Source organism: Bufo gargarizans, chromosome 3 (assembly GCF_014858855.1).
Source record: "Bufo gargarizans isolate SCDJY-AF-19 chromosome 3, ASM1485885v1, whole genome shotgun sequence".
NCBI lineage: Eukaryota > Metazoa > Chordata > Amphibia > Anura > Bufonidae > Bufo > Bufo gargarizans.
In genome coordinates, this window is record NC_058082.1 from 597,878,945 (window position 1) to 598,001,212 (window position 122,268).

At 45.3% G+C, this 122,268-nt stretch overlaps 1 protein-coding gene across 2 annotated transcripts; it reads right to left on the bottom strand.

Moving 5' to 3' along the window:
- Positions 1-22,235: 22,235 nt before the first annotated feature.
- Positions 22,236-120,457, bottom strand: RUNX1 (RUNX family transcription factor 1). 2 transcript variants are annotated; one of them, XM_044284464.1, is made up of 6 exons: positions 119,372-120,457; positions 110,412-110,568; positions 81,771-81,875; positions 62,148-62,336; positions 27,223-27,384; positions 22,236-24,857 (listed from the first exon to the last, which is right to left on the bottom strand). In XM_044284464.1, exons 1-6 carry the CDS (start codon positions 119,639-119,641, stop codon positions 24,364-24,366), a joined length of 1,377 nt encoding a protein of 458 aa, XP_044140399.1. In that variant the 5' UTR covers positions 119,642-120,457; the 3' UTR covers positions 22,236-24,363. The 2 variants fall into 2 exon arrangements, with proteins under 2 accessions (XP_044140399.1, XP_044140400.1); XM_044284465.1 differs by lacking the exon at positions 62,148-62,336.
- Positions 120,458-122,268: the final 1,811 nt, after the last annotated feature.

Consider the following 122,268-nt stretch of genomic DNA (forward strand, 5'->3'; position numbering starts at 1 on the left):
CCGTTTTAGCAAAATGGTGCATTTCATCCCTTTTCCTGGCTTGCCCAATGCTAAGACGCTGGCGCAGGCATTTATTGATCACATTGTTAAATTGCATGGTATTCCTTCAGACATAGTCTCTGATAGGGGCACGCAGTTTGTTTCCAGATTCTGGAAGGCTTTCTGTTCTCGCTTGGGGGTTCGGTTGTCATTCTCTTCTGCTTTCCACCCGCAGTCGAATGGCCAGACAGAGCGCGTCAATCAGAATCTGGAGACATATCTGCGCTGTTTTGTGGCGGAGAATCAGGAGGATTGGTGTTCTTTTTTGTCCCTTGCTGAGTTTGCTTTAACCACTTCAGCCCCGCTAACTGAAACCCCCTTCATGACCAGAGCACTTTTTACACTTCTGCACTACACTACTTTCACCGTTTATCGCTCGGTCATGCAACTTACCACCCAAATGAATTTTACCTCCTTTTCTTCTCACTAATAGTGCTTTCATTTGGTGGTATTTTATTGCTGCTGACATTTTTACTTTTTTTGTTATTAATCGAAATGTAACGATTTTTTTGCAAAAAAATGACATTTTTCACTTTCAGCTGTAAAATTTTGCAAAAAAAACCGACATCCATATATAAATTTTTCGCTAAATTTATTGTTCTACATGTCTTTGATAAAAAAAAAATGTTTGGGCAAAAAAAAAATGGTTTGGGTAAAAGTTATAGCGTTTACAAACTATGGTACAAAAATGTGAATTTCCGCTTTTTGAAACAGCTCTGACTTTCTGAGCACCTGTCATGTTTCCTGAGGTTCTACAATGCCCAGACAGTAGAAAAACCCCACAAATGACCCCATTTCGGAAAGTAGACACCCTAAGGTATTCGCTGATGGGCATAGTGAGTTCATAGAACTTTTTATTTTTTGTCACAAGTTAGCGGAAAATGATGATGATTTTTTATTTTTATTTTTTTCTTACAAAGTCTCATATTCCACTAACTTGCGACAAAAAATAAAAAATTCTAGGAACTCGCCATGCCCCTCATGGAATACCTTGGGGTGTCTTCTTTCCAAAATGGGGTCACTTGTGGAGTAGTTATACTGCCCTGGCATTTTAGGGGCCCAAATGTGTGAGAAGTACTTTGCAATCAAAATGTGTGAAAAATGGCCTGCGAAATCCGAAAGGTGCACTTTGGAATATGTGCCCCTTTGCCCACCTAGGCTGCAAAAAAGTGTGACACATCTGGTATCGCCGTACTCAGGAGAAGTTGGGGAATGTGTTTTGGGGTGTCATTTTACATATACCCATGCTGGGTGAGAGAAATAGCTTGGCAAAAGACAACTTTTCCCATTTTTTTATACAAAGTTGTCTTTTGCCAAGATATTTCTCTCACCCAGCATGGGTATATGTAAAATGACACCCCAAAACACATTCCCCAACTTCTCCCGAGTACGGCGATACCAGATGTGTGACACTTTTTTGCAGCCTAGATGCGCAAAGGTGCCCAAATTCCTTTTAGGAGAGCATTTTTAGACATTTGGATCCCAGACTTCTCACGCTTTCGGGCCCCTAAAAAGCCAGGGCAGTATAAATACCCCACATGTGACCCCACTTTGGAAAGAAGACACCCCAAGGTATTCAATGAGGGGCCTGGCGAGTTCATAGAATATTATTTTTTTTTGCATAAGTTAGCGGAAATAGATTTTTTTTGTTTTTTTTCTCACAAAGTCTCACTTTCCGCTAACTTGGGCCAAAAAAATGTCTGAATGGAGCCTTACAGGGGGTGATCAATGACAGGGGGTGATCTATGACAGGGGGGTGATCAATGACAGGGGGGTGATCACCCATATAGACTCCCTGATCACCCCCCTGTCATTGATCACCCCCCTGGTAAGGCTCCATTCAGACGTCCGTGTGATTTTTACAGATCCATGGATACATGGATCGGATCCGCAAAACACATGCGGACGTCTGAATGGAGCCTTACAGGGGGGTGATCAATGACAGGGGGGTGATCAATGACAGGGGGGTGATCAATGACAGGGGGGTGATCAGGGAGTGTATATGGGTGATCACCCCCCTGTCATTGATCACCCCCCTGTAAGGCTCCATTCAGACGTCCGTATGATTTTTACGGATCCATGGATACATGGATCGGATCCGCAAAACACATGCGGACGTCTGAATGGAGCCTTACAGGGGGGTGATCAATGACAGGGGGTAATCAGGGTGATCACCCCCCTGTCATTGATCACCCCCTGTAAGGCTCCATTCAGACGTCCGCATGATTTTTACGGATCCATGGATCGGATCCGCAAAACACATGCGGATGTCTGAATGGAGCCTTACAGGGGGGTGATCAATGACAGGGGGTGATCAGGGAGTGTGTATGGGTGATCACCCCTCTGTCATTGATCACCCCCTGTAACACTCCATTCAGACGTCCGCATGATTTGTACGGATCCATGGATACATGGATCGGATCCGCAAAACACATGCGGATGTCTGAATGGAGCCTTACAGGGGGGTGATCAATGACAGGGGGTGATCAGGGAGTGTATATGGGTGATCACCCCTCTGTCATTGATCACCCCCCTGCAAGGCTCCATTCAGACGTCCGCATGATTTTTACGGATCCATGGATCGGATCCGCAAAACACATGCGGACGTCTGAATGGAGCCTTACAGGGGGGTGATCAATGACAGGGGGTGATCAGGGAGTGTATATGGGTGATCACCCCTCTGTCATTGATCACCCCCCTGTAAGGCTCCATTCAGACGTCCGCATGATTTTTACGGATCCATGGATACCAAAACACATGCGGACATCTGAATGGAGCCCTACAGGGGGGGTGATCAATGACAGGGGGGTGATCAATGACAGGGGGTGATCAGGGAGTGTATATGGGTGATCACCCGCCTGTCATTGATCACCCCCCTGTAAGGCTCCATTCAGACGTCCGCATGTGTTTTGCGGATCCGATCCATGTATCCATGGATCCGTAAAAATCATACGGACGTCTGAATGGAGCCTTACAGGGGGGTGATCAATGACAGGGGGGTGATCAATGACAGGGGGTGATCAGGGAATCTATATGGGTGATCACCCGCCTGTCATTGATCACCCCCCTGTAAGGCTCCATTCAGACGTCCGCATGTGTTTTGCGGATCCGATCCATGTATCCGTGGATCCGTAAAAATCATACGGACGTCTGAACGGAGCCTGACAGGGGGGTGATCAATGACAGGGGGGTGATCAATGACAGGGGGGTGATCAATGACAGGGGGGGGATCAGGGAGTTTATATGGGGTGATCATGGGTGATCAGGGGTTCATGAGGGGGTTAATAAGTGACGGGGGGGGTGTAGTGTAGTGTGGTGTTTGGTGCGACTTTACTGAGCTGCCTGTGTCCTCTGGTGGTCGATCCAAACAAAAGGGACCACCAGAGGACCAGGTAGCAGGTATATTAGACGCTGTTATCAAAACAGCGTCTAATATACCTGTTAGGGGTTTAAAAAATCACATCTCCAGCCTGCCAGCGAACGATCGCCGCTGGCAGGCTGGAGATCCACTCGCTTACCTTCCGTTCCTGTGAGCGCGCGCGCCTGTGTGCGCGCGTTCACAGGAAATCTTGCGTCTCGCGAGATGACGCGCCGATGCGTCCAGGAGGAATAAATCAACCACCTCCCGGACGCATCGGTGCGTTAGGCGGTCGGGAGGTGGTTAAATAACCGTCGTCAGGAGTCCTCTGATAAGTCACCATTTTTTGGTGCATATGGGTTTCATCCGCAGTTTGGGACATTCTCTGGAGAGGGGTCTTCTGGTTTACCTGATGAGGACAGATTCTCCTCGTCATTGTCATCTATTTGGCAAAAGATTCAGGATAATCTAAAGAGCATGAGTGAGAGATATAAGCGTGTGGCGGATAAGAGACGTGTGCCTGGTCCCGACCTGAATGTTGGTGATCTGGTGTGGTTGTCTACTAAGAATATCAAATTGAAAGTTCCCTCCTGGAAGTTGGGTCCTAAGTTTATTGGGCCTTACAAAATCTTGTCCGTCATCAATCCTGTTGCCTACCGTCTTGATCTTCCTCAGACTTGGAAGATCCATAATGTTTTTCATAAGTCCTTATTAAAACCTTATGTCCAACCCATTGTACCCTCGTCTTTTCCTCCTCCTCCGATTGTGGTTGATGGTAATCTTGAATTTCAGGTCTCTAGGATTGTGGATTCTCGTGTTGTCCGCGGTTCTCTCCAGTACCTCGTTCATTGGGAGGGTTATGGTCCTGAGGAGAGGATATGGGTCCCAGTGACGGACATTAAGGCCACTCGTCTCATCAGGGCTTTCCATAGGTCCCATCCTGAGAAGGTGGGCTCTGAGTGTCCGGAGTCCACTCGTAGAAGGAGGGGTACTGTCACCACCAGACATCTGAGAAGCTCTGACAGATGCCTTTCAGAACCTCCTCCTTGAGCTTCCTTTTGTTTTGCTTTCATTTTCGCATCTCGTTAGCCCCTCTCAGCTGTCATGTAGTTGCACTGATTGCATGCCTTTAAATCCCTCCCCAGACTGCTTCACTTGTGGTTTATATTCCTTCCTGGAGTGTGTGCATGCTGATCCTACTTCTGAGTCTTCTACAAGATAAGTTTTGTTCATTCATTTGTGTTTTTCTGTTTGCTGGATCCCAGGTGACCCTGACTCCCTCCGTATCAAGTGTAGGGAGCCGGTGGCCGTGTCCCCTCACTATTATAGGGTGTTCAGGTGTTATACAGTCGAGGTACGAGGATATGCGATCATCTACCATTGGGATTTTCGCATAGGCTGAGCAGTCAGGGAGAGAGCCAGGTCTGATGCAGGGCTCTCCCTTTTGTTCCTTAGTTTTGGGATCCAGTGAGTCGGATATTCATTTTGTGTCTTCTAGTTTCCTGTACACCTTCCGTGACAGGTGTCATCTGATGCGCTATAGCACACGCGCGCGCACCTCTCTCTTTCTTATACCAGTAGGCAGCTGGTTCCTGATTACCATCCCCACCCGGAGGCGGGACTATTTGTATTTAAGACAGCTTTACTCATCATGAAGTGCCCAAGCGTGGTTGTTGTACCTCTTGACTGCCGCTGAAGCGTCCCACTGTGTCTGTTTATTGGATTTCCTGGATTCTGACCTCCGCTTCATTTGACTACGCATCTGCCTGCCGTCTGTTTATTGGATCACCTGGATTATAGACCTCTGCACTGCCTGACTACGCGTCTGCCCATCTCCTCCTGTAAGTCTGCCTGGATCCAGACCCTGCACTGCCTATGAGACTGCTTATATCTGCACGCTATATTGCTCTGAACTTTGTGTTGCCTGTATCTGTCAAGTGACTTTTGAATACTGTCTGCCAGTAAAGACCATCTGTTCCTTTATTCTGCCTTTGTTGGACTCTGTTCACACTACTGCAGGTAGCTGCATTCAAGGTAACAGGTCAGCAATATTGGACTAATTCCCAGTCCTCTATCAGCTGACACAGAGGATCCACATCCTCTGTTCATAACAGGTATTATGCGGAGCTTTACTACTATTGGGGGGCTATGGGGAACATGATCACTAGTATGGGCACTATAGGGGCATTATTACTACTAAGTGTGCTCTGGCAGATAATTATTTCTATTGGTGGGATTTTGGGGAGCACTGTTACTTTGGGGGGCACCCTGGCACAGTATCAACTTATCACAATTATTTTTGGGGGACATTATCTTTATACTATTAGTGTCTGGGCACAGTAATTTTTTAGAACACTGTGTGCCAATAATTGTTAAAGGGGGCACTATCTGTGTGGTAGTAGTATTTCCAGGGGGACTGTTTCTGCAGTACAGTATTGGGGGGCACAGCGGGCACAGTATTGGGGGCACTATCTGTGTGGTAGTAGTATTTCCAGGGGGACTGTTTCTGCAGTACAGTATTGGGGGGCACAGCGGGCACAGTATTGGGGGCACTATCTGTGTGGTAGTAGTATTTCCAGGGGGACTGTTTCTGCAGTATAGTATTGGGGGCACAGTATTGGGGGTGGCAGGAAAGGGTGTTCAGAAGATGTGAAGATGATGGAAATGTGGGAAACTAATGTTTCTCAATCTCTGCAGAGATGGGAGATGGCTGATAAATCCTCATGGCGGTCTGGTGTGTATGGAGAAGATGAGGAAAGAGAACGTCTACAACAAAGGTGACATCACTGGATGTAAGAGGTAAGTAGCGCTATGTAGGAGAGAAGATGCTCCGGCTACTCCTCCTGCGATTTGCAGAAGGAAGATTCAGAGCTGGGCGAGGACGGCCAAAGGGGGCAGCAGGCCACGGGCGGGCAGCAGATGGTGGGGGGAACCACAGGCTTTGAGCAGGATCTGGGGAGGGAGGAGAGCGGAGGAGCTTCCTGGCTGTAGCCGGCTGTCTATTGTATGATGTGAAGCAGGCAGTGCAGCCAGGACAGACCCCCCTCTCCGGATGATGTGTAGAGACAGGCCGCAACTATAGAATTTTAGCAGTACAGTGTGTGTTGGGAGTGGCCTATTATATGTAGGAGGGGCTTTTAACCACCTCAGGACCGCCGTACGCAGGATTGCGTCCTGCCGGCGGTCCTGCTCTTCTGGGTGGACGCATATACGCGTCCTCCCGCGAGAGCCGAGATTTCCTGTGAACGCGCGCGCACAGGCGCGCGCGCTCACAGGAACGGAAGGTAAGCGAGTGGATCTCCAGCATGCCAGCGGCGATCGTTCGCTGGCAGGCTGGAGATCCGAATTTTTTAACCCCTAACAGGTATATTAGACGCTGTTTTCATAACAGCGTCTAATATACCTCCTACCTGGTCCTCTGGTGGTCCCTTTTGTTAGGATCGACCACCAGAGGACTCAGGTAGGTCAGTACAGTCGCACCAAACACCACACTACACTACACCCCCCCCCCCCGTCACTTATTAACCCCTTATAAACCCCCGATCACCCATGATCACCCCATATAAACTCCCTGATCACCCCCCTGTCATTGATCACCGCCCTGTCATTGATCACCCCCCTGTCAGGCTCCGTTCAGACGTCCGTATGATTTTTACGGATCCACGGATACATGGATCGGATCCGCAAAAAGCATACGGACGTCTGAATGGAGCCTTACAGGGGGGTGATCAATGACAGGCGGGTGATCACCCATATACACTCCCTGATCACCCCCTGTCATTGATCACCCCCCTGTCATTGATCACTCCCCTGTAAGGCTCCATTCAGACGTCCGCATGATTTTTACGGATACATGGATCGGATCCGCAAAACACATGCGGACGTCTGAATGGAGCCTTACAGGGGGTGATCAATGACAGGCGGGTGATCACCCATATACACTCCCTGATCACCCCCCTGTCATTGATAACCCCCCTGTAAGGCTCCATTCAGACGTCCGCATGCGTTTTGTGGATCCGATCCATGTATCCATGGATCCGTAAAAAATCATGCGGATGTCTGAATGGAGCCTTACAGGGGGGGTGATCAGTGACAGGGGGGTGATTACCCTGATCACCCCCTGTCATTGATAACCCCCCTGTAAGGCTCCATTCAGACGTCCGCATGCGTTCTGTGGATCCGATCCATGTATCCATGGATCCGTAAAAAATCATGCGGATGTCTGAATGGAGCCTTACAGGGGGGCTGATCAGTGACAGGGGGGTGATCACCCCGATTACCCTGATCACCCCCTGTCATTGATAACCCCCCTGTAAGGCTCCATTCAGACGTCCGCATGCGTTTTGTGGATCCGATCCATGTATCCATGGATCCGTAAAAAGTCATGCGGATGTCTGAATGGAGCCTTACAGGGGGGGTGATCAGTGACAGGGGGGTGATCACCCTGATTACCCTGATCACCCCCTGTCATTGATAACCCCCCTGTAAGGCTCCATTCAGACGTCCGCATGCGTTCTGTGGATCCGATCCATGTATCCGTAAAAAATCATGCGGATGTCTGAATGGAGCCTTACAGGGGGGGTGATCAATGACAGGGGGGTGATCAGGGAGTCTATATGGGTGATCACCCCCCTGTCATTGATCACCCCCCTGTCATTGATCACCCCCCCCCCCCCCCCTGGTAAGGCTCCATTCAGACATTTTTTTTGGCACAAGTTAGCGGAAATTTTTTGTTTGTTTTTGTTTTTTCTTACTAAGTCTCATATTCTACTAACTTGTGTCAAAAAATAAAATCTCACATGGACGCACCATACCCCTCACGGAATCCAAATGCGTAAACATTTTTAGACATTTATATTCCAGACTTCTTCTCACGCTTTAGGGCCCCTAAAAAGCCAGGGCAGTATAAATACCCCACATGTGACCCCATTTCGGAAAGAAGACACCCCAAGGTATTCCGTGAGGGGCATATTGAGTCCATGAAAGATTGAAATTTTTGTCCTAAGTTAGCGGAAAGTGAGACTTTGTGAGAAAAAAACAACAAAAAAAATCAATATCCGCTAACTTATGCAAAAAAAAAAAAATTCTAGGAACTCGCCATGCCCCTCATTGAATACCTTGGGGTGTCTTCTTTCCAAAGTGGGGTCACATGTGGGGTATTTATACTGCCCTGGCTTTTTAGGGGCCCGAAAGTGTGAGAAGAAGTCTGGGATCCAAATGTCTAAAAATGCCCTCCTAAAAGGAATTTGGGCCCCTTTGCCCACCTTGGCTGCAAAAAAGTGTCACACATGTGGTATCGCCGTACTCAGGAGAAGTTGGGGAATGTGTTTTGGGGTGTCATTTTACATATACCCATGCTGGGTGAGAAAAATATCTTGGTCAAATGCCAACTTTGTATAAAAAAATGGGAAAAGTTGTCTTTTGCCAAGATATTTCTCTCACCCAGCATGGGTATATGTAAAATGACCCCCCAAAACACATTACCCAACTTCTCCTGAGTACGGCGATACCACATGTGTGACACTTTTTTGCAGCCAAGGTGGGCAAAGGGGCACCTTTCGGATTTCGCAGGCCATTTTTTACACATTTTGATTGCAAGGTACTTCTTACACATTTGGGCCCCTAAATTGCCAGGGCAGTATAACTACGCCACAAGTGACCCCATTTTGGAAAGAAGACACCCCAAGGTATTCCGTGAGGGGCACGACGAGTTCCTAGAATTTTTTATTTTTTGTCACAAGTTAGCGGAAAATGATGATTTTTATTTTTTTTTATTTTTTCTTACAAAGTCTCATATTCCACTAACTTGCGACAAAAAATAAAAAATTCTAGGAACTCGCCATGCCCCTCACGGAATACCTTGGGGTGTCTTATTTCCAAAATGGGGTCACTTGTGGGGTAGTTATACTGCCCTGGCAATTTAGGGGCCCAAATGTGTGAGAAGAACTTTGCAATCAAAATGTGTAGAAAATGCCCTGCAAAATCCGAAAGGTGCACTTTGGAATATGTGCCCCTTTGCCCACCTTGGCAGCAAAAAAGTGTGACACATCTGGTATCGCCGTACTCAGGAGAAGTTGGGGAATGTGTTTTGGGGTGTCATTTTACATATACCCATGCTGGGTGAGAGAAATATCTTGGTCAAATGCAAACTTTGTATAAAAAAATGGGAAAAGTTGTCTTTTGCCAAGATATTTCTCTCACCCAGCATGGGTATATGTAAAATGACACCCCAAAACACATTCCCCAACTTCTCCTGAGTACGGCGATACCAGATGTGTGACACTTTTGTGCTGCCAAGGTGGGCAAAGGGGCACATATTCCAAAGTGCACCTTTCGGATTTCACCGGTCATTTTTTACAGATTTTGATTGCAAAGTTCTTCTCACACATATGGGCCCCTAAATTGCCAGGGCAGTATAACTACGCCACAAGTGACCCCATTTTGGAAAGAAGACACCCCAAGGTATTCCGTGAGGGGCATGGCGAGTTCCTAGAATTTTTTATTTTTTGTCGCATTATAACGCCCTGGATATGCTGGGAGTTGTATACCTCCTCTTATAATGCACTCTGATATTACATAATAACTGCTTGGTCATGCTGGGAGTTGTAGTCTTCTCTTATACCTCCCCCTGTAATGTGCTTTGATATAAAATAATAATGGCTTAGACATGCTGGGAGTTATAGTCCTCTCCTGTTATACCTCCTGCAGTAATGTGCTCTGAATTAGGGCCAGGACGATGGATAGGGGAGGGTAGTCATCCGCTTAGGGCACCACTTTGTTACCCATAAAGGGGGCGCACTCATGGCTGTCCAACTTCACAAGCCTCAGGCCGCTAGGCCTCAAGCCTGCGAGGCATTAGAACAGAGCAAGAAGCCACAATGACATCACTTTTGCTTTATATCCCCGACCATTCACATCACCGTTTAGCATTTTTGTTTAAGAGCAGGAGAACAGAAAGGACAGATTTGGCGCATAACTGACCGAACGGAGCCTACAGACCCCATAGACTATAATGGGGGTCCGTTAGGTTTCCGCTCAGAGGAAGATTTTTAACGCGGAGACAAAAGCAGTGCATGCAGGACTTTTGTCTCCGCTTGAAAAATCTTCCTCTGAGCGGAAACCAAATGGATCCCATTATAGTCTATGGGGTCTGTAGGTTCCGTTTGGCTCAGTTATGCGCCAAATCTGTCCTTTCCCATTCTCCTGCTCCTATAACGGAAAGGCTAAATGCTAATGTGAACTAAGGAGTAGTGTGAATCTAAACATTTTTCCTGCCAGATTCTTCACCTGCAATGGCGAACTTTCACTGTGACGCGCCCTTTGTTTTCTGCTTTGAGTTGTTCCACAGCCCATCCCCTCTGCTCTGAGTATAAAACTTCATATTCACACCGCTTCTGATGATAAATGATCCACAAAAGGTATGTTTGCCATGCTCTTCCCAGCCTCTACCTAATGCTGTCAGCAGTCAAACCTGCTGACATAATCCCTTTAATTGAGTTAGTTACCTCTTCCTTGTGGAACCATCATATATATTTCTTTATATCTCTTAGGGCTCTTTCAGACTTGCGTTGTTCTTTTCCGGCATAGAGTTCCGTCGTCGGGCTCTATGCCGGAAGAATCCTGATCAGTTTTATCCTAATGCATTCTGAATAGAGTGAAATCCGTTCAGGATGCATCAGGATGTCTTCAGTTCAGGACCGGAAAGTTTTTTGGCCGGAGAAAATACCGCAGCATGCTGCGCTTTTTGCTCCGGCCAAAAATCCTGAACACTTGCCGCAAGGCCGGATCCGGAATTAATGCCCATTGAAAGGCATTGATCCGGATCCGGCCTTAAGCTAAACGTCGTTTCGGCGCATTGCCGGATCCGACGTTTAGCTTTTTCTGAATGGTTACCATGGCTGCCGGGACGCTAAAGTCCTGGCAGCCATGGTAAAGTGTAGTGGGGAGCGGGGGAGCAGTATACTTACCATCCGTGCGGCTCCCGGGGGCGCTCCAGAGTGACGTCAGGGCGCCCCACGCGCATGGACCACGTGATCGCATGGCACGTCATCCATGCGCATGGGGCGCTCTGACGTCATTCTGGAGCGCCCCGGGAGCCGCACGGACGGTAAGTATACTGCTCCCCCACTCCCCTCTCCTTCTATGGCAACCAGGATTTTAATAGCGTCCTGGCTGCCATAGTAACACTGAAAGCATTTTAAAGACGGATCCGTCTTCAAATGCTTTCAGTTCACTTGCGTTTTTCCGGATCCGGCGTCTAATTCCGGCAAGTGGAGTACACGCCGGATCCGGACAACGCAAGTGTGAAAGAGGCCTTAGGAGCAGTGTATGTGTTATCTCCCTGCTGCTGAAATTGATTAAGGTGTATTGCGGCCAATTCCAAGTTTTGCTTTGGGATCCCATAGTTATATTTGATGACACTGGCATCTATGTAGCTATTAGGGCTCATGCACACAACAGTATTTTGCGTTCAGTATACTGGCAGTTTTTTTAGTTCAGTATGCGGTACATATACTGAACCATTCATTTCAATGGTTCAGCAAAAAAAAAACGGAAGTGTCTCCGTGTGCATTCCGTTTCAGTATTTCCGTATTTCCGTACCGTAAAAAAATAGAACACGTCCTATTCTTGTCCGCAAATCACGGTGCTTGGCTCCATTCAAGTCAATGGGTCTGCAAAAAAAAAAACGGAACACATACGGAAATGCATCCGTATGGATTCCGTATCCGTTCCGTTTTTGCGGAACCATCTAAGATAAGATAAGATGCCTTTATTGTCACTGTACAATACAATGTAATACAATGTACGATACAATGAAATGTTGTTTGGAGCAATCCTAGATGCCATGGACAGAGGAACAAGAACTGACATTTAAACTAAAGCATTACACTAGAAAAAAACAAAACATTGCACTAGAAGGCATTACTATTCACAGTTCACAGCATATATATAGCAAGAGAGAGCAAAGTAGGAAGTGCTTGTGAGTATATACACACTGATTCAGACACCACTGCAGACAAGAGGTCATCATGGGGTCATGAATGCAGCAGTCACTTTCAGTCTGTGGTAGTTTCTATCCTAGGAAGGGGCAATAATCTCCGAGCATTTAGGAGACTGATTGCTTTGGGGTAAAAGCTGTTCTTCAGCCTAGTGGTGCGGGCATGTAGGGCTCTAAGACGCCTACCAGAGGGTAGGGGAGTGAAAAGGCTGTGGCCAGGGGTGAGTTGGATCCCCGCAGATAATTTTTGCCCTGTTGCTGCAGCGAGCAGTGAAGATGTCATCCAGTGATGGTAACTGAGTACCAGTGATTCTGCCAGCCATTCTGATGATGCGCTTGAGGGTCTTCTTGTCCTCAGAAGAGCAGCCGGAGGACCACCCTGTAATGCAGTAGGTGATAACAGATTCTATGGTGCACCTGTAGAAATTGACAAGCAGCTGTTTTGGGAGTTGTGCTTTCTTCAGACTCCTCAGAAAATAAAGCCTCTGAAGGCCTTTTTTGGTAATTTCTGTTGTGTTTTTTATCCATGACAGGTCCTGACTAATATGAACTCCCAAGAATCTGAAACTTTGAACTATCTCCGTGTTTCCACCATTAATGCTAATGGGATGGTGTCCATTTTGTTTCTTCTTCCTAAAATCCAGAATCAGCTCCTTTGTTTTCTTGGTATTGAGTATGAGGTTGTTGTTCTCTCTAGGTCCATCTCTCTAGGTTCTCAACCTCTTTCCTATAGGCTGTTTCATCGTTGTTGGAGATTAGGCCTATCACGGTCGTGTAGGTTAGGCCTATCATCGTCTATTGAAAATGTTATGCCCAGCCCAATTTTCTCTATGTAATTACTGTATACTGTATATGCCATACGGAAAAACGGTAAGGAAATGGAAACACAACGGAAACAAAAAAGTATAGACCCTGTGCTCGCCACCTGAATGCAGTATATGATTTATGCAAGTTAGGTAGCAAAATGTTAGAAATATCTGAGGATATTCTGCCTTGGAAGTTGATTTCACATTAGAAGACGCATGTACCAATAATACTCACTGGACTCCATTATCATGCCTCCCAAGTGTCCCACTTTTGGAGGTACAGTTTCCCTTTTTCACCCAAGTCCCTCTGTCCCTCTATTATCCTTAAATGTCCCTCTTTTTGACCTGAGGAATTAATATTTTCTGTATTATTTTCTATTTTCTGTATTAAGAATGATATTATTTTCCCTGTTAACCATGTTATAAGGGAAAATAATGATGAACAGGTCCCCATCCCGATCGTCACCTAGCAACCATGCGTGAAAATTGCACCGCATCTGCACTTGCTTGCGATTTTAACGCAGACCTATTCACTTCTATGGGGCCTGCGTTGCGTGAAAAACGCAAAATATAGAGCATGCTGCGATTTTCACACAACTCACAAGTGATGCGGGAAAATCACTGCTCATGTGCACAGCCCTATAGAAATTAATGAGTCCGGTTTCAGTGCGGGTGCAATGCGTTCACCTCACGCATTGCACCAGCGCGGAAAACTCGCCCGTGTGAAAAAGACTTTACACTTACCTAACCGATCCCCATATCTGATGGAGTTAGTAGTATCAAAAAAATTGCCATGATGCACGCAGGGCCGTCTTTACCAAGGGGCAGCTGCCCCAGGCCTAGTTGCTCCTGGGGGACCCAAGGCAGCTGCCTCTTGAGCCCTGCTAGCCACTGCCCCGGGTATCAGGCTGTCAGCTACACAGGGGGAGCTGCCATGCCATGCCTGCCGGCACTCCAGCCAGCGTACTGTGTCTGTGAGAGCTGTGATCTAGGACCTTAATGACATCATCACCATGTGACCAGTAACCTAGCAATATTACTGGTCACATGGCTATGAGGTCTTCACAAGTCCTAACAGGAGTGTTGCAGGCGAAGTTTGCCTTAACTGTGGAGCTTTTTTTGGGAAGATTACATCAGAAAAAGGTGACAGGGGCTGTTATGCTAATATACTGTAAACTACTGTATAGTGGAGGGCTGTATACTGTGTGGGGCTGTATACTGTGGGCGCCTGTATACTGTGGGGGGGGGGGGGCCTGTATACTGTGGGGGGGGCCTGTATACTGTAGGGGGCCTGTATACTGTGGGGGGGCTGTATACTGTGGGGAGCCTGTATACTTTGGGGGGCTGTATACTGTGTGGGGGGCTGTATACTGTGGGGGGGCTGTATACTGTGTGGGGGGGGGGCTGTATACTGTGTGGGGGGCTGAATACTGTGTGTGGGGGGTCTGTATACTGTGTGGGGCTGTATACTGTGGGGGGGGGGCCTGGAGTGCTGTACTGTATTCTGTGGGAGGCTGTATACTGTATGTGCTGTATAGTGTGGAGTGCTATACTGCTGTACTGTATAGTGTGGGGCAGTGGTGGGCAACCTTTTTTTTCAACTGAGCCAAATATCGCCAAAACCACGATTGAAATTTATTTCGAGAGCCACATTTTTAAAACCTAAAATATTGTGTCAACAGTACCAGTGAGGACTATTAGGGCTCATGCACACGACCGTGTGCCCGCCGTTGCCATATTGCAGGCCGCATACGGCGGGTCCGTAATACACGGGCACTGGCCGTGTGCAGCCCGCATCAAGGACCCATTCACTTCAATGGGTCCAGGATCCGGGATATGAGTGCTACAGTGTGCTTCCGTGGTGCTTCTGGCTGTGCCTACGCCCCGCAAAAAAGTAGCGCATGCACTACTTTTTTGCGGTGCGGAGGCACAGCCAGAAGCACCACGGAAGCACACTGTAGCACTCATATCCCGGATCCTGGACCCATTGAAGTGAATGGGTCCATGATGCGGGCTGCACACGACTGTGTGCAGCCCGCATCATGGACCCATTCACTTCAGCATGCGCTACTTTTTTTGCGGTTCGGGCAGTCGGATGCGGATCGCGAACCCCATTTAAGTGAATGGGTCCGCGATCCTCATGCAGCTGCCCCATGGTCTGTGTCTGTGCATTGCGGACCGCTATTTGCGGTCCACAGCACAGGCACGGCGCCCTTACATTCGTGGGCATGAGCCCAGAGTGTGTTTTTACATACTTTTATATGTACTTTCTTTTATTTGGATCTTGATTATTATTTCATTTTATCTTTATCATTTTTTACTTTTATTAAACTTGTCTGCAGATGTGGATGTAATGTGGATGACGCACTTATGGGGGATATCTGTGGCTGACACACTTATGGGGGATATGTGTGGATGACGCACTTATGGGGGATATCTGTGGATGTCGCACTTATGGGGGATATCTGTGGATGTCGCACTTATGGGGGATATCTGTGGATGACGCACTTATGGGGGATATCTGTGGATGACGCACTTATGGGGGATATCTGTGGATGACGCACTTATGGGAGATATCTGTGGAGGGCACCTATGGGGGATATCTGTGGATGACACATATATAGCATAAGATGCTATATAAGTGCCCTCCACAGATATCCCCCATAAGTGCCCTCCACAGATATCCCCCATAAGTGCCCTCCACATATATCCCCCATAAGTGCCCTCCACAGATATCCCCCATAAGTGCCCTCCACATATATCCCCCATAAGTGCCCTCCACAGATATCCCCCATAAGTGCCCTCCACAGATATCCCCCATAAGTGCCCTCCACAGATATCCCCCATAAGTGCCCTCCACAGATATCCCCCATAAGTGCCCTCCACAGATATCCCCCATATGTGCCCTCCACAGATATCCCCCATAAGTGCCCTCCAGTAAGTAAAGTAATGTATTAGTGGGGGGGAAGGGAGGAGGCAGGGACACTTGCGGTGGGGCCGGTGCACACACCGGGGGCAGCTCCTACCTTTCTGCTGCAGGACATTTCGCTCCTCCTGGACCTGAGCAGCGGCCTCTTCACCACTCCTCACATGGCCGGTGTTCTGCTGAAAGTCCTCCGCCGCCCGCCCTTCTGCTGCTGTGCGCAGCGTGACATCTCACCCTCCGTCATGCGCCTCCTGCCCCGCCTGCCTGCTTCATTCATAAAGTGGAAGGAGCAGACAGACGGGGCAGGAGGCACATGACGGACATTTTGAAAGCTTGACATTTTGCAAGAAAGGCCGCCCACCCGCCAGCCCGAACCAAAGAGCCGCATCTAAGGATCAAAAGAGCCGCATGTGGCTCGCGAGCCGCGGGTTGCCGACCACTGGTGTGGGGGGCTGTATAGTGTGGGGTGCTGTATAGTTTGGGGTGCTGTATACGGTGAGGTGCTATACTGCTCTACTGTATACTGTGAGGTGTTGTATACTGTGGGGTGCTGTATACTGTGGGCTGCTCTACTATATACTGTGGGGTACTGTATAGTGTGGGGTGCTATACTGCATACTGTGTGGTGCTGTATACTATAGGGTGCTATACTGCATACTGTGTGGTGCTGTATACTATAGGGTGCTATACTGCATACTGTGGGTTGCTGTATACTATAGGGTGCTATACTGCATACTGTGGGTTGCTGTATACTATAGGGTGCTATACTGCATACTGTGGGGTGCTGGGGTGCACTGTAACACTAGGGTGAGCCGAGCCCTGGTCTCCTTCCTGCAGAGCGGTGCCCACTTCCAGCCTGAGCCCAGAGCACTGATCCTGAGCCGCTGGAGTCTTCAGAACGGGAAGTATTTACAGTCATTCACTGGACTCTACCAGATGTGTGGATTTTGTGTGTGTGTGTTGTGGTGGAGGGCGTGATTGCATGCTAAGGTGTGGGAAGGCGGGATCCAGGGGGCCCAAGTAAATTTTTGCCCAGGGTCCAATCAAAATTAAAGACGGCCCTGGATGCGCGCACACATATTGTTCATTTTTGCGATTTCAAAAATTGGGAGGTATGCATTATTAGTCTCCCCAGTCCAGGGTTTTACTGGTTTCGTGAGTAACCTGCTCTGTTCTCTGGCTGCTGACGACGTCATTGTTGTGGATTGACTTTTCTGATTTCCTTAATGTCACCTTGTTCCATAGCTGCGTTATCTTGGTAAACACTGCAATCTATGATGTCACCCCCCCGTGACCCGTCTGCTGCCAGAAAACCAGGAAGCCGGTGCTATCAGATACATGGCGGGGGAACTAGCCAAACCCCAAACCCTAACATAAAGGGAAAGAGAAATAAAAAGGCCAGCAGCTTTGTCTTTACTAAAGAGAGGAGGGTTCTGCCTGCTGTGGTAGTAACGTGGCCATGTGGTCCACGTCAGCAAAACCCACCGATATCTGTGGGATCGACTGGCCATGTAATGTGTGTGGGGGTATCCCGACTCCATATTTGTCCAAACTGTAGATTTTGGTGGAGAGCTGGGTGAGGGTGTTGGATTTCAACATGTACAATCATTTAGTTTATAGATAGATATGAGATGGATAGAATATAGATAGATAGGAGATACATACAAGATATAAAAGATAGATAATAGATAGATAGATAATAGATAGATAGATAGATAGATAGGTAATAGATAGATAATAGATAGATGGATGGATAGTAGATAGATAGATAGATAGATAGATAGATAGATAGATAGATAGATAGATATTAGATAATAGATAGATAGATAGATAGATAGATGATAGATAGATGATAGATAGGAGATAGATAATAGATAGATAATAGATAGATAATAGATAATAGATAGATGATAGATAGATAGATAATAGACAGATAGCGCCATAAGTGCGGGCACACCAGCAGACAACATAACGCAGTCTTCTTTTTTTAGAACTTTATTTGAAAAATGAAACATAGTAAACACTGAGCGTCGCCCTCTGCGCCTCCGCCCTTACCCCAGCCCGCGCGGCGGTGACGCAGCAGGAGGGTCACACATGTCCATGCTCCAGAAGCCGTGTACAAAAGTGAACAACAAAACAATAGATATAAAAAACAACTCACTTCAGTGTTTCTTGAAGACAAGGCAAAAAATAAAAAATAAAAGTTCTAAAAGGTTGTAAAGCGTTTTACTGAAGAGCCGGGGGCCTCATGCCGGAAGCACTGGAAATCTATGTACACCTCTATAAATACAATTATTATTAATTATACAGCAAAGAAAAGATAACTTATTGTGTACGATGCAGATAACACAAGCACTGGACCAGACATGGCCTCATCTCCATACAAAGGGTTAAAGGGGTTCTCCGTACACTCTGTTCGGGCAAATATAGAAGGGGGGGGGGGGCTTCTTCCGGGAACCAGATGTGGGCATTAAATATGGCTTTGCAGGACTAACCCTTCACCTACACACAGAGAAGATTTAGTGGAACGGACCCATGAGACGTGACCGGTGGGATGCCGCTATCTCAGTACACGTACAGTGTCCTCTTTAAGAATTCTCCCGTGTTCCTCTTAGTAAATTCTGCATGTGCATTTGAATGTTGCCTAGCAACCACCTAACTTCCTGTCTGGGTGACCACCTGTGATGTACACTCAGTAGAAGAGAGGAAGTTCTCATAGCAAAGATCAAAAACCAAAATCCACCCCTCCAACATGGTGCTAGGTTTTGCCACCCAAGACTAAAGGGGCTGGTGTTTCCCCCTCCACACCCAAAGGCTGGTCCTCCATGTAAACCCTTGGTGACCACCTTACAGAAGTGGACACAGGAAGTCGGATCTCCTCTACAGCAGACTGCCTCTCTCGGGAGCACAGACTTGTTTAGATTATCTTCTTTTTCCAGACTTGCTGAGCTGCAATACCAGCGGCGGCCCGCAGACAAGGGTGGCGCTGTCTCTTGGCAATAACCAGACCTTTTTGCTTACCCTTTAAGTAAAAAAAAAGTCTTCTTAAAGGGATAATGACATCATGGGAACAGAATCATGATCTCATCCCACAAAATAGTTGCCAGCTCTGTGTGTAAGCAACATCTCCACTATCCAATACACCTCTTATTCCAGTCTAAATCAAAAGATTCTGTTTTTTTTTTTAAGTGTCGGAATATTTTCTTTACTTAATAAATAGCAATGCAAAATACCGCAACCCATATGGCTACTCGTGGCAGGAGTAGTTTATAATGAATGGTACATAGCATGGAAGAACCTGCTGCCCTCTAGTGACCACCTTAGAGTATGACAAGTGTAAGGCACAGGCCAGCAAAACATGCACTATGAAAGCTGTACTGTAGCTCTGCTGCCACCTAGTGACCTCCCAAATGTATGACAAGAGTAGCTTACACACATACATTATGGAAAAGGAACCCTGCTGCCACCTGGTGACCATATGCATGTATAGCAATGGTAAGATGTCAAAGCAAACCATACATTGAGAATAATGGGGCTCTGATTACACATAGTGACCTTCCTAAAGTATGGGAAGAGCAGGTTATTTATGTAAAAATGAGCAGTGATAACAAGAGTGTATAGCAATGGTAAGATGCCTTTTAGCAATCCATACATTGAAATTATTGGATCTCTGCTGCCACCTAGTGAGCATTCAAGTGTATAACGAGAAGGTTACATATACAGCACATTATGTTTATAAGGTGTTCTGGTGCCACCTGGTAATTACTTGAATGTATGACAATAGAAAGGTGCAAAAAATTTGTGACCTTGAAAGCCTATGACAAAAGTAGGCGACTATTCAGCAAAACATACATCAGGGATCAGCAACCTTCAGCACTCCAGCTGCAGCGCAACTACAACTCCCAGCATGCACACATACTCGACAGTTTTTGTAACTCCCATAGAAGTGAAAGGAGGATTCTGGGAGTTGTAGTTTTAGAACAGCTGGAGCGCAGGAGGTTGCTGATCCCTGACACACATTATGACTAGCAGAGCTCTGCTGCCACCTAGTGACCTCACAGGTGTATGACTACTGACAGGTATATACGACCCCATATTTTACAGGAAAAGAAAAGGATGAGTGATTAGGGGATTTTGCATTGCTCATATTTACGCCGTGAAACATGAACCACCGTAAATGGATAAAACGTTCCACTGTACCCCTGATAGAGCAAAGTGCAACTGCATCGGAATAGTACAAACAAGCCAACAAAAATATATTTATATCTATTTATATCCGTCCTGTAAAAAAAAAAAAAAAAAAAGGAAATAAAACCTGTTAAATAAGCCTCACGTGTGCTGCCCGCAGCCGCTATTTTTATTCTTTTTTATTACTATTTTCTATCAAACACTCATCTGAAGCCCTGCTTTCAAATACTCTTCGGAGTTGCCCTGCAATATAAGTACCTTTAAATATTTCTTTTTACAATTTTTTTTTTTTTATATAATCCTCCATCTTTTCTAATAGCCAGTGCCACTGAAAACTGTATAAACTGAAGGAAAATCCATGGCTGCAACAAGCTGGGATCAAACAATACCGGACCGGCCTGTCCCCTCTCCTGACCTGTCTGTTCCATAAACTACTTGCATCCCCCCATGTGATAAAAATCCTGCAGGATCTATTCTTAAAATGGTATGGTGTCACTGCTCTATTATTCCTGCTAGAAGTTTATAAATAAAGGTCCAGCTGGGTGTTACCAGTTGGAAGTGTGACCCTGCATAGTGTGACACTATCCAATCAGTGCTGGCAATGTCAGGGTCACATGCCAAACTGGTTACACTCCCAATTAGAACTTTATTCATAATAGGAATAATAGAGGAACGGCACAACAAAAATGCTCCAAGTGAAATACAATAATTTACTGTTGGGAGAGGGGACGGGTCCTCTGTAAGGCTACTTTCACACTAGCGTTAATATTTTCCGGTATTGAGATCCGTCATAGGGTCTCAATACCGGAAAAAAAAAACTGCTTCAGTTTTGTCCCCATTCATTGCCAATGGGGAGAAAACATAACTGAACAGAACGGAGCGCTCCAAAATGCATTCCGTTCCGTTCTCATACCAGAGAGCATACCGGTTAGCTTTCCGTCCTGGGATCATGACCCACAATGCAAGTCAATGGGGACGGATCCGTTTTCTCTGACACAATAGAAAACGGATCCACCCCCCATTGACTTCCAATGGTGTTCATGACGGATCCGTCTTGGCGATGTCATCGCCATAACGGATGCAGACGGTTGTATTATCAGTAACGGAAGCGTTTTTGCTAGTGTGAAAGCCGCCCACGATTAGGTTGTAGGTAGATTTGGATTGCTCTTCCCCAGACACAGGAAATACAGAAGAGCCCAGCCCCTGATAATACCGCCTTTATTTTTGGCATTTTCGACTCGTCAAGATGCTTTCTGCGCAAATATAATAAACGCGATGGGAAATGACTGTAACAGAAAAGGTCAGAATAAACAGAAGTACCGTCTAGCGTATGGTAATCTGATAATCTGGAACTTGTGTCCAAATGAAAACCATAAACTATTCCAAACTGTCAACAGACCAGAAAGCTGAGCAGAGACGGCCAACTAGAGGGCTTCTCTGTAAAATATTTCAAGGAAGGGGTTGTCCAGGATTTTTTTATTTTTTTTTAATGGCTCCATGCTTCCAAAAACAGCGCCACACCTGTCCACAGGTTGTGAATGGTACTGCAACCGCGCTTTACTGAAGTGAATAGGGCTGAGCTGCAACACCACACACAACCTGTGGATAGATGCGGCGCTGTTTTTGGAAGAAAGAAGACATGTTTTTAAAAAAAATCCTGGTCAACCCTTTCTAGGACCCTGGTCATCCCGCGTTAGGACCCTCAGAGGGGCTACACAAAGTGTCTAATGCTCTGGATGGCCAACACCTCCATGCATTACATGGACAGCCTGTTGATTCCACCTTATTTTCCCTGTGGGGGGCGCTATAGGACTACTGACTGCTTGTTGCTGGCTGAGCCGATCACTGAGGTCCTGTGATCCCCTTATCGTCAGGCGTGATGCCGGATGATGGAAATCTTGCCGCGTTGCTCTGTACTTCTACTTGGATTTTCTTTTATTATCGGACAAAATGAAACTCAATTTACCTCAAAACAAAAAATCCATTTGATAATCCATAAAGTCCAATAATCCAGCACACAGCTGCAATAGAAAGTGGAATAATTTCCAGAAAGCTTGATGGTTCTTTACCCTAACGAGTTTCATATATATATGAACATCTGATAATCCGGTACCTAGGGGGGTCCAATGATTCCAGATGAAAGGGATTTAATAAAACTGCAGTCCCAATGGACAATGGGTGTTACTGAGAATCGCTGGTTATGGGCCTGTAATGTCTATGGGTGGCTTTTTTCTTCTCATATTTCTGTGGTTAATACATAGGAAGCTACACATTTGGCTACAGTCAGTGACTAAATGAGTAGTCTGCACTTTAATATACCTCACGTTACCAATTCATTCATTACCATCCACTGAAGGTGAAATACAGACTCGGCCATTTGGAACCTTCCAAAAAAATAATGTAAACACTTCATGTAATGGTCATGCCCAACCCACCATGGTTTGGGGGTTTCTGCTGGTCCCGCCATGGGTACAATTCTGGGTCCTCATCTATATATTTTTGAGCATTATATTGATATGAACAGTCATGGGTCAGTAATGGAAGCAGATACCTTATAGCAGTGATGGCTAACCTTCCGGCACTCCAGGTGTGGTGAAACTACAACTCCCAGCATGCTCCATTCATTTCTATGGAGTTCTGAGAACAGCCAAGCAAGAGGGCATCTTGGGAGTTATAGTTTTACCACAGTTGGAGTGCCGGAGGGTAGCCATCACATGTAAAAGGCTAGTCAATCGCATATGGTGGACTGGTTTACCATCGGCCCAGCAAAGGGCATTATTCTGAGGGCGCACATATCGGCGCCAACACATAAATACAGGTCATGATAGGTTCTAGTAACTAGTGAACATGGTCTAGCCCACTAGTAAGTAGTGACCAGGGACTAGCCCACCAGAGTACCAGAGGGTCCTTAGTTGGGCACAGGCTCTACTACAGGTCCAGGACATAAAAACCCAATTAGGATGCCACTAGGGTCTATTATTTTTTTTTATTCAAAACCATTACACTTTTTTGATGATATAGAGATTGGACCCCAAGAATAATTTCCTTTGGTGGGCCAAGGAACCCCAGTCCAACACTGCTAGTGACCTGAATCAAAGTGAGCTTCTAGCAGGGTTGTCTTCAGTTGGGCCTCATAGGTCAAGTTGTAGCTGGGCCCAAAATGTAGGCCCATGGAAGGATTCATTGGCCTGCTGTTGGGTCAGTCCAACTAATAATCTTAAGAGTCTGTCCATAACGGGACCAAGAAGCCCCCAAGTCACGAAAGGGAACACATACACATCCTTATGTCATGACCGATCTCATCCTACAGAATACAACACAGTTAACGTGTCCAGCATTGCAACGTTGCATCAATACGATCTCAAATTAACCTGAGGGGGGAAAAACATAAAAAATAAAAACATTAAATTTCCCCCAAAAAATAAAAAATGTAAACAACATCCTTATGTAACTGGGATAATAATTAACAAAAAGTCCTGAATACTATACATAAATAAAATTGGGTCTCCTCGGGGGCGGGCACTGCTACTGAAATAATTACACATCATTGCCCAATATTTAAAAAAAAATCAACATGAAGTATAATACAAAAGATGTACGTAAAAAATGTAAAATATACCTGGAAGCTATAAAATTAAAAGCAGGAAAGAGGCTCAAGGTGCCGGAGATAGGGACAACCTTACTTTTGCATATGATTGAACGAAAAACAAGTGAGTTCCACTGAGTAACCTGAAATGTACAATTACGCTATGGAAGGATGCATCTAGGCATCCATCATTTACATTGATACAGAAATGTTCCAGAAATTTCCGGTGAGGTTCCACACTGCCAACATCCACTCTTCGTAGCCCATTTGGATGCCAACGTGAGTTGCTCCTTCTAGACGCCATATTGGAAATCTGTCACATTTACGTGAAAGCCATTTACTTCCATCCCGTTGGCTTCACAGCATTGAGAGATCAGATACGTCTTTGGAACCGTCCAGGATGACCATGTACGTAGGTGAATTCAGATGTAGACTTGATGAACCATCACATCTCGATGCTCTTCAGTAGGGTCTCCATACCGCTTCCTCCAACCTTGGCGTGGTGCCCATGTTGGTTGGAGAGTTGCTGTGACTTCCTTCTGTCTCGACCACGTCGCTTTGGTTAGGTAGGTTGGGGTTGAGAAGAGTTGCTCCCGTGGAAGCGTTAGTGCAAGGAGGAAGGATGCGAGGCGGTGACCTGTCTCCTCCGGACATCATGGAAAACTGGTAAGACCCAGCTGAGGTTCCGTAGTAGAGATGGTATGAAGGGGAGCTGGCCTGGAATGGGCTTCCTTGAGCTTGAGAAGATCCAGGATATGGAGGTGGTAAGTAGGTGTGGTATCTGGTGGCACTGGTCATGGCGGACATACCAATTCCAATGCCTGAAGACACCGGGGTTGGGGTATATGTAAACGCTCCGGGATAGTGCATGCGTGGATCCGAAATCGACGAAAGGGTGGAGAACTGACGATCGATCCCGACTCGAGGGTCGCTGAATGCGGTCAGGTCTGGCGCACCTGTGAAAAAAAAACAATACATATTATAAAATGATCAGTGTAATAATCGCCAGTGGTCAAGAACATCTGTCTCTCCTGCTGGGAGTTGTAGTTTTGTACCAGTTGGAGAAGTATGAAACCACTACTCTATAACATAAAATGAAAGGGTTTGTCCATTTTCAGTCAGAAAATTAAAAGGTGATGGCCCGCCTACAGGTGACCACCACTGGTGGCTGCCAGGACAGTGCTGGAGAACTGGAGTCCTGGAGCTGTCCCACCTTGAGATCAGGTCAATCAACACTCCAGCAGAAACAAACAAAGCCATACCGGTTGGATTATATCTCTGTCTATCTTGACTACATGCAAGGACCTGGTGAGAAGTTAACCATGGAAGCACCAGAGCGAGACGGGAAGTAGACACTAAAGATGCTCAGAAGATAATTTCATTCCTTATGTAGTGGGATGGTGGGTGAATGTGCCGTCAGTTTGGGACTTGGCAGTCACACGCGGTATTGTGAGGTGAAAACAAACAAGCCCCCAGGTAAGACGTGCCGCTCAGACAAGGTGTGGCGTCTTGTCTGGGGAGGGAAGTTTTTTTTTTTTTCAGTCTGTAGTAATGGATTTCTTGGGAGACATGGGACATTCCTACAATATCAAAGCTGCTAGACAATAGTTCAGTTGTGCATCTACTGCTTGTTTACAACATTATATATATGGAGAAACCCCAAAAGCCATGTGGGTGGTCTTTTGTATGAATACGGGAACCCCCCTCCTGGTGCTGGTTTTATGCTACCAAAACCCCTACCCTGTACGTTCCTGGACGAAGATGGTTTGATACATATGGAGTTGAGTTGGGAATGAGACAACTGGACATCTCTGCATCACAATCAGCCTTTATGGCCATTTTCAGGTCATATATTGTTACAGATCAATTGTCCCATATGACCTGGTTGGGGTCTACATACAGAACAGGAGATCAATATCAAAAATTAAAGCAAGACCCCATTTGTGGTGGTGGGGCTTGTTCCCTCTTTCAATGCCAGAGTGGAATACACTACTGATAGATAAGGGGAGTGCCATGCCCCCCTCTCCATATTCCCTCTATCAGTGACCATGGCAGGTGCAACCTTGGTAGGTGGTCTTAAAGGGGGTTTCCAGTTTTCTGTAAATGAAGATTATTTTGTGCATAGAGGGAAAATTCTACAACTTTCTAATATACTTCATGTTTCAATTCTTCACAATTTTCAAGATACGTGCTTGCTTTCAGTGAAGGAGAGCACTTGTTTTCAGTGAGAGGCTGCTAGTCCTGAGCTCAGCTGAGAAATGGAAACATCCTGAACTCCAGACTGATACAATGTAACACACTCAAAGAGCATTGTTTAGACTGGATACAATGTATCCATTTCTCAGGACTAGCTGTGGACAGGGTTACTGTCTGTGAATGTAAACAAGTGTTCTCATTCACTGACAGCAAACTGGGATCTTTCCAGTGTTAAGGAATTGAGACATTAAGTATTTTAGAAAGTTGTAGAAAGTTTCATTTGTAAAGTGATTCAAAGGGACCCTGGGGACCTTTTCTGCAGACAGCCCACAGCGTGGCCGGATAAGCGGTGCCAATCATACTTACCTGATCCCCGTCACTTGGTACCGGCTCCTTTGCGCCTCTGTCACCGCTGCAGCTCCTGGCATCCAGTTTGGCGCAGGTCAATGACTGGCTGCAGTGGAGACCCAGGAGTGATGGAGCCGGAACCCAGCCGCAGGGATCAGGTAAGTATGATTCCCACCATTGCCATGCTGGGGGATCTGCAGAGAAGGTCCCCAGGGATGAACAAGCTCTATAAGATTTAGGGCTCATTCACACAACTGTATGTATTTTGCGGTTTGCCAAATACGGATACTGTCTGTGTTGTATCGGCATTTATTGTGGATCCATTGACTTCAATGGGTCCAAGACAGGTTCTATCCCTTGTGGAACAGACCTACGGATGCGGAAAGCACACGGAAGACACACAGAGTTAAAAATGTGGACTCAACATGGACAATATGCATATTTTGCGGATTTGTGAAAGCAAAATACATACATTCGTGTACATAAGCCCTTACTAGCAGGGGTGCACCTAGCCATTCTGCTGCCTGAGCCAAAAACTGAAATGGTGCCCATCTTCTTAACCTAACCCCTTCGCCACAATGAAAGCGCTCATTGCCCACGGCCCTTCCGCTGCCCCCTCTTTCCCCTACCTGGTGCTGCCTGAGGCCTCACCTGGCCTCGATGGTGGTGCACCCCTGCCTGGTCTCCTCCTACCTCACCTGGCCTCATTGTGGTGCACCCCTGCTTACTAGAAAGAAGACCTATGGTCTGTGGACTAGATATGTTCATGGTCTATACCTGATAACCGACTGGAGAGCTCGGCGCTGAGGGACGTCATTCCGCTGGCACGTCCGGGTGAGATGGGGGTGGCCGGGTGGACAGAAGGTGTGGCGATGGACCCAAGGTACTGATAGGACTGGTCATAGGACCAGGACGGAGATGTCTGAACTTGTCTTGTGTCTACAGAAAAGGAAGAAAAGCAAACAGGTCCTCGGTTATCAGAAGCTGGTTGTGGTCAGTGCGATTGTGCTGCGGCTGACGGCGAGACAATGAGCGCTCTGCGCGCCGTCCATCATGTGAACGGGAGGAACAGACCCGTCACCCGCTGATCCTTTCCAACCGCAACGATTTCTAGAAGGAAGTTGGCACAACCCGGTTCTACCTGTCACTGAGTGATCAGACTAATCTTACACTGTAATGTTATACAGATGCAGCAGAGCTGAGTTTGCCAGCGCGCAATCAAAGTGTTTTGTCTGTGGTTTCGGGCAGATGCATAATGAAAAGTTGCACAGGTTTCTAATCCACTTTGGGTTTCCATTCCCTTCAATTTTCAAGATCTCTGCTTGCTTTTGTGAATGGAAACACTCTAGTTTATGTTCATGGTGCTCTCTGCCTGCTCACAGCTGAAAATTTGTTACAGTATAGCAGAGTAGACAGCTAAACCGAATAGCACACATCTCCCTGCTGTTCTGGAACACAGGATGTGAGCGCTTACCTACACTGATACATTGCAACGGACTGCAGCTGTGTGAGCCGGACACGGTGCCCCTGAAAACCAGAATGTTTCCATTCACTGACAAAGAGACATCATAAAAGCGGTAAGTTAATATTCAGACTATGCAGCTGCAATGCCTTTGTTCGCCGCGTAGTCAAGAACTGCGCTGCAAAAATCCGCACATGGCTTTACTGCCAATCGCTGCGGTTTTAACGCACTTTACCTGTGCTCGCTGCAGAACCGTGGCAATAGCGGTAAACCATCGCGTGTGCGGTAAAAACAGCATCGTCTGAACATAACTGCTGTTGCAAAACTACAGTTCCTAGCATGCCTGCAGCTATTAGGGCATGCTGGGAGTTGTAGTTTCGCAACAGCTGGGGGGCCGCAGGTTGAGCATCCCTGCCCTAGGGGATCGGAACATAATACACATGGGCTGTTAGTATTACTATACAAGTATATTATACAGTGAGTAACATAAAACTCTGCGTTGGTCCACTGCGCAGAAAAGCAGCCACCTGACAACATCAGCTCTGCTACATCCTCATACATTCCCCCCTATGTTTTCACTGTTCTAACAGTGGCCGAATCTGCTATTTACATTCACATGTTGTCCTTGCCAAGCGTATTCCTTAGATCAGTCGTCGGTATTCGCGTAGAAATAATAACATCTAAGTATGATATTCCCAACCTGTCATTTTAGGGTTAATGTGCCTTCTGGAGGCCTGCAATACACCCTTAGACCGCTAGGTGGTAGCAGAGGGCAGTAAGTGGAGGAGGCTGGTGGAGAAGACCCACCTGGAGGGGGTGAGGACTCACAAGTCACCCCCAGGCAGTATGGGGAGGATTTTGGCGCACAATGCTCGCCGTGACACTCTCAGTAGGCGATGAATAGCAGAGCTGACCTTTGGACACCATTCTCAATGCCATTACTCACAAGTACAAATCCCAGAATCCCCATATACAAGGAGCTGGAAATCCCTGCCGCTTTCATGTCCAGTCCACCACCCATCAGCCATTTATTCTTCCTTTACTAACAGCTGGAATAAGACGCCTTCCAGCCTCAGGTTGCGTAAAAAAAAACCAAAAAACAGTCCCAGCAATGCTGTGATTGGATAAACTGGTAATACGGATGTAGCAGAGCTGAATTTGTCAACACGCTTCTGGACTGTACTGCTTCTAGATTCAGCTCATAGGAGCTCATTCGCGGTCCTATAAAAAAATCCTACATTAGTAGTAACGTTACCAGCTGCAGCAGAGTGGAGTTTGTCATTCGGCATCATGTCTTCACACGCAGCAGATTTTGTCGCAGAAAAATTTCACGCAACTGAAAATCAGATCCATTTATGCTATGGCGGTAAGCACATTAAAGTTGCAGACATTTTTCCGCAACATCTGCCGCGTGTGAAGGCGCCCTTATAATCATGATGCCAAATGACAAACTCCACTCTGCTGCATCTGTACAAGAGCTGGTAACGTTACTACTGTAGGAAAGCCACGAGCACCAGCAAATACCAGTTAAAACCACCGTACATCTAGTTGGCTATACCTAGAGGACCAGTCTAGACTGACGCTCACTTCCCTCCGTTCACACACCGCGGTTAAGTCGCAGTTTTTTGCTACCCTATAGGCAGTAGTTACCTGACATTCAGCTTTTTTCTCACTAGCCACTTAGTAGTTTATATGATCATCCCTATCCTTCAATATCAATCAGCTCATGCTTTTACACAGCAGCCGATCTGACAGACCAGAGCTGCAGTGTAAAGCATGGTGGAGAGGTTCAGCAGGGGTTGGAACCGCGGATGAAACAGGAGGTGGGTTTCATGCTACCTTGGATTCTAAATGAATTGATGATCTGTCAAGGTGGAAGGGTGGCATGGCACCCTAAGGTCCAACCTCATTCTGACAGCAGCCAGCGCGAGTACGGTTTTATTTTTGGAGGCAGCAGGGGCCACGCCAGGAAGTCGGTGGTTTCAGGTATACTTAATTCAGGGGGAGGGGCTCTGAAGATTTGAGGATATGAAACATGAAGTAAGAACCTGTGTGGAATTGAGAGTAGTAGTCATATCACTTCACGGAACGAACCATCTAATTATAAGCTGATTACAGCCATTTTAACGCTCACAGCTGCGTTTTAAATAGGCCGATGGGGGTTGTCATCCGGCTTTCCTTGGGCCCTGAATGGAAAACCTGTCTTCTTATACTAACCCCCGCTCCCACTAAGCAAACTGCCTGCAGACCACTGCTACAGCCCTTCGCTGGGTTACTGCAACCCCCCTCCCCCACCTCCAACACATTGTTTGTGTAGCTACTGCAACAAATATGAGAAAATGGCGCAATCGCCCAAATATACTTTTTTTCTGATACAAAGCTCCAAATCCTCTGCATCAAATAAAGGATAAAGTTCTGTCTGCCTGAAGTCACCACTAGAGGGAGCTCACTGCACACTGTTATAAACTCACTATTGAGTGAGCTCCCTCTAGTGGTGGCTTCGGGCAGGCTGAATTTTCATCACTTGACTTTACATCTTCGCAGGGGATTTGGAGCTCTGTATCAGGAAAACCAAGCTCCAACTGCAATAGTGATACATTAGGAAATGAATCAGCACAGAATGGCGGGCCCAGAAATAACATTACGACAAAGAGTGGACATTTCCTTTAAAGGGGTAGTCGTTTATGACACGACCGTAGAATATGCTATAAATGTCCGATAGATGGGGGCGTTCACCCTTCCTCTGAAACCAGCCCCTATATCCAAAATTGGGGTTCCCCCACCTCCGCATGACTCACGTCTCCTTATTATAAAATTGTATTTGGCTTTTCCTCACCCACCCAGCTTTCCCAGTCTCCCGCCTATCCATGCACTCCTCATCATGCATGATGCGGCTTTAAGGATCCGAGAAAAGCTGGGTGGCAGCCCGAGGAGGATCTACATCGCTATCACACAGCTTTCCCGAAATCCTAAAAAAAGCAAGTCCGGTGCAATGAGCTCAGCCAGGAGAGGGGAGACGGGACTGGGAAAGGCACAGAGCAGAAGCTGGCACCTCTCACCCCCTTGTCCTGATTTCCTACCGCGGACGAGTAAATACATAAACCGCTCTGCCCAATTTTTTAATTTTTTTGTCCTCTCTCAGATATTTCTGATCAAATGGTTTTAAGCCTCTTCCCTTAAGTAACCCGAGCCAGTCTGTCTGCCGGAGGACCCGCACCAGAGACGCTGGGTGACAGAGGGCTGACTAAGAATTCAGTTTGAGAGCATCACCCATTAGTCATGAAGAAGATGAGAGGAACACATAAATAGACAGGGCAAGCTGGCACAACATGGCATTTCCTGCCGCCGTCACGCCCGTTCTGGTAAGGAGTGTTCGACAAAACTATTTACCCCTTTCTGCAAGATTCCACAGTCGTGAGCGGCGTACAATATATAGTACAGCGCAGAGCCTGATAGTGTCAATCACAGAGCCACGGGAGGGAGGCGTGCGCCGCGCGTACCTGGTGCCAGGGGGTGCAAAACCACTCCGCCTTCGTCGGGGTGCCTACATACAGGACAGTGCATTGAATCTTTATCCAAAGTAAAGTACAGCCAGAATAGAAACCATTATATCTAGACTGATGTAGCAGAGCTGAATTTGTCATGACACAATGATGCAGGTAAATTGATACACTACGTCATCGGGTTTTTCCTATGGCACATATCATGCAACGATCGAATTTGCGTTTCAATATGGCGGCACGCATACAAGCAATGGGAACGGTGAACATGTCGATATTTAGGGGTGGGGGTGCACACGATCGAATTTGCATTTCAAAATGGCGGCACGTATACAAGCAATGGGAACGGTGAACATGTTGATATTTAGGGGTGGGGGTGCACGCGATCGAATTCGCATTTCAAAATGGCGGCACGCATACAAGTAATGGTAACGGTGAACATGTCGATATTTAGGGGTGGGGGTGCAGACGATCGAATTCGCATTTCAAAATGGCGGCACGCATACAAGTAATGGTAACAGTGAACATGTCGATATTTAGGGTGGGGGTGCACACGATCGAATTTGCATTTCAAAATGGCGGCACGCATACAAGTAATGGCGGAAATGTCCACATTTATGGGTGCAGCGATTCTGCGCATCAGCAGCGGTTTGTACAACATTTATGTTTACATGGCAACCATGCTACATCTGTGTCTAGAGCTAGATGTAGCAGAGCCGAACTTGTTCCTTTTGCATAGAGTTGTTAGTTCATAGGTAAAGGCGAGCAGTCAAGCGGACATTTCAGCATTGTTGGCAGACAGAGGTGGCGGGAACGTCACGGAAGCGAGGAGTGGGTGGTATTCCCCTTTAAGAGGTGTGAGTGCACACAATACGGCGGCATGCATACAAGTAATGGTAATGGCGGAAATGCCCATATTTAAGGGTGCAGCAATTCTGCGCATCGGGGATCACTCAGCAGTGGTTCATGTACAATGCAGCTCTGCTAGATCTGTATCCAGAGCTAGATGTAGCAGTGCCGAACTTGTTGCTTTTGCATAGAACGGTGATTCAAAAGTAAAGGCGAGCAGTCAAGCGGATATTTCTGCTTTGACGGCAGACAGAAGTAGCGGAAACACCGCGGCAGTAGCGGTGGGGGGTGCGTGCGCTCTTGGGTGGGCTCTACTTATACATACATTTGATGCCCAATTTCATGGGAGCCTCATTAAGCTAAGTGTGTTTTTCGGAGTGTGGGAGGAATCTGGAGCCCTCGGAGGAAACCCACCCACGTGGGGGGAGACGCAAACTCCATGCAGATGTTGACTCTAAACCAGTGGTCTCTATGAAACTACAACTCCCAGCATGCCCTGACAGCCACACAACAATACCGCCCACGTTATGTATACCTAACCGCACCCAGGGCATCGACTGCCTGGCACCTTTTTTTTTTCCTGCCCGGAACCTATAATTATTACCCGTTATTAACTAATTATTAAAATGTCTCTTGATATCTTAATTAACTTCCCCTTTGATATTGCGAAATTCCGACTTCCAGGGAAGATCGCCCTATGCTTTTCAGCGCCGCATGAACAACATGGTGTGCGCGCCCTCACGCGACTTTAGCCAGTTTAGTGCAAATGCCCTATGACAGATGTCAGTGTGGACAAGCTGTAATGCCGGGTCAGAACCGGCCTTGAATGTGTGATTTACACGTCAGGGACGGTGGTGGAGGCCTTCATGTGCCTCCTGTAATCTGAGCATGGAGAACTGTATTCTAGGAAGTGTAGTGTGTAGTAATCTAATATAGGATAAACGTACTGCCCCCTCACCCTACATAGTAGGAGCTCAGGTAAGCTGTAGGGGGCGTGTCTGTCAACAAGCTTGTCGACGGTTTCCAATGACGACCAGCAGACTTGTGAATGCAGCTCTGGAGTACATTTACAAAGCTGTAGAACTAAGCAGATTTACTGTCAGGAGGTCACAGGCTGTCACTTTTTTTGGGAACTGGAGATAAAGAAGCTCGAAAGAGGTGGGAATCGGGCACAGGGGATTTTTATTTTTGGTGTAAATACTCTTTAAGGCTCCATTCAGACGTCCGTATGAAAGGTCTGGATCCGTTCCGCATTTATGCAGAACGGGTGCGGAACCACTCATTTTCAATGGGGCCGGAAAGGATGCAGACAGCACACTTCCGTTCCGTGGCCCCGAACTTCCGGTCCGCGGTTCTGCAAAAAATTAGAACATGTCCTATTCTTGTCTGCAATGGCGGACAAGAATAGGCATCTTCTATTATAGTGTCGGCCATGTGCACATGGCCGGTGTCAGTGTTTTGCGGATCCGTGTGAATGGACCCTTAACCTCGCACAGGCCCAGGGAGATAGTGAGGGTTTTCGGGAAGAGTCTGGACGAGAGCTTCCATTCTTTCCATCTCGCCTAGGGGGCATTTTGGACACACGTTGGCTGACTCATTACACGGATCGGTGGGACAGGCCCCGGCCATTGTAGTAAGATGGGTCTTTGAAGCTATTATAACCTCATCCCTCAGAAGATGGACTGAGCAATCGGGCAGCAGAAGACAATATGTCAAAGGGGGGGGGGGGGGGGTTCCAGGCTTTAAAAAATAAAACTTTAAAGGGGTTATCCCATGACTAATGTAAAAAATAATAATCAGACTTTATATAGTTCATGACAACCTCTTTATAACAAAGCTAGAACCAGCCCTGTACCTCACATGGATCCAGAGATCTCCACTTTCATTGCTCTGCTAGATTTATATCAAGGTGGCAGCTCAAGGGCAGTGTCTTCTCTGCTGCAGCTCAGGGGCGTGTCGCAGCTCTGCCTATCACAGCTCAGGAGGCGTGTCTCAGCTCTGCCTATCACAGCTCAGGGGGCGTGTCTCAGCTCTGCCTATCACAGTTCAGGGGGCGTGTCTCAGCTCTCCCTATCACAGCTCAGAATGCAGTTGAAGGATGAAACTGAGCATGTGCGGCCATCTCAGTGAGCAGGACAAAGAAATAAGAAAAAGAACAAAGACCTGGTGGTACTATACAGATACATTGTATTGAATAACAATACAAAGTTTTTAATTACATGTAGTTATAAAAGTATTCAGATGCAGGTGCTCGTTTGAAACCTGTAGAATGTTTTTCGTGTGACAACCCCTTTAAGCCAAGAAGCCCATATTTAGCTGTAAATCCACCACAGCTCTGCCAGAAGCCACGCAAGGCTATGGCATGTCACCGATTCACAAACAGGTTAGTATCCTCTGTGGACCATTGGATCAGTGGAGTGGCGGGGAAGTAAAAATTATTGTTTTTTTTACATTTGCAGCTGCCAGATATTTCTTCTAAAGCCTGGAAAACCCCTTCAGATCACCTTATAATAAAAGAAAATCCCAGTAAACAGCGGCCCTTGAAGGGATTTTTCATGATTAAGACGATCGCTGGGGAACAGTCCAAGATCGCTGGAACTGCCATGGACTAGAACAGAACGGCCTTCACCCTCCAAAAAAACTGCTGAGCAGAGGTAAAGGGACACAGGGTGCTGAGAAACCTCGAGCAACCTGAGTGTGGAGCATGTAAAACTTCACTACTGTGGACCACCATGGACCTTATCATTAACTCCTTCACTGTCCTAGACCACAAGGGTCTTCGTCATCAATACCATTACTGCCCTAGACCAGCAGTGAATTTATGAATTTACTCCTTTACTGCGCCAGATCCCCAGGGACTTTATGGTTAATGCCTATACTACCTAAGACCACCAGGGACTTTATCATTAACCCCTTTAATGCCCTGGACCAACAGAGACTTTTTCATTAGCGCTTTTACTACCAGAGACTATCACTAACCTTTTCGACTTTATCTTTGACTCCTTCACTGCCCTACACCACCAAGGACTTCATAATTTCCATTATTTTACTGCCCTACACTACCAGGGACGTTAACATTAACCCTTTCATTATTTAGTCACCGTGAGGTATTATTTGGACAACAGACGGCAGTAATACATGGGAAATATATGGCAGTGTTATGTAGGACCTGGTGGTATTATTATGTTGCTGTATGAGGGTTTTTATACATTGTATGGTAGTATTATTTGGGTATTGTACAAAGGAGTTATTAGGGTATAGCATGGCAGTATTATGTGGTTACTGAATGGCTTATAATGTAGTGTAGGCACTGTATAGCAGTATTATTTGGGTACTGCATAGGGGTGTTATTTGAGCAGTGTATGGCAGTATTATGTGGTCACTGAACGGCTTATACTGTAGTGTGGGCATTGTATAGTAGTATTATTTGGGCACTGTATAGAGGTGTTATTTGAGTATTGTATGGCAGTATTATGTGGTTACTGAATGGCTTATATTATAGTGTCTGCAGTGTTATTTGGGTACTGTATAGAGGTATTATTTGAGTATTGTACGGCATTATTATGTGGTTACTGAACGGTTTATACTTTAGTGTGGGCATTGTAGAGTAGTATTATTTGGGCACTGTATAGAGGTGTTATTTGAGTATTGTATGGCAGTATTATGTGGTTACTGAACGGCTTATATTATAGTGTCTGCAGTATTGGGTACTGTATAGAGGTATTATTTGAGTATTGTACGGCATTATTATGTGGTTACTAAGCGGTTTATACCATAGTGTGGGCATTGTATGGCAGTATTATTTGGGCACTTTATAGAGGTGTTATTTGAGTATTGTACAGCATTATTATGTGGTTACTGAACGGTTTATACCATAGTGTGGGCATTGTATGGCAGTATTATTTGGGTACTGTATAGAGGTATTATTTGAGTATTGTACGGCATTATTATGTGGTTACTGAGCGGTTTATACTATAGTGTGGGCATTGTATGGCAGTATTATTTGGGCACTGTATAGAGGTGTTATTTGAGTATTGTACGGCATTATTATGTGGTTACTGAGCGGTTTATACTATAGTGTGGGCATTGTATGGCAGTATTATTTGGGTACTGTATAGAGATGTTATTTGAGTATTGTACGGCATTATTATGTGGTTACTGAGCGGTTTATACTATAGTGTGGGCATTGTATGGCAGTATTATTTGGGTACTGTATAGAGATGTTATTTGAGTATTGTACGGCATTATTATGTGGTTACTGAGCGGTTTATACTATAGTGTGGGCATTGTATGGCAGTATTATTTGGGTACTGTATAGAGATGTTATTTGAGTATTGTACGGCATTATTATGTGGTTACTGAGCGGTTTATACCATAGTGTGGGCATTGTATGGCAGTATTATTTGGGTACTGTATAGAGATGTTATTTGAGTATTGTACGGCATTATTATGTGGTTACTGAGCGGTTTATACCATAGTGTGGGCATTGTATGGCAGTATTATTTGGGTACTGTATAGAGGTATTATTTGAGTATTGTACGGCATTATTATGTGGTTACTGAGCGGTTTATACCATAGTGTGGGCATTGTATGGCAGTATTATTTGGGTACTGTATAGAGGTATTATTTGAGTATTGTACGGCATTATTATGTGGTTACTGAGCGGTTTATACCATAGTGTGGGCATTGTATGGCAGTATTATTTGGGTACTGTATAGAGATGTTATTTGAGTATTGTACGGCATTATTATGTGGTTACTGAGCGGTTTATACCATAGTGTGGGCATTGTATGGCAGTATTATTTGGGCACTGTATAGAGGTGTTATTTGAGTATTGTACGGCATTATTATGTGGTTACTGAGCGGTTTATACTATAGTGTGGGCATTGTATGGCAGTATTATTTGGGTACTGTATAGAGGTATTATTTGAGTATTGTACGGCATTATTATGTGGTTACTGAGCGGTTTATACCATAGTGTGGGCATTATACGGCAGTATTATTTGGGTACTGTATAGAGATGTTATTTGAGTATTGTACGGCATTATTATGTGGTTACTGAGCGGTTTATACCATAGTGTGGGCACTGTATCGAGGCGTTTTATGGGTATTATTTTTAGGCACATGCTCCTCAGCTCTCCAGCGTTGCAGGAGGATGGGCCTTGTTTGGTATTACAGCCTGGAAGGACTTTCTGGGAAGCTGGAGATGATGTGCGATGATCTAAGGATGAGCTGGTTCATTTTCCTGACTTAGAGAAAGTGTAAGACTCGTATCAGATGCAAACTTCAGACTTGCACGGATGAGGTCACCTTGGGGGAATATGATAGCGGCAGCGGCGCGGTGTGAATCCTCCCTCTAGGGCAGAGCTTTGATTAACAAGGTGAAGTGAGGTCTCCTTCATGTGAAGAAAGAAAAGCTATATTGTTTTAACTGACTTTGAATGCGCTATTGATATATGTTGTACGGCGCTGTGTAGATACATGAAAGGGAACCAACCTGTCACTTAACACCTTGCGCTGAGGGCGGGCGCCAGGGACGCGCAGCCGGGAACTATTGGGATTTTTCTACAGGATAAATGCACCATTTGTCAAGTCAGACAAGTGTATGATGTCAGCGCGGTGTGTGGCGGGGGATGCTTTCAAGGGCACGCGTCTGGGAAAAACAAAAAAAAGGGCGATTCCAAAATGAGGGGATATTATTATGGGACAGTCAGATGCAGAGAGGAGCAAATTTCTTAAAATTCGATGCTGGACCAAAGCGGTCATCTGATTAGATTCGAGTCCAGACAAGTTGCCCAGATTGCCTGGAAAAGTCTGTCTGTCTCTTCCGATTGTCCCGAAACGAATCACAAAAAATTCTAATTCTTTCGAACCTGAACTTTTTGGGAACTTTTTGAGAATTGATTTGCTCATCCCCAGTCAGATTCCTGTTCATTGTTATGTTAAAGGGGTTTTCCGAGACTTTCATATGGATGGTCTATTCTCAGGGCAGGTCATCAATATCAGATCGGCAGGGGTCCGACCCGCAACGCCTGTGATGTCACGTTCATCGGTCACATGGCCTAGGCGCAGCTCAGTGTCCCGTTCAAGTGAATGGAGCTGAGCTGCAATACCAAGCACAGCCACTATACAATGTGCGGCGCTGTGCTTGGTAAGAGCAGCAGCGCCGCAGCCTCCCGGGTGTCGGACCTCTGCCGATCTGATATTGATCACCTACAAAACACCTGGAAAAACCCTTTAAGGTGATGGCTTTCAACCTGTGGTTCTCCAGGTGTGGTAGAACTACTACTCCCAGCATGCATTGACAGCTTCCCAGAGGCACAACCTGAAGATCCTGAGACAATGCACAGTCTGTAACAGGGACCCCAAATATCAGGGTACAGGAGCCTAAAATTTGGGGGCACATAAAGTCCTGAAGGGGCTGCAATGTTACATGTAATCCAGCCAAGGTACTGGGGTCCTACTGGTTTGACTGGAGAACCCGGTTACCCTGGCTTTCTCCTTGCTCTGGTGCCGCAGACATTTTGGTTCTGCTCTCTCGGACCTCGCGCGCTCGCTTGTTTTTGTCAGGACGCCGTTGCCATAAATATATCTACTTCCTTTTTTCTGCCTTACAAAAGAAGTTCTGTTCCAGCTCTCTGTTCTTCTTTCTGTTTCCGGATTTCTTGTGACGAGACTCTTGGCGTTCTCGTTTCACGGCACCCGGCTCTGCTCACATCCCCTTGCTAAAATCTGCACGCTGCGCGCAGGCGTAATGGAATCCCAGTGCAAAATCTCCCTCCGCCACCACCATGTACCATTTATAAGACCGGCATCTTCCTATGTGAAATCTGCTCAGAAAAGATAGTACTGCTTGTCTGCAAAGCCTCATAAATCAAGGACATATAATTATATATTCATAACGTATATAACATTCTGTTCATCCTGAGCCACCTGATTCATGACAAGAATGCCAGAACTACTGTGGCAAAGAGCTGGCCAACAATAATCTCAATGTGTAACTACCGGGTAGCAGGCACAGCAGCTGCTTTGGGGCTCAATAACTATGGGGGGCGTCTCCTCTCAGACATAAAATGCAGACAGCGACGACTTGGGGTAAATGTGGTATTACTTTTTGCTTTATCCCTGTACTATGACATCAAGTGTTCATTATACCTGCATGATGACATCATTATGTCTTTCTTATTAGTGCTGTGATGTCACAGGGACGTCATGACTTTTTTGTGTGTATTATGCCTGTGCTTTGATATCATGATGTGTATTATCCCTGCATTGTGACATCTGTGTTTGTATAATTATTGTGCCTCTATATCACAGAGAAGATTATCCCTGTACTGTGACATCACTGTGTGCATTATCTCTATACTGTATCCCTGTACTGTGACATCACTGTGTGCATTATCTCTATACTGTATCCCTGTACTGTGACATCACTGTGTGCATTATCTCTATACTGTATCTCTGTACAGTGACATCACTATGTGCATTATCCCTGTACTGTGACATCGCTGTATTTATTATCCCTGTACTGTGACATCACTATGTGCATTATCTCTGTACTGTGACATCACTATGTGCATTATCCCTGTACTGTGACATCACTATGTGCATTATCCCTGTACTGTGACATCACTGTGTGCATTATTCTGTACTGTGACATCACTGTGTGCATTATCCCTGTACTGTGACATCACTGTGTATTATCTCTGTACTGTGACATCACTGTGTTTATTATCCCTGTACTGTGACATCACTGTTTATTATCTCTGTACTGTGACATCACTGTGTGCATTATTCTGTACTGTGACATCACTGTGTTTATTATCCCTGTACTGTGACATCACTGTGTATTATCCCTGTACTGTGACATCACTGTGTTTATTATCCCTGTACTGTGACATCACTGTGTTTATTATCTCTGTACTGTGACATCACTGTGTGTATTATCCCTGTACTGTGACATCACTGTGTATTATCCCTGTACTGTGACATCACTGTGTATTATCCCTGTACTGTGACATCACTGTGTGCAGCATGGAAACCAAAATAATCATAAGGTTTTTCTATTCGGAACTTACTGCTTAAGATGACCATTCTACATTGTGGCCCCATTCCAAGTTTTGCTATTGGGGGCCCATGATTACTTTGGCTTTCATTAGTGGTAGTTACCGAGATACGTCAACAATGGATGAACGGGATATTAACAGATGATTCATTTCTTTATATTTCCTAATGAGAACGTTTTGGGTGGAGATCCCCTTTAAATGAACCACACACTGAAGTTTATATGATTCAAAGTCATTAACACCAATATCTTGAGTCTTTCCTTTCATGACAGTAAGGAGCAAATCCCAGGTAAAGACACTTAAAGCGGTAATAAAAGACAAATCTATCGCCGCGTGTTTACAGCGGTGTGAAGGAAGGGGGCCTCTGCCCGACGAGAAGGAAATCGCCGAGATGTGTAGAGGGAATAGATCTTTTAAAGGTTACTCTTTTCTCCACCATTTCCCTAATCCCCGCATGTGAAGAAATCAGCTCGGCTGCCATAACTTGAGACGCTCCGAACAAGAGCTTCATTGTCTGAGACAGGTGTGAGATTGGAACGGATTCCAAGCCAAGAGAGCTGGTATCGGAGCCAGCTCTGCAAGCTGAAAACATGCAGCAACCATCCAGTAATACCGCTGCAGCCAGCCAGAAAGCGGGCAATTTAAGGCTTAGCACACACACACACAACATAAATCAGCCGAGGATGTACCAGCCAACCACCGGCGAGTTGGGCAGGAGCCTGCAGACTGTCTGCGCTCATCAGACGTCTCCTGTTTGGGCGATTGGAAAGCCTCTTTCAGTCTAGGTGGAGCAGCCTCAGACATACTTGGAGTTTGTCTTATCTTGTCCAGACAAACGTTCTTCTACCTGCGTGCTTCCAGTGTCGGACTTCACGTGTGTACCGAGCGGACGTCGACCCTATGAATATATAGAATCCATGACAAACCAGTAAGGGGCTCGGACTGTTGACTGTTTTGCTGATTACCGGCTGTGACTGGAACAGAATGCTCATTTTGCGGAACGGAACGTCCGGCCCATATCCGTAATGCGGACAAGAATAGGATATGTTCTATATTTTTTTTGCCGGATGCAATGGAATGGACAAACGGTGCCGTCCGCAACTTTTGCGTACGGTTCTGTCAGAACCACAAAAAATGCGGATCGGATGCAGACAAAAAAATTCGTTTGTGTGCATGAGCCCTAAGGCTGAGTTCATATTACTGTTTTCCGTTCTTCTTTAAATAAAAAAATAAACGGATCCTGTATTTTAAGCATCCATTTTGCCCATTTCCGCCTTAGATCCGTTTTGGATTTGGCAAATCTCATTCACTTTACTGGTACTGTATGACGCTGCTGTTTTTCTTCACCAAATCGGCGCACATTCCATAATCAGTTACCTTTCGGCCGTTGGTCGGTCACGGGCAACATCCGTGCGGATTCCACAGACGGATACAGACCCAATTCAACTTGAATGGGTCCGTGACCTGTCCGCATTTATAGGTGTTTATGTTTTTTGTGCAGATTTCATGAGGGTTTTCTGCACACAAATGTGCACTGTATGCAGGCACACAACGTATTTTGAAAAAAATGCGCTGAAAAAACAGTGCGCAATCCGCTCTGATTTTCTGCATGGTTTTTGTGCAGTTTTTTTGCGCAGCTTCCCATTTCCTTCAATGGATGAATCGGAGCAGATTCCGCTCCAAGATAGAACACGCTGTTTCTTTTTTCCACACTTTTTTGGGTAAAAAAAGCAAGGCCTGCCTCCCGTTGAAATGAATGGGAGGCTTTTTAGAATCCGCGCGAAAAACGCATAAAAAACAGCATCAAAAATCGTTGCGTGAACAGGCCCTTATAGTTCGGAGCTGCATTCCCAATTCTGCAGCTTCCGAGCTGAAATCTACTTGCATCCCCTGCTGGCTCAGTATCTGCACAGAGTTTGCCCTGATGATTTGCATTCATTCCAGACAGATCAGATCTAAACGGCCATCTTGGCTGTCACATTTCTATGGGAAGGCTGAATTTTTTACGACATGGATTTCTATTTCCAGAACAGGTAACGATAATTCATCTGTGTGGGGGCCGCCCGGGGATTATAATCCCCCCTCCGAAAATACATTTCCAGTAAACACTGTATGAGCTTTATCTGAAATTTCGGAGTGAAAAATCCACTGGCGGCTTCTGCTTCCTCTCTTGCTCTGGGATCAGCGCTGGCTGTTCGTGCCAATAATAGAGCCGGGGCCGCAGCTGTGGGTCTGTCGCCATCTTCCTGTCACACACACCTGTCGGGCCTTGTGCTTCTGGCAGCCTGGCCGGAGTCGCAGCTGCCTCTGGCTGCTTGACGGTTTCGGCTCATGAGTGGGATCAACTTGATACCCTGGCAGAATCCCCTACTATTTGCTTTAAATCATCCCAAACATGAGACAAAGTGCTAAAACGGAACGGAGGCTGCAAAATTCGGAGAAGTTGAGCGTCTCCAGCGCCTAGCACAGATGGCGGTTACGTGACCCGTCGTAAGTCGGAGTTTTTTTATGTGGACGTGTACTGTTTACTTTACAAAGACGTACATTAGGCCGACCATACGCTTTAGATACACTCAGCCGGCAGATATTCCTCCGGAACCCCCATGCACATGCTCACCTGGTTCGGCCGAGCATGCATGTGTTCCCAACAGTAAGCTGCGGAGCCTTCTGTCAGCTGGAAATCTTCCAGATGTATTTCTCAGACGTGGTCTGGCGCTATTATGGAGGCACCGCAGCTGACACCTTTATCAGATGCATTTAGCCTGACTACCGTACGTACAGCCTGTGACTCTGAATGTGTCATGATTCTGGAGCTGAACGCACTCTGAACGCATCCAGAGCCAATACGTCGCATTTGTGCAAAAGAGGTCTAAGGACTCATGCGCATGTGGTCCCAAAATTGCAGGTCCGCAAAAAAAAACCACATATACTAGCCGTGTGCGTGCTGCCATTATTTCTTAACCTCCCGTAGAAATGTCCTATCCTTATGACAAGAATAGGACATGTTTTATTTTTTGCGGGCTAATGGAATGGACCTGCAAATGCGATCGGCCGTGAAACCAATGGGTCCACATCCGATCTGTAAGAAATGCAAAATCGGATGTCGACAAAATATATGGTCGTGTGCAAAACCCACGGAAAAAAAAAGTGCAATGGCTCAAGTATAGAATAATATCTCATGGATGTCAATGGAACACTGCCCCTAGTGGCCAAAGCTTCATGGACCGTCAGTGGTACCATTATTAAAGGGGTGGCCCACTATATACTGCATATATTCAGCTACTGTAGTGATAGCGCCGATGTCCGAGGGTTTACTAGTCCTAATTCATCTTTATTAGTAGGACCGCGTACCTGCCGGCTGGTGATGTGGCCCATAAAAGGCTGCAGATGGAGGGTGAGTGGCCAGTCCTGTCCATTCACTTACACTGTGGTCAGACAGTCCTCAATGATATGGATGCCCTTGTGGGTCCTTTCCTGGCAGACCATCTCGTTCATGGTGCCTTAGCAGAAGAAGGAGTTGTCCAGGGTTAGAAAAACACGGCTGCGTCTTCCTCAAACAGCGCCACCCCTGTATACCGGTTGTGTGAGGTATTGCAGCCCACTGACACCTCCATAGCAGACGGACAGGGGTGGTGCTGTTTTTGGAAGAAAGCAGCCATATTTTCTAATCCTAGACAAGACCACAAGAACCAAGCAGCTGTCATTTGACAGCCGCTCCTTTCTGAGACATGAAAGGAAGGTGGCATCAGGAGGCCTCTGAGCGCCTGGCAGTGATGATGCCACCAAGCAATGGGATTCTTTTAAGGTAATTTTTTTATAGCACGGTCTGGTTCCTTTAAGTCCTTAGGGAATATCTTTGCCTACAAGAGCCATAAATCACATCGTGTTACAGTAAGTCCCACAGTCACACATAATGTGCAGAAAGCCTCGGCTCCTAATGGTCCATGAACCGGGAGGGGGAGATAAAAGTATGTCACGCATTCGACGCTTAATTTGTTGACAAATAGAGAATCCCTTCCCGGCAGCTGAACGCCGTGGCTGTAAGCCCCTCTGGTATCCTGGACGTGGTCACATTCTTCTGCTACGCACAACCCCGACAACGTGGCTGAGGATTAACAAAGCCTTAGTCATCTCGACTGGAGAATTTCACCGCCGAAATGTCTGCTGGATGGTTTTAAATATAAAAAGAGCGTCCCGCGCTGTGGCTTTTCATATAGACGAAGGGAATCACATAGAGGAAGGGGTGGATGTAAGACTTATGAAGCTGCGCAGGGGGCCTTGTGGGCGACGGGGCCCAACGCCACCCTAAAATGAAAAAAAAAAAAAAAGCTCCCTTTAATGTAGAGGATTGGATGGATGGGATGGAGCCAATGATTTCCATGGTATGGGATATAATTTCTCAATTATACATCATAATATAACATTTTAGAAGCACAAAACTGACTTCTGTGCCACAAAAAGAGAATACATATGGCACAAAAACATGACTGGGCCACCAAATACAGTAGTAATTAGCCGCACAACAATCCGACATAATGACTTTCTTTGTAAAAAAAATAATAATTACATGATGGGTAGTCAAATGGGACAAACTATGAAAGTGAGACTAAAAAAAGTAATCCGTCCCACAAAAATCTAACAAAAATTGCATTTTGTGACACAAAATGATACATAGGACTATCAAACAGGACAACCCACCAAATACAATAGTTAATAATCCCACAAGAATCTGACAAAAATGATATGATGGGCGGTCAAATGGGACAAAATACTGTTTGACGGTGAGATAAAAAAGTACGGTAATTCGGCCCACGAAAAAAATCTACTAAAAATTGCATTCTGATAAGTAGGACAGAATATGACTATACCACAAAAATCTAACAAACACCACTGTCCCCCCAAAAAATATTACACAATTATATTCTGTGTCACAAAATGATACGATGGAATTTCAAATACGTAGCACAACATAATACTGAGCCACTAAAATAGTCATTTGTCCCACAAAAAAACTAACAATTGCATTTTGAGTCTCAAAATGAAATGGCAGGCGGTCAAAAAGCACAAAATATTATTTTGCTACCAACAAAAACTGAACAAAATTACATTTTGTGTAAAAAAAAATAATTATATGATGGGTGGTCAAATGGAACAAAATATGACTATGAAAAAAATAATCCACAAAAATGTAATAACATTGCATTCTGTGTCACCAAATCATATGTAGGAGCATCTAAAGGGACAAAATGCACTTCGCCACCGAACTGTGACCCGTCCCAGAAAGATCGAACTAAAATTGCATTCCAGGTAACAAAAATTACATGATAGACTTTGAAATAGCACAACATAATACACTACCAAATAGTCATCTGTCCCACAAAAATCTAACAAAATCACATTTCGTGTCTCAAAATTTAATTATGGATGGTCACAAAATATTTTTGTGCCACCAAATAGCAACCCACCCCACAAAAGTCTAACAAAATCAGATTCTATGTCAAAAAATCGTGAATTGTCAAATAGTACAAAATATGAGCGTGCTATAGAATAGTAACCAGTCCCACAAAAAGCTAACAAAATCCTACGTAGGACTAGGAGATTTGCTAAAGAGACGTAGGTAAGGTCTCGATGATACTCACAAGTAAATTGTTAGATGTAGTGTTGGGGGGCCCAAATAATGGTATCCACTTGGGCCCTCCTCTGTCCGTGGCCACCTCTATAGAGTGGGGGGAAATGCCATGAAATATCTCATACTGGTGGACCATCTAAAATGTGCCTCCCAACTCTCCCGTGATGGTACATGTTGGGGGACAAAAGGATCAAGCTGTTGGTTTTCAACATACCTGATCTTTTTGTTCTCAGAGGTGATAAGTCGCCACTACAGCAGTCTGTCAGAGGCTTACTCCCCTCTCCCTATTCTCGGCCAAATGGGGCGTGCATGTGTTTAGGGTATTTGGGAGTAAAAGCTGTTAGTCGTAGGGTATTTTAAAGGAGTTGTACCAAGTTTTGAAGTTAGTCCCTATCCACAGGATAGGAAGGAGCTAACTGATTGGTGGGGACCCCCACCAATCCACAGAATTGGGGGGTCCTCTTGACCTGGTCTGATGGAGCGGAAGGTCGGGCATGCACTCTGCAGTTCCATTCCTTCTCTATGGGACTGCCGGAAATAGCCAAGCGCTGTACTCGACAGTCCCATATAGAATGAATGGAGTGGCCAGATGCATGCCCGACCTGCGGCTCCACCAGATCGGAGGGAACGGAAACCCTAATCTAGGGATCAGTGGGGGTCCCACGTATTGCAGAGTAGCCGCAATACGTACAATCCCTTTACGTATTGCGGCTACTCTGCATCCAGAGTGGACATCCTATTCCTACAGTAATGGCAGCCATATTGGTTGTCACCCAGTATTCCCAGAAACAATCGCAACAAAAAACGGATGAAGAAACTTTTTACCAAACTCGACAGAAAAAGACGAATCGAAGGTTTATAATTAACTTTTCAAGGAAATGCTCTTTCAGGAGTGAACAATGTTTTACATCATACATGTAGACTTCTTGACCACATGTCCTTACTACACGTCAGCGAAAGCCGCCACTAAATATAGACGTGATTAATAAGTCGGACTTACTACATGATAATATCTGAAACACAAACTGCAGGAACCGGCGAGCAAATATCCAATATGCCTGTCCCTCGGAGTGTCTAATGTTACGTACGTCCGAGAAGCCATTCTAGAAAACGTCCTCTCAGCAAAAAGCTATGGTCCCCAACAAACCTGTAACAACCTACCGTGGCGTGGTAGCCTAACACCTGGGCTGGGGAACGGACGCTCGGGCGTGATTTTTGGCATTTCTCTTTAAAAAAATGAAATGAAGAGTATATTTTTGTTTCGTTCTGTGTTTGTCTTTGAGGATCAGAGACGTTTCAGATTTATTTACTTTGCCGTGTAACACAAACCGGCATCAATACATGGAGTGTTCTGCCAGGAAGAGATTATAAGAGGCCATTCTATGGAAAGAAACGCCGGGCAGGAGTGTACGCCGAGCGCGGATTACCATTCACAGGCTTACACAATCGTCACCTTAACACTGTCTGCGCCATGGCTGCCAGGAGTGAATTCTACCCTGATCATCCTGCCGCTCCATAACCCAACACCTTGTGGACTAATCGATCTACCGGTAACATTATCACCTCAAGGTAGCGGGTCATAAACTCTAGTCTTCTAATCGCACCTGCTTAGAGTAGTTTAACATCGGCGTTGGAAGGTACGTACGTCACAGTCTCCGTCAAAATGTTTTGCTGTTTTTCCTGGCCAAATGGTGGACACCATGATGGAACTGAGAAGGTCCATCAGACACTATTGGTGGTGTGCATTATGTAACTTATTTGGCACTGATGTTATTTTCGATCCTGTAGAGCAGAGTTAAATTCAGCATTATATTAGAGGGAGTATGGTTTATCAGAGACCGAGCATGCCTTAAAGGGGTTGTCCAGCTTTGGGAAGTTTTAAAGTGTGGGCAGCAAAGTGTTATAACAGTTGCAAAAAATCATACTTATCTGCTTCTCTGTTCCGACTCCCTTCAGTGGTCTTCTGGTCCCCAGCCTGTAAACTTCCGGATGGACGGGGTCACATGCGCCACCAAAGCCAATGACTGGTGTCCTTGTCAGTTACAGTATGTGCTGCTTGGGGACACGTCACCTCTGAGACCAGTCACCGGCTGCAGCAGTGCATGTGACCCCATACGTCTAGATCCAGAACCGGAAGGCGACTTTAGGGAATTAGGGAGCCAGAACAGTGGGGGGCAGATGAGTACGATTTCTTTAATGGGTACAATGCATTGCTGCCCACACTTAAAAATGTCCCAAAGCTGGACAACCCCTTTAAGGTCTAGTGACACAGGCAGATGATTGAATGAACATTTTCGAGTGCTCGTTCTCCATCATGGCCCCTCTGAACATGCCCAACCATCTGTCGCTGATCGCACCTTTGCAGCTATAAAAAAACACGTTTCATTTAAACATGGATGCGCTGCCGACAATAATGAAGCTGCATATGGAGGAACCATATCGACAACGATCGTTTGGTCAAATACAGTCCCAATAATTGCTCCATGTAACTTTGCGACAGCCGATTGACCGGCACTCGTTACCCATCAGTGTAAATAGGCCTCTAAGTTACTCTGTCCTACCAAAGGTAGAACCAGCCCTGTACCACACATGGATCCAGAGATCTCCCCATTCATTGCTCCAATTGTTCTGCTAGATTTATTTCAAGCTGGAAGCTCAGGGGTGTGTCCTTTCTCAGGAGGAGTGTCCTTTCTACTGCAGTTCTCTCTCTCTGTCACAGCTCAGAGGATGTGTTCTTTCCCTGTAACTGCCACACCTTCTAACAGAAGATAGGGCTGGTGGCAGTTGAAGATTTAAACTGACCGCGTGCGACCATCTCAGTGAGGTGGACAAGAAATAGGGAAAAGAACAAACAGCAGGTGGCGCTATACAGATACATTTTATTGAACACATCGGTGGCTGTACTAAAGTTTTAATTACATGCAATTACAAATGTATTCAGATTCAGGTGCTGGTTTGAAAAATATAGAATATTTTTCATGGCACAACCCCTTTAAGTGTGGAAAATGTCTTATGGCCTCAAGGAAAGTGTGAGTAAGCTGCTGTTGGTGGATCTGTTGATCTTTTTATGTGATCTTTTAACTGGACGAGGTGTATTCAATTTACTACCTGTTCACTGCTGTGGTTTAATTTCAGTCTGCTCGTTCAAATAGGGCTCATGCCCACGAGCGTAAGCGCTTAGTGCCTATGCTGCGGACCGCAATGCACGGGCACGACCGTGGGGCAACCGCATACGGATCGCAGACCCATTCACTTGAATGGGGTCAGTGATCTGTATCCGATGGACTGCACCGCAAAAAAGTAGTAGTGCATGCACTACTTTTTTGTGGAACGGAACCCCACGGGAGTACTCTGTAGTGCTTCCGTTCCATGGTTCCGTTCCACACCTCCGGATTCAAGTGAATGGGTCCGCATCCGAGCACTGTGTATTGCGGACCCGCCGTATGCGGGGCAACGGCCTTGGGCATGAGCCCTTAATAGAATATGTCAACAGCAGCTTTCCTGCTTGATGATGGTTTCCATTGCAAACGATTTAAAAACTTGAAAGAAAAACTAGTGAGAACAACAAAAAAAAGGTCATCTTAAAAGGGTAGATAATATATTAGTGAGGGAAAAGGCTGGTGTTAATGAAACGCTAGGGGATTTATAATGGTTTCCACTATGACACCTGGCATTTTATATTATGAGCTGTTGATGGGATTTCCGTGATTCCTCATTGCACGGCGTCATTTCTTCGGTTCCGTATTACCAGCAATGTATGTTTTATGTAAACTATTTTCAAGTCCTGGTAGAAGAACAGAATTGTCCGGTAAATGACATTCAGCTCCTACTAACTGAAAATGTCTCCGGGGTTTAAGTTCAACCTAATGATGGTAAAATAAGTGATATTAAAATGCCGCTCGCCCCGCGAAACAAAAAAAGTAGCGAATAAATCAGTCCTATATTTGTAATCCATTACATCTGCACAAAGTCTTCAGCGTCGCCAGCCAAGAGAAAATGACTTGGCTAAACTTGGCTAAGCTTATACGTATGTGGTTTGCACTTGTTAAGCCTTGCAGCGGCTGTGTGCCATACTTGCTAAGTGGTGTTAAGTCATAAAGTGCATTTTTGCTTTTTTAAGGTGCCATATGGTCTAGCGCAGATTAGAATAAACACCCCTATGTGATAGATGGGAAGGCTGTTATCACACTAGAGGGGCACTTTTTCTTAAAGGGCATTTCCACTTAATATAAAAAAAATGCCTAAATCGTCTTCAGTGATTCTCCTGTTTCTGGGAAAGCTGGGTGGCAAGTAATATAACAGCTTGTCACCCCGACTGCCAAGACTCCTGAATGGTAATTGTACCTAGTTAGGCAATCAAACATCCCTGGCAGAGGGGTAATAACGTCTTGAAAGTGGAGAATTGGTTGTCACCCAGCTTTTCCAGGAACATGCAGAACTGAGAACATTTGAGAAACGCTGCATGAGGCCAAGCTCCTCAGACCAACATATGGCCCGCCCATTTATATAAGCCACACCCCAATCTTAGAAATTGGAATTAAAAGTAATGAATATGATCCCCTCCAACACACACTCAAAATAATACATACCCCTCACCAGGCAGGTAAAAAAATAAAGACCCCAGACCAGACTCTCTAATTATATACAGACTCCAGACCCCCTAATTATATACAGACCCCAGACCAAACCATTAAATAAAAACAGCCCCTACAGAGACCCTCAAAACTATTACAAGACTCCAAACAAGAATCAATAAATAAATGCAGACCACAGACGAGGCACTTTAAGTGAATACAGACCCAGGCACCCTAAATAATATAGACCCCCTAAACTAATATGGACCCAAAGCCCCCTAAGTACAAACCCCAGACCAAAGCCCCTCAACACAGTTTCATGCCCTGAAAAAATACAGACCCCAGACCAGACCCTCTAAATGAAAACAGACCCAAGATCAGACCCCCTTCTAAATATATACAGACCCCAGACTAGACAAATAAAAACACTGAAAAGAATATAGACTCCAAACTGCCTACATGAAAACAGACCCCAGAACAAACTCTGTATATAAGAATTTAAGTCAGCCCCCCCTAAAACAATACAGAACCCAGACAACATAAATAAACACAGTGTCCTGACCCTCTTAGCTAATACAGACTATAGACCAAAACCCTCAGTACAGTTGCAGGCCAGCCTAAAAAAAATACCGGACCAGACTCTCTAAATAAATTCAGACCTTAGAGTAGACTCTCTAAATAAGCACATACTCTAGACTAGGCTCTCTAAATAAATACAGACCCCAAGCTAGACTCTCTAAATAAATACAGATCCCAGACCAGACCCTTTATATAACCACCCACCCCAGACTAGACTCTCTAAATAAATACAGACCTCAGACCAGACCTCTCTAAATAAATACAGACCCTAGACTAGACTCTCTAAGTAAATACAGACCCCAGACTAGACTCTCTAAGTAAATACAGACCCAAGACTAGACTCTCTAAATAAATACAGACCCCAGACCAGACCTCCCTAAATAAATACAGACCCCAGACCAGACCTCCCTAAATAAATACAGACCCCAGACCAGACTATCTAAGTAAATACAAAGCCCAGACTAGACTCTCTAATTAAATGCAGACCCAAGACTAGACTCTGTAAGTAAATATAGACCCCAGACTAGACTCTCTAAACAAAAAGTCGCAAACTCTGAAAAGAATACAGACCACCTACATGACTACAGACCCCAGACTAAACCCATATGGATCCAAGTCAGACCCTTAAACTAGTGCAAATAAGGACTTTCCATTTTCCAACTTGCCTAAGACAAATGAGAGCTGAATTGTCCGCGATAGGTAACACCACTATTGTTTAGGCTTTGGGGGTGAGTTTTCTTTTCCTACCCTAGAAATGGGTCACTAGTAAGAACGTTGGTGGTGGTAGTAGCCATGTAGTGCTATCTTCTTAACCATTATAGCTGTGTGACCACATAAAAGAGTAAGGCGCCTTTCACACGAGCGAGATTTCTGAGTGGGAGCAATGCCTGACATGCACTGAATCCTGACCCATTCATTTCAATGGGTCTGTGTACATGAGCGGTTTTTTCACGCATCAGTTCTGCGTTTACGTGAAAATCGCAGCATGCTCTATATTCTGCGTTTTTCACGCAGCCCTGGCCCCATAGAAGTGAATGGGGCTTCAGTGAGAAACGCATTGTATCCGGAAGCAATGTGTTTTTCACTGATGGTTGCTAGGAGATGTTGTTTGTAAACCTTCCGTTTTTTATCATGCTCGTGAAAAACGCTTTAAAACGCATTGCACCCGCGCGGAAAAAACTGAACAACTGAACGCAATCGCAGACAAAACTGATTGAACTTGCTTGCAAAGTGGTGCGAGTTTTCCTGAACGCATCCGAACCTTATCCGCCATGTTCGTGTGAAAGAGGCCTAAGACTGAGAAGGTTTGGGATCAAGCCACTCTCTATTGTGTTCAAAGAGGCTGCGTGGCTGTACAGACATGTTACCTGAAGGCGTGCTTGCCAGCAGTCTGATAAACACGCCATTGTTTCGCTCAACCCTAGAGCATTCCGCGTGTGAATACACTTTTGTGTGAGAGATTGATGTTGTTCTCTCTGGATGCCCCAAATCTGGCTATATGCTTACATTCAGCAGGAACGTTGGCACTATAAAATAAGCATAAATAATTGCGTCTCATATTTAGTTTTAAGAAAGTTTCCTCAGTTTTGATTGAACCAGACAGGACGGGTATTCATTTTCAACGATCTTAATGGCGAAACCTAATTGTTCAGACAGAGCATTTCCCATGAGGTTCATACAGAGCTCGCCTAACAGGTTGACAATATGCATTCACATCTATACAGACGTTTTTTCAGTTTTTTTTTCTTTCTTGTCCTCTTTTGCACAACATCCAAACATCCATGGAATTCATTAACAGAATGTCCTTCTATTTCTTGGAGATCATTGTTCTTGGCAATTCGGATGATCCAAGATGTCTTCTTCGCTATTCTCTCACCATAAGGGTCCATTCACACACCGGCCATGTGCGTTTCCTAATTTTTACGGACCGCACATGGCCGGCACTATAATAGAAATGCCTATTCTTGTCCGTGGCTGCAGATAAGAATAGGACATGTTCTATTTTTTTTTGTTTTGCAGCAGTGCTTTCTAACTCTAAAAACTTTACATCCTTCATTTAAAAAGTTTCACAAACTAGTACAAGAAAGGAATGTCTGATATACACTTCCACACAACCATCACTATGGGAGTCTTGACTGCAGCTGAAGGGCCCCATGGGGTTTCCCCTCAATATTCTTGGCTTTCCAAATATGGAAATCCCCTTATATTTTGGCCAAACTTCAGACAACAACTCTCTATGTGTTAATATTCTGTCAGCTGTCCTAGGATAATGCACACAAAGAAATATGTCTCATAGTCATTAGAAATTAACAGGGACCAATTAAAGGGTTAAATTAGAGATCTGATCAGAACATAAAAAAAAAAAATCCCCTTTGGGTAGGCGGTGGGGTAAAAGGTGCACATGCCCAGGGGCCTGCACTACCTGATTATTCACAGCAGCTGCCCATGATCCATCAGCAAAGATGGGAGCCTGCTTATATTTGGCAATGTGCTGTTAATTGGGCATGTTATGGAGCTGATATCTGGGCACATTATGGAGCTGTTATCTGGGCATGTTATGGAGCTGATATCTGGGCACGTTATGGAGCTGATATCTGGGCACGTTATGGAGCTGATATCTGGGCACGTTATGGAGCTGATATCTGGGCACGTTATGGAGCTGATATCTGGGCACGTTATGGAGCTGTTATCTGGGCACGTTATGGAGCTGATATCTGGGCACGTTATGGAGCTGATATCTGGGCACGTTATGGAGCTGATATCTGGGCACGTTATGGAGCTGATATCTGGGCACGTTATGGAGCTGATATCTGGGCACGTTATGGAGCTGATATCTGGGCACGTTATGGAGCTGATATCTGGGCACGTTATGGAGCTGATATCTGGGCACGTTATGGAGCTGATATCTGGGCACGTTATGGAGCTGATATCTGGGCACGTTATGGAGCTGATATCTGGGCACGTTATGGAGCTGATATCTGGGCACGTTATGGAGCTGATATCTGGGCACGTTATGGAGCTGATATCTGGGCACGTTATGGAGCTGATATCTGGGCACGTTATGGAGCTGATATCTGGGCACGTTATGGAGCTGATATCTGGGCACGTTATGGAGCTGATATCTGGGCACGTTATGGAGCTGATATCTGGGCACGTTATGGAGCTGATATCTGGGCACGTTATGGAGCTGATATCTGGGCACGTTATGGAGCTGATATCTGGGCACGTTATGGAGCTGATATCTGGGCACGTTATGGAGCTGTTATCTGGGCATGTTATGGAGCTGTTATCTGGGCATGTTATGGAGCTGATATCTGGGCACATTATGGAGCTGATATCTGGGCACGTTATGGAGCTGATATCTGGGCACGTTATGGAGCTGATATCTGGGCATGTTATGGAGCTGATATATCTGGGCACGTTATGTTATTTGGGCATGTTATGGAGCTGTTATCTGGGCACGTTATGGAGCTGATATTTGGGCATGCTATGGAGCTGTTATCTGGACACGTTATGATATTTGGGCATGTTATGCAATATGACTATGGCGTCAACAACATGTTAGCAGTCAGGAGGGCAACATGGGCATTCGCCCTTTTAACCCTACCAATAGCCTTACCCTGGACTGCAGAATTGGATCCACCTAGAACAGAGGGAGAAGCCTTTGGACGGCTCCAGCATGTGGCATGCTATGGTCTCAGATGATCAATACATCCTGATATTGCAGTTGCCACGAAACTCCACTTTTTGAAGAAAAAAAAGATATTGTCAGAGCTCTAGTGTTGTAGAAACAATAGTTACAAAACGCGTTTCATCACCATATATTCTAATGTATTTGTGGCAACACAGACTTGAAAAAATGAAATCTGTATTAAACTTTGGAGGGATGAAATGCGGCCGCTCTGGACTTGCTGGGACTTCAGAATAAGGACATTTTAAGAAGATTAGTCGCAGGCATTCTGCCTGTCAGGCATATGAAAAAAAAAACTTCATTGCACCTGGGAGACTACAAAAGCGTGCTTCACAAAACAAGAATATCACTTTGCATGGTTTTGCATGCCTAAAAAGCGAGCCTCCCGTATGAGCGGCTTTGTTGCTGGGTCCACGGAGAGGGTAATCTTTCAACCTCACAGCCATTTGATGTGGTGTTTCTTCGTTCGCCCTCTTTTGTCTCGCTGCTTGTTTGGTTAGATGTTTCATATTAACAGGTGTACTTTCCCCGTTCTGTGCCGAGTTCATATGTGCGCGGCCTGTTGTAAACATTTCACGAGGGGACGTTTTACAACCCTTCCTGTTGTCCCGTGCCTGCTTGCAAAATGTAGGAAAATAAATCTGATGCCAAGACAGATCTCTAACAGATGCCATAATAACACTAAGCTAGGGGGCGCCATGGCATTAATCCCCCTCCCTCATAAGGAAGCATGTGCCCCTGGCCAACAGTGAAGGAAGTGGAAGCGTGCTTGCCCAATATAAGACCCAAAAATTCTTTTAAAGGGGTTATCCCATAATTGATGTAAAAAATGAAAATCAGACATCATAGTACATGACAATCTTCTTCTACCAAAGCCAGAACCAGCCCTGTACCTCACATGGATCCAGAGGTCTCACCATTAATTGCTGCAATTGCTCTGCTACATTCTCTTCGGGCTGTCAGTTCAGGGGACGTGTCCTTTCTGCTGTAGCTCTCTTCCTATCACAGCTCAGGAGGCGTGTCCTTACTGCTGTAGCTCTCTCCCTATCACAGCTCAGGGGGTGTATCATTACTGCTGCAGCTCTCTTCCTATCACAGCTCAGGGGGTGTATCCTTTCTGCTGCAGCTCTCTCCCTATCACAGCTCAGTGGTTGTATCATTACTGCTGTAGCTCTCTCCCTATCACAGCTCAGGGGATGTGTCCTTTCTGCTGCAGCTCTCTCCCTATCACAGCTCAGGGGTTGTGTCCTTTCTGCTGCAGCTCTCTCCCTATCACAGCTCAAGGGGTGTGTCCTTTCCTGCTGCAGCTCTATTCCTATCATAGCTCAGAAGAAGTATCCTTTCTGCTGGAGCTCTCTCCCTATCACAGCTCAGGGGGCGTATCCTTTCTGCTGTAGCTCTCCCTATCACAGCTCAGGGGGTGTATCCTTTCTGCTGCATCTCTCCCTATCACAGCTCAAGGGGTGTGTCCTTTCCTGCTGCAGCTCTATTCCTATCATAGCTCAGAAGAAGTATCCTTTCTGCTGCAGCTCTCTCCCTATCACAGCTCAGGGGGCGTATCCTTTCTGCTGTAGCTCTCTCCCTATCACAGCCCAGGGAAATATCCTTTCTGCTGCAGCTTTCTCCATATCACAGATCAGAGGTGTGTAATTTCTGCTACAGCTCTCTCCCTATCACAGCTCAGGGCGCGTGTCCTTTCTGCGTCATCTCTCTCCCTATTACAGCTCAGGGGGCGTATCCTTTCTGCGTCATCTCTCTCCCTATCACAGCTCAGGTGGCATATCCTTTCTGCTGCAGCTTTCTCTGTATCACACATCAGGGGGGGTGTCATTTCTGCTGAAGGTCTCTCCCTATCACAGCTCAGGGGGCATATCCATTCTGCTGCAACTCTCTCCCTATCACATCTCGGGGGGGGGGGGGGGGGGGGGCAGTTGAAAGACGGAACTGAGATGGTGCGACCACCTCAGCGATATTACTGAGGTGGACAGAGAAATAAGAAAAAAAACAAACAGTAGGTGGCGCTGTACAGATACATTTTATAGAATAACTCAGTGGCTATGCTATATTTCTAATGACATGCAATTCCAACAGTATTCAGATCCAGGTGCTGGGTTAAAAATTATGTAGAATATTTTTTGTGGGACAACACCTTTAATTATGCAGTAAGATATCCACATCTGCTCCTCAGTACTCATCACTAGGCAGATTCTGAGCAGTAGCATAGTCACCCCCCCCCCCCCCCCCCAGCTGTACCAGAGTAAGAATTCACCGGAAGGAGAGAAAAAGATAAATTAGAGATCCGTGTAACTGGGATTTTCTTGAGTTTAGGAGGAAATGCTCTTTAGAAGAAAATCCGAATGATGCCTAAAAATGCGGCTTTCAGTTTTTTTTCGATGGTATTAAGCCACATTAGGAACATATATTTCAGGTTCTTCTTCCCTGTACGACATACAGCAGTTCCTATTTTGTGGTCTTTTGCACAATTTGCACAAATATGCACTTCTGCTTTACAGCTGCTTCTACGAAATCCTTCCAAGCGGTAGTGAAAGTGTCCTCGCACGCACACCGATATTATTTCAGTGCATACCACTTGCTGCAGAGGGTTCTCGGTAAACTTCTTTTAACACAAGATCCCTGAAAAACAGCTGCGATCTCCGCCGTCTGTGGCGGGGGAAAAATAGCAGACACAAGAGCCCTGTATGCTCCGTGACTGTCAGTGTGCTGGGCTTACGTCACGTTAGTGTAGGTGTTTATTACACCACTGTTATGTCTTATGCTGATTTTGATTACGGTTGGTCATAATACTAATTAAACATATATATATATATGAGGACATTTATTAAACCACGTGACGCATAAACGTATCGTCACTCCGCCTTGGGAAAGCAGAGAGAAGGCCACTCTGAAGCGCCGGGTGTCGGGCCCCCACCGATCAGTTACTGATGACCTATCCCGAGGATTGGCCATGAGTATAAAAATCATGGAAAACCCCTTTAACGTCTACTAAATGGATCTTCTGCACCTTCCTGCAACTTTTATACATCATTATAATTATAAATATATATAAAGTTATGAAATTACTTTTTTTAACTACAGGTCCTTCTCAAAAAAATAGCATATTGTGATAAAGTTCATTATTTTCTGTAATGTACTGATAAACATTAGACTTTCATATATTTTAGATTCATTACACACAACTGAAGTAGTTCAAGCCTTTTATTGTTTTAATATTGATGATTTTGGCATACAGCTCATGAAAACCCAAATTTCCTATCTCCAAAAATTAGCATATTTCATCCGACCAATAAAAGAAAAGTGTTTTTAATACAAAAAAAGTCAACCTTTAAATAATTATGTTCCGTTATGCACTCAATACTTGGTCGGGAATCCTTTTGCAGAAATGACTGCTTCACTGCGGCGTGGCATGGAGGCAATCAGCCTGTGGCACTGCTGAGGTGTTATGGAGGCCCAGGATGCTTCGATAGCGGCCTTAAGCTCATCCAGAGTGTTGGGTCGTGCGTCTCTCAACTTTCTCTTCCCAATATCCCACAGATTCTCTATGGGGTTCAGGCCAGGAGAGTTGGCAGGCCAATTGAGCCCAGTAATACCATGGTCAGTAAACCATTTACCAGTGGTTTTGGCACTGTGAGCAGGTGCCAGGTCGTGCTGAAAAATGACATCTTCATCTCCATAAAGCTTTTCAGCAGATGGAAGCATGAAGTGCTCCAAAATCTCCTGATAGCGGCTGCATTGACCCTGCCCTTGATAAAACACAGTGGACCAACACCAGCAGCTGACATGGCACCCCAGACCATCACCGACTGTGGGTACTTGACACTGGACTTCAGGCATTTTGGCATTTCCCTCTCCCCAGTCTTCCTCCAGACTCTGGCACCTTGATTTCCCAATGACATGCAACAGTCCAGTGCTGCTTCTCTGTAGCCCAGGTCAGGCGCTTCTGCCGCTGTTTCTGGGGAATGCGGCACCTGTAGCCCATTTCCTGCACACGCCTGTACACGGTGGCTCTGGATGTTTCTACTCCAGACTCAGTCCACTGCTTCCGCAGGTCCCCCAAGGTCTGGAATCGGTCCTTCTCCACAATCTTCCTCAGGGTCCGGTCACCTCTTCTCGTTGTGCAGCGTTTTCTGCCACACTTTTTTCTTCCCACAGACTTCCCACTGAGGTGCCTTGATACAGCACTCTGGGAACAGCCTATTCGTTCAGAAATTCCTTCTGTGTCTTACCCTCTTGCTTGAGGGTGTCAATGATGGCCTTCTGGACAGCAGTCAGGTCGGCAGTCTTACCCATGATTGCGGTTTTGAGTAATGAACCAGGCTGGGAGTTTGTAAAAGCCTCAGGAATCTTTTGCAGGTGTTTAGAGTTAATTAGTTGATTCTGATGATTAGGTTAATAGCTCGTTTAGAGAACCTTTTCATGATATGCTAATTTTTGAGATAGGAAATTTGGGTTTTCATGAGCTGTATGCCAAAATCATCAATATTAAAACAATAAAAGGCTTGAACTACTTCAGTTGTGTGTAATGAATCTAAAATATATGAAAGTCTAATGTTTATCAGTAGATTACAGAAAATAATGAACTTTATCACAATATGCTAATTTTTTGAGAAGGACCTGTATATATATACCGTATATCTATATATTTTTTTTTACCTTCTGTTAACTTTTACTAACCCTGCGCACCCTCCTGCAAATTGAATACATTGCTAAATGTAATCTTACTGGTTTCCAAAAATGTACTGGTATTTATCACCATCGCTATGGTATGTGACTTTTAGTACTCATGCACCCAAACTTGGGCCGGCCGTGGACCGCAAATTGTGGCACCGAGCGTAGGGCCGCCAAATGCGGACGCAGGACCCATTCACTTGAATGGGGTCCGCCATCTGCATCCGATGGTCCTCACCGCAAAAAAAAAAGTAGTGCATGCGCTCCACAGCGCTTCCGCAGGGTGCATGCCTCCGTTCCGCACTGGATTGTGGACCTATTCAAGTGAACGGGTCCGCATCCGTGATGCGGTGCATAAACGGCCGGTGCCCATATGTTGCGGGCCGCAATGCGGGCAGTGGACTACAACTACCATCAGGAAGCTTCTGACTTAGCTATTACTTTTCAGGCTTGTTCAGTGATTACTTTCAGCAGATCTTTAGATCATTTTAGAGCACACCACATACATACAGCCCCACTATGGTCTGAATATCCACAGTCATGTAACAAGGAAAGAGTGCAGCAAGTGACATTCAAAAAAAAAATAAAAAAAATTCTATAAAATATTTATTGAGATGTGAACACAAACGTTCCACCTAATATCCTGAGATTTCCAAGGGCTCCGGAGGCCTATGTCTGACATGTGTGCCTGCGTGTGGGACTTGTCACCTGTTGTCCCTTTAGGTCTGCGTTCAGCAACTTCAATCCTGCCTGTATCAGATTTTAAAGAGCGTTGCAGGCATTTTAAGTGCTTGTTCTTCGGTTCTGCAAGGCGCGCGGCACGGGTGCCGTGTTTGCAGAATGGCTCGGGTCTGAATACTTATGTGACAAAGGCTTTTCTGTTTTCTAGATAAATATTTAAAAGTTGTAAATTTCATTGTGAAATGTATCTGTGCAATAAAGCCCCGAAGAAATGTCTGCCTAAGGCCTCATGCAATTGCGGATCCGCAAAACACGGATACCGGCAGTCAGTGTGAGTTCCGCATTTTGCAGAACGGAACGTCCGCACCAAAATAGAGCTGTCCTATCCTTGTCCATGATCCGGACAAGAATAGGACATATTCTATTTTTTTATTTTTGCGGGGGCCACGGAACGGACGTGCGTATGCAGACAGCACGCGGAATGATGTCCACATCTTTAGTGGCCCCCAAAAATGCGGCTCGGGTGTGGACCCAAACCATGGTCGCAAGCATAAGGCCTTAAAGTAGATTTACAAAGAAGGAAGGGATGGAGATGATCACAAGGCAACATCTTACACAAGGTACGTCCTCCCTTCAATAGCCTGGACAGATGGACAATATATAAAATAATCTCAGCCACCATTTCTTGTTGGTCAAATGCCTTAAAAAAAAATAAACAAAACAAAAAAGAACTAATTTTGCAAATAGTTTTAATTTAATATATTCCACTGTTTTAGATCTACAGCATCTATGTGTCTCCATGGCAACAGACTACAAAAAAAGCTCTGTGTAGTCTGGACTCTGGACTTACAGTCACAGTCCCTTCCTTCTGTTTCCTCCGTTTTGCTACCCTACCAAATGTACGTTAGTAAGAAGTGCGCAACGGATGAAAAGGAGTATGACCGCAGAATCAAACTACACAGGATTACTGTGCAATGCTTCATTCCCCCAGTGGGGGCACTGCAGAAAAACTGAACACTTGCTGCTTGGTTTCCTCAAAGATTATAACTGAATACAAATATCCTATGATCATCGTATTCTGTCCAAACTGGACGTCCCCTTTAAATTGTAAAAATTTGTAAAAAAAAAAATTGCAAAGGAGAAGTTTTGGGGTTGTCGGCAACGTACAGGCGAGCCCAGTGATGTTTTTTTTTTTTTATTAATTTAAAAAAAATGTAAAAAAAAATGTAAAAAAAAATGTCTCAAGTGATTGCAAAACCACAATAAAAAATGCCTAAATAAAGAGAGATATCTTTAAAAAATAGTCCAAAAATTTAATAATAAAAAGAAGCATTATTACAACTACTGGCTGAGACTGGTCACTGCTAAGGCAAAGACCAGGCAACTGTGACCGCTGTGATCCGAGACCAGGAAGTGAACAGCAGTGGGCACCGGAGCAGCATGGGAACGGTGGCAGCAGGGGATACGTGGAGGTGAGTAATGCTTCTTTTTAATTTTTAACTCATTCTGAACCTTTTTTACAATAAAAATAAAATGCACTAATAAAAAGTACTTCTCAAAAAATACCTCGTCTTGAAAGATCTGTTCCTTTTTAATTTATACTTAATTTAAATAAAAATCGGGACCTTGGTCCACTTGGGAATGCCCTCAAATGCCCTGGAACACCAATAAACTACTCACCTTGGGGTGGGAATTACAAAGCCCCCTCCCCTTTCATGACCTGGTTTGTGGGATTGTTCTGATAAAATATGGACCAGTATACAAATCTTTATGTTTCTGGGGTATCCAACTATATACATTCCTACCAAGACCCCCATTTTTTTTTACGAGCCAGACCCCAACCCTCTCAAAGGGGAAATCTTTAGGCAAATCTGTTTTAAAAGGGGTGTTTGGGGTCATTCTCTATTATTGTCAGGGGTAACAAATGACCCCTGATTTTGGAATTCAACGCTGTATATATATATATATTGCAGTCGTGAACTCACCTTGTATCTGAGTCTGGGTCTGAGGATTGAAAGCTGTGGAGTGGTTCAGAGACGACCTGTGGTTGGGAGCTGGGGGCGGATGGTGCGGACTGACCCTCACCGCCGTTCGGCGCAACTGTTCCAGTTCGCTGAGTCGCTCGGAAAACGACATGCCTGGTTTAATCTGCTCGTCTAACTTTTGCCGATGCCCTGTTAAAATGAATGAGATTAAAATGGCTTAAAAAGACAAAAAGTACAAACATAGTAAAAAATTGATTTGGAACCTAAACATAGAGTTAAAGGGATTGGCTGAGTGGTCACGTTTACAGGATGTAGAGACCAGCGGGGTCCCGGGATGTGTCAGGTCGAGAGCAGCAAAGGGCAGCAACCAATGAGAGTTTAGCCTTTTCATTTTCTAAACAGCAGTGGAAGAATGAAAATGAAATCTGATTGGCTGAAGAATGAATAATGAAATCTGATTGGCTGAAGAATGAAAATCAAATCTGATTGGCTGAAGAATAAATAATGAAATCTGATTGGCTGAAGAATGAAAATGAATTCGGATTGGTTGCTGCATGTGAAACCTGAATTCTAATTGGCTGCCATGGGCAACATGGTCACTTTCTATAAGACCATTTTCCTAATACTGCCCTCCATGCACCGTGTCAGTATTTTAGTTTCTAGTATTATATTCCCTCTCTGAAAAATTATTTTGAACATTTCACTGTATGTTTTCCCTGCCTGAGATATATATTTTTTTCTCTAACATGGAGCAGGATAATTTTTTCCAGCTGTTCCAAAAAATTTACATTTCAAAGTAAATTTCCAGTTGCTACAATTTCTAAAATGAAAGTATGCGTAAACTTTTATTGGGGCTGGAGATGTGAGCGGCCTGTTCTCTCTTCCTCCCGCCGGTTCCTTTGGCGAACGTGGTGCTGTATCACATTTCACACCGCACTGAGAAATGGAGCCAGCTTTATTGCAATGATTTTATCTGGGTACAAAAAAAAAAAAAAAAAAAAGTTCACTATGAATTTTTTTCTCCGTCTGGCAGGAATACATCGTATGAGCTTCTGAAGTTGTCGAGCATGCAAATCCCAGGCCTGTGTTTAGCTCTCCAGCTTACGACAGTGGACGTGAATGCAAACATATTGAGTCACGCAAGTCATTTACATACGTTGCCATCTGATGAAATGATCTATTTTCAGCGTCCGTCTTCCATTCTACAGTTGGTGACTTGTGGGGGCTAATTATGCCCTTGGTTGGGGATCAAGGGGAGTGCCAACATGCCACTTCGCCCATACGCTTTAATGGGTCCTAAGTATAAATGTTACTTAAAGGGGGCGTCCATCCAAATGTAAAACTGGTCATATATGTCAATACACTAGACATAACATCAGCAGAAAAAGTTTGGCAATAATGTTTTATAGTAAAGATTTATGGACTTTTTTGTAGAGGCTATTTTTTTTTAGGAAGTGCTGCCATATTTGTTGTCTGCGTAACTAAAGGTATATCTGTCCCTCTGTTATTGGTCGGACATGCTGACAAAATGATTGATCCGAAGCGTATTCAAAGGAGGCTGCACTTCTAGAAAAATGGCCGCCACGACAAAACAAATAAATGCAGAAATTTTTGTAAAAAAGAATTAATAAAAATTTAGGATCAAGTGTTGGCTGCTGCTGTGACTTCATACAGGCTCGTTTATTTCCGGGGTAAAGTGAACATCCTCTTTAAATTCCATTGCCCGTATTACAGCACCTGGCTACCGGCTCGATAAGAAACTAGTCCCCCCCCCTTCCCTCACATGAGAGATTTCGATGGCTCCACAAGGGCTCACTGTTCCCGGGTGTATAAACCGTGTTATTGCATGCTGTTCCCATAGGGAACGTGAAATTTCATCTGAAACTGGCGGAAGGAAGTCGTTTCAATCCAAAACACAATTTTCTTGGAGGAAACTCGAGGTTCGTTCTAGAATATGTCTACTTCAAAAAGTTGCTTTTTTTTTTCAGGTCAAAAAATAACAGGAACCTGAAAATTGTACGTTGTGTATGTACAGGCCGCCGGCTTCCTGCGTTCTGAATAGATCAGATCTGGGAGGCTGAAGAATAACGGGTTGTGTTGGGGATGAATAATTAGCGCTGCGTGCCACCGGTGACCTGAGAACAGAGGTGAGCGGTTTTAGCAATAATTAACAGCTACTTCTGTTCCCAGAGTCACGTAAAGTAAACATGTAAAGAGCCCTGCATGGTCCCAGCCATCTGAGAGCAGGTATTGTAAGCGGAGGGACTAGGCGCAATACAGTAATAGCACATGGAGGGGCGCCGTCTCCTCAGGCTTCAGCTTATTGATGCTGAGACTGGCCAGGTCAATCCGATAACCAAAATATCAACAAGGGAGTTTATAGTATGACAAAATTAGGACCCCTTCAATGTCATGTTGTGAGACCCTCCCCCAACATTGTGCTCTGACATTGACTTTAATGGAGAGATGATATATAAGAAGTATGGAAACCTAAGTCCAGAGAGGAAGAGCAAATGTTGGACGTGATGACCTGGGTAAACTTACTCTACAAGGGTCAAACCAAGGGTGGGGTTGGGAGGATGTCCACTGTGACTCTGTTGCCTAAGGACCACTCTACGACTGGTGCCAGCCTTGGTTATGGTTGTATCTACATGGGAAGGGGGGGGGGGGTCACATAATAAGGGCACCCAATATTTTTTCAGGGTATTTAAAAGTTGAGTTCTGTCTGACGTGACTTCCATCTCGATCTGATCCACTGGTTCCTTGGTTTTATGGTGATTTTCTTCTAGTCTTCCATCGCTTAGTATATTCTTCAGACTGTTACTTCCCGTTGCCTGGTAACCATATGACTTTTTGTCTAGGTGACCACCATCTGAATATATGTAATGACATCTGCTGATGTTTTCATGGGAAGTTCTACCTACTACAGAGCAGACTGCCCTCTCCAAGTCACACAGACACGGTTTTTGGTGGGGCCTCCTCGGTTGACAAAAGGCATGTGAGAAGATAGTACAAGAAACTGTGGTGCTTCTAGATAAAAATCAAGAGGGCAAAGTGGCAACCGTAAAAATCCTATGTAAAGTGCATGCTTTTCCTTACCTTGGATAATGCCCTCTGCCATACCTACTGTTGGCACCCTTCCTCCTATGGGCATCATATAGGATGGTTCCCAAATAACAGGTCAATACATTGGCTAAATGGCACCTGCCTACGGTTGCCTAAATAACATCTCTATGCATGTACACTATAATAATGTATATTGACCACAGCCTAGTGCTGCCCAAGTAAATACCGCCCTACAGTGCTCACATAATACCAACCTATAGTTCCCAAATAACAGCTCTACACAAAAAGCTACCTAAAAACATTGTTTTTAAGATGCGTGGGGGCCACAAGCCTCGTATGCAGTGCATGCTGGGACTGTTAGTCCGGAAATGCCTTCCAAATCTACTAAGAGCACCTTAGTGGTAACAAACAGCAACTGTAGACCTTATCTGTCGAGCACGCAAGTCTATTTGACATCACGTCTTTTGGCGGACTCCATGAGTGGTGTCGCCCTTTATATTCCGCAATGCTCATTGTTTTCATGGAGAACATAGGACACTGACGAGACGTATGCATTCGGCACAGGATACAAGTAACACATGACTGTATAAACTCGTAAGTTACCGCTCACTACTCCCTGGCCTCTATCCATCTGGCTTGGAAGGGCGCAGTAGTGAAGCAGGCGTAGCGAGTTGGCAGACCCTCGCCATCTCCTGCATTAATATTAACTGTAAATATTAATTCTTGTCATGACTGTAATTGAAGCATTCAGAGGAGATATCATTTCGCCACCTCTCATCAGAGGCTTTATATGTGCATGGATAAAAGATTATCCTATTTTGATCGTAAATACAAAAGCCAGGCAGCTGACAATTACCGCATTTAATGCTAGACAAGCCAAGAGTTAACCAATATTTCTATGCTAGACTACCATTACAGCTAAATTCCATAATAATACATAATATTCTGGATTAGCAGAATATTGCATGGCTAGCTAGCATTTTTTGAAATTCTGATGTTGATCGCCTATTCTCAGGATAGTTCATCAATATCTGATTGGTGGGGTCTGAATCCTGGGACCCCGTCAATCAGCACCGGTGAGCACCACGTCCTCTTTCTAGGCCAGGGACGTCATGTTCATCGGTCACGTAGCCTAGGCACACCTCAACTGCATGGAGCTGAGCTGCAATACCAAGCGCAGCCACTATCCAATGGACGGCACTGCGCTTGGTAAGCTGTGAAGAGGCTGCAGCACTCAATGGAGCACTATGGCCTCCTCGAATAGCAGCTTTGCAGTAGTCCCCGGGTGTTGGACTTCAGCTGAACCGATATTGATGACCTATTCTGAGGATTGGTCATCAACATCAGACTCTTAAAAAACCCCATTAATCCAGAGGTCCAGTATTTCTAGTAAACGTGATCCTAATTAAAAATGACTAATACCAAATTGGAAGGGTGGGCTGGAAGGGTGGGCCATCGCTTTTAGGCCGCAACAGTGTTTTAGGGTACTATGAGGTAAGGGGTGGGGTGCTCTAATCATAACCCACTGTCTAGAACAGACTGCTGCTTCAACAAAAGAAGAATTTGTGCTCCAAGAATACTGGAACACTGCATTCAATGAGTGGTTATCAAAGATAGAGCTGGTGGAGTTCTCAGTGCTCTTCTTACACACCACCGCCATGTTCTTCTCTATCAAAAAGGATTGTTCAAAGTAGAAAACTGTTAACTTTAATGTCTGCCATGAGAAGTATTTTGATGATTACTTAAACAGAATACAGATTCTCTTTATGGCAGCCTTTCAATAGCCAACAGAGGTGGTTGTCGTGCCCATGGCGGTACCCTGCAAAATTATTATTAGATTTCACCAACTTGTAATAATGTTAATCAGCTAACTGCTGACTGCCTGGGTGACAATGTCATGCATGCTATAGATTTTCTGGGACCGCGGAAGAACGAGTGCCCAGTATTGGTTTGATCCCATCCCCTTTGCTACTGGTTGCTAGAACTTCCAGGGTAATTGTATTGCTAGCAAGGTAGGGCATGAGGAACTGGCCCTAGGATAATGGAAACAGTATGAAGGGGGAAAAAACACCAGGCCCTTTTGTTTTTGAGTGGCAAAGCCCTATACCATATTGGGGGCCCATTTAGATCTTTGCAATGGGAATCTCTGTCTTCCATGTATGCTGCTCTTGGGTGTCTGAGAGTTAAATGTAACTTCCATCCACACCGTACACACTCATGGGCCTGGTGTCAGCTTTACTCCTTCAGCTTTCTAATGCTCCTGCAGCCCTTCTTGAACCCGAGATTGCTCTTTTCTTTATATATAGTCATAAACACAAGTATCAAGTTCAATAAGAGGTGTCTTGTTTATTCTTGACCTACAATGCCCCTTTTCACACAAGTCTTTGGCAGCGTTACCAGGTTCGCCCTACTTTGCTCTCCCCTTGCCAAGTTCTTTTTTGTTTATCCTTTTTGTTTTATTTCCGGGAGCTGTATATTTTCCCACATGATGGATACTCAAAAGCTACCTTCTGGATACTGTTTATAAGACACACACACAAAGGCATAGGTGCGGAACACTAAAACAATACGAAATATGTCTACATTACGGCAACGCCCAGAACAATCGACAAACAATGACGACAAAATAAGCTCTTTCAACACTTAGGCAAGGTTGATCTATCAAGATTTTGGCTGCGAATCAGACATCCCAATGATTAGTCAGGATAATCATCTGAGTTGGTCAAATGTTAAGATATTTGATAAGATGGGAAAACTCACAATGTTGTAACAAAAATTCTGGTTCCTTATCCCTTTACAATTTTTAAGCTCCAGGACGTGATTAAATTTGACTGCAGATGACTATCTGATATTGTTCAACCTCCGCAAAAATAACTATAGGAACCCCACCCCAGGCATACTATTCAATTGCTATTGGTACCATAGTAATGGATGGTTCAAACTTGGTCTCCTCCTCCTCCTTTATGCTTCCAACCCCTCTACCAGCAAAGAAGAGAGGGGAACCCATAGCAAAGATCAAACTAGACCGCCCAATATGGTGTCCGATTTTGCCAACCAGGACAGAAGGGCGTGGTGTATATTTACTTCTCTTCTCCCAACCATTGGACCTATTCTCCCCTCCTGTTTACAAACAATGCAGTTCCTCGGGGGAGGAGACTCCTATACAGTTCTGCCACCCAATAGCAAAGGAGATAGGACTTAGGTCCCGTTCACACTTCTGTCAGAGATGCTGCCATATTTGACGGGATAAAAAGAGCACGGACACCTTGGCAGAACCTGACAGACGCTATTACAAGTCCATTGTGCCTCGTATGATGTTATTTTTATTTATTTTTTTCTCTTAGGATGGAACACGAAAACAGAACATTTGAACACAGCCTAACTCGGGCAGGACCTCCCTATTCTATGGCCCCATTGGTCGCCTCTATGGTATGGTTGCCCCACCAGCCCGGGCCATCCTATCTCAAGGATGTGAGATGGCGAAGTACTGGAAACCCGCGCCCCGGAGGGGCACTATTCTTGCATATCAGCTGTATCTATGTGGATGTATCAGGGTTACAAGGATAAGAGATGTCACTGACAGCAAGCAGAGGCCTTGAAAAGGGTGAACACAAAGTATGAAAGTCACAGAAGTTTCTATCAAAAATCAGTTTTACTGAAAAAAAATATATGGAAACCCCCTTTAAAGATCATTTTAACTCTCCACCCTCCCTTAACGCAAGCAAAGGCCCTAAGGGTTCTCTCAAAGTACTAGTTCTGTGACAACTCATAGATTTCAAGTGCTCATGTCTTGTATCCCTGCCTCGCAGCACTCGACTTTCCAAGTTTTCTCCACAGCTGCGCAGGAGATATAGTAAAGCTACTGTATGGTATTATGAAACCGAGGCCTCTGAGAGCGTTCCAAGCTGCATACAAGCGAGTTATTCTTTGGACTGTTTTCCTTGGCGGTGCACAAGCTACACAAAATGAATCAAGCAGTATTAACTTTCAGTAGGGAAGCGCTGCGGTCAGGGGGAGCTGTTTGCGGCTAGATTGTGCCGATAGGTGCGCAAGGTTATGGGGAGAGGCCTGTGGCACGGGGGGCCGAGAGGAGAAACGCACTGGGCCAATCGCGGCCGCTGAGCCTCAGACCGCTGGTTTATATGTTAAGGTTAAGACTCAGAAATCCTGCATAAAACAACAGAAGAAACTGCTGCTGTGCTTAAAAGTCCCTGTAACCACAGGCATTTTTACACCAAGCTCATGTTATAACGGCTGCTGTGCATTATAATGCTGTGCCTTGGGATGAGGCCAGGAATATTCAAGCCGTTCCATTTAGAAAAGCCCATTTTTCAAGCAGCAAAGAGCAGCTAGAAAGAGCGTCCCTCACTCTGGAGGACTCAGCACACCCACACATTACATGGATTGCCTATTGCTTTCTATTAATCTTGTGTAATTCTTCATTTCCCCTTTAGGGGTGCTGCAGGGAAATTGAACACTTGCCCCAGGTTCCAGCTGAAACCGTGACAGGCATAGTTACACTGTAAAAGCAAGACCAAGCTCATGTTATATCGGCTGCTGTGCATTATAATGCTGTGCCTAGGGATGAGGCCAAGAATATTCAAGCTGCTCCGTTTAGAAAACCAATTTTTTAAGCAGTAAAGAGCAGATAGAAAGAGCGTCCCTCACTCTGGAGGACTCAGCACGCCCACACATTACATGCGTTGCCTGATGCTTTCAATTAAAATTGTGTAATTCTTCATTTCTCCTTTGGGGGCGCTGCAGGGAAATTGAAAACTTGCTGATCACTAAATTGACCAACACTGATCTAAATTAATAGGTGCCAACTTATTACAAGTCCCAGCACGAGGCTGTCAGAGCATGCTGGGAGTTGTAGTTTGGTAACATCTAAAGACCACTGATCACAGTCTGATGTATTCTATTAGCAGGCAGATCACAAATTGATTAGGGATCGTCACTTTACAAATCAGGCAATTTGATCATCTCTTCCGTGACGGGCACATCCCGGCGACCGGAGAAGATTTATAAAACACAGTATCGCGTATCATGCCAAAATTGTGTATTATCTGTAACTGACGTCAGTGATAAGCACTTGAAAATGCTGGGAGATCAGGTATCAGGTTTTCATTAAAGGGACGTGTGCCCCTTCTCTCTTTAAAGGGGTTGTTTCATCTGAGAGACTGGTGGCATATCGCTAGGATATGCCACCAATGTCAGGTAGGTCCTGGTCCCACCTCTGGGACCCGCACCTATCTCCAGAAGGGGCCCTTGACAGTGAAGTGCGTGGCTTGCTCTCCATTCATTTTTATGGGAGTTCCGACTATTTTCGGCAATCCATTGGAATAAATGCAGGTCGGCCGTGTATGCGTGGCTGCTCTCCCCTCACTTCGGCGGTCCCTTTCTGGAGATGAGTGCAGGTCCTAGAGGTGGGACCCGCACCTATCTGACATTGGTGACATATCCTACCAATGTCTCAGGTGAGACAACCCCTTTAAAGATGGGACAAAGTTTGAAAAATGTTCTGTAATTCTGTATTTAACAGTAATACGTCAAGATCTCTGCTTGCTGTCAATCTGTAGGAAATGTTTATTTCCACTGGATACAACTCTGTCCATGTGACGCACACACAGGTACAGTAAATCACATGACCAGGACGGATTTTTAGCCTCCGTAAAGCTGACCATACACTAAAGATAGATGTTGGCTATGCAAAAGCGTGAGCGTGCATGTGTTCTGAATGAGGAACAGGGAAGTCAGCCGCTACTAGAGGCCTCTGGCAGCGGCTTATCTCCCCTTAGAACAAAAGGACCGGGCATGTTGAAATCGAACTGCTTGATCCTTTTATCCAGGGATGCCCAACCTGTGGCACTCCAGCTGTTGCAAAACTACAACTCCCAGCCAGGGCCGGATTAAGAGCATCATGGGCCTGGTGCTGAGGATTTTGCTGGGCCTTTTTATGGAACTGCACTCAGTGTCTTAATTACATATATATTTTATCGATACCATTAAAGTATTTTGTTCCTGCAACTACCCCTTCATTTGGCGTCTATCTTAGCAACAATCAGGGCACTATAGTGTCAGGAAAACCGCTTTGTTTTCCTGACACTTTAGTGATCATTTAACATGACTATGAAGATTACTGTTTTCTAGCTGCTGTGGACTGTGGACAACAGCAGCTAGAAACAGTAATTTTCATAGAGCTGTGTTATGATTTATGGACACAGCACTCAGCATGCTTAGCCAGTCAGATAGAAGGCTGAGAGCTGTGTCTAAATAACATAACACATTAAAGGGATTCTGTCACCAGGTTTCACCCCTGTCAGCTAAAAATATGCTGATGTTCAGGGCGTCTTCACGATTCCTAATGTGGGCTTATAAATGTCATCTGTGGGCTTATTTAGCTAAAAAACAGCTTTTACTAACCTGTCAGTCAAACAAATAAGGTGCCCAAGGGGATGTTAATGGATGCAAGGTGCCGTCTGCACCCGCCGCCGTTCGTGCCCAGCGCCGCCTTTCCAGACTTCTGCGCCGCCTCCTAATCCTCTGTGCCGCCTCTCGCCCTCCCTCTCTCCCCCCTCCTCCTGCTGTAAGATCTCGCGCATACAGGGGTTGAGCGAAGTGCCGGCGCATGAGCACTTCACTGTAAGAAGCCAAATGGAGAAGTCCGCACGGCGCATCAGGCAGAGCGCTGTGCGCAAAATCTTACAGCAGAAGGAGGAGGGAGGGAGGGCGAGAGGCGGCACAGAGGATTAGGAGGCGGCACAGAAGTCCGGAAAGGCGGCGCTGGGCACTAACGGCACCTTGCATCCATTAACATCCCCTTGGGCACCTTATTTGTTTGACTGACAGGTTAGTAAAAGCAGTTTTTTTAGCTAAATAAGCCCACATTAGAAATTGTGAAGACGCCTTGAACATCAGCATATTTTTAGCTGAGGGGTGAAACCTGGTGACAGAATCCCTTTAAAGGGAACCTGTCACCGGTATTTTGTGTATATAGCTGGGGACATGGTTTGCTAGATGGCCGCTAGCACAACCGCAATACCCAGTCCCCATAGCTCTGTGTGCTTTTATTGTGTAAAAAAACAATTTGATACATATGCAAATTAACCTGAGATGAGTCCTGTATGTGAGATGAGTCAGCGACAGGACTCATCTCAGGTTAATTTATATATGTATCAAATTGTTTTTTTTACACAATAAAAGCACACAGAGCTATGGGGACTGGGTATTGCGGATGTGCTAGCGGCCATCTAGCAACCCATGTCCTCAGCTCTATACACAAAATCCCGGTGACAGGTTCCCTTTAAAGGAATTACTGTTTCTAGCTGCTGTGGACTAGCAGCTAGAAACAGTAATTTCTTTATGTGTTATGTTATTTAGACTGAGCTCTCAGCATGCTTAGCCAGTCAGTAATTTCCATAGTGCTGTTATGATTTATGGACACAGCTCTCAGCATGCTTAGCCAGCCTTCTATCTGGCTCAGAAACAGCCTGTGGACTGTGACTCTCAAGATGCAAAGCCAGATAGAAGGCTGGCTAAGCATGCTGAGAGCTGTGTCCATAAATCATAACAGCACTATGATTGCCCTCCCTTCCAACTAGATGAGTTTGTCTGATACCTGCAGCCTCCAGAAGCTCCTGCTGCTGCCTGTCTCCGTGTGGCCGAGCGCTGTGGGCCGTCCCCGTCCGTGTGCTGGCCTGGTCGAAACTGCTGTGGTGCAGGAGGGATAACCGCGGGCGCACTGAGTTCATATCTGGCGGGCCGGCATTACAGGAACCGCACCAGCTGCTCTGACGTCCTGCCGCCGGATATCCTGTGACGTATATACGGCGGCAGGACGTCAGAGCAGCTGGTGCTGTTCCTGTAATGCTGCGGCCCGCCGGATATGAACTCAGTGCGCCCGCGGTTATCCCTCCTGCACGCTGCGCTGTGTACAAACTAACAGAGGACTTTTAGCGCCGGCCGCTCCTGACGGCCTTTTGGCTGGCGGATGGGCCTATTTTATGATAGGGGCCTGGAGCTGCAGCTCCATCAGCCCCTACGTTAATCCGGCCCTGCTCCCAGCATGCCCAGAAAGCTTACAGCTATCACCCTACAATCGAGCATGATGGGAGTTGTAGTTTTACAACAGCTGGAGAGCCGCAGGTTGAGCATCCCTGCGTTTTTTCCCTGACATCACGTTACCTGTCCGGACATGTCCCTTTTAGTAACTACTTGCATCTCCCATGTAATGGGAGCAGCATCTGTTCTTAAGGGCTCGTTCACATGACCGTACCGTGTTTTGCAGTCCGAAAATTGCGGATCCGCAAAACACGGATGCCGCCCGTGTGCCTTCCACAATTTGCGGAACGGAATGGACGGCCTTTTATAGAAAGGCCTATTCTTGTCCGCAAAACGGACAAGAATAGGGCATGACTTATCGTTTTTGCGGGGCCACGGAACGGAGAAACGGATGCGGATAGCACACGGAAGTGGATAGGTCCGCACCCGAGACGGAAAAAAAAAAGGGTTGTGTGAATGAGCCCTAAGACTGTGCCATTCCTCTGCGATTCCTACTAGAAGTTTATGAATGAAGGTCCATCCGGATGCTACCAGCTGGCGGTGTGTCTCTGTACACACCATCGCATCCTATCCAATCAGTGCTGTCAGTGTCAGATTGTGCAGGAACACCCCCTCAACTGGCAACAACTGTTCATAAACTTCTAGTAGGGATAATAGAGGAACGACACAACAAGTCATAAGAATTGATGGCCTAGAATTGTGGGGATGCAAATGGTTACTAAAACAATGTCAGGAGAGGTGACAGTCATCCAGGGGCGAGACTGGGGTGAGGCCTATGTTCTTGGCCCCAGATCTAGGTAGACAAACTGAATCTCTGCCTCGCTAAATGTCTTTACATTTTATTTGCTGAAACCCCGAAAGCCATTAAAGGACTTTCCCAGAATTTCAATTTTCATGGCATATCCTGAGGATAGGTCCTCAATATCTGATCGGTGGGGCATCCCCTCCGATCTGTTGTCTGAAGAGGCCGCATCGCTCCTTTGAAGGGTTGCGTCCTCTTCCTCGGCCGTTTGTCATGTTCTTCAGTCACATGGCCTAGGTGCACCCCAGTCCTATTCAAGTGAATAGGCCTGAGCTGCAATACCAAGCATAGCCACTATACAATGAACGGCGCTGTGCTTGGTACACTGGGAGGCGGCCGCAGCACTCGCCGCCTTCTTCAATCAGCTGACTGGTAGCAGTGCTGGGACAAGGACCCCCACCAATCAGATATAGGCCTGAGCTGCAATACCAAGCATAGCCACTACACAATGAGCGGCGCTGTGCTTGGTACGCTGGGAGGCGGTCGCAGCACTCGCCGCCTTCTTTATTCAGCTGACTGGTAGCGGTGCTGGGACAAGGACCACCACCAATCAGATATAGGCCTGAGCTGCAATACCAAGCATAGCCACTATACAATGAACCGCACTGTGCTTGGTACACTGGGAGGTGGCCGCAGCACTCGCCGCCTTCTTCAATCAGCTGACTGGGACAAGGACCGGTGCTGGGACAAGGACCCCCACCAATCAGATATAGGCCATTAATATCAACATCCCAGAAGATCCCTTTAAGAAGAGCCATATGTCATATATGTCAAGTCTTATTTTTCTAATGCCTCATAATTGGCGTTCAGCGGGTAGAGAACCTGGTGATGGGTTCATCATAATGACCCCAATCCTATTCTTCACGTAGAACCGGCGAGGAAAGTTTTCATGGAGACACCTGAGGACCTGCGCCGCCCCCTTTACGGTAAAAGCGCTCGCTCACGTTTTTTCCACATCTCTCTCTCCCCAGATGCCGCTTCTAGGAGAGAACGTTCCAGCGCTCTATTAAAGAGGATTAGGAGATAATGTATCTGATGACTATTGAGCAGTCCATTTGGAGAACGGCACCAACTCGGAACGACACTTGGCAGTTGACTCATCGCTCGGAAAGTTGCAGCAAACAGCCCCGCCGAGCCCGGCTGCCAAACGTACAGGCTGCAAGTCCGGGCAATAGGATTTAGGAAAAAAATAGATAAAAAAGGATCAGATCAGAAGACGGCTCCGTTCCCAGCCAGTTATTACCCGAGATTAGAGGTTATTGCGGTGGCCGCAGTATGAAATTAACATTCCACCGCGCCGATGCTCGGTCTTCTGCTCCTAAACTGTAGTTTCGCCAGAAAGAATCTCCTATTTATAGAGACTACGTGTAATTATACCGTCCTCTGGCTGCTCTTTCAGAAAAGGCTTAGAACGTAAAAGAGACTACAAATCCCAGCAATAAACAGCACGACGGTCTAAGGGTCCGATCACACGTCCGTTGTTCTGGATCCATGCGCAATTTTGAGGAACGGGTGTGGACCCATTCATTTCAATGGGTGTGCTGTCCGCAACCGTTGTTCCGTTCTGCGGTCCCGCAAAAAAGATAAGGGCGTGTCCTATTCTTGCCCACAATCGTGGACAAGAATAGGCATTTCTTTCATAGGGCTGGCCATGTGCGGTCCGCAAATAGTGTAACGCACGCGGCCGGTATCCATGTTTTGCGGATCATAAAACACTTACGGACATGTGAATGTACCCTGAGGGCGGTTTCATCATAGGGTTGTTGTTCACTCAGATACCTCTGGCGGATCTGACTCGATCCAGTATCAAACAGATGGACATTCATCTGAATGGCCTCATTCACACGAACGTATTTTGTTTCCGTGTCCGTTCCGTGTTTTTTGCGGATAGGACGCAGACCCATTCATTTTAATCCGCATCCCTATGTCCGTTCCGCAGCCCCGCAAAATACATGTCCTATTCTTGTCGGTTTTAGGCATTGTTACAATGGATCCGCAAAAAAAAAAAACAGATGGCATACGGATGTCATCCGTTTTATTTTTTTTGCAGATCCGCAATTTGCGGACCTCAAAACACATACGGTCGTGTGCATGTAGCCTAATGCCATATCTGCACCAAACTCTACCATTCTCATGCCAACCCGCCATTGTTTTCGATGGGCGACCCGCGCTCTCTCTCACGCGGACTGTTTCTTCCGCGTTCATTCTTGGTGGAGATTTCCAGTGAAATCAATGAAGGCTTAAAAGCTGCATCGAAATCGCAACGGAACACCGGAACTCGTGTGGAATTTTGATACCACAACTGTGTGAACATACCCTAATATTACGTTTTTCCTTCAGCTGTTTGCCCGGGGTGCTGGGGGCTGACTGCCATCGGGGGCTGTATTTTGAACTCTGCCTCCTAAGGCCTCCTGAACACGACCGTATCCGTTTTTGCGGTCTGCAAATTGCGGATCTGCAAAATACAGATGCGGTCCGTGTGCATCCTGCAATTTTCACGGGACCTACTGTAAAAAAAAAAAGCCTATTCTTGCCCGCAAAAGAAAAGACTAGGACAGATTTTACAATTTGCGGTTTGTGGACAGCACATGGATGTTTATTTTTATTTTTGCGGACCAATAGAAAGGAATGGGTCCGCATGCGATCCGCAAAAAACACGGACTGAAAATATGGTCGTGTGCATGAGGCCTAACAGTAAAGGAAACGGTAAAATGGAAACCCCCAAAAAATGAACTGATGTAGCAGAGCTGAGTTTATCTGTGGATTTACCCTACCGCAATATGCTCACAGTTGCCGCGATGCGCAATTGCAGGGTCAGCTCAATCCTGTTCAAGTGTGGGATCTGGCCGGTGGCGCCCCCTTCGGGAGAGAAGTGATCCTCCACTAGGTCCACTGTTCTGGTCAGTCCCGGACAGGGACATGGCGGTATCTGTTTTGTGGTCCGCAAATTACGGATCCTCAAAACGGACAACAATAGGACAGGTTCTATAATTTACAGAACGGACACACGGTTTTTGTGGACCCATAGAAATGAATGGGTCAAAAGATATGGTTGTATGCATGAGGCCTAAGGATATCGGCACATGGGTGCGGGTTGTATAAAACAATTTCTGTACGGATTTCGGTGCTTTTCGTCACCATATGTGTAGCTCGCGGGTTTTGGCGCAGATCTCACCTTCACAATGCAAAGGGTGAAATCCGCACAAACAACTGAGGATTTCTAAATCCGTGCGGCCAGTCGATTTCCGCAGGGAACAAAAAAAGGAAAGTGCACATGAGATTTGTCTATTTTCACTCACTTTTCCGCACGAAAATCCGCACATGTCAAAATTGGACGTAATCTGCAACGTGTGCAGGTTGCTAACCGGGCATAGGGATAAGGTTTGGCAGTGGCTGATTTAGCCTCATGCCGTTTTCTCTCCCTCCAGCAGTGCGGGGGTTAAACGGGCCTGCAGGTAATCGGTGCAGTGCGGATTAGGGAGCTGCTGTTGTCCTCGCTGCTCCCCTCGTACACGATGACTTATATGTACTTATTACGGGCACAGTAATTGCCGGGAGGTGAAATGAAGGAACAGGCCCCGGAGCCACCCACGGAGAAGGAGGCTTTCTCCGGTTACCTGTGAGTCACTGTCATCAGCCCTCCTCTGCGTCACCAGTGGGGGGTCTGCCAGTTTGACTTCTGCCTCTGTCTTTTGGGCTGGGGCCATGGGGCGAGCTTGGCCGGGATCCCCCCGTCTGTGTAGCAGCGACCTGGATTCTTGGGTCACGGAAGCAGCAACTTATTAGTCGCCTCAACCCCATTCCGTTCAATGACTGCGCTGCTGCACAGCGATCTTTGGTGGTGGAACGGGTGTTGCGGCTGAAAATCGCTGTGTGGACCCCTCCTTATAGCAAATGTATTCCGGTCATAAAGCTAAATTGATGTATCATGAAAACTTCAGCAACTTTCTAATATACTGTGTGCCCAAATTCCTCACCGTTTTCAAAATATTTTTGCTTGCTGTCAGTGAATGGAAGCACTTGCTGTTTGCCTTAGAAGACTGTAAAGTAGTAACCGTAGCTTCCTAAAACTGAATCCAGTCTAGACTTTCCTCGCATGAAATCTCTCTCCTCGTCTGATAGTTTGTTACAATGTATCACTGCCGGAGTCCAGACTGTTTAGTTCACACAGCATTGTGTACACTGGATACAAATTGTAGCAAACCCTCCGCTGTGAGCAGTAAATGCGGGTTTTTAGCTTCACAATATATATATTTTTTTTTTTAAACTCCATTCACACACAGTAAGCAGAGATCTTGTAAACTGTAAAGTACTGAAACACAACACACATTAGAACATTTTGGAACTTTTTTTTTTCCAGTGACCAGAAAGCCCCTTTTACATTTAAAGAGACCCTCCCCCGCTCTTCTGACATGTATGGTTTAATAAATATATAAATTCCCCATAAAATAACCATTCTGGAGCCTCTTACAACACTGTGTTGTGTCGTTCCTCTGTTATTCCTCCTGGAAACGCAAGAGTAAACTGACAACTGAGTGTTAACACTTCCCAAAGGAGCGTGTCTGACACTGTCCAATTACTGCTGACAACCTGTAGGAGATGCACACCCGTGGCCAGGGGAAATGGTCAACTTATAGTCTTATATTTCCTGGAGGAATAACAGAGGGAAGTCACAATACAGAGTTTTTAAGAAAACACGTAACATTATATATTGCAACTATTGTTTAAAGGGATTGTCTCCATAGGGCAGCCCCTTTCCGTATGGCCCGGTAGGGGATATGGACTTTGCACAGAGGCGTTATAGAGTTACATAGTGAGCACATAGGAACATCAAGTGCAACAAACTGATGGGAGAGGACGTGGATGAAAAGAATTCCACTATTTCGACCCCTATTAGCCAGGGCAGAGAGGCTCTAGCAATGCATGGCCAGCATGTAACACTCCATTTGCCCTGTAGAGGCAGCGCCATCATTTCCCGATTTTGAATATTTCCAGGTGCCCAGTAGTGCCCAGACCACCTGCATCAATAGAAATAGCTGCACTTTGATGAACCGAGAACTTTGTGGTTTGGGGCCAAACCAGTGTTTAATAAAAAGCAGGCAGGACGTCCTCTAATACTTCATGAGCTTTACTGGGGTCCGGGGAATTACAAGATGAATGCGGCCCTCCCAGTAAAACCAGCAGTCGCTCTGCTGTAAATCTTACACTACAATATATCACCGCCACCTGGAGAGGGAGCAACAGTATGTGCACCTATGCCCATGTACCAGTATTGTAGTCACCAGTTTTACTTATATCTGTTTCTGGGAAGGAGGGACTGGGCCTAAGGTGTAGAGGCGATGGATGAAGCACAGGCTAAAATAATGTATCCAATTGTAGCAAACCCTCAGCTGTGATAAGTTTTAGGTCTGTGCTGGTTTACATTCACTTGACAACAAGCAGAGATCTGCAAGTGTTTCTTCCCAACAATCTGCCCATAGCGAAACGCTTGTTCATCGGGTGATCCTGACATTTGTACAGGCACCACTGACCATGGCTTCTGGGCAGCAGATCGTGTGGTCTAAACAGCCATCTGCTGCTCAGAAACCATGATAGCGATCCCTCGTCCTCATACTGTAAATGCAGCGGGCTCCTTGAACGAGCCCTTCCCGACAATCAGCTGTAACATCGTGTGTTGCAAACCCGCCTTTAGACAACATTATATACATGTTGTACGTAATACCTAATTTGCCCTGCGGGGGTGCTGCAGCGAAACTGAACACCTCCTGACAGGTTCCCCAGTTGATTGCTTGGTGTCCCACCAACCTATATATATCAAGAAAACCCACCAAATGACAGCTTTTACATGCCCCATTTTCACGGTTGAGCCGCCATCATCATGCCATTTTTTTATTACAGGCAAAATGAGAATAATATATATTAGAAATGTAAAAAAGGCAGACAATTGTTTATTCTCACAACTGGCAGATGTAGATTAGACAGCTGAATAACAAGTCGCCCATTGTCTTCTTCTGCTGGAAGCCTTAGACATTTAGTAGAAGTTAAAAACAGATATATCTCAGTACTTGGCACGTGAGCAATAGTTCCAGTGGAAAAAGTTGCCAGTTCTAGCGAAGAGCCGGGTAATCCAGGTAATTAGACATGGAGTATAGCAAAAAGCACAATCTGCTGATGTGTACAATACTAAGATAAATATCCTACAATACTTGGGCACAATATAGCTTGTTAGGGGATGTTAAAGGGGTTTCTATTGACTTTAAAGGGGTTCTCCTATTTTATAGTTCATTTTTTTTAATCTGCCCAGATTACCCCAAACACCTGATATTTTTGCCCCATACACCTGTTTTTTATGTCAGCACTTTCCTTCCTCTGTTCTCAGCATCCCTGCATCCTGGCAGGATGTTTACATGCAGAACTTCCTGTTTTCATCAGCTTCCTGCTGGGTTTCTAACCAATCTCAGCATGCTTTACTCTGTAATGTCTCATCTAACACAGCTTACTCCTCCTAGCTAGCATGGAGGGGGGAGATGTAGGGGTGTGACTACTGCTGTGGGAACATTGCGGCAGGTGGAGCAAGCCCTGAAAAACATTACAGGGCAAATCCTGCTGGGTTTAGTTAGAAAACCCAACAGGAAGCTGATGCAAACAGGAAGTTCTGCATGTAAACATCCTGCCAGGATGCAGTGAGGCTGAGAACAGTGGAAGAAAAGTGCTGACATAAAAAACTGGTATATGAGGCAAATGACTGTCAGTCATGGCCTATCTTATCAATTGGCCATCAATGGTACATTCCCAGAAAACCTCTGTTTGCACCATAATGTCTCCTTTAAAGGGTTATTCCTGCTTTTAGATACTGATATCCTCCAGATAGGTCATCAATATCACATAGGTGGGGATCTGACACCTGGCACCCCCACCGATCAGCTGTTTTCGGCATCCATTGGTGCCAGAAACTAAAAAGTAGACAGAGCAGGAAGCAGAAGGTTCCATCCACTGTGCAGTGGGCAGCTCCCATTCGCACTGACAAGGCCACCACGCAGCTGCAGGAACCTTCTGCTTCTGGCTCCGTCCACTATCTGGTCTCTGGCAACAGCTGATCGGTGTGGGTACTGGGTTTTGGGTCCCCACTGATCTCATATTAATGACATGTCCAGAGGATAGGTCATCAATATCTAAAAGCTGGACCATCCCTTTAAGGTTTTATCCAAGTGAGGAAGTCACTTTAACTTCTTAGTTCTGATTGGTATGATACCCAAGCTGTCTGATTTCCTGTCCAATCTTATGACAGTATGGGGGGGCTGAAACAAGTCTGTGTTGCATGGAAAGACAGTCTACTCTACAGCACATTGAAAAACTTACAGTACATAAAGCTATATTGGTCACCATGAAGGCAATATGAAGCATTAACACCTGCAGTATATAATAAGGAAGGAGGGGACTACAGGAAGAGGGATAAACTATTGTCATACTACTGTACTTTCTAATTGACTTAAAGGAGCACTCTGGAGAAAATCTGCTTAGGACTAATGCAAGGCCTGAAGGGTCGGTGCATGATGCAGGGATTAGAAGGACTCCTAAGAGAGAATTCGTTTGTCACGCTACGCCCCCACAGGTCACGCAGTTTGCCAGGAGTGCGCCTTTAAACAGGTGCAGGTATTACAAGCCATGTAATAAATTATATAAAATTGCCTTACGTCTTGGTTCCCGAGGTCCGTCCACAGTGATTTTAATGGCTCGATGGTAAGTCGCCACTTGAGGAGGGTTGGTGAAGACTGTGATGGTGAGAGTGAAGCTTTTACCTTCAGATAAAAAGACAATAAAAGGGCTGATTAGACACATGGTGATGTGACACTTAATTTTAGTCGAAAAATTGAGGAGCACTGACTGCCTGACTTTATTTCCACCTCTCTAAATCAACTACATAGACCTATAGATAAAACGTCCGCCTGTAGTCACCACTAGGGGGAGCTTATTGCACACTCTTTGTATATTAGAACTTAAATAAACAGCATGCAGTGAGCTCCCTCTAGTGGTGGCTGCAGGCAGATTTCTTTCATTTAAAAGGGGTTATCCCATGAAAACCATGTACTATTATCTATCCTCAGGATAAGTGATGGGGCCTCCACCGATCACTAGAAAGGGGGTCCCGAGCCCATCCTCTGTCCAAAGAGTATGAGTAGACCAGTGGCATTGTATAGTCAATGCGATTTCATTCAAAGTCTTTGGAATTGATGGAAATAGCCAAGTACTGTGTTCGACTATGTCTATCAGTCCTACAGACGCTGAATGGAGATGCAGGGAGTATGTGGGGGGCACGGGACCCCCGTTCTTGTGATTTAGAGTTGCTTAGCAGAAAAATCTGAGCTCCGACTGCTAGAAAGATATGTTCAGAAATAACGTACTTTGAAGGTGTTTTAGTTTATACCTACATGCACCTGTTTAACCTGCAATTGAACTTTGCTCATGTGAAGATTATGCGACGCACCCACACGAGTAATTCTAGATCAATTATGCGGGGTACAAATTAAGAGGCATGCGCCCTGGCCGCTTATGTCACCATGACTTGCTTTAGAAAAATGCAACCACTCAAGCCATCTGAAAATATATTCTTGGTTAAAAATGCTTTTTTTTCTCAAGTGATTGTAGGATCTGACTACACGCAGGGTTTCCTTGCAGTCTGGAAACATGGAAACACATAGATCTGCAGATCAGCTGTATACACTAAACGGTAGGATGTATCTAATCAAGGCTAGTTGCCACTTTCCGTCGGGATATACACCTTCCCCAGCCCTTATTTCAATGTATTTGCCATTCGTGGGTCAATGAAAGCTGCCTGACAACCCCTGAGTGTAAGTAGTTCTGTTCAGCCAGTGTCAGAGGCCCGAGGTGCCCAGAGATATCTGGTTTGTGGCATACGCCGGGTAACACAATCTCTTGCAGAGTCTGCTGGGCGGAGGAAGAATGTGCCAGCGCCTGGCGCCCCTCCTCTGTGGCAGCTGGCCAGCGCACAGGGCTCATTAGATAAAGCTTATGTAGAAAATGGCCGATATCTGTGTGAATCATAAATATTGACTTATATCCGTGTTTGTAGAAAGGGGTGTAAGGACTTTAGCACCAAACTGCTCCCATTTCCCATGAAGAGCACACAAGCGATTGTAGCGCAGTGAGTGACGGCGTCCAGCCTTCCAAAGAAAAATCTGATAAAAAAAAACTAACTTCAGATAAAAAAATATAAAAAAATCTCAAATAAATCTGGAAAAATATTACCCAGACTTCCTCAGCCAGAAGATACAGCTAGCTGCTCATCTTCCAGGGGTATTACACGACGGTCATTCAGATCTAGGATTCGGGAGCTACGACTCTCTTCTTTGGCTTATAAACATGTCAATATACCCCCTTAAAGGAGTTTTCCAGCTCTTCTTCAGGATAGGTGGTGATCAGTGAGGGTCAGCTGTTTGAAGAGGTTGCCGCATTCCGGTGAGTGCTGTGGCTATACCAAGGACAGCGCCGTACATTGTATAGTGGCTGTGCTTGGTACTGCAGCCCCATGGACGTGACTGATGAATGTGACGTCACTGGCCTAGGAAGTTGGATCGGCTGATCGTCAGAGATACTGGGAGTCAGGCCAGCACCGATCAGATACTGATGACCTATTCTGAGGATAGACCATCAATACAGAACGCCCAGAAAACTCCTTAAATCTTAACTCCAGCTGCTGGAAAAACTACAACTCCCATCCTGCCCTGAGATCTATAACTTTCCATTGTACTTTATAATACAGTTACTGCTGTAACAAACCCTCAGCTGTGACAGATATTCGGTATTCAGCTTCTGGATGTAGATAAATACGATTCACTGACAGCAAGCAGAGCTCTGATAAAGAATTAAAAACTCTAAGTCTAATAAGTAGTTGTAGAACTTTTTATTAGATAATGATTGAAGGGGTATTCCCCATCTCGCTAGGATATGGCGTAACATTATGATCCAACCTCTGGGACCACCCCTGATCCCGAGGACTAAGGGACGGAGGTCCTTATCGCTCTGGCCCTGAACAACATGATTTTTTTTTAGGTTTGGGCTCTTTAAGAAACTATAATTAGCATTAAAGAAGTGGATGTGTCAAACCTGTCTGACCTGAATGGAGTCGTGGTGGGTGAGCTCATTTCTGAAGGTTCTTACCGTGTCACCCATTCGTATTTTTATTGTCATCCATGTAAAAAAAAAAATAATTCTAATAGGGAAGGTTATTTTTATCCCCAAACAAAGAGAACTGGGGCGTGGGGTGACCAGCAACGGCCAGAGCTGCATTTTGCTATTGATTATCAATTTTTAAAGGGGCACTCTTTGTAAAACTGATACACTGTGAAAAGACTAGAGCAGGGCCTAAGGGGGCGGAGCATGACTTCCTTCTTTGGAGTTTTTTTGTCATGCTCCACCCCTCAGGCCTTACACTAGACATAATACAGTTTTGCCTGGAGAATTCCTGTAAATCCTAGACATCCTAATTCATGACTAGCACTATATTAAAATACTTAAAGGGATATTCTGGTTTAGAAAAAAACACTTTCAATACATTTTAAAGAGCATCTGTCAGCATCATCGACCCTAGTAAACCAGGGACACCTAGTAGGGTTGATCACCCCTCCCTTGAAGCAATATAATGTGTAGTTTTTGAGGAATGTATACTTTTATTATTATGCTAATTATGTGCTCGGAGCACCTAGGAGATGGTCCTAGTCCCTACACCTCCGCCTTTCACCCTCTCGCTCCCCAGCTAATTGACAGGACTAGGCATCCTCACTGTTCTGATGCCTGGCCCTCAAATCTGGTGCATGCTCCAGCGAAAATACATCCGGTGCATACACAGTTGGGATCTCAGAGAGGGGACAGTGGAATGAGATACACTGCGCATGTGCCTATTGAAATCTTGCTGGCGCATGCGTGAGATTGCAGGGCCAAGAATCGGATCAGTGAAGATGCCTAGTTCTGTCAATCAGTAGGGGAGTGGCAAAGGGTGAAAAGTAGAGGTAAAGCGATGCTCCAAGGGGCTAGGCCTGCCCCCTCGGTGCTCCAAGCACCTCACTAGCATAAAAATAAAAACTAATCATTACACCCAGACTACCAGGAAGTAGTTTACAAGGGCTGCTCATGCTGACAGAAGTGCTTTTTGAGTGGTCTTTCATTTGAGACCTCCATGAAAGAGTGTAGAGAGTGCCTCTCACTTTGGAGACACGTCCACACATTACAGAGACTGCACAACAATTTCAATGGGCACCATGTAGCACCCAATTTCTCCTGTTGGGGTGCTGCAAGAGAATTGTTTAGGTCCCGTTTGGACAATCTGCTATTTTTGGGGACCCTTATAGATTGTAGAAGGAAGGACCTTAATCAGCCCTATCCCTAACTGTTGGACCACCCACCATACACTTGGACTGTTGAATGAAGGTGCATGTACCATAGAGGTTGTACCCAAGGGTGTATGTTACATAGAGGCTATCTGGTGACCAGGGATCTGTCTGGGGGTCTTAACCAGTCCAAAGCTCTACCTCATTATGGCACCGATGGCATAAAAAACCACAGATGTCTTCTATAACGGATGGGAGGGTCCGATAAACAAGTACGGTGGCATAAACTGGGGGCGCCATTATGTCACATAATTATGATACCAAAATGATAAGTTGACAGGCCAAACCAAACAACTTGACTATGAGCTGCTTCTCAATTTCTCAATATGGCGTCATCCTGCAACCTTGTCATCTCCCAGCAAAAAGTTGAAGGGATCCAGATGAGAATCCCATGAGTGGATTTAATATCACCTGTCCTTTATGTATGCCTCTCATGAGACATTTAACCCCTTTTGCGACAGGCCTAGTGATGTAACAAGGGACAGCTATCTCTATTCTGATCATTTTTGGGGGTCCCAGCAGTGAGACACTCACCGATCGGACAATTACCCCTATGGATTCTACACGTGGGAATATCTCTTTAAACATGATACTACGTATAAAAGTCAATGTTCTTTTAAGGTGACACTTTGCCTTTACATCATTTCGTAGCCCTGAAGCAGCCGGTAGACGCTTTATTACCTTCTGAGGGACGTAGCTATAAAGGGACGTGCGTCTGCGGAACGCTTCTCCGTTTTACATACTGCAATCTAGGCTCCTTATAAGAGAAATCAGCCCTCGGCAATGACGCCAGGATTACTAGGGAGAATTTTTTAAAGTTATTTCTGACCTTGATTTGTGAGTTTCACTTTAAGTGTTTGTGTGCAGCTCACATCCACCTTACGTCCCCTCCAGCAAGTGATCCCCTTCAGCACTGCAGTGACGTCAGGACTTCCGAAGAGTGTCCTTCATTCAATAGGGGCCCTTACAAGTGGATATGACAACTATATTCCAAAACAAATCACCTTTACATACAGTATATATGTGCATAGTGCACCTGATACAGTAAGTTTGGGAAAGTGGATGGGCTCAGACTACTTTGCCTGTTGCTGGGAGGTCACCCGCAGCCGAAATGTCCCCTCACTCAAAAGTCATAGCTAGGCTCTTCTTGTCTGGGGTAAAGGTTGAGTTTTCCACCCTAGTTCTGTATTCTAATAACCCCCTAGCATCCAGCACCAAGGCACATGGCGCCAGTCCAGTATAATGGCTGAGCTTGGTAATGCAGCTTAGGCCCATTCTGGGCTGCACATAAGCCGTGTGATGGATGAAGGTGACATCACTGGCCTAGGAAAAGGTTGCAGCACTAACCAGACCACCGCATCCTCTTTAATCAGCTGATCGGCGAGAGTTCCAGGAGTTGTCACCGGTCAGATACTGAAGCCCTATCCATAGTTGCTGATTGTCCTGATTTTCAGAGACAGTCCCGTCAAATTTGGACTGTCCCGGACCAAAAATGGGCAGGGCTAGTAATAACCCACCCGTAGGTAGGTGTTCCCAGGTGGAGTCTGGGTGTTCCCAGGAACAGGGTTTTGGATGCCCCGATTTTACCAACCTAATCGTTGGTAGGTATGCCTATCCTGCGGACAGGTCATCAGTATTGTACTCCCAGAAAACCCCTTTAAGCAACTTAAAAAAAACTTTATCTAACCCGACTATAGTATCGCTCCAACCCACCCTCACTTTTAAACAGTTACCCTGTGTAGTGGAACATGGATGCTACATGGACAGGGGTCTAGAATATGCTTCTGTTAATTAGATACTACTAGCAGTTGCCTAGCAACAGGAACAGCAGGAGGCAGGTGACTACTGAGGAGACCCTTACTCCTATGTGATGTTGGTGGCAGATATTGATGACGGACCGCCAGCCCACCAAGGATTTCTAAGGGACCTGATGACTCAGTGTAGAAATTGGCACATATCGGACTAGGGGACTTTTTTTTAAAGTTTGAAGCCAGAGAAGTATTCCGCACATCTCCGCCAACCCGAACGGTAAATGCTGCATTAGGGGAAATCTATTGTGTTCCTTCTAACACATTCACCTAAGTAGCTCGAGCAGAAATGTTCCACTTTCTATAAAGCGCACGGTCAGGGCAAATCACTAGACATGACCGCCGCGGATCGCTGTTACTTTCACTTTAATGTGCAGTGTGGCTAACCACGGAAAGATGTGGTTTTTATACTGAACACCAAAAAAAAAGCAGAAACGTTACAATTAACCACGGAAATGTGTTCAGAAAGTGTACCGCAGAATGTATAAGCGGCTTCACACGGAAACGTTTTCACTAATTCCTCTGCCAAATTCCCCATGTTGACATCTTATTTAAAGGGGTTGTCCCCTTTTTGTTGTTAGAAGGGTCCTCAAAAGCAAATGACATACAATATCCTGTGCCTAAACATTTTTTTTGGGGTGGTGGTGGTGGGGGGTGCTGGCAGCTACTGTTCTATTTTCCTGCAGCACCACCGGAGGAGAAAGTGTATTGCCCCTGTTTCCCCTATGCAAAGTCATCAACTCCTTACTTTATTTCACTTTAAAGGGTTAACTTGCATTGACTTCTACTGTTTAATACTGTTTAGCTGCATTTTATTTGTTAGCTGTGATATAAATCCTAATCATTTGCACTGCATTTGCACAGCACTGTGGAAAGGGTTAATGAATACTGAGAGACTTTTGGGACTTTCTAGCTAATAATGAGAGGCTAGTCATTTTCTACAGCTACCATAAGGCTTAAAGAGGAGCATGTATTGAAGGGAAAAGGCCAGACTTGTTTACCACTAAAACCAGAGAGACTGACCTTTTGACTCTCTGGTTTAGCTATGTTGTTGTGTCTGAAAACCTGTTTTTGTCTGGAAAAACAGCTGTGTCATTGCCATTGAATATCATAGAAGCTCTAATGCAAGTTCATCAGAGACGGAAGCTGTAACATTGTATTTGTTTGTGCCGAGCTTCTCCACTCCTCCCACTAGAAGGTTCCAGTCTAGAAATGTTATATGAGAAGAGCAGGCCTACCCCTAGTGTTTTGCAGTTAGGGAATAGTGCTTAGAACAATAGACTCTGCCAGACTGCATGAGTGACCAGAAGAAGACGCTGAGCCTTTGGCCAGGGTACCAGCCTTCTGAGAGAGAGGGGGACAGTTAGCTCAGGCCTTTCCTCAGCATGAAACCTTCTTCTGCCAGGGAGGAGACTGTTTTGCACTTGAGTTAGTCCAGTAAAGAAATACACTGGTTTACTGAAGACCCTGACTCGCTGGACTTGTTTCTCATTGGGGTGCACCACACTTTACCATCCCTTCCGGAGAGCAGCAACACGTGGTGGCACCTCAACGGTGTTTGGGGAACCCAGCATAGCGTTGGGGCCACCCCAAACCCGGCCACTGCAAAATGAAGTATTACACAGTTAATATAGAAATCAATAGACTGTCCATTTAATGCGTTGAGGTGTCGGGTCCTTCAGTGCAAGAGACGTTCTTTTTAGCTCCATTCTGGTTAAAAGATGAGGGTCCTGAGGGGTGAGCCCTAAGAATAACCTAAAAGACTGTTTAATAATGGGTTTTCACAACCCCCATAATAAAAAAAACCTCTCAGGCACCTGGGAATTAAATACTGATGCTCATAAATCTCTGATTGGTGGGTTTTGACTCCTGGCACACCCAATGATCAGGTGTTGGAAGGGGTAATATAACCCAAGCACAACGCCTTGGATTGTGTAGTGGCCGTGCATAGTATTGCAGCGCTATCCAATTCACTAGAATGGGACTAAGCTGCACAAAGGCCAAGTGATCCATTTCATGGGGGCTGAGGTCCCTTCCAACAGCTGACTGATGGGCTCTCCACGATCAGATATTGATGGGGACAGGTCATCAATATTTAAGTCCCGGACAACCCCTTTAAGAATGAGTGGAAACAACTGCCTGAAAGATAACCCACCAACGTACAAAGAAGCACTTTAACAAGACTGAGCTGCAATACTAAACACAGCCTACGGCAAAGGGTGGCGCTGTTTTAGAAGATATTTGTTTTTCTTGATAACTTGGAGACCAATGACAAAAGACAGCAGTGAAAACACAAATGACAAAACAGAATGAATGGGCTAACAATCTAATCTAAGAATATAGAGAAGAAATTTCCGCCTCCCTGGCAGTGAACAAGTTAATCCGCAGTAGGGTGGTCTGAGACGAGCAGGTTTTGCCAGTAGCCGGTTGAACGTGATATAAACGGTTGTAGATCTGGACTTCGGCCAATATCAGGGCACTACTCCCTCCCCGAGCAGCCTGCGAAGCACGCACCTCTAAATCTCTCCTCCTCAGCTCTGCCTCCTGGTATTAATATAACTGGTTTCAAAGTGAAGATTTATCTGGAACATGCCAAGGAAATCAGTCCCGTCCCCTCAGTCCCGGCAGGAACAGTCTGCGCGGTTTATGGCATTCATTAAAAGAACTAACACAGTCATAACGCAAATTGCCTCATGTTCTGCCAGGAAGAACTACTGAGGGAAAATTTCCAATATGGCAACCCCCTTATTTAAAGGAAGCCATGGGGCAGGTGAGTAACAACACAAGCAGGGCCACTGATTAAAATGAGAGCAAAATTATTTTAATCCAGATTATCAGATTTTCTGGATTATCAAACGATCATAGAAAATGATTAGACATCAAAAATAAAAGCTCCACAAGATATTTCAGTTCTGCGCTGCAAATGCATAATGGATTTTCAGATTTTCTGGATTTTCGGATGCTGGATTAAAGGAATCTCACTTTATTTGGTTACAAAAGGCATGGTATCACTACACTTAAAGGGGATTTCCAGAAGTACAATACTGATGACCTGTCCACTCCTGACCTGTTTAAAGAAGCCATCGTGCTCCTGTGAGTGCCACGGCCTCCTTGCTCCTTACTGAGCACAGCGCTGTACATGGTATAGTGGCTGTGCTTGGTATTGCAGCCCAGGCCCATTGAATGACCATGTGACCGATGATTGTGATGTCACTGGCCTAGGAAGGTGAGATCTGTGGCCTCATCAAACAGCTGATCGGCGGGGACGTCCCCTACTGATCAGTTATTGATTACCTATCCTAAGGTTAGGTAATTTGCTCCCAGAGAACCCCTTTAAGGCCTGGAAATAAAATCCCAAAATTCACTCTAAGGCCTCTTTCACACGGGCGTTGCGGGAAAATGTGCGGGTGCGCTGCGGGAACACGCGCGATTTTTCCGCGCGAGTGCAAAACATTGTAATGCGTTTTGCACTCGCGTGAGAAAAATCGCGCATATTTGGTACCCACACCCAAATTTCTTCACAGAAGTTCGGGCTTGGGATTGGTGTTCTGCAGATTGTATTATTTTCCCTTATAACATGGTTATAAGGGAAAATAATAGTATTCTGAATACAGAATGCATAGCAAAATAGTGCTGGAGGGGTTAAAAAAATAATAATAATAATTTAACTCACCTTAGTCCACTTGATCGCGAAGCCGGCATCTCCTTCTGTCTTCATCTTTGCTATGTGCAGTAACAGGACCTGTGGTGACGTCACTCCGGTCATCACATGGTCAGTCACATGATATTTTACCATGGTGATGGATCATGTAATGACCGGAGTGAAGTCACCACAGGTCCTGTTACTGCACACAGCTAAGATGAAGACAGAAGGAGATGCCGGCTTCGCGATCAAGTGGACTAAGGTGAGTTAAATTATTTTTTGTACTATGCATTCTGTATTCAGAATGCTATTATTTTCTCCTAGCAACAGTGTGTGAAAATCGCACCGCATCCGCACTTGCTTGCGGATGCTTGCGATTTTCACGCAACCCCATTCTATTCTATGGGGCCTGCGTTACGTGAAAAACGCAGAATATAGAGCATGCTGCGATTTTCACGCAACGCATAAGTGATGCGTGAAAATCACCGCTCATGTGAACAGCCCCATAGAAATTAATGGGTCGGGATTCAGTGCGGGTGCAATGCGTTCAACTCACGCATCGCATCCGCACGGAATACTCGCCCGTGTGAAAGGTTGTGAAAGCGGTTGTGTCATGAAACATATTCTTTATTTTTCAAACCAGCCCCTGGATCTGAATACTTTTGTGATTGCATGTAATTAAAAATGTTGTATAGCCAGTGAGTCATTCAATAAAATGTATCTGTATAGTGCCACCTGCTGCTTGTTCTTTTCTGTATTTTTTTGTTCACCTCACTGAGGTGGTCACACGTGCTCAGTTTAAATCTTCAACGGCCACCAGCCGTATGTTTTGTTAGAAGCTACAGGGAGAGAGCTACAGCAGAAAGGACACGCCCCCTGAGCTGCCAGGCTGAAGAGAATGCGGCACAGCTATGCCACACTCTTTTTTTACCAAATTTGCCGGGACTATCTCTGAATATTAGGGACACTCCCTGCAAATTCAGGATCGTCTGTAACTATGCACGTCAACTGTTTTCTTCCACGCTACTGATTTCTAATCCACCCAGAAAAATCTGGACCGTATCTTCTACGGCATGGATATACGTGCCATAATCCACTTGGAAATTTCGTCGAGAGCTAATGTGTTGGCCAAATCGTTACAATAAAGATTTTTCCATTTTGAAAGACCTTGGGCCTAATGGTAAAACTGTCTTCGTTGCCCCTAGCAACCAATCAGAGCTCAGCTTTCAATTCCTAAAGGGCTCTGAAAGAATAAAAGCTGAGCTCTGATTGGCTGCTATGGCTTACTAAGACTTTTTTTACTGTCGGCATGTTTTTAAAAACTTGTGTTCGGCCCATTGGTTTCTACGAAAGCTGAGAAACAAGCAATATGGCCACCGTTACAGCTCTCACTGGCACTCAGCGTCCTCAGGCTCCTGAAAGGCGTTAGTTCACCTTTATGAAACTGTCTAAAATGAGAAACTGCCTTTGTTGCCTATAGCGACCAGTCACCGCGCAGCTTTCATTTTGTCAGAGCACGAGTAGAAATGAAAGCTGCGCTGTGATTGGTTGTTTTTCTTTTACGTTCTAATCTCACCATGCTGGGCCTTGTAGTCCTGCAACAGCTGGCGAGGCACACGTTATCAAATCCCTGACTACGACTAGCGACCGAGGAATGCGAATGTCACGGGATACCACTTTGAATATATAGAAATGTATAGATTACATAGGTCTCAGTTACGACTAATCTAAATGTAATCTGACTGGGTGACAGGTGAATCGATTAACCTCTTCTGTTCTGGACAGAAGCAATGCAAGAGCTAAAAATGTAAAAATAATTAAATAAAAAGCCCAAAATATAAAAAAAGAAAACAGCTGTAAAACTGGAGAGTTCCTAGCGGAAAGGAACAGGCGACCGTCTAGTATTATTACGCTCCCGGGAATAACCCCACCCCAGTCCATTATCAAGAAAAATAATCTTGGAAGGAAATTATTATAGACACAAATATACAGCAGTCTTAATGGAAGTATTAAGTACTCGGCTATTTCCTACTGGGAAGTCATTGAACTTCCTATTGTCCAAATACCAGAAGATTTGCCAGATTCCAAAGCTAAATAAATGCAAGGCGGGCCGGGGGACCTTCATCTAGAAGGAAAACTACTATGGAGAACCTTCAGTGTGTGGTTGAGGTGGACCATACCATTCAGTATGTCATTTTTTATAAAAAATTTGATACACAATGCCCCTCCCCCGACTTACCTCAGTGAGCATGTAGCATACAATGTCTTATTTTGCTGCCTATACCTCCCTTTAATGATATGTAAGGGGAACTTCCTGTGACCACTTCAATACTCGTAGCTCACTGTACTCAACTGGTAGTCACCCAGACAGGAAGTGACGGGTTACTAGGAAACCAGAAAGGAATTTCAAGATTTGCCAGATTCCAAAGCTAAATAAATGTAAGGCGGGTGAAATCACAGCCAAGTCGCTGGCAAGTCAAAGGTGAGTCGCAAGTCACACATGACTTACATCAAAGTCAATGAAGTGCAAATCATGCGCGACCTGCACTGACACGTTTCCGTGTAGCCGAACCCACAGCTCACCAAGCTCCGTACATTGTATAGTGCCCGTTCTTGGTATCGCTGCTCAGTCCCATTAACTTCAAAATGGGCTGAGCTGCGCCTAGGCCACGTGACCGATGCACTGGCCTACAGAAGGCTGCGGAGCTACTGCAAGTGCCACTGCCTTCTCAAACAGCTGATCAGCGGAGGTCCCCCGGGTGGCAGACCCCCACCAGGGGATAGGTCATCAGTTTAAAAAACTCGGAAAACCCCTTTAATGTGTCATGTGTGTTAGAAGTGGACTCATGTTTCTTGGGTATGAGGGTCCCTACGATATGTAAGACAAAATTCCTGTGACCACTTCAATACAGGGAGCTAACTGTATACAACTGGTGGTCACCCAGACAGGAAGTGAGCGGTTACTAGGAAACCAGAGAAGAATTCCAAACAGAATTCTCTAAGGAGACCCGGCAAGGATGGAAATGGGGAGCATGAAAAAAGGAGGGTCGGATAAGGTTTATTGTAGCCCTTTGGGACCAGTGTTGTCAACAGACTCGTTTTATAAGCCTCCCACTAATTCTGAACTAAAAGTTGAGATTAAACCCGCGAAATATTTTTAAATTTAAAGCGCCCATTAGGGTAGCTGGAAAATCATGTCCCACCCCCCCTGCCCCCCCTGTCAGAGGGCCACATGAAGCACTTGCACGCCGCCCTGACCCATCATAAAGTCTCTCCCCTCCATTCTTCTGGCACTCCTCAGTGGCGCCCCTTAGGGTCCATTCACACGTCCGTAAGTGTTTTGCGGATTTGCAAATTGCGGATCTGCAAAACACAGACACTGGCAATGTGCATTCCGCACATCGCCGGTACTATAATAGAAAATGCCTAATCTTATCCACAATTGCGGACAAGAATAGGACATGTTCTATTTTTTTGCGGAAACGAAAGCACGGATGCAGAAGTGCGGATCTGCAAATGCGGATGCAGACAGCACATTCCGGGCCCATTGAAAAGGAATAGGTCTGCACCCGTTCCGCAAAATTGCGGAACGGACGCGAGCCCATTTTGCGGACGTGTGAATAGACCCTTAGTGGGTGTCAATTCTGATCATTCTATATGTACATACCCTATCAGAGAGCGGCTCACGCCATTACGTCTCATGTTCCTTTCGGTTTGTGTCACCATTACTATGGGGAAGTCATTTTCTTACACGCTCTGTTTCCTGTGAGCGACTGGTTAAACTATTTGACTTCAGGTTTCTATGCTGTAAGCTGCTGTGGACGTGCAAAACCGGGGCCGCGCTGATGGTAGATTCCGTTTCCAACCGAGGTACCGAAACCTCCCTAGGACAGCATTACCGCCATATTACTTCACACTGTTACAGAACCGCAATATGGTCATGTCCCTACAGCTAACATGTTACTTGAATGGCGGTTTTTAGTGACCACAGACGTGGCTTACAAAGGGAGAGAAACAAAACACCGCCACATTCAAATTAGTGGTTGTAATCCACCGGCGCTCGTGTCTTGTGGGTAATGAGATGATGGCGTTACTATTTGTACATTACACAGACAGAACAAACAGCGCTCAGCCCTTTGTGTTCACCTGTGGTGAGCATTCTGCCTGTGCCCACACACACTATAGGGAAGCAATAGAGGAAACACGATATCAAACAGCCTAAAAGCCTAAAATCAAAGACGCCTCAGTGAAAAGAAGTCCCATAAGCTTTCACATTAGCGTTTTTTGCGGATCAGTCATGGATCTGCAAAAACGCTTCTGTTACTATAATACAACCGCATGCATCCGTCATGAACGGATCCGGTTGTATTATGTCTTCTATAGCCATGACGGATCCGTTTTCTATTGTGCCCAATGGGGGACGGATCCGTTTTCTATTGTGCCAGTGAAAACGGATCCGTCCCCATTGACTTACACTGTGTGTCAGGACGGATCCGTCTTGCTCCGCACCACATCGCTTGCAGCGTTTTTCTGTCCGCGATGGGGACGCAACCATTTTGGTGCCTTCCGTTTCGTTCAGTTCAGTTTTGTCCCCATTGACAATGAATGGGGACAAAACTGAAGCGTTTTTTTCCGCTATTGAGATCCTATGATGGATCTCAATAGCGGAATTGAAAACGCTAATGTGAAAGTAGCCTAAATCGCCAAGATGTCACAGTGGTTTCTTAGAGTCCCACAATATGGGTCAACCTAAGGGCTGCCACTGATGATCGGGTGACCACCATCATTCAAACACTGTGTGGAGCTGATATTTGCATAGTTGCCGACATAATTGGGAACATTTAAGCCCTGCCTCTGAAACAGCCTGAAATGCTCTGGAACGTCCACTTATTTTCAGAAACCACTCCCCTTTCCGCTTCTTTGTGGTCAGGTCCGCCCCTTCCAATCCATTTTTGGAATTATTTGAGCACAATATGAGGGTACTTTGTAATATGAGAATTGCGCCACCGCACAGGGCGACATTTAATGTACGGCCTGTAATATTAGAATTGCGCCACCGCACAGGGTGACATTTAATGTACGGCCTGTAATATGAGAAGTGCGCCACCGCACAGGGTGACATTTAATGTACGGCCTGTAATATGAGAAGTGCGCCATAGCACAGGGCGACATTTAATGTACGGCCTGTAATATGAGAAGTGCGCCACCGCACAGGGCGACATTTAATGTACGGCCTGTAATATGAGAAGTGCGCCACAGCACAGGGCGACATGTAATGTACGGCCTGTAATATGAGAAGTGCGCCACAGCACAGGGCGACATGTAATGTACGGCCTGTAATATGAGAAGTGCGCCAGAGCACAGGGCGACATTTAATGTACGGCCTGTAATATGAGAAGTGCGCCACAGCACAGGGCGACATTTAATGTACGGCCTGTAATATGAGAAGTGCGCCACCGCACAGGGTGACATTTAATGTACGGCCTGTAATATGAGAAGTGCGCCACCGCACAGGGCGACATTTAATGTACGGCCTGTAATAAGAGAAGTGCGCCACCGCACAGGGCGACATTTAATGTACGGCCTGTAATAAGAGAAGTGCGCCACCGCACAGGGCGACATTTAATGTACGGCCTGTAATATGAGAAGTGCTCCACAGCACAGGGCGACATTTAATGTACGGCCTGTAATATGAGAAGTGGGCCACCGCACAGGGCGACATTTAATGTACGTCCTATAATATGAGAAGTGCGCCATCGCACAGGGTGACATTTAATGTACGGCCTGTAATAAGAGAAGTGCTCCACAGCACAGGGCGACATTTAATGTACGGCCTGTAATAAGAGAAGTGCTCCACAGCACAGGGCGACATTTAATGTACGGTCTGTAATATGAGAAGTGGGCCACCGCACAGGGCGACATTTAATGTACGGCCTGTAATATGAGAAGTGGGCCACCGCACAGGGCGACATTTAATGTACGTCCTATAATATGAGAAGTGCGCCATCGCACAGGGTGACATTTAATGTACGGCCTGTAATAAGAGAAGTGCTCCACAGCACAGGGCGACATTTAATGTACGGCCTGTAATAAGAGAAGTGCTGCACAGCACAGGGCGACATTTAATGTACGGCCTGTAATATGAGAAGTGCGCCACAGCACAGGGCGACATTTAATGTACGGCCTGTAATAAGAGAAGTGCTCCACCGCACAGGGCGACATTTAATGTACGTCCTATAATATGAGAAGTGCGCCATCGCACAGGGCGACATTTAATGTACGGCCTGTAAATAAGAGAAGTGCTCCACAGCACAGGGCGACATTTAATGTACGGCCTGTAATATGAGAAGTGCTCCACAGCACAGGGCGACATTTAATGTACAGCCTGTAATATGAGAAGTGCGCCACAGCACAGGGCGACATTTAATGTACGTCCTATAATATGAGAAGTGCGCCATCGCACAGGGTGACATTTAATGTACGGCCTGTAATATGAGAAGTGCTCCACAGCACAGGGCGACATTTAATGTACAGCCTGTAATAAGAGAAGTGCTCCACAGCACAGGGCGACATTTAATGTACGTCCTGTAATATGAGAAGTGCGCCACCGCACAGGGTGACATTTAATGTACGGCCTGTAATATGAGAAGTGCGCCATAGCACAGGGCGACATTTAATGTACGGCCTGTAATATGAGAAGTGCGCCACAGCACAGGGCGACATTTAATGTACGGCCTGTAATAAGAGAAGTGCTCCACAGCACAGGGTGACATTTAATGTACGGCCTGTAATAAGAAAAGTGCTCCACAGCACAGGGCGATATTTAATGTACGGCCTGTAATATGAGAAGTGCTCCACAGCACAGGGCGACATTTAATGTACGGCCTGTAATATGAGAAGTGCGCCACAGCACAGGGCGACATTTAATGTACGGCCTGTAATATGAGAAGTGCGCCACCGCACAGGGTGACATTTAATGTACGGCCTGTAATATGAGAAGTGCGCCACCGCACAGGGCGACATTTAATGTACGGCCTGTAATAAGAGAAGTGCGCCACCGCACAGGGCGACATTTAATGTACGGCCTGTAATAAGAGAAGTGCTCCACAGCACAGGGCGACATTTAATGTACGGCCTGTAATATGAGAAGTGCGCCACAGCACAGGGCGACATTTAATGTACGGCCTGTAATATGAGAAGTGGGCCACCGCACAGGGCGACATTTAATGTACGTCCTATAATATGAGAAGTGCGCCAGCGCACAGGGCGACATTTAATGTACGGCCTGTAATAAGAGAAGTGCTCCACAGCACAGGGCGACATTTAATGTACGGCCTGTAATAAGAGAAGTGCTCCACAGCACAGGGCGACATTTAATGTACGGTCTGTAATATGAGAAGTGGGCCACCGCACAGGGCGACATTTAATGTACGGCCTGTAATATGAGAAGTGGGCCACCGCACAGGGCGACATTTAATGTACGTCCTATAATATGAGAAGTGCGCCATCGCACAGGGTGACATTTAATGTACGGCCTGTAATAAGAGAAGTGCTCCACAGCACAGGGCGACATTTAATGTACGGCCTGTAATAAGAGAAGTGCTGCACAGCACAGGGCGACATTTAATGTACGGTCTGTAATATGAGAAGTGCGCCACAGCACAGGGCGACATTTAATGTACGGCCTGTAATAAGAGAAGTGCTCCACCGCACAGGGCGACATTTAATGTACGTCCTATAATATGAGAAGTGCGCCATCGCACAGGGCGACATTTAATGTACGGCCTGTAAATAAGAGAAGTGCTCCACAGCACAGGGTGACATTTAATGTACGGCCTGTAATAAGAGAAGTGCTCCACAGCACAGGGCGATATTTAATGTACGGCCTGTAATATGAGAAGTGCTCCACAGCACAGGGCGACATTTAATGTACGGCCTGTAATATGAGAAGTGCGCCACAGCACAGGGCGACATTTAATGTACGGCCTGTAATATGAGAAGTGCGCCACCGCACAGGGTGACATTTAATGTACGGCCTGTAATATGAGAAGTGCGCCACAGCACAGGGTGACATTTAATGTACGGCCTGTAATAAGAGAAGTGCTCCACAGCACAGGGCGACATTTAATGTACAGCCTGTAATATGAGAAGTGCGCCACAGCACAGGGCGACATTTAATGTACGGCCTGTAATAAGAGAAGTGCTCCACAGCACAGGGCGACATTTAATGTACGGCCTGTAATATGAGAAGTGCTCCACAGCACAGGGCGACATTTAATGTACGGCCTGTAATAAGAGAAGTGCTCCACAGCACAGGGCGACATTTAATGTACAGCCTGTAATAAGAGAAGTGCTCCACAGCACAGGGCGACATTTAATGTACGGCCTGTAATATGAGAAGTGCTCCACAGCACAGGGCGACATTTAATGTACGGCCTGTAATATGAGAAGTGCTCCACAGCACAGGGCGACATTTAATGTACGGCCTGTAATATGAGAAGTGCTCCACAGCACAGGGCGACATTTAATGTACGGCCTGTAATAAGAGAAGTGCTCCACAGCACAGGGCGACATTTAATGTACAGCCTGTAATATGAGAAGTGCGCCACAGCACAGGGCGACATTTAATGTACGGCCTGTAATAAGAGAAGTGCTCCACAGCACAGGGTGACATTTAATGTACAGCCTGTAATAAGAGAAGTGCTCCACAGCACAGGGCGACATTTAATGTACGGCCTGTAATAAGAGAAGTGCTCCACAGCACAGGGCGACATTTAATGTACTGCCTGTAATATAAGAAGTGCGCCACAGCACAGGGCGACATTTAATGTACGGCCTGTAATATGAGAAGTGCTCCACAGCACAGGGCGACATTTAATGTACAGCCTGTAATAAGAGAACTGCGCCACCGCACAGGGTGACATTTAATGTACGGCCTGTAATATGAGAAGTGCTCCACAGCACAGGGCGACATTTAATGTACGGCCTGTAATATGAGAAGTGCTCCACAGCACAGGGCGACATTTAATGTACGGCCTGTAATATGAGAAGTGCTCCACAGCACAGGGCGACATTTAATGTACGGCCTGTAATATGAGAAGTGCGCCACCGCACAGGGCGACATTTAATGTACGGCCTGTAATATGAGAAGTGCGCCACCGCACAGGGCGACATTTAATGTACGGCCTGTAATATGAGAAGTGCGCCACAGCACAGGGCGACATTTAATGTACGGCCTGTAATATGAGAAGTGCTCCACAGCACAGGGTGACATTTAATGTACTGCCTGTAATATGAGAAGTGCTCCACAGCACAGGGTGACATTTAATGTACTGCCTGTAATATGAGAAGTGCGCCACAGCACAGGGCGACATTTAATGTACGGCCTGTAATATGAGAAGTGCTCCACAGCACAGGGCGACATTTAATGTACGACCTGTAATATGAGAAGTGCTCCACAGCACAGGGTGACATTTAATGTACTGCCTGTAATATGAGAAGTGCTCCACAGCACAGGGCGACATTTAATGTACTGCCTGTAATATGAGAAGTGCTCCACAGCACAGGGCGACATTTAATGTACGGCCTGTAATATGAGAAGTGCTCCACAGCACAGGGCGACATTTAATGTACGACCTGTAATATGAGAAGTGCTCCACAGCACAGGGTGACATTTAATGTACAGCCTGTAATATGAGAAGTGCTCCACAGCACAGGGCGACATTTAATGTACGGCCTGTAATAAGAGAAGTGCTCCACAGCACAGGGCGACATTTAATGTACGACCTGTAATATGAGAAGTGCTCCACAGCACAGGGTGACATTTAATGTACAGCCTGTAATATGAGAAGTGCTCCACAGCACAGGGCGACATTTAATGTACTGCCTGTAATATGAGAAGTGCTCCACAGCACAGGGCGACATTTAATGTACGGCCTGTAATATGAGAAGTGCTCCACAGCACAGGGCGACATTTAATGTACTGCCTGTAATATGGGAAGTGCTCCACAGCACAGGGCGACATTTAATGTACGGCCTGTAATATGAGAAGTGCTCCACAGCACAGGGTGACATTTAATGTACTGCCTGTAATATGAGAAGTGCTCCACAGCACAGGGCGACATTTAATGTACGGCCTGTAATAAGAGAAGTGCTCCACAGCACAGGGCGATATTTAATGTACGGCCTGTAATAAGAGAAGTGCGCCACAGCACAGGGCGACATTTAATGTACGGCCTGTAATAAGAGAAGTGCGCCACCGCACAGGGCGACATTTAATGTACGGCCTGTAATAAGAGAAGTGCTCCACAGCACAGGGCGATATTTAATGTACGGCCTGTAATAAGAGAAGTGCGCCACAGCACAGGGCGACATTTAATATACAGCCTGTAATAAGAGAAGTGCTCCACAGCACAGGGCGACATTTAATTTACTGCCTGTAATATGAGAAATGCGCCACCGCACAGGGCGACATGTACGGCCTGTAATATGAGAAGTGGCCATTTTTTTAGCTACTTGTATCTATTTGGTGAGAATGAATTAGGTCACCGGAGGACGGGAAGGACTGTACTTCAGGGAAAGTGGGTGACAACAGCCACGTTGATAGTCACCCAGCTTTCCCAGATGCAGATACAGCTACAGTGGAATCTCCCAGCTACTTTCCAAAGTTCTGCTCTGAACACTGAATTCCTTGACAAACCAGACACTCGAGACATAACTCAGCCTTTGTGCAAACACGGTCACAGAACATGGCAATCCATGCAGAGATGTGCAAACAGCTTCCACCTTAGGAAAACAGCCAGGCATTGTGCCGTAAATAAGAGAATGTCTTAGTCACTAGTCGAGGGGAGAAGAAACAGAACGAGGGCTCATTAAATTACCCCGCCAGTCAATCGGCAGGAGAGTTCTCAGCAAGTGTGACTAACGCTGAGTAAAAAGATAAAGAAAAAAATCCATATACTGCAAAGAATGTCCCACTAGATAAGGCCTTATTCACAATTAGCGTCCATTTTCAACATTGTATTAGCATAAAATTGTATTTAAAGGGCATCTGTCAGCAGTTCTGTACCGATGACACTGGCTGACCTGTTACATGTGCGCTTGGCAGCTGAAGGCATCTGTGTTGGTCCCATGTACATATGTGCCCGCATTGCTGAGAAAAATTATGTTTTAATATATGCAAATGAGCCTTAGGAGCAACGGGGGCATGGCCATTACACCTAGAGGCTATGTGTTCTCTACATTTTTCACGCCCTCTCCACTTTGATTGACAGGGCCAGCAGGAAATGAAGACGTGTGTGAAAGATGTAGAGAAAACATAGCCTCTAGGTGTAATGGTAACGCCCCCGTTGCTCCTAAGGCTCATTTGCATATATTAAAACATCATTTTTCTCAGCGATGCGGGCACATATGAACATGGGACCAACACAGATGTCTTCAGCTGCCAAGTGCACATGTAACAGGTCAGCCAGTGCCATAGGTACAGAACTGCTGACAGATGCCTTTAAAGGGATCATCCCATAACCTATGAAAAATAAAAATCAGACATCCTATAGGACATGACAACCTCTTTCTAACACAACTAGAACCAGCCCTGTACCTCACATGGATCTAGAGATCTCTCCATTCATTGCTACAATTGTTCTGCTAGATTTATGTCAAGCTGGGAGCTTAGGAGGTGTGTCCTTTCTCAGGGGCGTGTCCTTTTTCAGGGGCGTGTCCTTTCTCAGGGGCGTGTCCTTTCTCAGGGGCATGTCCTTTCTCAGGGGCGTGTCCTTTCTCAGGGGTGTGTCCTTTCTGCTGTATCTCTTTCTAACAGAAGATATGGCTGGTGATAGCTGAAGATTTAAACTGAATGCGTGCGACCACCTCAGTAAGGTGGACAGGAAATAAGTAAAAGAAAAGAATGAACATCAGGTGGCGCTATACAGATACATTTTATTGAATAGCTCCATGGCTATACTAGATTTGAAAAAAATGTTGAATATTTTTCGTGGCTCGTGCCCTTTAAGAATTTTGAACCTACAGATTTGTGACTATTCATAGTCACAGCCATTGCTCTGTATCAGTCACGTTTCCCCTTTAAGCGCCGTTCGCATTTTTCAACATTTGGAGTGTGGATTTGGGGATTTATGATAAAAAATGCACACGCACAGCAGCTGAAGGCATCGTCGGTGCCGGACACATGTACTTGTTGGAATGATGCCAGAGGAGTGACGGGCGGCCATAGAACAGATGCACAGGGGCCCCTGTTGGAGGCTGAACGTATGTTCCACATGACACTCAGTAATTCTATCTTTCATATAGATATGATAATGTTAGATGAACTACAAGTCCCAGCCTATACCGCTGTCTTTGCGTTTTCCCCAGCCTGAGGGCCCTATTACAGTATGCGTGGGTGAGACGGTTAATTGGCTTGAATTACACCCCTGGTGCGGTAAGCACATAATTAATCTGTAATAACAGCGGGTACGCTTAATCTTCTCTAAACACCTCCTGCACACAGACTATGAGCGTGGCCGCCACTGTATGAACATCACACCCTGAGGACTAGTCAGAGATGAGCGGCGCCTCGTACACACCGCTTATCTGTTATAGGAAGATTGATGGACATGCACTGTCCCCTTAAATGGGATGTCCACGTCCCTCCCGTCCATTTGTATCTCCCCGCCGCAGAGTTCTGGTTTAGTAGCTCCCGGTCTGTCTTCGCTGGATTTCCTGCATGGATGGAGTCACGTGCGCTGCTGAAGCCAATGACTGGCCTCAGTGGTGACATTTCTCCAAGTGGCATGTCTCTGCTGGGTCATGTGCCGCTTTGGGACATGTCACAGCTGCAGGCAGTCATTGGCTGCAGCGATGCACGTGACCGCGTCCGTTCAGACCGGGACCAGAACCTCAGTAAAGATACAACAGGAGTCACACAGGTGGAACGGAGCGGGTAAGAATAGATTTCTTCGTAGGTACCGTGGAGTGTGTGTGTCGGGGGTGGGATTTAAAGAGGTTACCCCATGAAAAATATTTAACATTTTTCAATCAAGCATGTCATTAAAAATGCAGTATAGCCAGAGGTTATTCAATAAAATGTATCCATAAAGAGATACCTGCTGTTTGTTCTTTACTTTATTTCTCTGTCCAGCTCGCTGAGGTGGTCGCACATGCTCAGTGCTGCCGCCAGATGTACCTAGTGTTAGAAGCTAAGACAGATACAGCAGCAGAAAGGTCATACCACCGAGGAAGGACAATCCCCGTGAGCTGTGATAGAGAGGGAGCTGCAGCAGAAAGGACACACCCCTAAGAAAGGACACACCCCCTAAGGAAGGACACACCCCTAAAAAGGACACTCCTCTAAGAAAGGACACTCCTCTAAGAAAGGACACACCCCTTGAGCTGTCAGCTTGAAATAAATCTAGCAGAGCAATGAATGGGGAGATCTCTGGATCCATGTGAGGTACAGGGCTGGTTCTAGCATTGTTAAGAAAAACTGGACAACCTATTTAATGGTTAATTCCAGGACTTAAAAATGGATGACCTATCCTCAGGATAGATCTTTAATATCTGTCTCTTGGGGGTCTGACTCCTGGCATCCTAATCCTCTTATCACCTACCCTGTGAATAGAATGCCAGGAGTCCACTGCTCCATTCTTTCCTACAGGACTGACATAGTCCATGCACACTATCTCTCCATTCAGTGAAAATGACTTGGGACTTGGGATAACGCCTTTAAAGAAGAGGTTCTTCAGCAGCTGCAGTGTGTATTATTCCATAGTGTTGCAAAATTGAATACACCTTGTGCAGATTATCAACCCACACACCTCATCTACCGCAGAACATTGCAACGTCTGATATTCAGCAACTGGTCCAATACCTGGTTCCTCCACCTGGGGGTGCTGTTTTATCTGTGCTCTATGATGTGTGGCCATAGACTCTAGATCAGGGATCAGCAACCTCCAGCTCTTCTGAAACTACGACTCCCAGCATGCTCCATGCACTTCTATGGGAGATACAAGAACAGCCAAGCAAGTGTGGGAGTTGTAGTTTCACAGCAGCTGAAGTGGCGGAGTTTGCTCTAGATCAAGGATCAGCAACCACCAACGTTCCAGTTCTTCTGAAACTACAACTCCCAGCATGCTCCATTCACTTCTATGCATGAGAGATACAAGAACAGCCAAGCAAGTGGGCATGCTGGGAGTTGTAGTTTCACAGCAGTTGGAGTAACAAAGGTTGCTGAACCCTGTTCTAGATGCACAGACCGAGGGTCAGTTGTCACCTTTCTCAGCCATGTCTGTAGCCCCCCACGTTTCCCCCATTGGAGGGATCAGGCAGCGTATGGCCAGCTTTATCTTATCCCTCGAATCTGCTGGTGCCCAGTGGGCAGCGTGTGAGGACTGAGCTCCCTCTGACAAGGAGAATAAAGCCCAATTATCCCCCCCGCAGCACGTGGAAGCAAATCACGGCAGGCTTTGTCTTTTTTCTAGGGCCTCTTTAGCAATTAGGCACAAGAGGCACCTGCCTAGGGGCACTCCAGTAAAAAAGAGAAATAATTTGTGCCTACAGATTGCTACATGGATAACGTTCTGCTGCATGTGTCAGAACTCCAACCGCACATGACTCTTTGTAACATCCCTGGATAATGTCCTGTATGTCCAGGCGTCAGACCATAGCGCTTTTTACAGCCGAGTTATTTCACATGGGTAATGCTTTGCTTTATGGAAGAACTCTAACCACAGACATTGATTTGCATGGATAATGCTCTGCTGCATATGGCAGGCACCCAACCCTAGCCATGTTTTTGTAACTGCACAGCACTTTCAGTGGGTAATGCTCTGCTGCATATGGCAGAACTCCGTCCACAGAGGATTTTTGCAGTGACCAAGCATTTCGTATGGATAATGTTCTGCATACGGCCATGCCATGCCATTTCTAACACCGTAGCATTTTGCATTAGTAGCACCCTGTTGCATGCGGAAGAACACCAACCTCAGCAGGCTTTTTGTAACAGAAGACTAATTTACATGGGTAAAACTCTGCGGCATATGGAAGAACACCGACCACAGCATGCATTTTGTAACAGCAGCACATTATGCATGCGTAATAGTTTGCTGCATATGGAAGAACACCGATCACAGCATGCCTTTTGTAACAGCAGAGCATTTTGCATGGATAAAAGTCTGCTGCTTATGGAAGAACACCGACCACAGCATGTCTTTTCTAACAGCAGAGCATTTTGCATGGATTGTACTCTGCTGCATATGGAAGAACACTGACCACAGCATGCCTTTTGTAATGGCAAAACATTTTGCATGGATAACAGTCTGCTGCATATGGAAGAACACCGGCCACAAAATGCCTTTTGTAACAGCAGAGCATTTTGCATGGTTAGTGTTCTGCTGCATAAGGAAGAACACTAACCACAGCATGTAAGCATTTTGCATGGATAATAGTCTGCTGCATATGGAAGAACACCGACCACAGCATGCTTTTTGGAACGGCAGAGCATTTTCCATGCAGGAGGAGAATATTATCCATATCAATAAGCGGATGTTCTGCAGACTGTTAGATAAGGGTGCATTCACACGACAGTAACTGTTTTGCGGTCCGCAAATTGCAGATCCGCAAAACACGGATACCGGCCATGTGCGTTCCGCAATTTGCGGACCGCATATGGCCAGCGCTATATAGAGAATGCCTAAGCTTGTCCGCGGACAAGAATAGGAAATGCTCTATCTTTTTTGCGGGGCCGCGGAACGGAACAACGGATGCGGACAGCACACGGTGTGCTGTCCGCATCTTCTGCAGCCCGATTGAAATTAATGGGTCCGCACCCGTTCCGCAAATTTGCGGAATGGATGCAGATCCATTTATACAGTTGTGTGAATGCTCCATAAATGCTACAAGAACCACAAAAAGCTTCTTCATGATTTGCTCCATGGACTCGCACGGTCCTAACTGTCCTTTTCTTTAGGAAGCAGCGGGTATCGCAGAGTCTATGCCTATCTGCCTCGGCCGCGTTGCGTAATCCCGGCCATTTTTTTTATTTTTTGTTTTTTTTTGCAGCAAGCAATTCCTCTTTTGTTTAACAGCGCGGTTGCATGTTCAATGCGGTGAGGAAACACAGGAAGTCTCCAGCACAAGCTGAGTATGTGTGAAAGCGAAGGCGGAGGCGGTGGGGGGGGGGGGGCCTCATTTCCGACCGTTGGGGTTTTCGAACGTTTATAAAGGGGAACTCAAACTTGTCTATGAGGAAGGTTTGCATGAGTGTTGGCGGTTTATCTATGGCCTGCAGGTTGAGGAGGGCCCACGGGGGGAGGTAAAGGTCTGGATGGTCAAATAAACATTTCAGCTGGAGAAAAAGCCGGACCCTAACGACCGCAGAACAGACGAGCAAAAATACCGCCACCAACCAGCTTTCAAAAGGCTCATTCAGGCCCTGGGTGACTGAGGCGCAGATATACTCAGTTTCTGTGTCTATTTTCTAGACTAAAAATTGTCAAAATTCAAAATCTTTCATTTATTTTTTTATTTTTTTGTATTTTATGTAGTCCCCTGCTTTTTGCAATAAATATCTTCCTGATCTGTCACGGACGACAGGCCGCAGCACAGAGAAAACAAACAGTATGTCAGCCGGCGCTGTCTACATGTCAGCCATGTGCGCCGGGGAGGAAACCACATGTGTTGTTAGCCGTCAGTCATGTCAGGGCAAACGTGCTTCATGCGCCTGCGATGTCATGGTCACGCTGTTGTCTACGCCTTGACAGGAGAGGTGCCAGGTGCATCCTGTAAGACGCGCACAGGACACAGGTAAGGTGACAAAACACAACACCCTCTAAGGGCTGTCAGTCCGATCGCCCGCCATGTTGTGTCCACTGCGTTGCGGTAGTTTACCAAATGTTACCCTGTGCACAATGTGCAAGGCGTGGTAAAAAAAAATTCACAGCTGACGCCCGACCTCAACCGTTTTTTTAACCCAATTTTTCATCCCATATGTTTTTCATAGGCCACCTTTGTGAAAAGTATGAACTGCGTTTTATACGTTTTATTTTTTTACGGATCCCAACTGTATAGGATGGCACAGTACATGAAAGGTATAACAACAAACAACCCATGCCACACTCGCCAACAGTCCTGCAAACAGGACCGCAAAAAAAGGTGGGACTTACGCAAACCCCTCCCAGAACGGGGTGCCTGGGGTGCTCCTGTGGGTGGGGCTTCAATGTCCCATGTTTAGCGATTTATAAGTTGGTAAGTACAGGATCCGTCCAGCAGGTGCCAAAAGGCATAGTTGCCGCCAGTCCCGAATTTGCAAGGACTTTCCCTAATTCTTTTAGAGATAGTCCCTGCAAATTCTGTCTGTCCTGAGCCCAAAATGGGCAGGGCCTATGCAAGTCCCGCTCATAAATGGGCAATGTGGCCAGGTCTGGGGGCGTTCCTGGTAGCGGGGTCTAATTTGTCCCTAATTTACCAACTGCAACGTTGGTAAGTATGCTAAAGTCACTCTTTTGACATCCATCGTACCCAAAGGCATACATTTCCTGTGATAATAGCATAAATACAATATTAGGGTCCCCAACCACCAGGCCTCAGGTATGATAAGGCAGTTGCTCACGGCAACCAGTTAGAGCCCTTCATGATCTAACCCGGAAAAAATTAAAGCAATGCTCTGATTGGTTGCTAGTCCCTAGGAAAGCAGCAGCCACCAATCAAGTCACAGCTTACATTTTTCTAAGAATGGCTGGCAAATGAAAGCAATGCTCTGATTGGTTGCTAGCCCCTAGAAAAGCAGCAGCCGCCAATCAAATCACAGCTTATATTTTCCTGAATCAGGCTGGCAAATGAACGCAATGCTTTGATTGGTTGCTAGCCCCTAGGAATTCAGCAGCCTCCAATCAAATCACAGCTTACATTTTCCTGAGACAGGCTGGGAAGTGAAAGCATAAATGCGATTGGTGACTGGTTGTTAGGGGCAACGGCTCCATTTTTACTTTGCACTAGTTTTTCTACCGCATCCTGGATTTGCTGTCTAATGGACAATTCTAGAATTTCTTCCGAAAATTCACTGTAAATAAACTAACATAAGATAGCGGAGGCTGTAAGATATGAGATGCTTTCCGACTGATATCAGCGCTGTAAGGGCACTTTCACACTATTCTTTTCCGGCACTGAGTTCCGTCCTAGGGGCTCAATACTCGAAAAGAACTGATCAGTTTTATCCCCATGCATTCTGAATGGAGAGCAATCTGTTCAGGATGCATCAGGAGGTCTTCAGTTCAGTCTCTTTGCCTTTTCAGGACGGAGATAATACCGCAGCATGCTACGGTTTTATCTCCGTCCAAAATTCCGGAACACTTGACATGCATTAATGCCGGATCCGGCCCGAGTGTTCCGGCAAAACGGTTCCACATGCTCAGACCGCAAAAAATAAATAAAAAATGCCGGATCAGTTTTTCCGGATGACACCTGAGAGACGGATCCGGCATTTCAATGCATTTGTCATATGGATCAGGATCTTGATCCGTCTGACAAATGCCATCAGTTTGCATGCGTTTTGACGGACCCGGCAGGCAGTTCCGGCGATGGAATCCTCTGCCGCAAGTGTGAAAGTATCCTAAGGGTTCCAGCAATATGGACTTTAACCCTTTATTACACAGAATGAGGACACCAATTTGAGACATTCAAGCCCCGTCCCCAGGCCGACCCCAAACCCGCCAAGGATCACCCACTTCTGGAACAGGCATTTTGGCAAATTCAAGACTGTTGACAGCTATGCTAAGAGCTGTACTGAGCAGTCAGGAATTAGTGACGTGTCAAAGGGCCCCCATAGTCTAAGGGGCCCCGAAGTCAAATGCAGCACTGACCACTGTAGGGCCTTCAGAAAGGCAATTATTGTCTATGGTGGGTGGTAAGGGGCTCCTGAGCGTTATTGCTTAGGGGCCAAGGCTAATTGTGGCCCTTCTCTTGGCGGGGTGTCCATCTTAACAGTTTCCTCTCTTAATATATAGGCAGTGCCCATCTATAAGGGGGAAGTATTTGCAGGATGGAGCCTTCTATACAGAAGCGGTAAGGGCCCATGTCTCCAGGGGCCACCTGTATGGACAGCAATTGGATGGAGGCCATAGAGTCCTGTTCACAAGAGCTGACATTTGGGGCTCATTCAGACGGCCGTATGTGTTTTGCGGACCGCACATGGCCGCCACTCTCATAGAAAATGCCTATTTTTGCCCTCAATTGCGGACAAGAATAGGACATGCTCTATATTTTTTGTGGGGCTGCGGAACGGAACAACGGATGCGGACAGCACATGGTATGCTCTCTGCATCTTTCGCAGCCCCATTGAAATGAATGTGTCTGCGCCTGTTCCGCAAAAATGCGAAACGAGTGCGGAACCAAACATGCGGCTGTTTGAATGAGCGCTAATCATGCGTTTTGTGTCTAATTCAATCACTGATTAGTAAATCCTTCTGAACACACAGAAGCGGCTCCTACCTCTTCCCGACCTTCCGACAAATCTCAGGTCATTAAACCGAGCAACCTGGCTCTTCATTGCCGCTGTGGCATTGCGGAGTTCTGCCGAATAATTCTCATCATTGCCAGCCATGACAGTGACCAATGTTCCGTCCGGGACGTCCCCTAGCGCCACCACCTGGACACAGTAAAGGTGAAAATGTCAGATCATTCATATCACTGTGCAGTGAACCTTATCACTACATTCATCGCTGGAGTTTCTAGAATGTCTCATGTAGCAGAGCTGAGTTTGTCAGATGTATCAGAGCTGAAAGAATCATATGGCAAAACTCATCCTGATATCACGTGAATGCCCGACTACATGATCTTATTTTATAGTTATTACAATGCACAGAATACAGGGTTCTGAGGGGAAAGAGCTAGGGAGATAGATAGATAGATAGATATGAGATAGATAGGTAGGTAGGTAGGTAGATAGATAGGTAGGTAGGTAGGTAGATAGATTGATAGATAATAAATAGATAGATATGAAACTGATAAACAGATAGATACATACATAGAGAGATATAAGATAGTTATAGATAATAGATAGATGATAGATAAATAGATAGAGATAGATAACATTCAATTCTTATATGGATATTTTATGAACATATAAAACAATTTAAATAGTGATATATTTTAAGAAATAATTTGAATGGATAAATAGATATGAGATAGATAGTAGGAGACCAGGTGTTAAAAATCTCAGACTAGAGATCCTCAATGTAAGGCCTCATGCACACGACCGTTTTTTTTTAAGGTCCGCAAAAACGGGGTCCGTAGGTCCGTGATCTGTGACCGTTTTTTCGTCCGTGGGTCTTCCTTGATTTTTGGAGGATCCACGGACATGAAAAATGAGAAAAGAATCTAAGTCAAGTTTGCCATTGAAATGATAGGAAAAAACGGACACGGATCACGGACACGGATCACGGACACGGATGACAATCTTGTGTGCATCCGTGATTTTTCACGGACCCATTGACTTGAATGGGTCCGTGAACCGTTGGCCGTGAAAAAAATAGGACAGGTCTTATTTTTTTCACGGCCAGGAAACGCGGATCACGGATGCGGCTGCCAAACGGTGCATTTTCCGATTTTTCCACGGACCCATTGAAAGTCAATGGATCCGCGAAAAAAAAACGGAAAACGGCACAACGGCCACGGATGCACACAACGGTCGTGTGCATTAGGCCTAAGGCCACACGAGTGCGCTCCGTGGCCATATTGCAGACCGTGTATGCGGATCCACAATACACGGGCACGGTTCCGTGTGAATTCCGCAACACGGATGCGGACCCATTCACTTCAAAGGGTCCACAAATCCGGAGATGCGGAATGGTGTGGAACGGAAGCACGGAACGGAACCCTACAGAAGCATTACGGAGTGCTTCCGTGGGGTTTCGTCCCGTACTTCCGTTCCAAGAAAAGATAGAACATGTCCTATCTTTTTGTGGAACGGCCGGATCGCGGACTCCGCTGCGGCTGCCCCACGGCCCCCGCATTTTGAGGGCCGCAGCATGACCACAGGGCGCACACGTTCGTGTGCAAGAGGCCTAATGTGGATGGAAAGACAGACAGCACTCCGGATAATGTGAAAAAGTGGATCCCTTTATTTACCAATTGCAACGTTTCAACTGCTCAGTTAAGTCTTTGTCAAGCAATACCTACAACCATGTGCTGATTGGTACATCATTATCATTTCAATCAACATTAGATAGATAGATAGATAGATAGATAGATAGATAGATAGATAGATAGATAGATAATAGATAGATAGGAGATAGATAGATAGATAATAGATAGATAGATAGATAGATAGATAGATAGATAGATAGATAGATATGAGATAGATAGATAGATAGGAGATAGATAGATAGATAGATAGATAGATAGATAGATATGAGATAGATAGATAGATAGATAGATAGATAATAGATAGATAGGAGATAGATAGATAGATAGATAGATAGATAGATAGATAGGAGATAGATTAGATGGATATATATGAGATAGATGGATAGATATAGATAGATATGTGATAGATAGATAGATAGATAGATAGATATGAGATAGATAGATAGATAGATAGATAGATAGGAGATAGATAGATAGATAGATAGATAGATAGATAGATAGATGATAGATATGAGATAGATAGATAGTAACTAGGAAAAGACAGACAGATTGTTCTAGAACATTAACATATTTAATTTTTATTTGGATCATTTTATAAACATACAAAAACTCTAAATAAATCCCATGCATCGGCCACATCTACAATAATGTTTCTTCGGAGACAAGTGCATAAAATCATGTAGACGTATAAACTGCTGACCCTTTATCTGCCCCTACAGAAGATAGAACTCTATGGTGCGTTTCATTTATTGGGTGGATTTAAACAGGTTGAATCAGAAGCCTAAATAAAGTGAGGTCTGAACGGCGAGACGTTCCCGGGGTAATCACACACCGAGGCCTCAAGAAATGCACCAAAAAAATCTAAGATGAAAAGGATGAAAAGTGTTAATGTGAGGCTTTTAGTTTTTTTTTTTCCAGAATTCACTCATGTAACTAAATGATGTCTCCTGTCAATTCCTGATCCCTAGGGCTTCATTTGTACTTTATTTAAAATGTGCGGCTCAATCCCCAAACTGATTAACACTATATATATATATATACATGTATGTGTACAGAGGTCCCTCAAGTTACAATATTACTTTGTTCCAGGACGACCATTGTATGTTGAGTAATCGGTTCCAAAGCCCCAAAATGTCATCCAAGATAAGAGAAAATGAAGATTTAAGAAAAATAAGCAGATAACTAAGGATACTTTCACACTTGCGGCAGAGAATTCCGTCGCCGGAACTGCCTGCCAGATCCGTCAAAACGTATGCAAACTGATGGCATTAGTCAGACGGATCAGGATGACAAATGCATTGAAATGCCAGATCCGTCTCAGGTGTCATCCGGAAAAACGGAGCCGGCATTTATTTTTTTTCTAATTTTTTGCAGTTTGAGCATGCGCAGACCGCAATGTCGGATCCGTTTTGCCGGAAAACTCTGGGCCGGATCCGGCATTAATGCATGTCAATGGGAAAAAATGCCATATATCCGGCATTCCAGCAAGTGTTCCGGACTTTTAGACGGAGATAAAACCGTAGCATGCTGCGGTATTATCTCCGTCCTGAAAAGGCAAAAAGACTGAACTGAAGACCTCCTGATGCATCCGGAACGGATTACTCTCCATTCAGAATGCATGGGGATAAAACTGATCTGTTCTTCTCCGGTATAGAGCCCCTGTGACGGAACTCAGTGCCGGAAAAGAAAAACGCAAGTGTGAAAGAACGACACATAAAACAAGATAGAGATAGATAGATAGATAGATAATAGTCATAGATATAGATAGAAGATATCGATAGATATAGATAGATAGACGAGCTGCATAACTACAGATAGACAGATAGATAGATAGACAGACAGACAGATAGATATTAGATAGATAGATAGAAGATAGATAGATAGATAGATATGAGATAGATAGATATGAGATAGATAGATATGAGATAGATAGATAGATAGATAGATAGATAGATAGATAGATAGATAGATATGAGATAGATAGATATGAGATAGATAGATAGATAGATAGATAGATATGAGATAGATAGATAGATAGATAGATATGAGATAGATAGATAGACAGATAGACCGTAGATAGAAGATAGATAGACAGATAGATAGATTAGGGTTAGAGATAGCTAGTCATGTTTTACCTACAGGAAAGCCACAGATAACACTTGCTGATATAAATGGGAGCTGTGCCAAGTGACATACACAGCTCTGCAATATCTGTATGTGAACATTACAAGACAAGGCACAACCACCTGCACAATCCTCCTACAACACCAGAAGTGGTCAGAAGAAGACATGGAAAACCAAAGTCCATTGAGCTGAGATCCATGGTGCTGTCTGCGGACTCCAGCACTGACAGGCAGGCGTGAGGACCCCAGCCAACAGTCCCCCATATCTCAGCTTCCTGGACCGCTCTGAGTGTGATATGGAAGGAGGGGGGTGACTGGAGCAGAACTTGACTACAGTATTAGAACCTTGTACGCTATACGCTGCGCTGACGGACGTGTGAGCTCCTCTTCCTCAGACATGTCACCTATTTATACTGTAAGTGGTCATGAGATGGACGGATCTTTCTTTTCTGGTGTTTTTGTTGCTCTATTTTGGTTTTTTCACATTCCGACATGAGATCCTTTCTAGCCTAATGTCAGGAGGTAAGCTGTAAAGAACGCCATTCACCTTTGCATCCTGAATGGTGAATAAAGGGAGCAGGACTCGGGCGCCACCGGTTTTGTTCTTTTTCTTTGCTTTTATTTACTGTGCAAGACAAAGCAAAGCCCTCGATGCGAAAGTTCATAAAAATGCTTTTTTTTTACATCACGCAAGGCCAAAAACCTGCTGATGTGCCCTAAAAATCTGCTAAATTGCAGGATTAGGGTGCATGGTGTTGACCTAGCTTTTAGTTCTGATGTTTGTCTGTCTGTGGGTCCTACACACGGGGATTTTGTCTGGCTTTTTTTTATTTTATTCTTTTACTTTTTTTTATTGGCGGCCAATTTTTTTTGCAGCGTTTTTTGAGGGGTATTTTTTTAAAATAGTGTGCTTGACCGTAAGCATTCTCTTCGTGTTTTTTTTCCCCTATAGAGAAGGAGATGTCAAAATGCCTGAAAAAAGAGCCCCAGCATCCTGCGCCCTTATAGAAGAGGCCGGAGAGAGAAAATGCCACCTACAGTATTAGGAAAAACTCCAGAAGCAAAAAGATATATATATAGAAAATACTTGGGTGCCCTGCATTTTACATTTCCCTTAGACCTTCAGCGTCTGGAGCTGCTATTTTTACGATAAAAACCAAGTGCAAAAAAAAAAAAAAAAACGCCAAACTGCATGAACCCAACCTCTATCTATGTATATATCTCTCTGCTATCTATCTATGTATCTACAAATAGAAAAAATGGCAGCACCAATTATCAAATAATACGTCGGGTGCTATGTCCAAGGGTGTAACTCCTTACCCAAAAATATTCCAGAAAACGGACAGCACATCCAGTAGAAAAAACTGGTACCACATGGGCGAATAAATTACATTTTGTTCTACTGGATGTGCTGTCCGTTTTCTGGAATATCTATCTAATTCAAAAAAAGCTTTATTGGTACGTCCAAGTAAAACATTTAGCATTGCCGAAGCAAAATAAATAATAGGTATTGTGGAGGGGGGTTTGATGTGGGAATTAAAGGGGGTGGATGTTGGGTTAAAGGGGCAGTATGGGGGTATAATAGTCCATGGTGTCTCATCTTCCTCTCAGTTGGTGGCAGGTGGAGACATATTGGGCAGCGATCTCCACAGTGGACTCCTCTTCCCCCAGTAGGATGTGGAGTTTCCTCCACTTATCTATGGAGGTGAAATCTATTTATCAATTATATCTATCTATCTATCTATCTATCTATCTATCTATCTATCTATCAATTATATCTATCTCTATCTATCTATTATATCTATCTATCTATCTATCTCTATCTATCTATCTCTATCTATCTATCTGTCTATCTATCTATCTCTATCTATCTATCTTATATCTATCTATCTATCTATCTATCTCTATCTATCTATCTGTCTATCTATCTATCTCTATCTATCTATCTTATATCTATCTATCTTATATCTATCTATTATATCTATCTATCTCTATCTATCTATCTATTATATCTATCTATCTCTATCTATCTATCTATCTATCTATCTATCTGTCTATCTATGTATCCATGTAGCAACTATCTATATCATATTTATCTATTATCTATCTATCTATCTATCTATCTATCTATCTATCTATCTATTATATCTATCTATCTCCTATCTATCTATCTATCTATCTGTCTATCTATCTATCTATCTATCTATCTGTCTGTCTGTCTGTCTGTCTGTCTGTCTGTCTGTCTATCTATCTATCTATATATCTATCTATTATATCTATCTATCTATCTATCTGTCTATCTATCTATGTATCCATGTAGCAACTATCTATATCATATTTATCTATTATCTATCTATCTATCTATCTATCTCATATCTATACTTTTCTATCTATCTATCTATCTATCTATCTATCTATCTATCTATCTCATATCTATCTAATATCTATACTTTTCTATCTATCTATCTATCGTATTTCTTTATATCTATCTATCTATCTATCTATCTATCTATCTCATATCTATCTAATATCTATACTTTTCTATCTATCTATCTATTGTATTTCTTTATATCTATCTCCTATCTATCTATCTATCTATCTATCTATCTATCTAATATCTATACTTTTCTATCGATCTATCTCATATCTATCTATCTAGAATGAATCAACTTCTATATACTCACTGTACAAAATAATATAAAAGTTCTATATCACGTCAATAGTTTGGATCTCTAGTACAAATTCGATAAGATCTAATGGTTTAACCTACGACTAACTTACCGGCACCTACAGTCTGAAGAATATTCTATGAGGAGTACTATAACGTTTCTTATTATGAATTCCCAACCAAACATTTACATTGAGAGATTTCTTATCCAGGATCGTCTGTTTTCCTACATCTCACGCAGACAGTATTTTTTCTCTTAAGGATAAAATTTGGCCAGAACAAAATGTTAATAATATTTAGAATTAATAATAAATAATACAGATTTTGTATCATTTAGAATAATTCTGTATTCGTTCTTTACATAACCGGAAAGCATATATTTCCAAGTAGGAGACAAAATGTCTTTAAAAAATTAAAAAAGGTTATATAAAAGAATTACACAAACGATGTTCTATCTATTTACACTGGGGTCGTATTTACTCTCTGACCTGAAAAATCTTAATTATCGTAATAGAAAGCCGTAGACATTATACCTAAAAAAGTAAAAAATATATATAAAAATGATTTTTTTTTAAGTACTTTTGCACACTATTACCCGGTTTGTCAACAAGATTTTTTTTTAATGCATTGCATCGCACAACGTACAGTAAACGCGCGGAACGGATATACTGTAAAAAAAAAATCCGTCTTATGAAGTGACCGCTGGGTGTTACATGACATAATCACCTGCTAAATAATCCGAGGATTCTGTTTTTATTGAAAAAGGCCGAACAATAAAAACAAAAACTTAAAAATGTAATTATTTTAATAATAAAAAAAGACATCTGGATACTAGAAATAAAACTTTCTATATATTTTACAATCTTCCTTGATTTTTGTTCTCCTATTTTCTCTTCTATTTTTCCATTTTCAGAAGAATATTCCCCATTTTGACTACTGTTAGCTGCTCCAGGTTCCGAGCACTTGGCGCGACACATTGCAGGACAGTGAGTCAGATCATGTGAGGAAATCATTTTACATTTCTTCCTGGAAAAATCTAACCGTCCAGACATGACTAGGGGAGCAGATTGGTATGGGGGGGGGGGGGGGAGTGAATGGTACAGAACTCCTGGTAGAAGGGTCTATGGGAAGAACTGCTGTGCCCCTTTGGGCTCTCTGCCAGCTGAGACATGGTGGGCGCGGGTGGAGCGTCCCTTTATGTCCCACCTCAGCAGATGTCACTCGGGGGGCCAGGTGACTTTATTGGGGTTGCAGAGGAGGCTCATGCTTGGAACCATGATCATTAGCAGATAAGCTACTGTTTCCTAAAAGAACCAGGGATAAAATGTCTCATGAAAATGAGGAATACGAAGACAGATAACAAGGAACATCTGTCTGAGCGGAGTCAGCAGATAAGTGTCCTCCAACCCTTATCAATGCAGAACACATGAAATGACTCAAAGGCAAGTCCTCAGCGGTGGGGTTAGGACATGGGCCACCAAGTAACCTGCCCAGGGTAGAGGTGATGGGGTAGCTTCCCTGTGGGATAGTGCAAGGAAGTTTCTAATGTGTCAGATAGATATAGATAGATAGATAGATAGATAGATATATAGATAGATATGAGATAGATAGATAGATAGATATGAGATAGATAGATAGATAGATATGAGATAGATAGATATGAGATAGATAGGTAGAGCAAAAGTTCATATTTACACCCATCTACCTTGATCCTGTAACTTAACAGTATTTTAGGAAGGTAAATATATGAGACTAGATATAGTTAAGAGAAAGAGATGGATGGATAGACAGATATGAAGATAGATATAATATGATATAGATAGAGTGATAGGGACATTAGATTGTGAGCCCTATTGGGGACAGACTGCTGATAATGTCTGCAGAATGTCAGTGCTATATAAGTGAGGATAGATAGAGATAGATAGGAGATAGATAGATAAATAAAGCAAAAAGTTATGTCTACACCATCTGCCCTGATCTTGCAACTTAACAGGTATTTTAAGACACTGTGGATGAGACTAAACAAATATAGTTATGGCAAGAATATTGATCAAGTGATGCATAGATAGATAGAAAGATAGATAGATAGATATAAGATAGATAGATAGATAGATAGATAGATAGATAGATATAAGATAGATAGATAATAGATAGATAGAAAGATAGATATAAGATAGATAGATAGATAGATAGAGAAAAAAGTTTATATTTACACCCATCTACCTTGATCCTGTAACTTAACAGTATTTTAGGAAGGTAAATATATGAGACTAGATATAGTTATGAGAAAGGTATAGATCAAGAGATGGATAGATAGATATTAGATAGATAGATAGATAGACAGATATGGAACATCTGTAAATAGATAGATTAGATAGATATGAGACAGATAGACAGTTCCACAGATATGATATAGTTATATGGTCAGGTAATATACCTGCAGTCATGTCTGTACACAGAACACAGGTAGCAGGTCTATACATACAGGGTGATAAGAAAATGTCAGGTCCTACCTTGAAGGCAATGGGCAGGGTCTTGTTGCACCTCCAGTGTGTGGGCAGCACCGAGCACAGAAAGTTCGGACTGTCTGTACGGACCAGTTCTCCAGGATGATCAGACAGGACCTCCACCATGTTCCGGTCTGCGCTTCTCAGTTTGCCCACCAGGGCGGCGCTGCCATCCGGTGCACTCAGGGGTAAGGTCTCGGTCATCTTCCCTGGGCTGAGGGTGGTGGAGGGCGGCGTGAAGCGGCGGCTGGTGCTGGTATCTACGGGGATACGCATCACAACAAGCCTTGTGAATAAAACGTACTGTCTTATAATATGACAAAGGGGCGAGAATAAGAACACAACACCCCAGAACGACCACCCCTCAGGTATTGCCACCACCACTGTCCTGGGGCTTCAACACAAGTAAGTCTTATTATGCCTAGTGCTGGATGCCAGTCTACCAACCAACCAACCCTGGCACTGGGCAACCTCTAGACACAAGTAGCCTGGCCGGTAGCTACCATCCTAAGACTGTCTTCCAAGTCATTTTTCTAAAGTTCCAGAAGAACACAAGGTACATTGATCTCTTGTATCCCTAGGTTGATGGTGGGGAAGAGGAGGAGGAGGACCACCACTTGACCTCTGCCAACCTAGCCAATGGTCAACAAGAACACCAAGCACCCACAAAATCCGTGAACAGGAGTTATTATCAGTGGTAGTCTGAGTCCTGTCCTTCCATGCTGGAGGAAAAGTTGAGATGATATCTCAGGTGGCTTCCAGAGATGGATGATGAGATCCTTCCAAGCCAATCAAGCTATCTTCTTCTCCTTGTGGATGTGGTGTGGGTTGACTCTTGTGGCTTGTTCCTGCGGTTTTATGGGTACACAGAAGACACAACCCAGTAGACAATGAGGGCTTCTCGGTGTTGGTGACTCAATTAACTCTTCGGGATGTTTTGCTGGAAGTTCTATCGGTTCCCTCAGCAAGTTGTTACAAGTTGTTGCATTGAGATCTATCTATGTCTGGAAGTTCTTCGGGCTGAGACTTTCCTCCAGTCTGTGGCTGGAGGAGGAGGAGGAGGAGGAGGAGAGCTCCCTGCGCTGCACCCACCGCCTCTATGAATGAGACATCCTGGAAATGAATTTGCTTTTACAGTAACAAGTCCAGAGGAATGTCATTCCCCCTAGGCTCATTTGCATAGTGGGTGCGTCTTAGCCAATAGCGGAGCATATAGGGGGCGTGGTTTCGCTCCCGGGGAAGCTGCAGCTGCTGGCAGTAGCTGTGCTGCTACTGTAAGGGAAAGACCTGGCTGGGCGAGGGGCGTCGGGGACAACGCAGGGGCCGCCACCCTGGTGCTGCCCTGGGGTTGGGGCAAGCAGTAAAGAGCGGCTTGGCTTCCAGTTCTTGCTGGGACTTGTAGTTCCATTCCACAGCAGCTTGCTGTCTACCTCTGCTTGCTTAAAGCCACTGCTGCTGAATGCCTACCCATGCGTGTGTGGAATGCATGCTGGCATTTGTAGTCCCACACCATCCTTCTCTGATTTGGACTACCAACTGTGGAACTACAAGTATCAGCTCAGTGAGCATGGAAAGGGTCTTCTACTACTACAAGTACCAGCATGCCCTATGGTTGAAAGTAAGGACTTATGTGGCACAAGGTGAAATGTGAAGGTTCTTGACTACCTGCCCCAGGCTGTGGGGCATGCTGATAGTTGTAGTCCTACCTCTGGCTAGCTCAGAATTGCCGCAGGAGACCTGGTCTGATAACTGGGGCTGCAGGGCATGCTGGTACTTGTAGTCTTATGTCTTCCAGCACAGAAGCGGTTTCCACGAATATGTATTAGATGGTGCCTTATGGAGCTGAATGGTAGGTGTTTTGTTTGATCCCTCTCTGATAGGTGGCGCCAGAGGTCTGTGGCAGCCGCTGATCTTCCTCTCTGCTGGGGTGATGTCACTCCATAGTCACCATGTTTTTCAGTGGCTCAAGTGTCATGTGAGGTCACTATGGACACAACATCACTGCCGCCTACAACCACTGGGTGCTGAGGGGACGGTGCGGCACTATGGACACAATGTCACTGCCGCCTACAACCACTGGGTGCTGAGGGAACGGTGCGGCACTATGGACACAATGTCACTGCTGCCTACAACCACTGGGTGCTGAGGGGACGGTGCGGCACTATGGACACAATGTCACTGCTGCCTACAACCACTGGGTGCTGAGGGGACGGTGCGGCACTATGGACACAATGTCACTGCTGCCTACAACCACTGGGTGCTGAGGGGACGGTGCGGCACTATGGACACGTCACTGCCGCCTACAACCACTGGGTGCTGAGGGGACGGTGCGGCACTATGGACACAACCTCACTGCCGCCTACAACCACTGGGTGCTGAGGGGACGGTGCGGCACTATGGACACAATGTCACTGCCGCCTACAACCACTGGGTGCTGAGGGGACGGTGCGGCACTATGGACACAATGTCACTGCTGCCTACAACCACTGGGTGCTGAGGGAACGGTGCGGCACTATGGACACAATGTCACTGCTGCCTACAACCACTGGGTGCTGAGGGGACGGTGCGGCACTATGGACACAATGTCACTGCTGCCTACAACCACTGGGTGCTGAGGGGACGGTGCGGCACTATGGACACAATGTCACTGCTGCCTACAACCACTGGGTGCTGAGGGGACGGTGCGGCACTATGGACACGTCACTGCCGCCTACAACCACTGGGTGCTGAGGGGACGGTGCGGCACTATGGACACAACCTCACTGCCGCCTACAACCACTGGGTGCTGAGAGGACGGTGCGGCACTATGGACACAATGTCACTGCCGCCTACAACCACTGGGTGCTGAGGGGACGGTGCGGCACTATGGACACAACCTCACTGCTGCCTAAAACCACTGGGTG

Excerpts from the sequence above, each read along its gene's own strand:
- RUNX1 (XM_044284464.1), bottom strand. The coding sequence starts at position 119,641 with ATGCGTATCCCCGTAGATACCAGCACCAGCCGCCGCTTCACGCCGCCC. Across the intron at positions 27,385-62,147 it reads GACCCAGACTCAGATACAAG|ACACAAGACAAGTTCAGACA; the intron begins GTGAGTTCACGA and ends CCTTTTCTGTAG. Across the intron at positions 24,858-27,222 it reads GCTCTCCAGTCGGTTATCAG|GTGCGCCAGACCTGACCGCA; the intron begins GTATAGACCATG and ends TTTTTTTCACAG.